Source organism: Callospermophilus lateralis, chromosome 13 (assembly GCF_048772815.1).
Source record: "Callospermophilus lateralis isolate mCalLat2 chromosome 13, mCalLat2.hap1, whole genome shotgun sequence".
In the NCBI taxonomy this organism is placed as follows: Eukaryota; Metazoa; Chordata; class Mammalia; order Rodentia; family Sciuridae; genus Callospermophilus; species Callospermophilus lateralis.
Genome location: NC_135317.1, coordinates 33762781 through 33906959, shown reverse-complemented (window position 1 = coordinate 33906959; position 144179 = coordinate 33762781). Strand labels below are relative to the sequence as shown.

At 36.8% G+C, this 144179-nt stretch overlaps 3 protein-coding genes and 2 pseudogenes across 5 annotated transcripts; 3 read left to right on the top strand and 2 right to left on the bottom strand.

The window, feature by feature from the left end:
- Positions 1 to 29399: 29399 nt before the first annotated feature.
- LOC143379732 (small nucleolar RNA SNORA51) lies at positions 29400 to 29523 on the bottom strand (annotated as a pseudogene).
- Positions 29524 to 42807: 13284 nt separating this feature from the next.
- Commd3 (COMM domain containing 3) lies at positions 42808 to 46686 on the top strand. Its single transcript, XM_076872997.1, has 8 exons — positions 42808 to 42994; positions 44315 to 44426; positions 44532 to 44595; positions 44691 to 44725; positions 45072 to 45132; positions 45218 to 45274; positions 45366 to 45425; positions 46329 to 46686. The coding sequence occupies exons 1-8, from the start codon at positions 42856 to 42858 to the stop codon at positions 46386 to 46388; spliced, it is 588 nt and encodes a 195-aa protein (XP_076729112.1). The 5' UTR covers positions 42808 to 42855; the 3' UTR covers positions 46389 to 46686.
- A 1209-nt stretch (positions 46687 to 47895) lies between these two features.
- Bmi1 (BMI1 proto-oncogene, polycomb ring finger) lies at positions 47896 to 58069 on the top strand. Of its 3 annotated transcripts, XM_076872996.1 has the most exons (11): positions 47896 to 48130; positions 52902 to 53032; positions 53534 to 53630; positions 54148 to 54203; positions 54295 to 54345; positions 54523 to 54631; positions 54711 to 54756; positions 55175 to 55273; positions 55617 to 55697; positions 55785 to 55923; positions 56006 to 56090. In XM_076872996.1, exons 2-11 carry the CDS (start codon positions 52921 to 52923, stop codon positions 56011 to 56013), a joined length of 798 nt encoding a protein of 265 aa, XP_076729111.1. In that variant the 5' UTR covers positions 47896 to 48130; positions 52902 to 52920; the 3' UTR covers positions 56014 to 56090. The 3 variants fall into 3 exon arrangements, with proteins under 3 accessions (XP_076729111.1, XP_076729109.1, XP_076729110.1); XM_076872994.1 differs by having other exon boundaries at positions 47897 to 48130; positions 55785 to 58069; XM_076872995.1 differs by lacking the exon at positions 47896 to 48130 and adding an exon at positions 48487 to 48587 and having other exon boundaries at positions 55785 to 58069.
- A 13880-nt stretch (positions 58070 to 71949) lies between these two features.
- Spag6 (sperm associated antigen 6) lies at positions 71950 to 136567 on the top strand. The gene is made up of 11 exons (XM_076831648.1): positions 71950 to 72080; positions 72169 to 72264; positions 92188 to 92354; positions 96884 to 97067; positions 115697 to 115902; positions 116752 to 116925; positions 118092 to 118244; positions 120655 to 120846; positions 127771 to 127887; positions 130175 to 130320; positions 135763 to 136567. The coding sequence occupies exons 1-11, from the start codon at positions 72056 to 72058 to the stop codon at positions 135830 to 135832; spliced, it is 1530 nt and encodes a 509-aa protein (XP_076687763.1). The 5' UTR covers positions 71950 to 72055; the 3' UTR covers positions 135833 to 136567.
- LOC143379375 (ADP-ribosylation factor 2-like) lies at positions 80065 to 80884 on the bottom strand (annotated as a pseudogene).
- Positions 136568 to 144179: the final 7612 nt, after the last annotated feature.

Here is a 144179-nt window from a genome sequence, read left to right as displayed (position 1 = left end):
TCCAATCCTCTGCAGCATATTTAATAAGAGTTTAACTCAACTTTTCCATAGGCCCAATGGAAAACAGGTTGTTAAAGGAGCAACACAAAGATATTTTTATCTTCCTCATGTATTTCTGCAGCAGTGAGAGTAAAGTTTTTCCCACATTCGGAATGAGAACAAGATTGCATTTCTATTAGTCATAGCTACCCGAAAACCTACAAGATGTCCTCGATTTCTTCCATCCCTTCCCTGCCTTGATTACATCCCTTTCCAGCCAACCCATCATCAAGTCCTAATGGTTCTACCTCCAAGATATATCCTGAGTCTGACTGCTTCTGTCTGTTGTCATGGCTGCCACCCTATCTTCACCTGGACTGCAGTGGCAGGCTCTGTATTAGGGATGCATCCAGCAGCAAACACAGAAAAAACAACTGTGGAAATTTCAACAAAAGGGAGTTCACTTTTCCTTTAATAAAGATAGTCCAAAGATCAGCAAGCTAGGTCTGGTACCTCAACTTACCAACATCATAGGAGACCCAGGCTCTATCTTTCTTTTCTATCATCCCCAGTGTGTTAGCTTTTTTTTCTCATGCTTGTTATCTCACAGGATTGGGTCCATACCTATACTTAGATGGCTCAGTATCCAGGGCTGAAATTCCTGAGGTAATACGGTAGGCTGGCTTACTTGGTATCTCTCCTAACCTTCTACTGTGCTTTCCTGTATAGCTGAAACAGAAAAGCTATAAAACTACATTTCCCAGATTCCCTTGCAGTTAGGAAATGAAGAGGAGTGGGAAGAGAGGCTGGGTACAACTGTCCACTTCCTTGGTGTCATTTAGAGATAGGGTGGTTCTGGAGTGATTAAATGGGCACTTGCTTTATTGCTCCTACTTTGTAAAATGATTTAAATCATTAACTCAGTGTTAAGTTTGCCACTTTTTGTTTTTTTGTCTCCAGCTGTTGCAATGAAGACTGTTGTGAAATTAAGGAACCCACAATAAAGCACTTTACAGCATATTTGGTTGATGAGTGGTGCTTAGAGCAAGATAAATTTCTTTGGTCTGAGAACCACAAATTGCAGGGCTTCTCCAAGGGCAGGCTGCTGCCAGTGATGGTTGTGTGATTTTGCTAAATAATCTGGAAGCTGGAAATTTTAGCCAGTGGTGTTTTCATTTTCCTACAGACTATGAAAAAGCCTGAAGGCAACTAACTGAGTGACTCTCTCCATGAAAGGATAGTCTTTGGTGTGACAGCCTCACTCTGATCCCATCTTTTCTACTCTTGTTTTCTTATTTTTATTATTTGATTTTGTTGCATCTTTTTTTTCCCCCCACATGGAAGAAACTCTTTGGGGAATAGAAAAGATTATAAGATTCATTCTGAGTATTAGGTAAAGACATTTAATCTCCCAAATTAGAAAACTATCAATATACTCTCAAAGTAAAAATTGACAATATTTCATAGCTACACAATCATGTTATTAGACTATTTTAGGTTGGTCCCAAATGTGAATTTTTGCTTGATTTCTCAAAAAAATGCAGATGTTCCTCCATATGTTTGCCATAAACTTAATGAATAGAATGAGTGTAAAAGACAGATGCTCCATATTGGCCTTAAATCATCTGACTCTGTAGTGACATGGAATTCACATGTGACGAGAGTGGAAATGGAAGTATTTGTCACCAACACTTTAGTTAAGGTCATAAATATGTTTTAAACAGTGATGGACAGTACTGCTAGGTGACAAACCCATACCCAGAAAGTGGCGTCATCCTAGATGATTTAGAAGGGGATCACAACCTAGCCTACAGGGTGATGCTTGCTTGGCAGACTCCACACCTTGTCTAGCCCAGACTGGAGGCTCCACAAGCTGCCATTTCCTTAAAGCCAGGGGGATGGGATTCCTTTAGAGCAGTTGGGTGATTCTGTTGCTGTCAGATTAGTTAAAACAATTAAAAAATTCAAAAGTGTATAAATATCTGTTTTATGAAATGCAAGAAGAAACAAAGATATTGCTAAGCATGGTCGTACACGCCTGTAATCCCGGCTACTCAGGAAGCTGAGGCAGGAGAACCACAGTTCAAGGCCAGTCTGCAAATTAGGGAGACCCTGTCTCAAAACAAGAAAGGACTAGAGGTGTAGCTCAGTGATAAAGTACACCTGGGGTTCAATCCCCAGTGGCCCTTCCCAAGAAAGAAAGCAAAGATTGAGGAGGCTGGAGATGAAGTTCAGTGGTAAAGCACTTGTGTAGCATGTGGCCCTGGATTTGATCCTCAGCACACACACACAAAAAAAATTAAATTCATGGATTTATAATTAGAGCCAATTTCCCAATGCAAATAAAAATTATCCTGCTTCTAAGTACAATTCTTCTAAATACATATTTTCTGCATTCCATGTCATTTTCCAACTCAAAATGAAGTCCCTTAAACCCCTTCATAAGCACTGAGTCTATTCCAAAGAGAGAATGCAATTTAGGAGACACTCAGACAGTTTTGCATAAAGGAGCATTATTGAAGAAGTGAGTCAAAGATGAAGCAGTCCCCTCCTTTTGTTGTGGAATTTTTCTTTATGGGCCCTGGGCTTCAAACGCAGTAATTCACACACATAAATATGTTCTGCTACCCACTTAAAATCATTTCTCAGCTCATGAATATTCTCATAATAGGACCCAAAACCCTTGGTATGACACACATGATTCCTTCTCCCACCCTCAAACTGGGAATCAAACCCAAGACGCCCTACCACTGTGTTACAACCTAATCCTTTTTTTAAAAATTTTTTTTAGTTGCCAATGCACCTTTATGATTTAGTTTATTTATATGTGGAGCTGAGAATTGAATCTGTGCCTCATACATGCTAGGCAAGTGCTCTACAACTGAGCCACAACCCCAGCCCCATATCTTTTTGTTTTGAGACAGGGTCTCACTAAATTGCCCAGGCTGAGTTCAAATTTGCAATCTTCCTGCCTCAGTTTCCAGTGTTGCTGGGATCAGAGTCATGCTTCTTAATCCTCTGAAACGGCTTCCCTCTCCAGCTTCATCTCTGGTCACTGCCTTCTTTCCAACAAAATTGGTCATGGTACATTGCCTCATAAATAGACAAGGGCTCTTTTGCCTCCAGGCAGTAGGAAGAGTAACCTGCCTTCCCCAATACTCACCCTGTCAGCAACCCTGGCTGACCTTTTAAGGCCTGCCTCCATCTTCACCTCCACTTTGCGTGGTACCCCATTGAATTCTTTAAGGTGTCCCCAGGTTACCTGTGCACTCTTTTGTCTCCAACAGTAAGTGCCTTGAAGGCCAGGACCATGTCAGTTCCATCAGTACATCCTTGACCCTGGAACACAGGAGGCACCAGATAAACACATAAAATGAATGAAAGTTATTATTCAGAAGTTATTATTCACACACGTAAATGTGTTATTATAAGTGGTAAAGCACTTGTGTAGCATGTGTAGAACACATTTATGTGTGTAAATAATAACTTTCATTACACAGATGTGTGTGTGTGTGTGTGTGTGTGTGTGTGCATGTAAAAGAAAAGCATATTGGTGCAGTGGTACACACCTGTTAATCTAAGAGGTGGGTGAGACTGAGGCAGGAGGGTCACAAATTCAAAGCCAGCTTCAGCAAATTAGAGAGGCCTTAAACAATTTAGTGAGTCCTTGTCTTAAAATAAAAAAAAAATAAAATAAAATAAAAAGGGCTGAGGATGTGGCTGAGTGGATGAGTGGATGAGTATTTTAATGTCCCTGGGTTCAAGCCCCAGTATATGAGAGAGAGAGAGAGAGAGAGAGAGAGAGAGAAAACCACTCATCCAAGGGCACAATTCATGTCTTACTGACATCCATGTTTCCTGCTAAGTACTCCAGAAAAGTTTGACATCCTGTTTGGTAATCCTACCACTTGTTTTATTTTCCCATGTTAAACTTACGAAAACTACATCAGAACTGAAATAAGAAATATAAAACTTAAAGTAGTAATGTAAGGAGTGGAAATATTCTTTAGATACAGCTGATTAATAAACAACCTGGAACAAATATTAGCCATAATTCCCTTTAAAATAGGAACCGACTGGTATTTTTATTTTATGAAGAGTTGAGTTCCTTTTCAAGCTGCAAAGACATATGTCAAGACTAAAAGCTGCCATTTTGTGTGTGTGTTTTCTCTGGCCTGACTGATGATGGTGACGATGATAATAATAATAATGGATGGGTGCCAGCGCCAGCAGTTTATTTCACTTATCTGTCTGGTGTTAGGCTCTAACCTGGGCCTCTGCATGCTGGGGCAAGTACTCCAATGAATTACATTGTTCAATTCTCACAACAATACCATGGTTACCTCCATTTAAAGATCAAAAAATGAGTTTGGGGTAAAAGACTTACCAAATTTTTATGCTTAGAACTCATAGAACCAAGATTGAAGCCCGGAAGTCTGACACACGAGTTTAGGTCTTTACTGACTTCTGGAAGATGAAATTTCACCTGTAATGTCAGAGGGCCTTCCAGCACATTTCTGCAGTCTCATCTACTGGGGAGGCTGAGGCAGGAGGATAACAAGTCTAAGCCCAGCCTGGGCAACTTAGTGAGATCCTATCTCCTATTTAAAAAAATAAAAAGCTGTTGCTCAGTGACGAAAGCTTGCTTAGCATGCAGAAGGAGGTCCTGGGTTCAATCCCTAGTATGTCAAAGGAGGAGGAGGAGGAGGAGGAGGAGGAGGAGGAGGAGGAGGAGGAGGAGGAGAGGAGGAGGAGGAAGAAAGAAAAATATAAAAGATGCCATATTTGGGTTTCGGTGAATTCCTCCTCTATATGTCCAATAACAGTACTAATTATTGAGGAGAAGAGGGTCTAAAACTGGTCCCTCTGGACCTTCAATCACCTGACTTTTAAATATGAAAATGTTAGAAGTTATGTTCAATATTTTTTATGTATTCCTGCATAATAAAAAGCCAGCAGCTTTAAACAACCAGCATTTATTTCCTCACAGTTTCTGAGGTTCAGGAATCTGGGGGCTGCTAGCAAGGTAGTTCTGGCTCAGGGTATTTCATGAGCTTTGGTGAAGCTGATGGTCAAGGCTACAGTCATCTCAAGGGTCTACTGAGGACTCAGTGATCTACTTCCCACTCACTTGAGTGGAGGTTGGCAGCCTTCCATTTTGGTGAGAATGTTGGATTGAGCACCCAATATAACTGAAGATCTCCCTCAATTCTTTGCCATACAGGCCTCTTTATGGGGCCACTCATAACATGGAAGTGGGTTTTGCTGAGTGGCTGACCTTAGAGCAAGCAACAGACAGGTGACCCAAAAGTCTTATCAACTAATCTTGGAAGGGACACACCATTGCTTCTGCTGTATTCAGTCATTAGAATTGAGTTGCAAAGTCCTGCCCACATTCAAGAAGTTATACAAGGCCACGACTATCAGAAAATAGGGGGGCTGGGGATGTGGCTCAAGCGGTAGGGCGCTCGCCTGGCATGCGTGCGGCCCGGGTTAGATCCTCAGCACCACATACAAACAAAGATGTTGTGTCCACTGAAAACTAAAAAATAAATATTAAAAAAATTTTCTCTCTCTCTAAAAAAAAGAAAGAAAGAAAATAGGGGTCACTGGGAGCCATCTTGGAGGTGGCCTGTGCTTTAACAGGCCAAGAAGATATGGGCATCTAGTTTCGTTCCTGAGCTCCAGGTTTCTATGCATTAGTGTTGCTTTTTTTTCTTCGTTCAAATGATAAAAAATTAAATTATTAGGTTCCAAAGACATATCCAGTCTTTAAAAAACAAAAACTGTTAACTAGAAGACAAGATCGGAAAGATGAAATAAAATGTAAAATATCTTTAATTCACAATTATGTTAAAATGCTAGTAAATTTCTTAGCAAATAACACATTCTGTCCCAATGCAATTCAAATATAGATCCAAGCTACATTGATTGGGACCCAAATGAAAGATCACAGAAATAAGCAAAGAGCACTCATAACAAAACAAAACAAAACTGCTCTGTATCAATTCCTGAAAATAGTTTCTCCTCTTTATGGCTAACTTCTGAAATCAAGCCAACAATGTCATGGCAGAGACTCCTTTGGAACAACCCCTGCAACACATAGTTAGGATCAGTTTGAGACAAGGGAGGGTTATTTTTACAATGCAATTAATCCATGTTAAACTACTTTTAATTAGGTGTTTTATTTATTTATTTATTTTTGGTACCGGGTATTGAACCCAAGGGCTCTTAACCACTGAACTATATCCCCAACCCCTCTTTTTTTTTTTTTTTTTTTTAACTTTTTGGGGCAGGGTCTCACTAAGTTGCTGAGACTGGTTTTGACATGGGATCCTTCTGCCTTAGCCTCCCAAGTCGCTGAGATTTTAGGCAAGCGCTACTGTGCCTGGTTTAATTAACTGTTTTAAAAAGAAATACATTCTTTAGACCAAGTTGTTTAAATGAAATGGTGATATTTCCAAATTTCAAATTAGTTTTGAATGTTAGATATTTTTGTGCTTGGAAACTTAGTCTACCTCTACATTGCTTTACATTTATAGCTTATGATGACATCAGACTAAGTAATCTTTTGTTCAACAAGTTTAATAATGACCATGACCAAAAACCTTAAAATTCTGATACCATGAGTTTTACATCTAGGTGTGGTTATATGTTCCTATGGGGATCTATAATATGTTTGCTGCCAGGCACAGTGGCACATGCCTGTAACCCCAGCTACTTGGGGAGCTAAGACAGGAGAATCACAAATTGGAGGCCAGCTTGGGCAATTTAACAAGATCCTATCTAAAAATAAAAAATAATAAAAGGACTAAGGATGAAGCCAATCCCCTGTATTGCAAAAAAAAAAAGAAAAAAAAAAAAAAAAAGAAAGAAAGAAAAGAAAAGAAAAAGAAAAAAAAAGATGCTTTTCTTTAACTTATTATAAAGTGGAAATTATACATGCTTCTAAATATTTTCCAATTAATCAGTTATTTATTATTGCCAACTGACATGTAAATTTGACCTGTAAACTGCAAAATCAAAAATCATTCTTTGGGGCTGGGGTTGGGGCTCAGCAGTAAAGTACTTGCCTGGCATGTGTGAGGCCCTGGGTTCAAATCTCAGCCCCATATATAAATAAATCAAATAAAGGTCCAACAACTTTAAAAAAATCATTCTTTTTTTCTTCCTATTGCTGAAAATTTGTGTAATATATTAGCATAAAAATTTTTACAACTGTGGAATTTTTTTTCACAACAGTGAGATTCTTAACAAAATTTATAAACATTAGATATCCTTTTACAACTGTAGAAGATAATATAGCACCTATAATACTGTAAGCTGGGTTGATTGCCTTTCAGACTTTATCGATGACCTCCGGAGGTCAAATCCAAACTAAGACTTTTCCAAGCTGATAATAAAAATCTGCCACTTTTATAACAATATTCTGCTAGGGCTCTGAGTGTAACTCAGTGGTAAAAGCATTTGCCTAATATACTGCCAGGCTCTCAGTTTGATTCCCCAGTACTGCCAATAATAACAATGATAATGAGAATTTAGATTTAACATTCATCAGGAAAAGGAAAAGAAAAATTTCCCATATGAAAGTATAAAATTTTTGCAATTGTATTTTGAAAATCAGAATTAAAAGGCTGGGGGTGTAGCTCAGCGGTAGAGCCTAGCATGCACGAGGCCCTGAATTTGATCCCCAGCACTGCAAACAAGCAAACAAAAGAATTATATGGTAAACGCTTTTACTATTTTTAATACACAGTGTGTGAAACCTCCTTAATTTGTATTTTGTGAATTCTGATTTTGTCATTACACTTATTATGATTACTCATGCATTTTTACCTTTGTATACTCTATTAAAAGAGCTCATACCTATATCTGAAACAGATTCCATACAAGATACCTAAGATAATACTTAAGATAATAAGCTTTCTAGGACTTTAGAAATATTTTATTCAGTGGTACTAACAAGACAGTATTGTTGCTTGCATCATTACAGACTATACTAGTCTCTAAAAGAATCGCTAGCCATTAATACTTGTCAATTTAGCACCGAAAGAAACTTATCTTGGTGAAGATGCATTTCTTTTTTTTTTTTTTTTTTTTATTTTCCTTTTTCTTACCTCCTCCTCCCTCAAGTACTGGGATTTGGACCCAAAGCTGGCCTTGAACTTGCTTACTTCTGCCTCAGCCTCCTGAGTAGCTGGGATTACAGGCATGTGCCACCATGCCCACCTGAAAATGTATTTCTTTACATTATGACTTAGTCTAACATAGCCTTTCTCACAATCTGTTCAATTTATTTGGTTTTATTTTTTCAAAACTTTGAAGGTCCATTATTATTCCATATAATAGGCTGCAAAATCTACAATTTGAAAACATCTTAATTTCAGACAAAAGTGGATCCCTCGTCCTTTCTAAGTAATATGAAACTATTTCTCAAATTATCTCCAATTTCTTATTCCAAGTTAATTTTGTACATTAAAGCATCCTCCAAGTATGTTTTTATTTTCATTACAGAGACTTATATGCATAGAAATTACTTTAAAGTGAACTAATCAAGGCAGGTGGTTGGCATTTTTCATGTTTCAAATTAATATGAGAAACAGAAGTGAAGTATACACACAGATACATATTTAAAAAGAAGTCAGCCATGGACTGGGGCTGGGGCTCAGCGGCAGTGCACTTGCCTGGCATGTGTGAGGCACTGGGTTTGATTCTTAGCATCACATATTAATAAATAAAATAAAGGTCTGTCAGCAACTAAAAAAATATTAAAAAAAAGAAGTCAGCCAATATTTAACTCGGAGTTACAGAATATAATTCTATACCTAACCAATCCATCAATCTACAAGCACTTATAGAATATCCATTATCAGCCAACCCTGGAATAAATTGTAATTTAATGAGTATATAACTATAATTAACCATAATTATATATGTAATATATTTGCATAATATGTATATAATATATATGTAAGTATGGTTATCTGATACATATGTATAGATTATGGTTGTACTATTTAATACATATGTATATTCCTGCAAGGAGCTGCTAATATAGGATTAGCAATTTAGTTGAGTACACAAGATTGAAGTAGTAAAGATCATTTTAAATGAAATGAAATTAAAAGATAAAGTGTAAATTATACATGCAATAAAAGCAAAGAAAACAATGCAACTAATAAATGCTTGTGTGTTTAGTGAAAGTTAAAAGTAAAGGGTGAATTTTAAGCCTGAAGTTAAGAGATGATAAGATTTCAGCAGGAGGCCTTGAGCAAAAAATACTGTTGGCTGGAGGAAGAGAGTGAACAGAATAAGAGCAGTGGGAGTTATCAGAGTTCCCGAAGTTAAACCTAATATGATTGAAGGTTCATTTGGAGTAGTGGAAATTGCATTTGGATATCCACAGGAGAAATCCACTGGAAAACATGTCAGAGGAATTCAGATTAGATGCAGAAAGGACTAGGGGTCCACTACAGGTTCTTGAGCAAAAGAGCAGCAACGACAGCATATTTTTAGGAAGATTTTTACCCAGTGACTGAAATGGAAATATAATTAACTAAAGAATTATGAGTTCCTTGGCAAAGATGGTGCCAAAAAAAAAAAAAAAAGAAAGAAAGAAAGAAAAAAAAAGAAAAACAGAACCTCTTAAGTTCCATTTGTTCAAGTTCAATTGTACTGTCTTTATTTCACCCAAAAAATAAAAATAAGAAAATAAAACAAAATGTTAGAAATAAAATGAAGTTCAAAACAGGTGGGAAGAGAGGAAGAAAGGAGCTTCTTGGACATTCAATTCAAATATATAACATAAAAAGTATGGAGAGAGAGTGCCTTCTACTTGCAAATATTTGATATGTAACAAACAAATGAAATCCAATTCATGTGTCCAAAGAGTTTACATCATCATAAAAGTGTTAAGAAATACACCAGAGAGGTATGTGTGGTGGCTCATGCCTCTAATACCAGATACTCAGGAGGCTGAGGCAGGAGGATCATGATTCGAGGCCAGCCTGGGCAATCTAGTAAGATTCTGTTTCAAAATAAAAAATAAAAAGGGCCAGGCATGTAGCTCAGGGGTATAGCACTCACCTAGCATGTGTGAGGTTCTGGGGTCTATCCCCAGTGCAAGAAAAAGAAAAGACATTTTAATAAAGGTCACAATAGAAGCGTAGATAAAATCCCATAGGCATTCTCAGAAGTATGAAGTCACCTTTCAGGTATGGGAATCAGAGTGGGTTCCATAGAAGAGCTGATTTTTACTTATTTTATTTTTTTGTAAATCTCAAAATGGGGGTGTGGTCAGAAGGAATGGCAACAGTGCCTGGCAAAAGTAATGTTTATTCTGGGTGGTTGGTGTCTGCTACAAATCAGGGGTTCCTGCAGAGAAAGGGAAAGAAGGTAGCTCAGGGCCACTGGCAGTGTCTGCTCCCACTGGTGGGTGGAGGATGACAGCAAGCAGTCATCTGGGCACCATGCAGAGCACAAGTGGGTCCAGCTGCTCCAACTGGCTTGGAAGGAACATTGCTCGGATGGGATAGCACGAAGTGTGAGCTAACCAAGAAGGGGGACAGGAGAAGTGCTATTTATCTAGCAAAGGGATAAGCTGAGAAAGTGAAGATTTTGTGAGATTTCTCCTAACCACCCGCTCGCCCCTTATAGCAAGTGCTCTGCCACTAGCTATACCCTGGCCTGCCCATTCCTGGCTTTCTATTTGTGTCTACTAAGCCTCTTTTCAGATTGAGTTCCAAGTGCTAAAACTCTCATTTCCTCCTTCACTCTTTCCTTTTGCCTTCTTTATGTTTTGTTCCCTAGAAATTAAAACTCAAACTTCAAGTTTGGTCATACATTTGCTCTAAATCTTCTCTTATCCAAGCTAGTGTTGATACACTTAATCTCCTCTAATGTGGCAAGTAATGAACTCAATTAGCTGGAAAACCTCAATGCCAAGAGAACAGGCAGCTCGTGCTATATAATTCACTGACATTTCCCTTGATTCCCATTATTCCTGCATTAAAGACCTATGATCTCGAATATCAGTTGGTTCCTCACTGCAACTGACCACAGGGCAATTTCTCCTTAAGCGTATTTACTTAATACAACATCAATATCTAATTAACTGGACTGAAAATTTAATTTGCATACTCTCAAGCAAAAATGTTTAATTATTAAAAAAACAAAACACTTGACATTCTAAAATGGGCTACAAAGACTTCCCCAAAGGTCAATTAGTTCTACAACCTAATTATCTAAATATTACATAACACCCAAACATGGTACTAAACGGGCTCTGATTTGTTTGTAAAAAGAAACAATACCACTTTACATACTGCTGCCAAGGTTTGTAAACAAGTATTATATGGTCTTGGGAAACTGATCATTCTAGTCCAAAAACAAGACAAGTTCTTGTGATTCTTTCAAGAATGGCAACAATTTTCCACTATTTTTCCTCCTAATCCTCTTCTTAGTCTCTTCCCCTTGCTTCATCCTTTTCTCCTTGAACTTTTCTGATCCCCCACCCTCCACTGTCTTCCCCATCTCAATATAGGCCAACCCCATCCTTCCAAATGACTCAGGTCAAAAACTGTGGTGTTATCCGTGGCTCTTCTTCCTTCTCTCTTACCCTACACTGATCTGTGGGGAGGTGCTGTTGGTTCTACCTTCATAATCTCTCCAGATTCGGATTCCTTCTCTCCACCTCCATCACAGTGCCTGATGCCTTCGTCCCTCACCTAGAATTTTGCAAGTCTCTTAACTGGTTTTCCTTCTTTAGCCTTCTGCCTCAACCCCCACACCTGAGGTCTATTTTAAATCCAGCAGCGAAGACGATCCTCTTAAAGTGTCCTTGGCTCAGAACCCTCCAGTTTATTCCTACTGGGACGGAGTCAAATCCTCACAATCATCTCAAATGCCTTCAGGATCAGCCTGAGCTGTAGATTGCTTCTCCTCCGCCCCCTCCTTTCCTGGGCTCTCTAGCTCTTCCTGCATCACTCCAGGCAAACTCTCAAGATCTTTGTCATTGTTGGTCCTCTACCAAGAACACTCTTTCTCCAGATCCCCTTATAGAAATCTGCAGGTTTGGGGTTCCAGGTCACTTTCTTAGTACGTCTTTACCTGATTAATTTATTTAAATCTAAAACTCCCACCTTCATCCCAACACTTTTTAATCTCTCATCCTTATGTATTTTCCATAACCCTGCTGACCTTCTGATGTATATCTTACTTATTGATTTAAGGCCTGTCTCCCTTCTCTAGCATATGAGTTGCAGGAAGACAGGGAGTTCTATCAATTTTGTTCACTTAAAACAATGCCTAGCATACAGTAAGCTCTCAATAGATAAAGCATAAGGGCTGAGGTTGTAGCTCAGTGGTATAGCACTTGCCTACAGCATGAGGCACTGGATTTAATACTCAACACCACATAAAAATAAATAAATAAAATAAAGGTATTGTGTCCATCGACAACTAAAATTTAAAAAAAATTAAAAATAAATAACGCATAAACAAGTAAATAGTGATAATTTATGACTAACTGGGGCAAGTTGCTTTCAGGAAGGATAGACTTCTAGCCTTCATGCTTTGCCCCCCCTCTTTTTTGTGATACTCAGGATTGAACCTCGGGATGCTCTTCCATTGAGCTATACCCCCAATGCTTCTTTAAAGTTTTTAAACATTTTTTGAGACATGGTCTCACCCAGGTGCTGAAGCTGGCCTCAAACTTGGGGTCTTCCTGTCTCAGCCTCCTGAGTTGCTGGGATTTCAGGTCTATGCCAAAGAGCCCAGCTCTCCCTTGTTTTGACCCCAACATCTAACACAATATCTGTCAGCTTGTAGGCATTCAATAAATACTTATTGGACTTCATTAAATATCTCTGGTGGAACACAAACTAAAGCCCCAGTTCAAATCCCAGCTCCTTCACTTTCTAGTTGTATATATAGCCTAGGGAAAAGCACATTCTGTCTCTGTGCCTGGGGTCTTGATAAAATAGGAACAATAACTATAATAGCCATGTTACATGGTGAGCATTAGAGCACAGAATGGTGTGTGGTACGCAGTAACTGTGAGGTGGTGATGGTGGCAATAGTCTATGAAACACACACTTAATCTGATGAAGTCTAAACCAACTAAGATTTTTTAAGTCTGAAAAAGTTTCCACAAAATGAATCAAATAACCAAGTTATAGCAAGTCATCCCCTGACTGAAAAACTCTGAATAACTACTCAGTGATAAAAGCCAAATTTCCAATCTAGCACTAAAGGTACCTAGCGTTTAACCTAGAGGTTAAGAGGGCTGGTGGTGCAGCTCAATGCTAGAGTATTTACTCAACATATATGAGGCCCTGGGTTTGAACCCCAGCACTGCAAAACAAACAAAAACCAAAATTAATATTTTTCCCCAAATAACAAGGTAAGGAATTCCCCAGGAACATATAATTATGATAATGGTGATTTTTCTAGAGATTTAAATAATGTCTCCTATTTTTATAGCATCAGACAATTTTCAAGTAGATTTTACACAGACTTGTTTCAATGATGACCACATTAAAAAGGAATCAGGACAGGCATTATCTATTTTGCACATAAAGAAAGGAAGATTCAAAGAGAATGACTGATTTGTTTGAGGTTTCTCAGCTAGCAATCAGTGTTTGACTACCAGAAAATGGATTCTTCTGATAGTGAACTCAGGGACACTTTTATCATGAGCTACTTCTATTGATAAAAACTGGATATAATGGTGAGTTTTAAATCCCTCATGGTGTTTAACATGTACTAGGTATGTAATAGGTGTTTAATACATGTTTACTAGTTGCTTAAGGTAAAAAAAAATCACATAGGTTTGTTCTTTTGCTCTTATGAGAATAATAAGAATGAAGATAATTCATATCATTTGGCAAAAAACAAATTAACCCCTAAATCTTGCTGTCATACTAATTGTTTGAATACTATTTTAAGTAGCAAAAGCTACTATAATGGTCCCATGATTTCTACTGATGTTCTTAGTTAGCATTTGTCCTTCCAATGGAAAGACACTTTATCCATCTCCTAAGAGTTCTCCAAGATGAATGAGTGCCCAGGTTGCTTGACTTGAGGCATTTTCTTCTGAACCAAAGAATAAATCATCAGACCTTATAAGATCTTGTGCCTCCTTCTCTGTGTGTGATTCTAGCCCTTCTCCTCCTGCATTCAAGGAGTCCGAGCAACTTGACTTTAAATCATCTCAGCCAGGGGGTTAAAACCTTATGCTTAACATTCCATTATGCCTGCTCCAAGCATTTTGTAGCTAAAATAAAATATAAGAAGTAGCATGATACCTATATCAAGGACATTATGTTTGCAAATAATCATGTTTGTGACTTAGCTATACACAAGAAGAATAGAAGAATTTGGCAGATATTATATAATAGATTTTTATCTTTTCTATTTCACCCACACTGAGATAAGTACTAACTAGTTTCTCTAGAGCCTTGAAAAACCCAGAAAACCTCTCATTTTTTCCAAGCCCCAAATGAAGAGGCATCACAAACAAAACTTTTAGAATGGAAAGAGAAAGGGAAAAAAAAAACAAAAGTTTAACCTTCTGGCTCTCACGTAATTTTAAAGGAGCAAGTGCCATCTTTTGTGTCTCAGTTGTCAGCTATGATGGATCTCACGGAGGAGGGGAAATGTCTCCACTGTCGGGAACTCCTTACAATGATCTCTGTGGCTTCCCAAGGTGGCTGTCCCCACGAAGTTAGCCTGCGGGTTTTAAGACATTAAAAAACAGGAAGCTTGCTAGGAATCCTCCCCTCCCCAACCACCACGGTTGCTTTCTCCTTTTTCATCTGTCAAAGAACACATGATGGGAAACATGATCCGATACAGGGAGGCACAGGGGACTCCCGTTAGTGGACCCGTGTCCCCACTGGGAGTGGAATACCTTGACATCCTTGCCCAGGTGCTGGTGTAAACTGTTGTTCTCTGGCAACTGCACGCTAGGCGGAAGTCCAAACTTAAAGTGGGCAGCCAGCCATGCCAGCAGATGGGCACAGGGATGACAGCCAACGGGCTATGTATGTGCATCGAGTGTAGGTGTTCAGAACAGGAACTCCAACTGAGAAGATCAAAATGACTGCCTCAAGCTCACGGTTAAGAGCTTTTCAATTTATGCCTTGTTTAATATACATGGATTGGAATTCAAGAGAATTGACAGATTTTGACAGAATCTTAAATTTACTCTTTGTAAAAATATAAAGATAACTGAGACATCTGAAACAAATGGTTTGGTGGCAGTATCCCAGTAGAAAAATGTTTCCAACTTTGAATTTTCATAGTTATTAAAGTTTTCCTTAAAGTAATCCCAGAGACTCAGGAGGCTGAGACAGGAGGACTGAAGTTCAAAGCCAGCCTCAGCAATTTAGTGAGCCCCTAAATGACTGTCATAAAAAATTTAAAAAGGCTCGGAATGTGGCTCAGTGGTAAAGTGCCCCAGGGTTAAATCCCTGGTACAAAAAAAAAAAAAAAAAAAGTAGAATTGGGACACTTTTTATAAAATCAATTCATAAGTTTCTCATTTGTTATTAAATTCCTTAAGTTCATTCACCTCGCTATTTCAATGTAACTTGTAATTCTTAATAAATCAATTAAAGTGAATTTCCTAATTTAAACAATCTGTTAAACCTCAAAAATTCCAAGATCCACTTTATATCCTTTTTACTGCAAAAAGGATAATCCAGAGAAGTATTTCATTAGTATTTTACATTTTTCTCTCTAAAAGCAACTTCAAATCCTAAAATTACATGGTTTGAATCATAAATGTCAAGAGGGGCAGGCAAGAGTGAGATTCAAAATCCCTTAAGAATGTTAACATGAATAGAGAGGGAAATATATTTATTTTACTAACTTACTCTTATTACTTATGTTACTTAATTATATTGCTTATATACTTATATGATATTATGTTAGATTTGCTTATATTACTACTCTTTGTCCAATTCCTTAGGAATGGGACTGACTGTATTTCCAGCAAAGAATTCCATATTCCATTATTCTATATTTCAAATTCTAAGGTCTTCTCCAAATTTTGTATTTGCAATGTAAACAAATGAACTGGTACTCTTTTCAAAATATGAAGAGGGACTGGGGTTGTGGCTCGGTGGTAGAGCGCTCACCTAGCACGTGCAAGGCTCTGGGTTCGGGCCTCAGCACCACATAAAAATAAATTAATTAATAAAATAAAGTTGTTTTTTTTTTAAATATGAATCTTGAGTGGAAGTCCTCCCATGGCTATGGTAAGCCCAAACAATGATTCCTATTGTGCAATCTTAGTTGTTCTGGACTCAGAAGATGTTTAGAGGTAAGAACATCTTGATTTATATACCTAGACTCTTCCAAAACAGGTTTCCTCTATCATCCAAAACTTCTTCATAAAAATGTCTTTTTTTCTTAAAGAATAATGTAAACAGAAAATGGTACCTAACTATAAAGCTGCGAACTTTCATAGTTATTAAAGCTTTCCTTAAAGAAGTCACCTGTAAAAAACAGAAACCGACCCACTCCCAGAAGGTTCTACTTCCTTCCAGTGCCTCCTCAAAAGCAACCACTATCCTGACATCCAAGAGCATAGATTAACCTCAACGACTTCCTGAACTTTATGTAAATGGAACCATACAGCAGGGACTCCTTTGTGTCTGGCTTTTTTCATTCAACATTATGTTCACAAGACTTGTCCATATTTTGTTGCAGGTTGTGTAGAATATTCATTTTCATAGCTGTATAATATTCTATTTCCTTAAATAATGTTGGTAGGCATTTGGCTAGTTTGCAGATGTGTCTTTTAATGGATGCGTTTCCTTTGGGTATTTGTGAGAGAGTAGATTTGTGGGGTTATAGGGTATGCATATAGTACAGATCTAGTAAATATTGCTATTTTCCCCAAGTAATTATAATTCGTTTATACATCCATCACCAGTTCATGAGTGTTATTATTGCTCTACATTCCTGCCAACACTTGGTATTGTATTTGTTTTTCATTTTAGGTGAAATTCATATAGCATATAATTAACTTTTCAAAAGTGAGCAATTCAGTAGCATTTAGTATATTCACAATATTGTGCAACCACCAACTTTAACCAGCTCCAAAACATTCCATCATCCCTGAAGGAAATCTGTGTCCATTAAACAATTACTCCTTATTTCATACCCTCCAACCAGCCCTTGGCAACCATCAATTTTCATAGATCTCTATGCATTTACCTATTCAGGATATTTCATATAAATGGAATTAATTATACAACATGTGACCCTTTGTGTTTGACATCTTTTACTTAATGTAATGTTTCCAGGTTCATTCATGTTGAACCTTGTATCAGTATTTCATTCTTTTAAGAGCTGAATAACAGTCCACTGTATGTATGCACCGCAATTTGTTTATCCAGGCATCCAGTGATAGACATTTTGGCCATTTCTACCTTTTGGCTATTATGAAAACTGCCTCTATAAACAGGTGGAATGTATTTGGTTGAGTATCTCTTTTCAGTTCTTTTGGGCATATACCTAGAAGTAGAATTCCTGGTTCATTTGGTAATTTTATGTTTAACTTATTGAAGAACTGCTGACCCATTTTGCACAATAACTGAATCCATTTACCTTTCTAACAGCAATGTATCTGGATTCTAATTTCTCTACATCTCTGGCAGAAAAAAAAAATAAGTTATTTGGTTTTTTTGTTGTTCTTGTGTTTTTTGGTGTATGTGTGTGTGTCTGTATGTATACAGTCCTGGAGATTGAACCCACAGACACTCTATTGCTGAGCTACACTCCTGGCCCTTTTTATTTTTTATTTTGAGACAGAGTCTTCTTAAGTTGCTGAGGCTGGCCTCAAACTTGTGATCCTCCTGCCTCAGCCTCCTGAGTAGCTGGAATTACAGGTGTGTGCCACTGTGCCCTGTAACATATTGTTTTAATTTGCTTGTTTATAGCTGGACCTGGTGACACACAGCTGTAATCCAAGCAGGTCAGAAGGCTGAGGCAGGAGGATCTTGAGTTCAAAGCCAGCCTCAGCAATGGTGAGGCATTAAGCAACTCAATGAGAGATCCTGTCTCTAAATAAAATCCAAAATAGGGCTGGGATGTGGCTCAGTGTTTGATTTCCCTTGAGTTTAATCCCTGTATACCTCCCTGCCCCCCAATTTGCTTTTTTTTGCCTAAAAATTAATGATGTTGAATATCTTCTTGTGTTTGCCTTGGTCACTTGCATATCTTCTTTGAAGAACTGTCTTAAGTTCTTTGCCTATATTATAATTGGATTGTTTATTTTTTGTTGTTTATTTTTGTTGTTGAATTATAAAAATTCTTTGTATATTCTGCATACCTTATCAGATCCATGATTATTTTAAAATGTTTTCTCCCATTTTTTATGTGGTCTTTGCTTGAAGCTCAATTTATCTGTTTTCTTTTGTTGCTTTATGCCTTCAGTGTCATTCTCAAGAATCTGGTTTCTTTTCTTTCTTTTTTTTTTGTACTGCTGGGGATTGAACTCAGGTCCTTGTGCATGCAAGGCAAGCACTCTACCACTGAGCTATATTCCCAATCCCTTCTAAGGGATTTTGATTTTGGCTGCTATATTTAGATTGTTGATCCATTTTTCTCCTTTTCTTTCTTCTTCACCTCCTTCTTTTTGCATTACTAGAGATTCAATCCAGAGGCCCTCTACATCCCTAGCCCTTCTTATTTTATTTTGAGACAAGGATCTAGCTAAATAGTTGGCCTTGAACTTGTGATCCTTCTATCTCCCTTGGAAGTAGCTGGGATTACAAGTGTGTGCCACTATGCTGTCATTTTTTATTCTTTTGATTGACACATAATATTTGTATAACCTAGCAATTCCACTACTGAGTATACATTTGAACGAAATGAAATCAGCATGTTGAAGAGATATCTGAGATGCCACATTTATCATAGCACTATTTACAATAGCAAGGATATGGAATCAACCTAGATATCCATAAAGAGACAAATGTATAAAAGAAACACACACACACAATGAAATACTATTTAGCCATTAAAAAGTACAAGATGCTGTCATTGGTGACAACATAGACAGGTCTGGAGGACGTTATGTGAAGTGAAGTAAGTCAGGCACAGAAAGACCAATACTGAAACACTGCATGGTCTCACTTGCAGAATCTTAAAAAGTTGATTTCATAGATATTCATGCATTTTGAGTTAATTTTTGTACACATTGTGAGGTAGATTTTCAATCTTATTATTTTGCACATGTATCCCCAGTTTTTCAGCACTCTTCGTTAAAGACAGTATCTTTTCCCTACCTAATGTCTTGGAACACTTGTTGAAAATTAATCAGCTATAGATTCTGGGTTGATTTCTGGACTCTCAATTCTATTACAATGGTCTATATGTCTGTCTAGTATCAGTCCCACATAGTTTTAATTATTGTGGCTTCATAGTAAGTATGAGATTTTAGGAAGTGTGAGTCTTCCAACTTTGTCTTTTTTTTTTTTTAATCTTGATTTTTCAATTCAAAGTCCCTTGAATTGGGTTTTACCATTTCTGGAAAAAACATTCTTTGGAATGTTGACAGGGATTGCACAGAATCTGTGGATCACTTTGGATAATATATTGCCACCTTAACATATGAATTTTTCTATTCTGCAAAAAAAGAATGTCTTTTCATTAATTTAGATCTTCTTTAATTTCTTTCAGTAATTCATTGCAGGCTTTAGAGTAAAAAATGTTCACTTCCTTAGATAAGTTTATTCTTAAATTTTCATTCTTTTGGATGCTGTCAAAAATGAAATTTAAAAATATTTCCTCATGGATTTTGTTGTTGATATATAGGAAAGAATTTTTTTTTCATTTTTCTTAGTGTTGATCTTAAACTTTGCAACTTTGCTGATTTTATTTATTAACCCTGGTAATGAAGTATGTTTGTTTTTGTAGAGTCTTTGAGATTTTTCTTTACATAAGATCATGTTCTCTGTTGATGGATATATAATATAATTTTACTTCCTTCCTGCTTTTCCATCTTAGATCCCTTTATTCCTTTTTTTTTTTTTTTGCCTAATTTTTCTGGCTAGAACTTAAAGCATGCTGTTAAAGAGAGTGGCTCAAGTGTACATGCTTATCTTGTTACTGATCTTAGAAGAAAAGTGTTCAGCCTCTCACCATTGAGTATGATGTTTTTCACAAATATCCCTTATCAAATTTAAGAAGTTCCCTTCTATTTCTAGTTTTCTGAGTGAAAGGGTGTTGGTTTTTGTGAAATATCTTTTTTACATCAATTGAAATGAACTTTTTTCCCTTTGTCCTATTAACATGGTATATTTTTTTATCGTTTTTTGTGTATTGAACTACCCTTGCATTCCTGATTTAAATCCTGCTTGATCATAGTGTATAATCCCTTTAATGTTCTATTGGATTTGATTTGATTTGTGTGTGTGTGTGTGTGTGTGTGTGTGTGTGATGTGCTGGGGATTGAACCCAGAGCCTTGTGTGTGCAAGGCAAGCTCTCTACCAACTGAGCTATATCCCCAACCTTGATTTTATTGTATTTTGTTAAGGATTTTTGCATCAACACTTGCAAGGAATATTGGTCTCTAGTTTTCTTGCAGTGTCTTTATCTGGCTTTTGTATCAGAGTGATAGTGATCTTATAGAATAAGCTGATACTGTTTCTTCCTGAAATTGCTCGCCCCTGAGGGAAGGCGAGAGAATGGATGACCATTTCAAAAACAGTGCATTCTTGTTTTGATTTATTTTGTTTTTGTTTCAAGCTGCCTATCCCTAGAAATTTCTCAGGCAAACTGGGGAAAATGGTTGACTCAAGGTCTGAAGTTGTTCGCCTCTGAGGGAAAGAAATTGTTAGAGGAAGGAGGCACCCCAGTAAGACCAAGAACAATAAGGGCATATGTTGATACAATTCAAAAATGTAGCCCATGGCTTTTTAAAGATGAGTTATTAAGTATATCAATGGGGCCATCATGGTATTCTGTAGAAGGATTTTTCTTCAACAAGAAAGAGATGGCTAGTTCTGTTTACCTCAATTGTCTAAGATCTTGGGTTTTACAGACATCTGATTAATTTACAAAGCTAAAGTGTTAACATATCAACCACTAAATATGAAATCAAGTACTCTTTACTTATTAAGTTCCATAAGGTAATATATTTAAACATTATGTGTGTTTTCACAAATTGGTAAATGGAAAAAAGGTTTAATATTGCTTTGGTCTGTGTCTTTGCTGAGACAAGGTTACTAAGAGTTAAGATTCTATCATGTATAATTTATATACAAAGAGTATAAGAAGTTTCAGTTGGGTTTCAATTATAGTATTATAGTACCATAAAAAACATGAAAGTATTTCATCTTATTAAAGTGCAGTAATTTGTCTAAATCAGAAATTTTATGAGTTGTTTCAGAATGTGAATTTTTAAAAAGGGTTAACAGTTAAAAAAGAGATATAAATAGATTCAAGATGTGAAAGTATATTTTAATATAAAAGGTTAAAGGAAAAAGAAATGTTTCTAGATGAGATCTCTGTTTTAAAGTAAAAAGTTGTAAAATGCCATTTAAAAAGATTTTGAGGAAACTAGACTTACTTTAAAAGTTTGAGAAAGGAAGAAAGAAGAAAAAGATATTTGTACATGGCAGATTGAGACAAAGCTTCTTAATGGAGTAAAAAAGGCCTTTGGTTGAAGGGCAGCCATGTAAACTAACATTAAGCGATTTAAACAGAATCTAAGTCTCATTTAAAATAGTGAAGCTATAGATGGTGAAAAAATACATTTAAAAGTACAGTATAGATGATAATTGGAAGGCTTTAAAAGGTTAAATTGAAGGTGGTTAAGATGCCTTCGTGACGGAGGAAAGATTGCATCATTCGAAGCCGAGTTAATCTTAAAAACATTACTTAAAAAAAAAAAAAACCATGAAAATGGGAAGATAATAGGATAAAAGATACTTAGGTAAAGAAGATTAAAAATTTGAAGTGAAAAACTTTAAAGACAGAAGTATAGAAAGTTAGAAAAAAAAGATAAGAAAAGATGTAGGAAGATAGAGAAGATGTAGGAAGACAAGAATTTTAAACCCACAAAATAGGAAACAAAAGAAAACTAGGAGGAAAAAAAAAGCAACTAAGGGTGTATGTACAAACCTTAAAAGAAAACTAGAAGATAGTAATAATAAGATAAAAAATGGTTGAAAATGTCAAGTAAGGTATTTCAGATAGAAAATGCAAAAAGCTAAGATAACTATTAGATACAGACATGTACTTATTAAAGCAAAAAGAGGGAATTGGAAAGGGGTATATACCCCCCCAAAGATAAACTTAAAATAACGCTTTTTACTCTAAACGTTTTAAATTTGGATTCATCAGGACTTAGTGCTGCGGAAAGGCATATGTATCCAAAAAATGTACATAAGCCTAAAGTACTTTGGAAAGATATTCTAACAGGACAATGGAAAGGTCCTGACCCAGTGATTGTCTGGAGTCGGGGCTCTGTGTGTTTCCACAGGGAGAACAGCAGCTGATTTGGATTCCAGAGAGATTAACTAAAACAATTTCTACAGATCGAAAAGAAGATAATTTGACTCAAATCCATAACAGCTGATATCCAGAACTCCAGCTTGGCCATTCTTACATCTGCAACAGTGATTAACCAGGGTGCTTTTTTCAATATCTATTTTATTATTGCATTTTTCCACATCATAAGGTTCTATTTTTATTTTTTGAGCTCATACAAACCTAGGTTAATGTTTTTCTGATCAGTTTTATTTTTTGACTGTGGAGTTTTTAAACATTGCAATGGAGATTTCACCTAGGTAAAGCTACAAGGCCTTTATTATTGTCTTATGTGTTGTACTCTTGTGTTTTGTGTTGTATGTCTGTGTGTGCCTATGTCCATATTTCATATATGAGGAGCACTCATGAAAAATGGATCTAAATTATTATTTTTTTATTCACGTGATTTAAATGGCTTAATTTAAATTATGTAAACAGCTGTTAAGGATTGTTTTTAAAGGTGGTTAACAGATCTGTTTGTTTACTAATTTAAGTCAGGTAAACAACTGTTAAGGATTGTTTTTAAAGGAGGTTAACAGATCTGTTTGTTTACTTTCACCTTTCCTTTTCATTATATTTAATCATTCTTTTCAGGATAATGTCTCTTTAGCATCATTGCCAGAATTCCTATCTTCATCCACGAGTCCTTCCACTAACCAACATGGGGTACGCTGGCAAGGAAATTGTCATACCTACTTGGCTAATGGCTCCCAGCATTTCTTTCTTTCTTTTTTTTTTTTTGGAAGAGTTTTAAACGGGTTGGTTCTAATCTTTCTTTAGATGTTTGGTAAAACCAATGTGATTTTAATTTGCTTTTCTCTGGTGTCTAGTGAAGATGAGCATCTTTTTATAGGTTTATTGGACATTTTATACCATCTTTTATGAAAGACTATTCAAGTGTTTTTTTCATTTGGCTACTGGTATTCTTGATTTATAGAAGTTTTTACATACTTTGGATGAGTCCTTTGTCAGATATTATATATTATATATTATTATATCTTTATCTATGCTGTAGTTTGCCTTTTTATTCTGTAACAATGTATTTTGATGAACAGAATTCTTAATTTTAATATAGTCCTGTTAAATCCTTTTTTTTCTTTTGTGGTTACCCTATTCATACTGTGGGCTAACCATCTTTTCCTATTCCAATGTCATAAAGACTTTTCCTGCCACTTGCCTGTAATCCCATCAGCTTGGGAGGCGGAGGCAGGAAGATCGTGAGTTCAAAGCCAGCCTCAGCAATGGTGAGGTACTAAGCAACTCAGTGAGACCCTGTCTCTAAATAAAATACGAAATAGGGCTGAGGATGTGGCTCAGTGGTCAAGTGCCCCTGAGTTCAACCAGTACCAAAAAAAAAAAAAAATTTTTTTTTCTCATTGTTTTACCTTTTATTCACAATCTTATTTTTGTGGAAGGTGAGAAATAAAAATTAAGGTACTTTTTTTTTCTATATAGATATCTAACTGACCCAACACCAGTGTTTCCTTCATTGTCCTGCAGTTTCCCTTTATCATGAGTCTGGTGATCGTATGTGTATAGGTCTGTTACTCAATTCTTCACTGCAGTCCATGTAGTAGCTGTCTGCCCGTGCACGAGCAGCACATTGTCTTCATTACTGTGGCTTTGTAATGGATGTCCTAGCATCTGACACTGAAAGTCCTCCCTCCTTTTTCTTCAGGATCATGTTGTGTATCCACATTTTTGCACATACATTTCCATTTTAGAATCACCTCAATTTATAGAGGGGAAAAAAAGAAGCCTGCTGGGATTTTGATTGGGAGTATGTTATTGTGTAGGTTTGGGAACTAGACAAACAAAGGACATCTCTAGAATTTGTAGGCAAGATCCAAAGAAACATTACTATTCAATAAATATTTCTGATTTTTGCCATGCCCTCTGTGGGGTGCAGTAGTGTGTAGGGACACAGTGGTAAACAAGATATAGTACTTGCACACAAGGACTCGAGAAGCTGTCTAGGTATTCTCTGAATTTGACACTGAGAATTTCTGTAGAATTGAGGCAGTTGATGTGCACCAGTTTTTTGTTCTAGGCATGGGCACTCTACCACTGGGCTAAATCCCCAACTCTTTTTTATTTTTCATTTTGAAACAGGATCTTGCTGAGTTGCCAAAGCTGGCCTTGAACTTGCAATCCTTATACCTCAGCCTCCCAGATAGCTGGGATTACAAGCATGTGTCACCATGCCCAAATAAGTGTTATTTTTTAATCATGACAATTTTATAGTGGCCTGGATGTCTTATGGTCATTTTTAATGTCCTCTTCATGAGATGGAATGCTTTCTAAGTTTTCATATTTCACTCAATAAATAGAAGCTCAACAGTAACTGAGTTCTTAATATGTGCCATTGAGCATGTTGCAAAATTAAATTATTACATTTAATTCTCATGATAGCCTCACCTGACAATGAAATATTCTCTTCCCCATTTTTAGAAAAATTTTTTAGTTGTAGATGGACACAATACCTTTATTTTATTTACTTTTATGTGGTGCTGAGGATTGAACCCAGTGGCGCACATGTGCAAGGTGAGTGCTCTACAGCTAAGCCACAACCCCAGCCAGCCCCTCTCTTCCCCATTTTTATAGATGAGGAAACTGAGGTTTAAAGTGATTAATTTGCCTGAGATCATATAACAAGCAGACTATGGATCTAGAATTTGAACCAAAAATCTTCCTAACTCCAAGGCCAAGGCTCTTAAGCACTAAAATTCAAAAATAGAAACTACATAAAATGATTCTTCCTATGATGTAATTACTTGCAAAGTCTGCACATCTGTTGTCATAATAGAAGGGCCATGATATGAATGGAGTCTTCAGAAAAGATAGATATATATGAATTTGTTGGTGTTTCTTCAACACTTCAGAAAGCGTGGAAGTGGTAGTAAGAGAAAACATGTATATGGGACTTTGGTATCACATGGCACTGTTAACTACATTATCTGAAGCCACTAGGCATGAAGTGCTTTAATATAAGACACTAGGAAATCGAAGGCCCATTCCCAAGAAAGGCAAGAGAAATTCAAAGACTCTGAGGTGGGGTGATGCTTCCATTTATTGGACAACTTAAAGAAGACAGCGGTTAATCTCAAAGTCTAAGTTCTCAGCTTTTGTCAAGGACAAAAAGCCAGAGATTTCTTATTATTCTTAAAGAATATCTTATTTATTATACATTAGGGCTGACAAACCCTAAAATCAGTGCTGAGAATGCTTAAAATCTAACTTAAATTTAAATTCTGTGGGTTGTCTAGTACAGTGTCAGTTGAAATATCAGCTTTATCAGATTCCTGTGTTCAAGATATCCACTGAATGGGAAAGCATAGGGCCCTAAGAATTGGAGATGGACATACAGGAGGATTAGAATAGCTAAGAATGGATTGAGCCTCCAACCCTACGGAGTCTCCTTTGCCAATTTATGTTGATAGGACTCTCTTGCCTTGCTTGAACACTCCAAAGTGCTGGCCTGATGAGAATCATTATCTCCATGCTGTATTTCCGTGGTTTGACTTACAAATTTTGACTTTATGATGGTGTAAAAATGATGAAACCATGCTTCAAATTTTGAATTTGGATCTTTTCCCAGGTTAGCAATAGGTGGTGTGACACTCTCTCCCACTGCTAGTAGCAGTGGTGTGAAGTAGCAGCTCTCACCAGTCACATGGCCCTGAGGGAGAACCACCAATACTCCACAGTGTAGTGGGTTGCTAAGCTATATTGGGTAGGTTAGATGTATTAAGTGCATCTTTAATTAGGATGATGTTTTCAATTTACTATGGGTTTATCAGGACACAATCCCATCATAAATTGGGGAATATCTGTATATATAGTCATGAGCTACTTGACAATGATGGGCTGCATGTACCACATCCCATAAGGTTACACCTCATAGTGACATTGTAATCATCTTAGTTTAGGTACAGTCTATGATGTTCACACAACAACAACATTACCTAATAGTGCAGTTCTCAGAATGTATACCTTTGTTTAGTGACCTATCTTCTAGCATGCCCTGTGGGAAGTAGGCCATAATAACATAATCAAACAAGAAATATCAACCATCCATCAAAAGATTTGTAGACTTATGCTGATTTATACTGATAAACTTTAGAAATGTATCTGAGGGTATTTCTTCCTTTTTTCCCTCCAATTTTTGGAAATTTACGTGTGGGAAGTGGATTGTATGTTAATATTAGGCAATTGAAGGAGTGAAATACAGAATTGGGTCAACCCTTGTTTTGTTTTGTTTTTGTTTTTGCCTCTCAATCTCTAATCTCTTTTTTCTATATCTAAAGAACCTCTCTCATTAAGAGGCAGAGCCTGCTACCTACTAAGTTGAAAATGTGGAATACTTATTTTTTACAGATTCAATACACCTAAATGTGGCATCTACTCAAAGTCTTGGGAGCTAATAACCCAAGGGCATGAGGGTCATGGTGCTCTGGTGGCAGATCCCAACCGTGGATATGTTCTGAACCAGCGTGGTTCCCAAAAGTGCCCTGTTCTGCCTACTCAGTGCTAGCACAGGGTCTCTGCCCACCATGGCACAGTGCCGTCTCTCTGAGCAGTGCCTCAGTGATTCACTGGCCCAGTGCAGTAATATACTAGAGCCAGCTCTATCAACTTGCAAAGCTGATTGCTGAATTTTCAGAAATTTGTGAGGCAGTGTTTAAATATGAGACCAAAACTTAAATTATATAAGCAGTTATGTAAATTATACTGTAAAAAGGTAATAAATACCCAAACTCATCATTTCCCAATTAACTTACTATTATTTGTGGACAGAAGGTCATTTACATCTACCATAGCTTTGTACTATGCCTCTTCCCCACCCCATGGTCAGGGGCATTATACCGGGAGTGATGGCAAGACTAACCACACCACAGAAACTGACAAGCACTACAGTCATGGCTTGACTTAGAATTTTATTGGTTGTCTAGAGTTAACTGATGAAGAAATGTTAACAATACAGATTAAAGTTCAAAGTGTGTCATGTTTATAACCCTTACTTGTAAATAGCACAAAAATTAAGACAACACATTTTTTCATGAACAGCTAGTTTCACTGCCTCAAAGCTTTATTCTATGATCCTCCTAGAGATTCTGAGAGCATCTCATTGTCCCCTTTAGATTCTTTTTCTAGATAAATCAATCAGAAAAAATGGTGGGCACACTACACCATCTGTAACAGAACAGGTATTTTTCAGTAACATGATAAACCCCTCTACAACATGCCTTAGTTCAAAGGAGGGCAAGAGTCTATCCTTCATTCAAAACTTAACCTCAGCTGGTAACAAGAAAATTCTAACTCTTTGATTGATAGTCCAATTACTATTTTAAATTATTTATCTTTCTTTATGTCTCAACTACAGCATTTCTTCCACATATTATGAAACATACCTAGTACTTTCAAATGCAAGTTTATATTCTACTGTGGGACCATTCTGCTTATTTTTGAGGAATTAAGCTACATATAATGAAAGTTACAGATATTTATTGAGCATCTATATAATACTACAACATCCTTTACAAAATGCGGTAGCAGAAGCTGTTGGAGAAAAAAATCTGAAAGTTTTGTTTGGTCCTTGAAAAACTTTATTATTTGGTGTGGGAGATGACACATATACACAGTGACTAAATTCAAAATGGTATGTGTTAGCCAGGCATGGTAGCACATGCTTATAATCCCAGCAATTCAGGATACTTAGGCAAGATGATCATGAGTTCAAGGACAGTCTCAGCAACTTAGCAAGACTATGTCTCAAATTAAAAATAAAAAGGACAGGGAATGTAGAGCACCCCTGAGTCAATCCCCAGTACCAAAAAAGCATGTGTTAGGAAGCACAAAGGAGGTTCAAACTGCCATGAAACCTGCCAATTGCAGCAAGATAACAACCAAGTAATTATATCATTTGTAACAATCAAACAAGTTTGATAGTGGGCATCACCCAAATAGAGCAGTATAAATCTTAATCATTTTTCTTTAATATAAAAGAAAGACTCAAATGAACCTTAGAGCCAGACAGGGCTTGAGAAACTACTCCAGGAGTTGCCTGTTGTAAGTGTCAGCTAATAGTTCAAAGAAGTAGAATTATAGAAATTAGACTTTATACAATATTGTGGGAGATGTGGCAGTAGAGATCTATAAAGGAGAGGATATAGTTGGAAGATCAGATAAAGTTACTAATCTGGACATAGATGGCTGGGAGCCTAGAAAGGGTGCCAAGATAACTCTGCTGGTGGGCCTCAAGCCCAGCAGGCAGGCTGTTGGTAGGGAAAGCCGGACCCAAAGTGTGGAAGCAAGTACACCTACTCGGAATAACATAATATGGTGACTACACTGTCCCTAATTGTACTTAACCTGGCCCAGGATAGAGAGAACCCAAAGGAGGAGATGGACAGGAGCGAAGGGAGCCATGACTCCAGCTGTGCTTTGCTCCAGAAAAATAAGCAAGATCAGCAGGGTCATGCTTCTTAGTGAAATGGCTGCTGCTTCACTTCCTCATTTCAAATCTCCCACAGATTTCTCATGTGGCCAACAGGAGCCACACAAGCCAGGCAGTTCTGGGATACACAATTCCAGCTAAGTTACCACAATATAAGCCACCATACTATGTTACCTCATGTAAGAGACTGAAACCCTCTTAACCTCAGTTTCCTCATTTGTGAAAAAGAAATAATAGTATTTACCTTGGAAAAATGTTAGAAGATGCATATCTTAATGCATAGCTCATAATATATAGTATATATTATTTATCCCTTGAAACAAATTAAAATATTTAATTTCAGTTTTATGATATTCCCTCTATTTTTAAAACTATTTTCTCTTGTTAAAAGTACTATGATTTGATAATTTTTCCCCATGCCTCCCCATTTAAAATACAGACCAGAAACAGGGCCTAGACTGAGTTGTATACAGGGCATGTTTATCTGCTCCCTTTTAGTCAGTGGTAGAACGCAGCCTATGGTAAGCATTAGGGAGCTGATTCTTTATTTTTAAGAGAAGTTATATCTAATTTTCTTGAAATGTATTTTTTCTCACTTTTTTTTTAATTGGTGCATTATAGTTGTACATACTGATGGTATCTGGATACAATATAATACAATATAACAATAATATTTGACTAATATCACTCCCCAAAACATATTTTGATATCATGTTTAGTAGGTTATTTCCTTTAGTTATAAATGATTATTAATATTATTAAGAACTGTGAGCCACTTTACAAATTAAAAAATTAGAGCAAAATTCAAATGTGTTTAACATTTTTGGATTTATGACCCTAAACTTGGAAACAGGAATATGATTTGGATAATAGAACAAGGCAAGGATGTCCATGTTCACTTTCATCATTTCTATTCAACATCATATTGGAAGTCCTAACCTGTGTAATAAGGCATGAAAAATAAATTAAAAGTCATACAGATTGTAAAGGAAGAAGTAAAACTATTTCTATTTATAAAAGACATTATTGGGTACACAGAAAAATCCCAAAGAGTCTAAAAACATTGCCAGAGCTAATAAGTGACTTTTAGGAAGATTTTAAGATATAAGATCAATATACAAAATGCATGAAAAATTCTTTTTATATATTCACAATAAAGAAAGTGAATATTTTTATATTAAAATATTTAAAAATTATATTTCAAAGATCACCAAAAAGCATTAATTATTTAGGTATAAATCTGACAAACTACAAAATCTACATGCTTAACTATAAAATTTTGATGAGATATGTCAAAGAAGATAAAAATAGAGATATGTCATGTTCATGGATTAGAAGACTCAACATTGTTGTCATTTCTTCTCTAAATTGATTATTAGGTTAAATGTGATCCCAAATAAGATTCCTAAAGACTAAGTGTGCTGAATCTAAAATTTATGTGAAAAAATAAATCAAAAAGAAATTACCAAATAACTTTGAAAAAAAATGAGAAGATTCATACTATCTGGTTTTAAGACTGTAAATCTAAGTAATCAAGACTGTGTGATATGGCAAAAGAAAACTAGATCAATGAGACAGAATAGAAGATCCAGAAATAGACCACTTACATATAACCAATTGAATTTTTGACAAAAGTGTGAATATATAGTTAAATGCAGATCAGATGGTCTTTTTTGTGTGTTCCTTTAGATATACATGACAGTATATTTTGACATATTCATGGAATATAACTTATTCTAATTAGGATCACATTCTTGCAATTGTGCATGATATGATGGAGCTTCACTGGTCGTGTATTCATATGAGAACTTAGAAAAGTTATGTCCCATTCATTCCATTGTCTTTCCTATTCCCATCCCCCCTTCCCTTCATCCCTCTTTGTCTAATCCAGTGAACTTCTATTATCCTCCCACCTCATTGTGTGTTAGTACTCACATATCTCTCGGATATGTGAATCAAATAGTCTTTTAAAAAAATAAACAAAATAATTATATTCATATGCAAATAAAACCCCACTATTTAATTTCTATCTCAAACCACATAAAAAATTGACTTAAAGTGAATCACAGACATAAATGTAGAATTTAAAATTATAGAATTTTTAGAATAAGATCAAGGAGAAAATCTTTGAGACCATGGTTAGAGAAATTTTTTTAGATGCAATGTACCCAAAGCATAATCCATTTAAAAAAATGAACTTAACCGAAATTAAAATTTCTGCTCTTTGACAGACACTAAAAATGAAAATACTAAGATACAATCCATGAGGTATTCACAAAACACTTGCAAAAACAGACCAAATAAAAGACATGTATTCAGAATATGTAATCACCAATGCTGGTGAACGGAGAAACAAACTGTGCTATATCCAAACAGTGGAACATTACTCTTGATTTTTGATAAACCAACAGGATCAAAACTGAGAAACACTGTGCTAGGTAAAAGAAACCAGACACAAAACACTACATACTGCCTCATTGTATTTGTATGTTTCGGGAAAGGCAAAATCATGATGAGACAAAGTAGATTAGTGGTTTCCTGGGATCAGGCGTTTGACAAATATAACTACAAAGGGAAACAGGGAACTTGTTGGGATGGGTAATACTCTATATCTTGGGAGCAGGGCTATCATACAACTGCAGACACTTATTAATACTTGTTGAACTGTTCAATACTTTGGAGTCATAGAGCTTAAACATCTACTTTCTAAATAATGTGTTCTTCATTCCATTGTAAGTGAGGTTCTTAGTGTTTTTTTTTTTTTATCTTTTCAATGCTTTATGGAGCACATGCCTCTTTATAGATGATGTTTCAAATAGATTTAAAAGGATCACAATTTATAGGTCACTCATCAGTATGTGAAAGAGCAACTGTGGAAACCAGACAAGGAAGAATACATCTTGATTTTTGTCCCTGATGCTTTCTAAACAGTTGCCAACAGGAGATAATTTAGGAAAAAGTAGAGTAAGAACTAGTGGGAACAAAGGAAATAGAATGGTCTACTATGTCTTCTCAGAGGAGATCAGGTAGGCTTAACACAGTGGACACTGTTGGACTCAATTCCTGAGGGTGTCAAGAAATAAGGAGGTAAGAAAATTATTGTCATCAAAGACTTTGAGGGAATATGATTGTTGTTATCATAAGAGCTCTTTTTAAAATTTCATTCATTTACATTTTAATTTTAGTTATTCTTGATTGATACATAATATTTGTATGTAACATTTGTACATCCTTATGGAGTGCCTTATATCTCATTGATGTATACAATATGTAATGATCAGATCAGGGCAATTAGCATATCCATCACCTCCAAAATTTATCATTCAAAATCCTCCGTGAAGAATTTCACTCAAAATCCTCTTTTCTAACTATTTTGAAATATACAGTAAATTATTGTTAACTCTAGTCACTCTACTGAGCTCTACAACATTAGGATTTATTTCCCCTCTGTGATTTTGTAGCCATTAACTAGCTTCCCCCTATTCTCCACCCCTACAACCATTCCCATTCACTGGTAACCAGAATTTTACTCTTTCCTGCCATGAAATCATTTATTAAAATTTCCACACATGAATGAGAACGTGTGGCATTTGAAGAGTTAGGTTTGTTTATGGAATCTAGGAACAACCATTGATAACTTTGAAGGAGTCAATATCCTGAGAGGAATGAATGAACAGAGAGACAGGGAGCTAAATGTTACAGTAAGCTGTAGCTGAGAAGGGAGAACTCACATGTGGTCTATGTATGGTCTCTAAGTTCATGAGGTTCCTCTTGTACCCATTTCCTGCTCCCCCCTCCCCATTATCTCCCTTCTCTGATTTGCTCCAGTACACTAAATCCACCAGGGTTTCACTATAGTTTGTGTGAGTCCCCAAAAAGTTTACCTATTGGTACCTTAATTCCTCCACACAGCAGTGAGGAACACGGTAGGTGAGATCTAGCAGAAGCAGAGCCCTTGTGAATGGATTAGCCAATTAACTATTGTAGAAACTGGGCCCTGTTTTCTCTCTTTCTTGGGTATCTGCTTCCCCTTTCCACTTCGTTCCTCCATGCTATGAAGCAGCATAAGACCCTCACTGATGTTCCTACCCAATATTGGACTTCTCAGTCTCCAGACCCGTGAGCCAAAATAGATTTTTTTTTACTATATAAATTATCCAGTCTCAACCCAGTGTGGTGGTGCACACCCATAATCCCAGCTGCTTGGGAGGCTGAGACAGGAGGATGGAGAGTTCAAAGCCAGCCTCAGCAAAAGTGAGGTATTAAGCAACTCAATGAGACTCTGTCTCTAAATAAAATACAAAATAGGGCTGGGGATGTGGCTCAGTGGTGGAGTGCCCCTGAGTTCAATCCCTGGTACCCCCTCTACCCACAAATAAATAAATAAAGAATAATCCAGACTCAGGCATTCTGTTATTTATAAGAGCTCTTAAAGACTCATTGCAAAGTTCCAATAGGTGAAGAAGTGACAGGCAGCCCAGAAGGTTTTATTTTAATTTTCTAAATAGGGACATATGTACTGGTGGTCTTCAAATGGTTACGTCACATGTACAACAGCTGTAAATTTAAATGAAAAAATCTACGCCAGTAAAAACAAAATGCACAAGTACAGAATTCTATTATTTGGTTATAATTGCATGCATGGAACATGAGCCTTAGCTCTGAGTGCTTTTCAAAAGCCATATGAAAGAGATAGCATTACTAGTTCCACTATACACTTGAGGAAAATAGACTAAGAGAAAACAAATCTTTAGTCCAAGACCTAGATCTGGTGGAATAGGGTTTTGATCCGTTTTGCCTCCACTCCATGCTCTATATTACCTTCATTCATTCAACACATACTTTTAACTACTTATGTACCAGATACTTGTCTAAGAAAAAGACTCTATAAGAACAACAAAGTAAAAAAGTAAAGAAGTTAACAATTCATGTTACTTTTGTTATAACCCATACTATAAATTCCATGAGGGCAATATGCTTTTAAGAAGGCATTGTGACTTATTTATATAACTTTACAGTGATCCTTACAATTATTAAGATAAAAATAAACTTTGAGAGTAAAATTATGAAAATCTTCCTATTAAGAAATGAGAGGAAGTAACTTAATGGTAGAGTGCTTGCCTAGCATGACTGAGGCCTTGGGTTCAATTCCCAGAATCATAAAAATAAATAAATGAAATTCTTAAAGAAAGAAAATAGAATATATCTCTGGATAAATGCTACCTAAAATAATTTTCCTTTTCCTTTTCAATAAATCTTGTTACAATCAAGTATGTTTTTAGAAAAATTGATATTTCATTTGAAATGAAAGATAAATTCTAATACTTAACCAAATAATCAGTTATATAATTATTCAACTATCTTTAAGAAAAATGAGAGTAACAACTATTTTCAAAGACTGGAGCAATATTATTACAATATACAAAGTAATATTAGCCACTTTCCTATTATTATGTTTTATTTTATTTAGCTGTAATGATCATTTTAAAATTTGCATAACATATAACCATGTGTGACATTCTGATGACATTTCTATGGAATGGCTTTTTAAAAATTTTAACTTAAATTTTTATTGCAGTGCTGGGAATTGAACCCTAAGCCTTGCACATGCTAAGCACACACTCTACCACCAAGCTGCATCTTTGGTCCTTCCCTTCCCTGCCTTCCTACCTCCTTTCCCTCTTGCCTTCCCGCCTGCCTTTCTTCCTTCCTTCCATGGTTCCTCACTTTTCCCTTCCTTTCTTCCTCTTTTCTGCCTGCCTTCATTTTGGTGCTGGGGATTGGCTCAAGGCCTTGCTCATGCAAAACATGTACTTTATCAGTGAACTACATACATTCTCAGACACAAGGCTGTTTTTTAAAAAAAATCTTAGGAATTATATTAAATACTGTATGTTTAAATATAAACAAGTCTTGGGGCTGGGGATATAACTCAGTTGGTAGACTGCTTGACTTGCATGCACAAAGCCCTGGGTTCAATCCCCAGCACCACACACACACACACACACACACACACACACACACAATATCTAAACATCTATATCCTCACACTATTTTCTAAAACTTTAATAAAATACAGGAACACTGAGAGAAAAAGCATAAATAAACACAATTAGCTTTTTTATATATTATTTATGTCAATGGACAGACACGTAAGTCTTAAAGATCTATTATTTTATGACATTTGATTCCCCTGCTCCCACATTACATGACAGGATGTTTGCTTGTAAAAATGACTGCTTTCCTATAGTCACTCTTGATTTTAATATGACAGACTATCACTCTGACTCAATTTGAACATTAGTCATCATGGAATGTCATAGTCTCTATGAACAGACAAATATTGATCTTTGCAACTTTAGAAACAGAATAAAAGTAAAATGAAATTTAAATTAATTTAAAAATATTAGTTTGAAAACACATTTGTCAGTTTCTAAAAACATTTTAGCTGGGCACAATGGCATACACATATAAACCTAGAGATGTGGGAGGCTGAGGCAAGAAGATGGCAAGTTTGAGGGCAGCCTAGATAACAAAGTGTGACCCTCTCTCAAAATAAAAATTAAAAAAGGACTGGAGATATAGCTGAGTAGTAAAGTACCCCTCGGTTCAGTTCTCAGTACCAAATAAATAAATATTCAAGATATGATTAAATCATTGGTTAAACTAACTTACAACACTTGTATTTTAGATTTTTATTTGTTCCTACCTTATAATTTAAGCCAACTTTCAAAATTACATAAAAAGCATATCTTATAGAATATTATTCTCCTTCTATTATAATTGACAAAAGAAAAGTCAATATTTCTCAACATTTCCAAGTTATATTGTTGAAAGAGTTCTTTGTAAAAGAGTGTATGTTATCTATAGAAATTTATAAAACTAAATATACATGTCTTATTTATACCTCTGGTCTTATAAAACTATTCTTCATTTCAATTCACAAACATTTCTATTAAATTTTCATGTTAGCAAAAATAAACATTTTCCTATTCCTTGTAGACTCTACTCACCTATATATCATACTTGGGCCTCATTTAAAATTTTCTGTTACTTTCAAATTTTAAGAAAAACATATGAAAATTCAGTTTTCCCTAGACTAGACCTCATTTGCCCACATACTTCCTCATACATTTTTTTAATCAAATTTATCTTCCTTTCTTGATCTGTAATTTATGGAGAATAGTAAGTCAAATAAAAGTTGCCAATTAACTGATTTTTCCCATATTTTTTATTGGGGCTTCATAGTTGTACATAATGATGGGGTTTATTGTTATATATTCATACATGCATAAAATATAATAATATAAGTTGACCAATACTATTCCCCAGCAATTATTTGATTTATTTTGATTTAGAATACTGTTGGTCTAAATTACCCAGGCCTGTTTCCTTTAAAAAAAGAAAACAAAGTTGAGTAATTATCCATATACTAGTAAATCAGGTTCAAGTTTCTAATTATGTGAACTAAATTGACTATATAAATACAAGTCTCCCTTTCACCCTATTGCTAGTCATTATTTTCATGGTATTCTATTATATTAAAATAATTTTATAAAACTTTCTTCCCTCAATCCCTTTCCATAAAATATAGATTAAAATGTTTACATAAAGAATTCTAAGTTGAGGCTGTTAGGTCAGTGGTATTTAGCTAGTATATGTAAACGTGCAAGCCTCTGAAATTGATTCCCAGGATGGAAAAAAAAAAAAAAATCCCAACTTTGAATGTAACATTTGAAAAAGTTACAATAACAATATTTATGTTTTAACCTTAGTAAATACAATCAAATGAAAGCTTAGGAAGAAAAAAAACAAGTCCATGGAAAGAAACACAGTGGAAAAGTTTTACCTATTTTCTAGGTACTTGTTTTCTGAATAGTACAGTAAAATTACTTTCTGAAGGTTCAGCACCACAGTGTAAAATTCAGGTATATAAAATCATTCAAAGTATTTTATGAATAATTCTATCTTATGCAATAAACTAAGTGAACACAAAATTATTCCAAGTTTTTTAAAAAACTATCTTTAGACTGAATTATCTACAAAATTGTTTCAGGTATACATTTTACTTTTGACAGGGAAAATAGAATATGTTTTCTTCTGAAAATAATAAATTCATAACAATCATAATTAAAATGTTAAATTCTTAGCCAATATTATTTTAGATACTATACATACTTCAAAACATTAGTAGATTTTATTTAGGCCTTTCTTTATCAGACAAACTTTTTAAAAGTATTAATTTTCGTATAAATTTTTACTCTAAATGAGTCAAAACTACATTTGTAATAGTCATTCTTAGTTTTTGTAAAATATTTAATTAAGATTATCCCTTATACATATAGCTTTCATCCTGGAATGCTTCATTTGAAATGTGAATATGGTCAAATCTCACAGTTTATAAGCAAGTACTTATTACTGTTACCTGAGTTTTAATTTACAAAATACTCCTTTCAATTTCTTTGCAAAATTATGTATGCTTAAGTGAAATAAATGTGAAATTTATACATTAATTAAATTCACAATTTTTTAAAAAAATTTTTTTTAGTTGTTGATTGACCTTTATTTATTTACTTATATGTGGTGCTGGGAATCGAACCCAGTGCTTCACACATGCTAGGCAAGCACTCTACCAACTGAGTCACACCCTCAGCCCATATTTCCAATTTTAGTATGTAAAAAGCATGCTTTCAAAATACAAACTTTAAAAAATTATCACTATAGACACAATATTCCATATTATAGGCCCATTTGTTCAGTGTTTTGCTGGAATTCACGGATCTGGCCAAAACTCTAATTTCTGAGGTATGAGAAAATACAGTGTTAGAATAGATTCCAAATCCAGAACCAAAATAGAAAGGAAATCTGTTAGTTATTCTCTGCTATGATAGTCTAAATGTAGAACATATTGAAACTGATTAGATTCTGGACAGGACAGATGATCTACTTGGAGTATTGCTTTCTGTGATTTTTCTCCTCATGAAGGAAAACCCAGCCTACTTTTTTTCTTTCCTTTTCTTCCTTTCTCTTTCTTCTTTTCCTCTCTCCATCCTTCTTCCCCTCTTTTAAAAAATATACTAGCAATTTAAAGAATGGTCTTCACACATATGGAAGAAGTAGATGTATTCATCAAAGTGAACTCGTTTCAACATGTCTATGCTTCTCTTTTTCGTTCTTACAGCTAAAGGATGCATCATTCTGGCTAATACCAAATCCATGATGTAGAAAACTGAAGTGGCAATCTTCATAAATTAGCAGGAAAAAAATCAACTTGTTGTGAGGGGCTGACTGTGATTATTATCTAAATTATCTATTTGACAGAATTTGTTAGGTAACTGACCAGCTCCCAGTTTTCACAATAGTTCACTGGTAATTTGAGTTTAAATTATGTGATTTCAGGAGTAAATTTACTTTTTTAAATCCATAGAAATGACAGGTAAATGATAATCAGTTACTGAATTCAAAGGCAGATTCTCTATTTGTGTAGAGAAACTCTAAGACACAATTTAATCTATTTTTTCTCATTGATTATTACATGGGATGTTATTGCTTTCTTTTTCATTTCTTCCTAATTTCCTTACCTTTAAACTTTGCAACCATCAAATTGCATTGTTTATTTTCATTTCATCTCTATAAAGCAATTTTTCATTTCTTCCTAGATGAAGACTTCATAACTTTATATGATTTTGTTATTCTCATGAAGGGAAAACCTAGCCTACTTTCTTTAATTGCTTCACTTCAAAATAAGGGATTGAACTTTCTAAGTCTGAAGCCCTGCAGGGAAGACATTATTTTTCTGATCTGTAGAAAATCTTTTAAAAATGGTAGATGGCTTAGATACAAATATTTTATAGTAAAGTTATAATTTGATGCTTATATATGTTCCTTTAATTTTTTCATTTTCCTATTCTGACTCAAGTAGTTAACAAAACCATGGCATGGCACCAATAGTGATAGCTCCCAAATTTTACTCCAGTAATCCAAAAGTATTCTCTTTGCCATATCTTGACTGTAGAATTTCCTATTTGCAAAGTTTAACAAAATTACATATCCTTTCTTCAGGAAATGTTTGAGATTTAATAGCATGATAACTCAACCTTTTAAAATTTAGATTTAAAATATTTAATTTTTCTTATTGTTCTGTTACATTTTAAGCTTTGTATTTTATATTTTCCTAATACAAACTATATAAAAAGCAAAAATTTTTAAGTGGTACTAAATGACAAAAGTATTACTTAAATAGAAATTGAACTGTACAGTATTTAATCTAAGTGTCTTTAATAAAAGTTTTAAGAAAAATCCAGAAAACTTGTACAAAATCATAAACATGAGTTTTGGAAGTCTTTCAGAGAATACTGTCATTGATTTTCATTCCTGTGGTTCCAGTTTCTCTAATGTAACTAGCATTTTACTTTCCCTCACACATTGACACTAATTTCATTTAAATGAATTTGAATTTTATTTTAGAATCCATATATACAAATGAGGCTATACTATGCGAGAAAAAGGTTATATTTGTGTATATTAGTTATTATAGCAATGACTATTTAGAAATCATTAGGATTTTGATTGTATATTTAACTGAAAATAAAAGCTATGTTGTCTCCTCTGAATACTCAATTTGGTGTTTGTCATTGTAGGTGACAGAAATGCAATTTGAAACCACTGAACTGTGATTATGAATGTACAACAAACTGACCAAACTCCAAGTCTTAATTTATGTCTTACCAAGTTACCTAATAAAATAAATGTATCTAGATAGGTTTTATAAACTTCACAGAAATGCTTTTTGACTTATACTTCCAAAGGTCATGCATAACTAAAATACTTCTTACAATTGTCCATTTGTAGTTTAAATAGCTTAAAACAACAATTCTATTTTAATTAATAGATACCCCAAAGTTTTAAGACCAAACAATCAGTATTGATGTTTTCTTGTGTATGTGTAGTTATTAAATATTTAAATTTTTTTTCTCTGTAGAAAATGAGCAGGTTTTTTTGATGGGTAGAAGTAAAATAAATTCTCTGTTACATAGATTGGCATAGTATACATGCCAGTTAAAACTTCTGCCTGTCACATTGGCTCTTAAGCATATTGTTTTTCCCCCCTCCCAATGGATGTTCAATGAACTCTTCAATCTAAAGGAATACCTTCTTTCAGTTTTCTTTGAACAAAAGCAAAAATACTTAAATACTCTAAAAAAGAAAATATTTGAATTCACAAAGTTAACAAATGCAGCAAATAAGGCCTTTGGTGAAAACTGACTACTGAGAGCCTATAAAAAATCCCAGTCCATTTTAATTGTAATTACAGTACAGGGACCAATATTAAGTTGGTTTCTAAAACAAATTTAAGAATAAAAATATTAACCAATTCAAAATATATGATGTGTTTTGAAACTTTAAGACATTGTTCTTGACATAATTTCCAGATTCTCAAAAAAGCAAAATTTATTAGTATCCTATACTTAATATTAGCAGTTTATATGGCAACATAAATTATTAACATGAAGATGTTTTAATATTGTTATTTTTAGCTGCACATAATTGTTCTTTTTAAAGGCTATTTATAGGACAAATTTAGTCTTGGCTTTGAGTCTGCAGATTTTTTTTAAGTTTAATGTAAGTTCCAATACTTTTTCAGTGATCAAAGCAAAAAATTTTAAAGAGTTTTTTCCACACTTGTAGAATATGTTCATACATAGTTTTTCTAACAATCTAAAATGCATTGACTTTATGGTTGCCACCAAGAAAGCCTACATCTGAGTAATCATGAGCAAATATGTCTTTTAATGATCATACTTTTCTATTTCAATGACTTTTCAAAGATACACATATTTTACATTCAAATAAATGTTTAATCCTGTGCCTCCTTTGAACGTAGTTGAAATAAATGTACCTGCAGCAGGAAAATGCAGTTTTTCCAGCATCAGAAAAGTATGTTTAAAATTTTTGTGTGAGCTGGAAATGTACCCAGCACTTGGGCCTAACACATGAATATATTTAGGCAGAAAAATACAAACATCCTCTAAAAGAAAGTACTTACATATGGGCAAGAGAGTAACAGGACAGTTATTATGGAAACAATCCTCATGAATTTCCTAAGTTTTATGCCCACAAACTCACAACCACTTGTGTTTACTCTTCTCTTTTAAAATAATATTTTAAAATCCATGCTCAGGCATTAGTACTCTCTTGTTTGACACTAAATTAAATATGATTAGAGTTCTAGACTCAAATTCTACTAGGGTATTAACAATCAGTACTATACTGGGTCATAAAATATGTGTAATAAACATAATGAGGTTGGTTGTTAATATTGTTTAACATTTACACAGTTCTGCTCTGCAAAATATTCCCTGTGCAAATCAGATAGGTGGAAACTTTTCAACTGACATTTTACTACGGATGAGAAGAAAGGAATTTAGAAAGAGAGAGATGGGAAGAAAAGATGAACATGATTAATAGGTGTTTGTTTCATAAAGACCTTAGGGGGACTTTTAAGCCTTTTATTGCTGCTATACTCTCTTCAAGTGCACGTGCCTTTCAAAGCTTTCAAAGTAGGACTGAGTAGTTACTCAACCTGTTACTGACGCTAAATTATTCCCTTTGCGTCCTGTTATTGTGAAATGAGTTACTCTTTACATACTGATGCAAGATTAAATATTGGCTATATTCATTAAAAATTTTTTCCCAAATAGGTACCTAAATTATGCCAAAGAAGAAAAGGTTTCACGTTGACTCTAACGTTGCAAATAATCTCTCCTGAAGACTAAAATACATTTCTTGTTCCGTAGCCCTTCCCTCCATCCTTCAAAAACTTGTAGTTTTTACTTTTCCAGTTCTAATAATAATAATAATAATAACCTAATTTATTTTACTTCGCTTTTTTTTTTTTTTTTTTTTTTTTAAAGAATCACTGCTGCTCTCCGAATCAACTTTGTAGAAATACAGGGGAATTCAAACTTTATACAGAATTTAAATCTTTAAAGTTATGGATATCTGAGACAGCAATTCACTTCTAATAAAGATCCTGCCATTACAAGCCGTACTTTACTAACAACTGTCTAATATGTATTTATGAAGACTCGATTGAGTAATTAAACCTGGACCCACAGATGTACTGAATACAGTAGCACAAAATTTGTCTCGCAGTTTGCCTTCGAAAGGTGTTTATTTGCAGTTGTATATAATTTTTTAAATAATCCGATTAAATGTTCATGAATAATTTATTAATCTCCCAATTGTTGGAGTACGGTACGCTCACGCGCGCTCTTCATGGATGTGGCTCTGTGTACACACACACCACGCAGGAAAGAGATGACAAGGGAAAGGTGAAAACAAACCAGATGTCTACGGTCTTGCTCCTAAAGGGCAGTGCTTCGTAGTCCAACTGGTGAGTTACAAAACCCCACAAAAATAAACAAAACCAGTTGCCTTAAATCGCGGCTCCCCGCAGGATTTCGCGCTGGGCGAGGAGCCGGGAGGGCGCAGTTGGCGGGGAGGTGGGGGCAGGCCCGGACGCGGTCCGCCACCTCCCCAGGGGCTTTCGGGGAACCCAGCCGGCGACCACCCTGTGTGAGCGCCAAGCGGAGAGAAAGCGCCCAGCGCGTTCACAAAGCGCCCGTGGCCGCCCCTCTGGCGGAGGCTCTGCAGCTCCAGCGGCTGGCTCAGAAGGAAGGGCTGGACGGAAGCGGGGGCTGGGGGCGAGGAGGCCGGCTGGCGGGCGGGCAGGCGGGCGGGGAGGCCGGGGCGGGGAGGCCCTGCAGCCCGCGCCGCCGCCCCGAGCCGCGTGCGCGCGCGGCCGCATCAGCTGAGCGCGCGGCGCGTGTCACGTGGTGCGCGTGTCGAAGGTCACGGCGCGCTCACAATGGAGCTCTCGGAGTCTGTGCAGAAAGGCTTCCAGATGCTGGCTGATCCCGGCTCCTTTGACTCCAACGCCTTCACGCTTCTCCTCCGGGCGGCTTTCCAGAGCCTGCTGGACGCCCAGGCGGACGAGGCCGTGTTAGGTAAGCAGCTCGACTCGGAGCTGGATCGGCCTGGGTGGAGGGGGCGCTCGGAGGAGAGGAACGAGAGGGGGAAAGCCCCGGGAAGAGGAAGTCTCCGGGCTTTGCCCTTCGCTCCGGACGGAGTGTGGAGACATGACTCTGCCAGGACCCAGAGGGGACCCTGAGCATTGTTCTGTCCCCTCTTGGCACCTGCACACAGCCGGTTACACGTTGTTGGCCCGATTTCCCTCCCAGTCTCTTTGTTCCTTTCTTTGTAAAGCCCGTGTTCAAGTCTTGTTTGTGGCCTAAACATCTCAGGTTTTCAGACTGGTCTGAGACAGTGGCTCTTTTGACACTTGCACTTCATCAGGGGAGCTCCTTGTAATTCAAGCTTCCTGGACTAAGCTAGCAAAGGTTTAAAAGGGTCTGTTCCCTAAGCACTTACTAGTTCAAATAGTGTTGACATATTCCAACCAGGAGAATACCTCGGGTTCCTATCATCTTTCCAACTCCTGCTTAATGTGTTTTACACCGGTTCTTCCCCCAGATCCCTAAAATAGGGTGCATGATGTTTTGTTCCGCACCAGTTACCAGAAAGCGAGTTTCTTAAGAGGTCTCATCAGCTATTGCGGAGTGCAGTGTCAGTATGGACTACGAGAATATTTTAAGACAGACCGCTTTTAGATAATTTTCTTAAATTTATCAACAATTCAAATTTTTGGTTTTTTTCCCCTGTAGTTTCATGAACTAGACACTTGTGAAAAAAATTATGAAAGTGGAAGTTCTTCAAAAATAGTAACCACCACCTGGGTAAATCTCAAAAAGAAAAAAAAATGACTGTCAAAACCTGAAAATACTGATGGAATTTTGAAATTTCTATTTTATATTCTGAATTCATGCCCTCCTTTCCACCTCTCTTGATGTATTAATGTCCACGGAGCCACTTACCCTAAAGTTTCATCATTTTTAGAGTGAAAGTTATCATAAAATTTTCATCATGTAAAATGTTTATCTTTTGTTTTTCCTTTGAAAAAGTGTTAGAATGACCACTGTAGTTATTTTTTCTTTGGGAGCCATGTTTTTTAAAAATAGTAAAAATGCTAAGGCAAAAGAAGGTAATTGAAAACAGATTAAAGGCAGGATTATTGATGTGTTCTCTTTATTGTTTTGCAATTGACCTTGCAGCTCATCTCATTTACTTAAAATTGACAGTCCCTATAGTTGAATTATTATTGTTATCTTGTTAAAGGGGATTTTTATCTAAATTAAAATATCCTTTTTGGAAATATGACTATAAAGAACTTATTATCACAGGCATCATTGGCAATTAATTTATTTTAGATCACCCAGACTTGAAACATATTGACCCTGTGGTTTTAAAACATTGTCATGCGGCAGCTGCAACTTACATACTGGAGGCAGGAAAGCACCGAGCTGACAAGTCAACTCTAAGGTACAGGATTTATTTAAATACTCATTTATTTTCAAATAATATCTTTATGATTGCAATTTCAGTTTTTAAAATGCAGACTAAACTTTGGCTTTTCCCTCCCTCTAGCACATATCTAGAAGACTGTAAATTTGACAGAGAGCGAATAGAACTGTTTTGCACAGAATATCAGGTTTCTTACTTTGAATTTTTAAATTAACAATTACCACTTTTTCTTTTCCACTATTTACAAAGATGTGTTTTCTTTCTTTTTTTCCCCCTCCCCAGAATAATAAGAATTCTCTAGAAATCCTACTGGGAAGGTAGGTTCTGTATAAGGTGTCAAGCTGAGGCACTTTTCACTTGCAGGTATGAAAGGAGAATGCTGGTGTGAAACAAAATAGGGCAAAAAAACTGGGATCCTGACCCAAAGAAAAAGGCCAAAGGGCAAAAGAAACAATTGAAGTTAAGCTAATGTTTTAAAGATAAAAGATAATTGAGATAATTTTTAGAATGCTTTTACTCTTTAGAATTTGAAATGAAGTTTAACAATGTTTTAAATTTAGAATGGATTAAAAGGAGATGAGGAAGTGGTAGACATTCTTAGCAAAAGATAGTACTGAAAAGCTTTCTGAAGATATCATATACAATTATCATTGTATCTTTCAGTATAGGTAGATCTCTCCCTCATATAACTGATGTTTCTTGGCGCTTGGAATATCAGATAAAGGTAAAGTTTAGCAAACTGTTCTCCAAAGAGATTTAGGGAACTTTTTAAAAATAATTACTGATATGTACATGTTGTATTGTTTTAGACCAGTCAACTTCATAAAATGTACAAACCTGCATATTTGGTGACGCTAAATGTAGAGGTATGTATAGATAACCCCTATCTAAAAATGAAGTATGTAATGATAATTTAAATTTTCTTGATTTAAATAAACAGCATTTTTTCTTCCCTAGAACACTGATTCCCAGTCCTACCCAGAGATTAGTTTTAGTTGCAGCATGGAACAATTACAGGTACAGTATTAGTATCTTTGAATATGCTCCTTTATAAAGAGAATTATGGTGTGGAAAGCTTAAAAGAGAAATAATCACCTGTCAGCAGATAAATGACCCATGGTTAAGAAGAAGATGAGAAAGGGGCTTGAAAAGCAATATTTTAACATGGACTTCACTTTGAAAATGAAGATGTTACTAGTAGTCTATAGTGCTCTTCCTTCTACTTAAAAAATATTTCTAAAGTGTAATGTTAAGTGTAAATTCCTGCAATTCATGAGTTTAATTTAGTAAGGTACAGTAAAATTAAAAGCATGACTTTGAAAATATCTTCTTTCCTTTCAGAAATTGAATTAAACTTCAAAATTGGGTTGTTAAGCAGCAGTTTTAAATGACTTTTTTATGAAAAGAAAAGTATATTAAAATTTTATACTGCCAGTGTAAGATTGGGGAAATTGAAAAGTACATTCACTGATGGGCATAACAACGAATTTATTTCTTAGCACTTAAAAAATGCAGATCAGTCTTGGAAACTTAGATGGAATTGAAACTTTCAAAGACATCTCCTGCAGTCATCTCAATGTAACAAACTTGAAACTTTCACTACACACACACACACACACACACACACACACAGCATAACCTTCGTTAGATAACTTGAGACATTTAATTTAGATACACCCTGCAGTTAAGAGGATTCCGTAAGAAATCATGTTTCAAACTGAGGACAAATAGCCGATTTGAAGATATTTTAGGGAAAATGCTTCTTTTCACAGATACTGGTTTGTCAAAGGTTAAAATTCTAGTGAATTCTAAACTTGTATTGACAGTGTTCTCCCGACTTTTTTCTTGCACCCCTTTCGAACTTGGATACTTCGTTACATGTCTCATCCTTAAAACATGGCATTATATTACGTATTTTAGGACTTGGTGGGGAAACTTAAAGATGCTTCAAAAAGCCTGGAAAGAGCAACTCAGTTGTAACTTGGGGACGCTAAAGATCCACCGAATCTAGAGGAAAACCAGATGCGTCTTGCCTTCAGTGGAAGCATCGTTTGTGCGAGCTGGAAGTCCCAATTTTCGGTAGAAAAAAAATCCCTCCTTTTGAATTTATGATACTCATTAATTTTGACACGTGTGAAAGGATTAAGAGGGAAATTCTGCCTAAGTATTTTAATTGTCTTTAGTATTAACTGTACATTTCTTCTGTTTTGTCTTTTTCAACTCTTACGAAAGGAAGTAATATTACACCCTGAATAAATAAGCTGGTATTCCCACAAAAGAGTGGTGATGTTGTGTTTGGAGTCGGTGTGTTAATTATTACTTTCTGCGAGGAGCTAGACACGATTAGCGTTAACTGTTAACGACCGCTTTTTCTCCGGATTCAACAGTGGGAAAGGATGCGCTCTCCGGGTCGGCGAGGACCCCAGCTGCGGGAACGGAGCCGAGTGGCGGCCGAAGGCGGTCCGTTACCTGCGCTGCAGGGCTCGCCCGCAGCCCGACCCTCGCCGCCCGCCGGGCGAGGAGCCCTGCCCCGGAGCTAGCCGCTGCCCGAGCGCGCCCCGCCTTGGTCGCCGGCAGGGGGGAAGGGGCGGGCGCGGCAGCGGGAGGACTGGGGCGGACGCTGTTGTTTCCGTGAGCCCAACTCCGGCGCAGGTTCCGCGCTTCGGCGCCGGAGTCTGGGCCGCGGCGCGTAGAGCCGGCAGGGCCGCGCCGAGGGCAGCGGCTGAGTGCCCTGGTCCGCGAGAGACCGTGGACGAGTGCGCCACGGGCGGAGGCGGGCGCTCAAGAGAAAGAAATAACGGGGGGGTGGGGTGGGCTGCGCGGCGTGCGGGGCCGGAGCGATGCCCGCGCCGAGAGTAGGGTGGCGCGTGTGGCGCTGTGGAGAAATGTCTCCGCGACCGCGCCAGCGCCGCCGCGGCGCTGAGCGAGGGGGAGGGGGCTGCGCGCGCGGCTCGGAGGGGAGGGGGCGGCCACGGGCCCGACTACACCGACACTAATTCCCAGGCCGCCCTTAAGGAATGAGGGGAGCACGTGACCCGGTGGGGGGGCGGCAGGGGGAGGGGGCGGGCGGACTCTGAGCCATTTTGGAGCCGGTGTCAGTTTCCACTCTGCCTTCAGCGGTGCATTTTTTTCCACCCTCCCCTCCCCCTCCTCATCCTTCCTCCCCTCCCCCCCGCCTCACCGCCCGCACGCACACACGGCGCCCCCCACCCGCCTTCCTCCCCCCACAGCAACTATGAAATAATAATCGTAGTATTAAAGGCAGAGATCTGGGCGAGACAATGGGGATGTTGGCGAGGGAGCCCCGATCCGGATTAGAAACACCTCCCAGCCCCGCAGAATAATACCGATCGCGCCCCCTCCGCGCGCTCCCTCCCCCGAGTGCGGAGCGGGAGGAGGCGGCGGCGGCCGAGGAGGAGGAGGAGGAGGAGGAGGAGGCCCAGGAGGAGGAGGCGTTGGAGGCCGAGGCGGAGGAGGAGGAGGAGGCCCAGGAGGAGGAGGCCGAGGAGGAGGAGGAGGAGGAGGCCGGGCTCGGGAGGCAGCATGAGCCGAGCGCGGCGGCCGCGGCTCCTCTCTGCTGCGCTCGTTGCCCATTGACAGCGGCGTCTGCAGCTCGCTTCAAGATGGCCGCTTGGCTCACATTCATTTTCTGCTGAACGACTTTTAACTTTCATTGTCTTTTCCGCCCGCTTCGATCGCCTCTCGCCGGCTGCTTTTTCCGGGTACGTAGGAGGCGAGGCGCCTCCGGGACTGGGCCGGGGGGCGGCGGGGGCCGCGCGGGGCTCGGACCGGCCGCGGTGGCCGGGAGGCGGCCCCCCCGCGCCTGGCCCGCGCCGGCCGGGAGGGCGCTGACAGCGTGGGCGCCGAGCCCCGCCGCCCGCCGCCGCCGCCGCCGCCCGCGCGCCGCCCGCCCCGCGCCGCGAGCGCGCGCCTGCCGCCCGCCGCCTCCCGCGGCGCCGGGACCGACCCGCAGCCCGCGCCGCCGCCGCCAGCCGGGCTCGGCGCCGCTCCAGCCGCCGCCGCCCGCTCAGCCCGGACGCGCCGCGCGCGGCCCCACGTTTTAGTTCCTTTCTCCCCCGCGCGCCCCTCTGCACCCTCGCGACGCACATGGTCCCCGAGAAGAACACTTCTATTTCCAGCCTCCGCGGCTCTCCCGGCCACAGCGCCCTTTGTTGAGAGGTAGATTTTGATGAAACGGGGACGGGCTCCTGAAATCGGGAGCTGCTTGGGTCAAGTGGCTTCCCTCCTCTCCCGAAGAAAGGGCTTTTGAGGGGTTTGAACATCCAGGGAACGCCCCCATTTTATAGGGACGGGTTACGTGGGGGGCAGCGATCCCGCCAAGGTGGTTGTTAGACTGGGGAGAGCCCCAACAAAAATCTTATTAACTTAAGTTGGAGGGACACTTGTGTGAAATTGGATGGCTTGTAAGATGGCGGTTCCCAGTTGTTTCCAAGGTCTTCTGCATTTGTGTGGAAAATGGTAAAGTTTTCAAGGTGGTATTTGTTGGGAGTCTTGGACAAGTGCTGTGAACATTGTCGGGAAGTGCTCACTGGGAAGTGGGCATTTCAAATTTGGAGCTTTTTTTTTGGAGTGATGATGGTGACTGGACGTTAGTCTTGGTAGTAGAGGTTTCTTTTCTCCACGTCTTTCTCCCCATTTCCTTACCCCCCCAACCCCTTGGCACAGACTGCGACTTTTTCTCTACCTCTACTTTGGGATGCTCCCAGAATCGTGACTTAAGTCCACTGCGTTTTATATGTTTTGCTAAATGTCAGCATAGGTCATGTGGTAAAGGGATGCTTTAGAAAAGGAGCACTAAAAAGTTGATTGCTTATGTTTACGCAGTCATTTGGGCTTGACAGCGATAGAGCATGATCCTTTCCCCAGAGATTTACAGTTAATAATTGGAAGTAAACAAGTAGAGAGACTTTGATCATTCCCAATTGCAATAAAAGGATTTAGTGGGCTTAGTGGTCACGGTTCAATATTTGAAAGAGACTCATGTATTAACCCCTTCCCTTTAAGTAGGCAAAATTCCCAGCATATTTATCCAAACGCAGTGTAAGTTAGTGTTATGTTGAGTGTTAGGAGTAGCTCAAATTATAGAGGAACTTTAACCCCCAAGTTTTGGAAACACATTATAAGGTACACTAAAGACTTGATACTTAAGGATGTAAATGGTTGACATTACAATTTATTAGATTGTTTAGCCCAAATAATAACATTTTGGTTTTAAGTAGACCAATGAAAATTTTCTTAGAAGTTGATTTTTATGAGCAAAAATTTAAAATTTTTATATTTGAGTTCATTTCCATACATCTCCTTCAAAGTGTAGAGATGTTTGAAATAACCTACCTGTACAAATTAATTTGCCCCCTAGTAACAATATCTTTGAAGTCATAGAGACCATTTACATGCATATACACACACACATACAAGCTTTTGTAAGAAAATCACACACTTAATTATATTTTATAAATCCATTGATACTCTACCACTGATTTATTGGGTGTATTTAAGTGTCCAAATATGCAAAATTCTCCCAAAGAGTCAAGTTAACCCCAACTTTACCCATACTTATATAGAGCTGTGAGCCCCAACTAGGGTTATGGAGTTAATTTGCATTTCTTAGATTGCAGTAGTCAAACTGATTGTTAAGTTAACATAAGATCTTGTTTCTGTTTTCCTTCATTTTGACATTACTAGTGTTAGGCCTCCAACTAAAAACTGACAGCCCCAACTGAGTATCCTATAATGACAAGTTTTAATTCTTGAACACTTCCAGCATGTACGTTGATGCATTTTTAGTAGCTTAAGGGCATTTTCTTTGTTGAAACCTATTAGGTTTTTATTTCTAAGGTGCAAGAGGTTGTTCTTAAACCTTATCAAGCATGTCAAACATTTTGGAAGTCCTCGTTAGATTGTCAGTACTTTCCAATGGATAAAAAGATTAAGGGCTGATTTTTATATATGCAACAAAGTAATATTTATTTGCATTGTAAACACTAATAGGACTGTGGCCAAATTCTTCTGAACTGAGGGAGAGTTGTGTGAATTAAGCCTTAGGATGAATTTGAAAGGGTTTTTGGGTCAAGTACATAGGACTTAAATGTTCAAAGCCAACCAGTAGATAACCCTCCTCTGTGGTTTGATTATTCTCTGAGTTACTATTGTGTTTGTATGGTGTTTGGTTTTCTGTAAGGTAGAGAAGAAATAAAGGCAGCTGTTTTTATTGGAGCCCCTTGGTGAACTTCATGATCCATGGTGTTAGTGTGATATACTTTCACAGGCAAATAGAAGTTATCACCTTGCTAACTATCTTTCTAGGAAAGATCCTGTGGTTTCACAAGGAGAGTTTTCTTTAAGCACCAAGAAGGCTGGTCTTTAATCATCAAGTACAATTGGACTTAAATATTGCTACTCTTTAGGGCACTGCTCCTTCTACAGCCCCTCTGCCAGGCCACTTAGATTTATGTTAACATATGTTGTCAGTATTATTCTAAACAAGTAGTCCAAAGATGTCTGAGGAATCACACACGAAGAAATTTTATGGGTGAGATTACTGGTTGTCACTGGGGTCACTTTCATAAGAGGTTTGGTTTGTTTGGGGGCCATTTTTCAGTACTCAACTCAATTTCAGCTATTGAGGTATGTTGATTGGTATTTCCCTCTTCTGCATTAAGATTCCTTAAGAAATAAAGCCTCAGAGGCATCTTACTGCAAGTTTCACAAGTTCCTAGATTTCCATTCAAGGCAGCAGTAGTCCAGTCAGGTCTAGAAGCTTAGTCTATTTCAGGTTCTAAAGTGAATGGAGTAGGGTGATAGTAAGAAATGTTACTTTTCAGCACTACTACACGAAGTAATTGACTTCCCTGATTGTCCTGTGGTGTATTGTTGCAGACTGTTCCCCACCGTGACTTTTCTATAATGTATATTATCTTTTGAAAATATTATTTCATCGTGTGGGGATTCAGGGGGGTTTATATGGACGTTAGGCTGAGAAAAATGACATTTGTTTTTCCCCTCCTATCGTTACTGTGGGTTGACAAGGTGTTGATTTAGCGTTGGGAATGGGCTGGTCACATGGTTCTTTACATATTGTCACTATCCTACCGATTAGTTTTTCTAGTTTCCAGCATGGTTTATTCGAATAAAGCACAGTGCTTTTGCCCCACCCCCACCCCCATCTCCACTCGCCTGGTAAAACAAATTCAGTTTTCAACCCATCCAAAACTTTGGTTCATCTAACCTACAGGAGAACGTCTTATTAGAGAAGGAAGCTTTAAAGAGGTTCGGTTCAGTAAACATCTCTGCAACTTGAGCCTTGACAGTTTGGGGCTAAGTGCACAGTTGGCAATTCTCAAAAGGTCCCTTGGAGAAATTTTTGACCTAGCGATTGCTAACGGGACAGTCCGAAAGAATCAAGATATGAAACAAGCTCTTCAAACCCAGTCTACGTGGAAAGAGGCCCCCAAGAGTGTCCGAAATGGCCGGGAGTGCGGTTTGCATTTTCTTTAGCAGTTTGCCGCCACAGGCTCTGAGGTCCCCTAAGCTGCTTGACGGGTCGCGGCCGCGGGTGATCCCGGGCTGGAGGACCTCGCGGGCCCGCCCCACCCCCGCGCCGGCAGCGCCCGCACCCACCCCGCCCCCGCGGCGGCCCCGCCCCCGCGCCGCCCCTCCCCCGCGCTAGCCGCTTGGCGGCCCCGCACGCCCGCGGAGGCTCGGGGCTCGGGCCGGGCTCTGCGCGGAGTTGCAGCGGTGGCCGGATGCCAAGTGTAAGTGTAAGTTGCTATGGAAACCCCGACTGAGGCGAGTTCCGAATCCGGAGCGAGATGGAGCCCCGGGCGCCGCCGGATCCGCCCCTCGCATCCCGGTCCCCGGCCGTCCTCCGTGCTCAGGCCCCAGCCTGAGGCTGACTAGAGGTGCTTCTCCTCCGGCCGGCACCCAGCTCCGGAAATTCCAGGGATGCAGATAGAACAGAATTTGTTTTCCTTTTGTAAGCGTAAAAACCTGCCAGGTTCTGGTTGCTTGAACCGTCTAAAACTACCAGAACCCAGTATTTTCGACTGAAGATCTGTGAGGAAGTTTTACAATAAATTCCGGAGACCTGGAACAAGCCCTAGTGATTAATAAATATCTATGGGGACTGTGGTGTCAGTAGCAGCCTTGGGGCTGCTAGGCTGGAGGACAAATGGAAGAAAGAGGCTCAAATACGCTAGGCTCCCAGCCCCCACCCCAGACCTTTTCATCTCACTCCAGGAATGACCTGAGAGACCAGATGTAACTTTAGTTGGATCTTTTTCACCATTTCTGTAGAATTCACTCAGATCTAATTAGTAAATTCCTTCTGTAGAAAACGTTGGGACTGTCCAGCTGTACAGTGTTAAACGAGTTTTATGAATGCCTCAGCGTTTCAGAGTGTACAATTACTAGGAGTTAGAGATAATCTTGATTCATTTTCTTTGAATTATGGCCAATATCTCTGTCTTACAGGATCTTTCATCAAGCAGAAATGCATCGAACAACCAGAATCAAGATCACTGAGCTAAATCCCCACCTAATGTGTGTGCTTTGTGGAGGGTACTTCATTGATGCCACAACCATAATAGAATGTCTACATTCCTGTAAGTACAGACAGCTCCCTTTTTTTGTTTCACCTATATTTCCATAGTTCATCCTGAAGTTTATAGAATATTAACAATTACCATAATCCTTGGGAATATTGGTAAAGACTGGTGGGAGTCATTTTCTTCTCTTCAATTTATTGACTTTTTATTACTACCTACTTTATTACCAGTATGCAATGTGTAAGTGTAGTCAGAATATTAATTTGTTTGATTCCTTGGAAATACCTTTTGGTATTTACCATCTTGCTTTTAATTCTCAGTTTCCGACACTATATTAATTAGCTTCTGATTCTTTTTTTTAAAAAAAAAAACCATTTAATTTCCATTTAAGTTTTTTTCCCCACAATACCTTTATTCTACTTGTTTATTTTTATGTGGTGCTGAGGACCGAACCCAGGGCCTCAAACGTATTAGGCAAGTGCTCTACCGCTGAGCTTTAGCCCAGTCCTAGCTTCTGATTTCTAAATGTACAAAAACTTTACATGTTCCTACTTCTAGTCTGTAAAACGTGTATTGTACGTTACCTGGAGACCAGCAAGTATTGTCCTATCTGTGATGTCCAAGTTCACAAAACCAGACCACTGCTAAATATAAGGTAGGAAAATGATTAAAGTCTTTGTTTGTAATTGTTATTGGAGTTGCATAATTTACAGAGAGAAGGTGATTGGTGCTTTGTGGAGAGTAGTCTTTTAATAATTTCTAAAGATAATTTCTTAGAAATTTCTTTTAATGGTGATCAAGCTTAGACAATGTTCGGTATTATTCTAGTGATTTTAAGTTTTTTATTGTCCTTTAAAAACTGAAATAGTTCTCCTTTTTGTATTCTTGACTTCATGACAGATGAGAATAAGATTTTTAAAGTCCTTCTGTATTCTCTCTATTCTCTATTCATACTAGAAAATTTAGTAACTTGAAAGGCACAAAGTATGTTTCTGTTGATACAAAAGAGTACTACTATGTAGAGAACTTTACTGTCATAGTTTTTACTAGTTATAAAAAGCATCACAATCAAGTAAAATGCTATAGCACACAAAAAAATAAAGAATCTATAAAAACTTAGGAACGTTTTTAGTTTTGCCATACTAGTCAATGGTTCACTTATTCTTTTTCAGGTCCGATAAAACACTTCAAGATATCGTATACAAATTAGTTCCAGGGCTTTTCAAAAGTGAGTAACTTGCTTGCATGAATTTAAAAAGATTATTCATTGGTTTTATCTGCTATACCAAATGCTTAAATCTCGTCCCCCCACCCCATAGATGAAATGAAGAGAAGAAGGGATTTTTATGCAGCTCATCCTTCAGCTGATGGTAAACTTTGTGAGGGGGGGTGGAGGGCAGAAATTATTTTATTTGGGGGGAGACTTATACAGTAATTGAAATTTATTAAAATTGAGTTTACTTCAGAGTGCCCCTTCCATTTTCCTATGTCTAAAATATTTTAAATGTCTAATTGTTAAAATATTAAATTTTGTAATGTCTTTATAGCTGCCAATGGCTCTAATGAAGATAGAGGAGAAGTTGCAGATGAAGATAAGAGAATTATAACTGATGATGAGATTATAAGCTTATCTATTGAATTCTTTGACCAGAATAGGTAAATTCTCTAGGAAATCTATTTTATGCTAATGTGTCTATTAGATACATTGTTTCACTAATAAGTTTTTGTTTCTTAGATTGGATCGGAAAGTAAACAAAGACAAAGAGAAGTCTAAGGAGGAGGTATGTTCTGTATTATAAAAATGGTGAAGATTTATGGATTCTAGATTTTATGGAGGGTTTTGTTGCTCTTTAGAATATTCTGGGGTCAAGTGCTGCTGATAATTAGAAGAAAATGGTCATGTTCAATGTTTATGAGGGATTTACATAGGATATTTAATAATTAGAAATTACTTTATATATGGTTGCTCTTCTTACAAATTATTTTACATAGTTCATGTTTAACATCTTAATATAGTTAAAGTTTACTAGAAATTAATTTATTTAGTATTCATTATAATAGTAAATTCAAAGTATAGTTGAGTTTAGTTGCATCTGATTTGGTATTAGTACCTTATATCATATTCAGGCAATTGAATTGAAACTTTCTTCTTTGAAAGTTAGGAATTGAAAAAAATTACTTTTGTAAATGTACTCTTAGGTGAATGATAAAAGATATTTACGATGCCCAGCAGCAATGACTGTGATGCACTTAAGAAAGTTTCTCAGAAGTAAAATGGACATACCTAATACTTTCCAGGTACCTTCTTTATAGCTTTCATGCATTTTATGTAGATTTTTTAATTTAATTTTTTTTCTTTCCAGATCCAGAAATCCAAAAATCAATATTAAAAAATTTAAATTTAGTGTTAAAGTTTAATATATCTCTTAAATATTTTGGATATTTTTTATTCCATGAAAACAAATCCCTTAATAATTTCTGTAAATGTTTTCCATTTGAAATGTGAAGAATTCTTTGACCAAGTGTCTGGAGAAAAAAAAATTAAAGCACTCTTGCACTCTCGAATTATATTTAGATGAGAAAAGCTTGTAGATTTATCTTTGCTCTTTTGTTACTTAATAATTGAAATACCTCTCAATAGATTGATGTTATGTATGAAGAGGAACCTTTGAAAGATTACTATACACTAATGGATATTGCCTACATTTATACCTGGAGAAGGGTAAGTAGTTTATCTACTCTTAGATTAAGGTGATCCAGTGCATATAAAGAGTTAAGAGTGATTTTTTTTTTCCTTTTAACTTTGTAGAATGGTCCACTTCCTTTGAAATATAGAGTTCGACCTACTTGTAAAAGAATGAAGATCAGTCACCAGAGGGATGGACTGACAAATGCTGGAGAACTGGAAAGTGACTCTGGGAGTGACAAGGCCAACAGCCCAGCAGGAGGTATTCCCTCCACCTCTTCTTGTTTGCCTAGCCCCAGTACTCCAGTGCAGTCTCCTCATCCACAATTTCCTCACATTTCCAGTACTATGAATGGAACCAGCAACAGCCCCAGCGGTAACCACCAATCTTCCTTTGCCAATAGACCTCGAAAATCGTCTGTAAATGGGTCGTCAGCAACTTCATCTGGTTGATTCCTGAGACTATTAAGGAAAAAATTTTAAACCCCTGATTTATATAGATATCTTCATGCCATTACAGCTTTATAGATGCTAATACATGTGACTATCGTCCAATTTGCTTTCTTTTGTAGTGACATTAAATTTGACTATAAAAGATGGACTAGATGTGATATTCATATGGACGTTAATTGAAAAGATTGTTCCAATAAAGAATTGGATTCTGAGAAGGCAGGCAAGGTTTTTGTTTTTTGTTTTGTTTTGTTTTCCTGTGTGTTAGGAAAGATGTGAAATGGTTTCTGTAACCATTGTTTGGGTTTGGAAATACTCTGCAGTGGATAGAAGCATTGGGCCATAGTTTGTTAATCTCAACTAACACCTACATTACATTCTCCTTGATTGTTGTTGTTATTACGCTGTTTTGTGAACCTGTAGAAAACAAGTGCTTTTTATCTTGAAATTCAACAAACAGAAAGAATAAGCATAGAATAATGTATTCTATGTAGCCATGTCACTGTGAATAACAATTTCTTGCATATTTAGCCATTTTGATTCCTGTTTGATTTTTACTTCTCTGTTGCTACTCAAAACCGATCAAAGGAAAGTAAACTTCAGTTTTACAATCTGTATGCCTAAAAGCGGGTACTACCCTTTATTTTACTGACTTGTTTAAATGATTCGCTTTTGTAAGAATCAGATGGCATTATGCTTGTTGTACAATGCCATATTGGTATATGACATAACAGGAAACAGTATTGTATGATATATTTATAAATACTATAAAGAAAATATTGTGTTTCATGCATTCAGAAATGGTTGTTAAAATTCTCCCAGCTGGTTCGACCTTTGCAGATTCCCATGCCCTATGTTGAGCCTTGCTTTTATCAGCATAGATTGTTTTCAACATGGATATCTAATTCTAAATTCTGTTCATTGGAAGCAATTGGCAAGTCATCATGATACTGACTTTCCTCCAATAATACATGTTTGCTTTGAAAATTATTGTTGCAGTAAAGAAAAGCTTTAAAGAATATGGAAATAGTGTTTTAATTTTCCATTGGTTATAGTGGAATTAATGTGTTTTTAAAATGCATATTTGTCACTAATTCTAAAACAAATTTTTAAATAAACCAGCTAATTGCTGGAAGAAGGCATTTTATCTAAAGTTATTTTAATATGTGATATAAGAATAATTTCAAACTTAAGTATTGCTTTAACAACAGTTAACAATGGAATATGCCTTCTATGTAATGTCTGGAAATACAAGCAATTTATTATGAACTTCTACAGATATTTTTTAAATAGAGCAAGCATGTTAAATTTAAAACATAAACAACCCCAACACTTTTCAGTTATGTTTTGCTTTGGTCGAACTTGGTGTTTGTTCATCACCCATCAGTTATTTGTAAGGGTGTTTATTCTATATGAATATTGTTTCATGTTTGTATGGAAATTGTAGCTAAACATTTCATTGTCCTCAGTCTGCAAAAGAAGCACAATTCTATTGCTTTGTCTTGCTTATAGTCATTAAATCATTACTTTTACATATATTGCTGTTACTTCTACTTTCTTTAAAGATTCAGTAAATGATGTTTTATGAAGCTACAAAATACATATATTTTTATTTCAACCTAAATTTGTACAGTCCCATAGTAAGTGTTGTTTCTAATAATAGATGTAAAATGAAATTTCATTTGTAATTGGGAAAAGTCCAATAAAAAAGGATATTCATTTAGTAAATAGCTAAGATCTTTAATAAAAATTTGATATGAAAAGCACAATGTGCAGAAGTTTTGGAAACCCTGTAGTGGACTACCAACAGGTAAAAGTTAAAGAGAATACATTGCTGTCTTATAGTGATGTTGGTAAGAAGTACACGCTTTGTTGTATATTGCTTGAGAACCCACTGAAAGATGTATCTGTTTATTTACTATAAAATCTTTGAAGTAAAAGTTACCGATGTTTGCCAATTTTGGTGAATTTAACTCATTTTTCTAGGCTTCTATGTTTTTCATATTATCTTTGACAAAGAAAAGTTAGTTGATGCAAGTTTCAAGTACTGTTTTTACTTTAGATGATCATATGTATAAAGAATGAAAAGATATTTTTCAAAGCCTAAAAACTGTAAATGCTGGTGGATTTGTCATTTGACTTACACAAAACCAAGTTTTGAAATCACAGAACTCAAAGACTTGACATCTATCTCAACCTCTTTATGATGGACTTATTTTTGAAATTATTAAAATATCAGATGCATTTATGGCTTCCTTAGCACTATTTCACCATACTTTGTGACTTATTCCATTTATTTTATTTGGAAGTGGATATTTGTCCCTACTCAATTTGAAAATTGCCCAAATTTAAAAGGATATTTCAGCCAAAATTTATTTGCCTTTTAATAAAAAGTTGATCGTGGTTTGCATTCTTAACTATTGCAGTTTTGACAAGTAAGATTTAAAACATTTACTGAACTACTACTTTAAAAATCTTAACCTTGTGAAAATCAGTTTGTCAAAGCAAAGTACACGAAAAGTCAGCTTTAGAGTTTGACTTTTGCTTGTGACAGTATTCTAGAATCCTTAATACAAAGTTAGTTCTAATAAAATAGTCCACAGAAAATGCCTCAATTGATTTCACAGATTTTTAGCTTAAATGCAGAAAGAAAAATGAGACTGGTTGCTCTTGTATAAATAGTAATCTGTCTTGCTTTACACTTGCATACCACTTCACAAGTACTTTTTCCTTTTTAAATTGCCGGCCGTTAATTGCACTGAGTTGAAAAAAGAAAGTTGCCCTTTAGTTGACTTAACTCATCCAACCACATTGCTTCGTTTCCATATCCATATGTTCAAATGTTAGGATTTGTAGGTAAAATGGAGAAGAAAGAGTAAACTGGTAGAATTTTTCCTTCATCCTTTACTCTTTTCCCAATATTTGGGATTACAATTCATTTGTGAAATCTTTCAATATCCTTATTGTGTAGGCCTGTCAAGATAAAAGTTTTGTTACGAAAGTTTACTAAGACCTTAAGTACCCATATGAAAGGCTACTTGCATTGACCAATAGGAAATGAAGACATTTGATCTTTTTAAATAGCTTATGATAATCTTTGGAGGGGATGAGATTTTAGAAACAATCTGCACCTGGAATCTGGTCTCTTTTCAAATCCTGGGGTGAAGGAAGTGTTAAATGTTTTCATTCCTCTCATCTTTTTCTTCCCATTGCACCAGAAATGACAGTCGGAAATTCTGAATTAGTTTAGTACTTACATGAAACAGAGGCTCTATTGTATTTTTGAACCTTATGGACGTTCCCCCATATAGTCTTCCTTGAGTTTTATTACAAACAAAAAGCTCTTGATCAGTTTACAGGAAAAATGGCTAGAGTTTTTATCATGTTAGGTCTGTGCAGTATACTAATTAAATCCTTTTCAAAAATCGTATATGCCTTTAAGACATTTAAAGTGGTACAGAGCATAGAACCCAACCCTAATACCAAGGTCTTGGATTAGCTATATCATTTCTTGAGTGTTTCTTCACATTCAAAATGAACACTAGTACAGGTGATTATTTCTAAACTTGCTCTAAAAAGTGTCTGGCTCCTACACACACGCGCGCGCGCACACACACACACACACACACGCTTGAATTGAACTGGGACCATAGAATCAAATAGGTTCTACAGAAGGAAGGCACAAGGTATTATGTATTCCAGCCTCCCAATAAATCAGACTTGGGAAATAGCCCTGGGAGAGATCTTGAGCCGGTCAAGTCTTTCTACAAATTTCAAGATCACCCAGTTTTGATTATGAAAGTCTCAGAAAATGTTTACACAGTCGAGTGTTTCCTGTTTCCGCAGTTAATTTCTTAACTTTTTTTTTTTTTCATCTTTGGGTTCTTGAAACGGATTTCCTTTATTTGAACTAGTTTCTTTTTCTTAGTGTGCAATTTCTGGAGGTCTCACACGAAGAACTACACTGTCTTCATCAGGTCGACGCCATCAAAAGTTATTTATCACTGGAAGTCTGCTTATAGGATCCTTGTGAGTTTCCTGAAGAAGTTCAAGGGTAAAACTCATTCTGAAATCTCATTTAGCCCTCTAAATAAATAGTAAGCATTCAATAAAAACTTTCAATTAATTAAGTTACTCTCATTCTTCTGATCCTTGCCTTAAAAAAAATTCCTTCTAGAGATTATCAGAAGTAACTTCTAAAAACAGCAGGTGTTGCTCCCTCAGAATATTTTACACTTCGGTAGAAATACTCCTTCTTGCTCTGACTGTTGGGTCATCATAGGATCCAAACTTCACAGCGAACGTGATTCCAAGGGCCATATCAGTTCGGAGATCTCCAACTCTATGTCCTCCTACATTATCTAGAACCCAAGTTGAGAGCACAGACTTAGGTGGAAGTCAGCCGACTTGGGTACTCCTCCCAAGTTGGGATGGGAGGGATGAGAACGCTACAGAGGTAAATTAAGAGGTCACTGGAGATAGAGGAGTCTGTCAAGCCCGACTTAGGACAAATGACCCTGAAAGTGTAAGATATTCCACAAAAGGGAAATCAGGAGCACAATGCGCGGTGCGGAAGCTGAAGCCGAGGACGAGGGTGTCCAGAGTGAGGAAGAGCCATGGCTTTCCACCAAAAGCGGAAGAAAAAAAAAACGCTTCTTCGGTTCTAGTGCTCTGTGGAAAGGACACCCACCTGGGAGAAATGACCTCGCTTCACTTGCAGCGCTGCCTTCCCGGTCAGGGCGGCCTTTACCAAAAGAGCAGTTAAGGAGAAAATGGCTCTTCTCCCTTTCCTTATTTTTTAACTAGCAGATCTTCGATGAGTGCAAAGAGCTACAACTCCAATCCGGTGCCGAACTGCGCAGCGGGCGCTCTGTCTTCCTCAGCGCGCGAGCCGCAGCCGCGGGTAACCAGGAGGCCATTTTGCGCGTGCGCCGCTCGCCGCGCGCCGCCCTCCACTCGGCGTACGCGGCTCCCGCCAAATTTGAAAGCGAGATTGTCAGGCCGTACTGGGCTCCGAGAGGTCGGGAGACCACGCAGTCCACCCAAATCGGGTCCAGTGGTGAGCAGCGGCGACAGCCTGGGAGCCTGCAACCTCTCAAGGTGGACACTTTCCTTTCGCAGGCTTGCACTTTGTGGGGGCCTTCGGCAGCCGAGGCGCGGAGGTAAACCCCCAGACCCCAAGCTGTGCGAAGGCAGGAAACCGACCCTACCCGGGGTAGCAAGACGCCTCGCAGGCAGAGTCCACAGACGCGTTTCAGTGAGAACCAAGCACAAGAATCGCCTCTTTGTCTTCCTCCCTTTTCCCGCTTCAAATCCCAAACCCTTTCTCCTTCAACAAAGAGGTGTCATTGTAGTTTATTTATTTTCTTGGGTGGATTTTATACAAAATTATTAGCAAATACAAACTGCCAAGGTTCCTCAAGGTGACTTTGTGGGAGGTGACGGGATTGAACAAGCGGAGAGCATCTTGCTGATTTGTTAATCCCCTGAGTAGGAACCTTGGGGTGGTGACAGTGTTGAGCGGAGTGGCTGCGCGGTCAGGAATATCAAGATCTGGTCAAAACATCGTACCTTAGGACCCTAAATGGGTTCCCGGGCTGGGCGAATCTGGGAGGTTATCTCCCTCTTGCTACTGGCCGCGCACAGAGGCGGAGGCCGGTGTGAGACTGCGACGTCGTCTGCAAAAGCTGCCCGGACCCAGGCGGCTTCCTGCAGAGCCTGCGTTCGCTGGATTCCGGGGGCGTTAGCATTTCTTTAACCCTGGGGTCCCACTGGAAGAGGAAGAAGAGACCTGGGGAAAGGGTTTGGAGAACCGCGGAGAAGTGAAAGCAGCCTAAAATGGGCGAAGCTTGGAGAGTCCTCTTTATCAGTGCAGCAGGCTGCAGGAGCCGCCATTTGGTGGCGGATTTCGGTATTTCAGTAGCACTTTGTGCTGAACGTCACAACTGGCTAGTCTACGTGGCATCCTCTTTTTTTTTTTTTTTTTTTTTTTAAACCACTGTTTTACCAAATGCAAATGTCCCTCCAGCTTGCCTCCTCTGGGGGTACTAAGCCCTCCCCACCCTCAACTCCCGCTGGAACGATCTGGGGCTCAGCTCATCCCTCGGGCAATGCAGCAGCTGTGCTCTCTCGATCCCGGGTGGGCCAAGGGACATTTTCTGGGGCTCCACCGGCGGACACCCATGCCCAACGGCCAAAAAAAAAAAAGCGTGATGAAGCTCAGGGTGTCCCTTAAGGGGCGTTTTTACCCTATTTTTCAATTCTTTCCTTTTTTCAGGGCAGAGAAATCTCATCTCCTTTGGGGTCTTGATGGACATTGTTTTGGGCCCCATGGTGTCTCTGCCCTGGCTTCCCGCCTCACACCTTTAGATAGTGGAGAAGGGAAAGAACAGCCGAGGCCGGGTGGGGAATAGGCGACTTGACCAGGGGCGGGGCCGCTGGAAGTGTGGGGTTAGGACCACAGCTCCGCCCAGCTGTGCCCAGAGCTCCTGGGGACCAGGAAAGGCAGTCACTTCTATGAAGTACCAGAGTCTGGAGTCCCCACCTTGGGTCGCCAAATCTTCGAGGGTTACAATGAAATCCCCCAAAGCGTGCGTGGCTAGTGAGTGGAGAACAAAGGGTAAGGGGTGAAGGCAACGCGAGCCGGAGTGCGCGGCTCCCTTGGCTCTGCGGGACTCTGTCGGGGGCGCAGCAGGGTTGACTCTGGGTCTGGAAACCCGCCTGCGGGCGCTCTGCAGAATCCGCGGGCCTGCCTCCCAGAGCGACCGAATGATCCCAGTCTTCGAGTCCGAGCTGCCATGTTGCATTCACGCTGGGCGCCAGTGTTTTGACGCTTCCGAGTCAGCGACGCCCCCAAACCCCGAGCCCTTTGGCCCATTGCGCCACACAGCCTAAGTCAAAGCCCCAAAGACCTGCAGGGCTTAGGAGGGAGCGAAAGCCCTGTGGGTGGCCAAGGCGACATCGCCGCGGAGCCGCAGCGGCTTCCCCTTGCCACCTTCGTTCCAGGGGCTGCGGGCTGCGCGCTCGGCAGAGGCTCGGTTGCCAGTAGCAACCACACGACGGCGATTTGCAGCCAGGGCCGCTGCTGCGGCGGCTGGTACCACTGCTTACTCAAACGCCTTCGGGGTCGAGCATTTGAAACCTTGGGGGTTACACTCGGTGACATCGCTTGTCCCCACCTCCGCTCCTCATCCTCCAGTGCCTACAGCTCTTCTCAAAAGCCGGCTCTCCTGGCTTGGCCCTGCCCCCACCGCAGACAATAGGGGCTACTGGGAGCGCACACCGCGGCGCGAGCCTTTCGGAACCGGCACCTGAACCCTGAGATCCCGTCGCTTTGCTTCATCCCAGCCCCACATACCCTCTTTTCCGACCTAAGCGGAAATTATTTTCCAATGACCAGTTAGAAAGCTTTTGTTGAAATCAGAAACAAGGATGGTGCCAAAGAAGTCAAGATATACCTACTCTCTTTCCAGTAACACCGACACAAAGAGCTTATGATTGTGTCTGGTCAGCGTGGCTTTCCTCACGGTGAGAGTCACAGGCACAAGCACCCGCTGATCTTCCCTCTTCTTTGTCTACCATGAATACTTTGTATGAAATCCAGAATGTGATCAGTAGCGTCGGCTCAAGCATTACATTCAGATGTTTGGTTCTACTTATTCATTAGTGGATGGCGCACTCCCCCACCCCGCCCCATTTCATTTTGATGAACCACATCAGCCTTGGCAGTGGGACTGAGTGGTCTAATACTTAAAGGAAGTGATTGACATTAACCCTTAGGGATCTTTCTGCCTTTTCTGTAGTACCAGGGCAATGCTTTAACTCCCCCCTCCCTTTTTAAGATTATAACTCTTGTTAGTGTTTTAAACAGATTTTATTGAAGAAAAATCTGCATAGTATTCAGCGACGTCTTTTATTTAACTACTAGGATAAATGCATTGCCAAATTTCTTCACTCTTACTAATTGTCCTCGTTTTAAATCGCCATTAAGTCAACTGAGGGTTTTTCGTGGATTAAAATTTCATATAAATCACAGATGTGCTGAAATTTCTAAGTTTAAAGCTCATCGAGGGTAAGTACCTGTAGTCCTTTTATTTAACTCAACAAATATTTGTCGGAGGATTCCAGAAGTCTCAACAACAATTATTAGAAAAAGTGAATTAGTAATAACTATCACAGTGCTTGCATATGCTTAATAAACTCAATGAAAAGCTAGTTTTTCAAGCTAGTGGCATTAATCAGATATTCTTATTCATGCATATTTGAATATAATTTTATCTTAAATGTGATAGACTATTTTAAAATATCTGACAGATATTTTCAGGATTCTGAGAATGACAAATTATACATAAGAACTTCTAACTTTCTCAGTAACTGTCTACAAAAATTGGTTTAAAGGCTATTTAATGAGGTAAGTTTTTAAAGTGCCTTTCATATAGCACAGACTTGGTATTAAATGTCTTTATGATTCAAAAGGAATGCTTAAGAGGCTAGTATTGGAAACTGCTAATCTACTAAAACAATCTACTAATTGCTAATCTACCAAAACAATGCACCTTGAAATATCTTATTTAAGCTTTAAAACACTAAAAAGTCACCATGTCTTAATCATAAATGATAGTAAACTCAAATTAACAATGCCTCCTAAAATGACTCTTAGATATGTTATAAAAGGGATCCACCTTTAAACTTCACAAAATGTCAAGTTCATTAAATAAGACAGTTCACTTCAAAATAGAAAGTTAGCATTCCTTGGTTCCTAGAAGCAACAGAACAACCTGTAGCTTGCCCAACTACCCCCACCATCACCTTAAAAATAAGAAAGCAAGGCTTTAGTGAAAAGTTCCTTTCTACGGTCTTTCAAGAAAGAAAAGCTTCAACAACTTGCTTTGGACCAAGTTAAAGAGATTATCTCCCTTTTTCATTACCACTGTGTCTTTCAATGAATTGAAGGATAAGATCAAAGTGCATTCATATTCATGTGAATTATCGCTATTGACTTGAATAATGATGGATTTCATTGTTTTATTTAAACTGAAACCAGGAATGCTGCTGCTTTTGAGGCTACACCCCTAGGCTGTAGAATTTCTTCTATGAGGACTCAAAAACCAAGCAATTAGGTCTGACAACCACGTCATTTCCATAATGTACTTCCGTACAGAGAACTTTTATTGGAATTGGTTACATTTCTATAGACTCTTTACCACTCAATTTTTGACTCTTTTCCAGCCTTCTTGACGAGAGTCCTAAGTTCAGCAAGTACTCCTCAAACATGTTTATGAATCAATTGTAGTGGGAAGATACAGTGATGTTTAGAAAGCTTTTAGCTGTTGACAAATTAGTGTTATCAGTAATTAGCTCATGAGAGTGCTTTTGCTTTGAACATGATTCATTACAGTTTGTTTTCTAGTGTAACTGAAGAACTCAGGGGAAGCTTGGGAAAATGTGTTTACCAGCTGTTTCTTTCTAAATATGCCTCATGACAATTTTCTTAAAATATTTTCACTTGGGTTTTCTTCAGACTCTCCCATCATTTTCTTAAAGGCTACCAGATACAATGGAATCCACTTACTTTTGTCAAATGATCATTCTGCTCAAATAATTCATTTCTTTAAATGCCTATCACTTTGGAGAACACATCTTCACATCTTAGGAAATTATTTACAATAAAGTGAGCTTACCATTAATACAAACTTAGGGAAATGCATTTTCATGAACTTTTAAAATACTCAATGCATATAGCCTCTCTTATGGGGAGACCAGTGCAACACAAGTCTATTATATTATCATGATCTGCAGTGGGTTGGGGAAATATCCTTTCCCAGAAAGATAATTGGTACCAGTTACTTGGTATTCCTCTTAAACTTTTGCCATAATTTATTTAAAAATTCAATATTTTTCTATCCAGTTGGGATACAAAAACTCAATTTTTTATTTTATCCATTATATGTACTTAGTATTGCCAATAACTTATTAAGTTGCTTCTTTTGTGATATGACCATAACCATAAGCAGACTGAATTTATTTGTACAGTACTACTGTATTTGTAAACTGCCAAGACCTTTGCTCTTGACTTACAAATAACATGGCAAGCAATTGCATATTATTTCACGATGGTGGTGAAAAAAACACTCCTACCACAAAAAGCATTTCTTTATACTTAATTTCCTTAATCTTTTTTTTACTAATGGAAAAAGTATTAGTATTTTCTTCATATTATTGTTTTATCTTTATATTGTCCATATAATAATCTTCATTCTTCACTCCAAAAATTAAACATGGGGTAACACTGGAGTAGAAGATAAATTAAAATAATTCAGGTATATTTAAAAAACACAATACCCCAAACGAGAGTGCAAGTTGCAGTGCCAGCATTTCCTCTGGGGGGGAAAAATGAGATGTAGTGCTGTAGTGCTACCGTGCCCTCGAATTTAGTGTTAGTTTTAGCGGAGCTCACTCTAGGCTCAGACAATGTCTGTAGGGAGAACGGACCTGTAGAGTGGAGACACAGGACGCTATTTCAGTTTCAGAGGTTTCAAAAACCTTGAAAAACCTTCTCTTACTTTTACAGTCCTTTCCAGAAGTCAGAAAATACAATCAATTATTCCGCAGAGTAATCAATGCATAAGACATTTTGGCTTGAGACTTGCTCTTACTAAATGATGGCAAAAGTTAGAGAGGGAGAGAGAAAAAAAAATTTTTTTTTTGAGGCTCGCACATGCGCAGTGAGATGCAGCTTTTTTCCTTCCCCCTCTTCTAAATAAGCTATTGGCTTCTCTTCTTGCCTCTGGGATCCCGCCCGCGCCGCAGGGTCTTAGGGAGCTGGCTGCTGAAGGACAGTGCAGGTTCTCACACACCACTCCTGGCAAAGGGACCCTGCAGCCCTCGCCCACCCTTTCTGGGGTTCCCTTTCAGGGTTCTCTCCCGAACGTCCCGGGCGAAGACTGCGCAAAGCAGGCCGATCAGAGCAGCCCCGGGCAGGATTTTGGCTGCGTCAGTGCTGCGGCCTCGGTGCTCGCGGTTCCGGTGTCCACTGGGTCCCGGGTGGTCCGCCCGCGGGTCAGCCTGGTCAGGGGCGGCTCGGCCGGGACCTTTGCCCCAAACCGCGGACAGCTTTGCGGTTAGAGTGGAAGGCCTGGCCGGGGAACCAAAGCGAAAGGACAGAGGCCTTCATCTCAGAATTGCCCCACCGCGCCTTCCCTCCGGATCCCAGGCCGGCGGCCCGCGGAGCTGCGAGCGAGCGAGCGAGAGTGGGCCGCCCGCACCCAGGCAGCTGCCCGAGTCCGCCCTGGGAGGCCCAGCCGGAGAGACGCCCGGGCTGACCTAGCGAGGTTCTTCCGCACTCGCGACCTCGGGCCAGGCGCCCCCGCCCTTTCCTCCCGCGACTCCCGCGGGCCCGGGCCGGCTGTCCTGGCGGGACACCGCGTGCCTCCTCCGCAGTCTCGACCCGCGACGCCCGGCTGGGCCAGCGGGCAGCCCCAGGCGATTCCCGGAGCCCCCTCCCCTGATGGGAACTTCGCGGAGACCGCGAAGCTGCTGTTGGGAGTTGGAGAAACTTTGGAGAATGAAAAAGCCAAGGAAGCTGGAATCCTCCCCTGGGCCCGACAGCCCTGAGTCCAGTGGGACTCAGATGCCTTCTAGGGGCACCGAGATGGAACTGGGGACCCCGCGCACTGGCTGGGAAGCGGGCTTGCTGGTGCCCAGTTTCGGGTCGGGGTGGTAGGGTCAGCTCTGGCTTAGTCCTGGTAGGACGGACACTGAGGGACCCGAGAGCTGTGTCCTCCCCGACGCCGGCTTGATGCATCGTAGGGATCTTTCCTATGTGGCACCTTCCATCTTTGTCTCTTCTGTTTTGTATAAAATAATAATGACAATAAAAGGCGGGAGGGGGAAAATGCCTACATTCTCTAAGAAAAGCCCAACAATGCCAAAATATTAAGGGAGTGGAATGCTGGCGGTATGTTAACAGAGTGGCTTTCAAACTTTCCTACTTGATGTTGCTGGCTTTGGTACAATTTTTAATTAAGAAAAGTTACATAAATCTTTAAAAAGATATTCACTTTCACACATACTAGACAGCAATAATTTTTTACGCTAGCATGTTATTGCCTTATAAAATATTATGCTGGTTTTGGCTTCTACATCAAAAGCGTCAAGTTTTAGAATCAATCACTTCGTGCTACATGGTGCCTTCTTTTTGGAAGTGAAATCATTCATGTGTGGGATTCCCCCTAATCACCGCTTTCCATGTGGTGGAAAAGATAGTTCAATCTCTGCATCCACGGAATTACTGTAAAGGAAGCCACTCAAGGTGGCTTTAGGACTTTGAGGCTAGCTACCTGAATCACTGTCATCTTAACATTCTATTGGCCTTATCATTGAAAAGAAACATACAAACTAAAGTTTAAAATGCAGAGAGTTGGATTTAAAAAGTTTGGAAGGAAAAAATGAAGACATAAACACAAAGTATGCATAGAAATGTTAATCTTCTCCCCTTGATGTACATGACCAAATATCTTCTGCTCTACTGACAAACTGGACGGCACTACTGGATAGTCTGCTTGGACCCAAATGTAAAAAAGCTGATGTAATTTTTTCAGAGAGGGGCACCTGCAACATTTAAAATAGTCAGGCTTGTTTTCATCATTATAGATAAAATTTGGGGTCATCTGAGCTATGGAGTATGTAATACCTTTATTTTTAATTTAAGTATGTAAATATGGAGTTATTTTAGTAATTTTAGATTTAGTACTGGCAACATGATTATTCTCATAACTTAATAATTGCATGCAATTACCAATAGGCTACCTGTTAAAATGCTAACATAATATTTTGATTCTTAAGATTTCATATCTAAAGATCAACTATTTATTAAAAATAAGAAGGCTTTTATTATTTAAAGGATATTTTAGATACTTTCACCTTTTAATCAACTTTACTCCAAGTCTCACATATTTTCTCCTAAAACACAGAGCAACTACAGTTCTTGAAACAGTGACAGGTATATGCTTGTTGAATGAATACAGACTGCAGTATGTGCTTGTACAGTGAATTAATGTCTATCTCTTACTAGACTTCATGCCTTAGAAAACAGACACATTCTCTCATTAGCAAAATGTTTGGCACACATTGATATTTAGTGTGTTTCATTTGATAGAGAATCACACACACACACACACACACACACACACACACTCCATGCACCTCAACAGTTTTTAAAATGTAGATGTTAAATCTAATTAGCACATATACAGCTTTAATTTTTAAAATTCAGCTAGGAGTTGAGAAAATACATGCATGTTGAAAGAAGCAAAGGTACATATAACATATATTCCCATGATAACTCTGCATTCTTAAAGGAGATTTGTAAAGAGAAAACAGAACATGATTTTTTTTTTCAGAACAAGCTTTTAAAATTGGTTTTATACTGCTTTGTTTTTTCAGTCTCATTTTCAGAAAGAAAGAATTAAGTGGAAAATTTTTTTTGAAGTTATATAATTAGCAATTTATTCCAAAAGGAGCTGAGGGCTTTCAAACAAACTTTTCTTGGAAACACTTTTGTAAGTTATTCAGATAATATTCCAGTCTCAAATACAAGCCAAGTACATTGTATAACTCTAAAGTCAGTTGATACTTTTTTAACAGTTATCTTGGTTTCACACTTAAGAAAAAAAAAAACTGAAGTATCTCTTTGAGTAGTTTTCATTTCTTTTTCATTGCTGTTTGCTTAAAGGTGTGCATGTGATCTTGGAGCATTCATTTAACTTTGTAAAACACAATGTCATTTTGTTTTAAAGTTAGAAAGTTGAAAAATGGGTCAGAAAATATATATTTTTGGTCAGTAAAAGTAATGCTTGCCATATTTTATACTTAAATCACTAACAATTTCATTTACATATACCTTATTCTCTTACAGTTCTACTTTTAAGTCTTTAAAAAATATAGAATAAAGAGCAAAGCTCCAACTTGAATACATCCAATTTCAAATACAAAGTAGGCACCCGATATTATGTTTGGTCAGAAATAATACAATTTAACTCATGGGCATTGTTAATGACAGATACTCAGACTAGAGAGTTTAAAATAATTTGCATGTATTTGAATTCAAGTTTTTTTGACTTTGTAGTATCCCATAATTTAGACTATGTTAGTAAGTTTAGTTTTTTTTTATTATTGAGCTTTAAAAAATACTTTTAAAGTAGAAAATATGAAGTTGTTACTAAAAATGGCAGGCACAGGTAGTTTAGGAGCCTCAATTGTTTGTTTAAAGACTGAAACTAAATATGGAACATTTTAGTTTTAAGGGGATTTTTATTTTCATAATGCAACAGGGAACTGAAAATAAAATTGCAAAGGTTTAGCAATTTTAATTATTTACTCGGTGTTCCCCCTACATCTCTAAAAAAGAACACGCAACAACTTTTACTTGGAGTTTATTTTAAAGGACTTGTTCTTTTAAGAACATGTAGAGATCATTGTGAAATGTGTAGTTTAGAGCTGAGTGAAGAGATTGTATCACTTGCTTCTGAACTGCAGAGGAAAAGACATACAACTACTCTGGGGATATCAGGAACTCCACTAGACACCCCCTTCCCTTTCTCTGATTGCTGGTCCATTCCACAACTAATTTGGGAGCCCCATAAAATGTCAGGTCTTCACCAGGGAGCACAGATCAGTGTGAGATCTCAAAGATTATCATAGAGGACTCATTGCTAATGTGAGAACCAGCTAAATTTGCATGCTCCCTTCTATTGAAGAAGAGGTATCAAGGATATCCTGTCTTGGCACTACCCAGCAGCTGTCTCTGTCTATCTGAACATTTGACACCTGGTGAAATTGTAGTTTCTGATGGAGCAATATTTAAAGTTGACACCTGTCATTGAAACATTTGGTATATAGTTTTCAAAGACAATCTAGAAACCAGTGGTAGACTAAGTATAGTACTTAAATTGTTAAAAAAAAAAAAAAAAAAAAAAAAAACTGGGTAAAAAAGTTTAAGTTGTGTAAACTAGGGAAGTCTCACTTTCCAGGTAGAGATTCTCTCTCCCTTTCTTTTATTATAAATGTCACTCAGCAATAAAATGAAGCATACATTTAAATGACAAAATATTTAAAATTACATGAAAATGAGGAAACGGCAAAAATTGTTTAATGAGGAGTAAGCGACCAAAGACAGAACTTTTATCATGTTATTCCCATCTCTTCTTTTCCCACTGAATCTCTAGGTGTGCTTATCAAAAGCTTTCAATATAGTATAATTAAGCGTGTGGGCATCCTTGTGACTCTCCAGGAATCTTGAAATAAGAAATGCCAGGTATGTCAAAGCTGGGTTAAAAAGGAAAACACTGAGTTTAGGGTTGCATTAACAACAATGTATTTATCAGATTATACACTGTCACGTGAGATTTCTCTTGACCGTCGAAGCTCAGACAACTCCACCGCTGCTCACTTGTTTCGCCGCACTTACACCAAACTCCCCCGGTGCGTGGGGGTTCTCTCCGCGCCCTGCCCCGGCCGGTGCCGCACTCAAGATGCCCCGCGGGTCTGGGGCGGGTTTGTCCTCCCCGCGGTCGCCCGTACCACCCGCACCCCTGGCAGGTAGTGACACTCGACGGTGCAGGACCCGCGCTGCGGTCTGGCGAGGCTGACTCACCTGGGAACCCCTGCAGGCGGGGTTCCCCCGGGCTTGGCCGTCCAGGCGCTGCAGCCCAGCGCCGGCCTCCCCGACACCGCGGCCGTGACGTCACGGCCGGGACTGGCCGTTGCCGCGAGACGGCCGCGTTCCGGTTCCGGTCGGTTACCCGGGAGACGCGGGTACACAGAAACGGATCCCGTCGGAGGCCGAGTCCTCGCCGCGGTCGCCCACTGCGCGGACTCGCGGGCTGGGCGCTGGCTAGCCGCGTCGCCGCGGAGCTGGTCCCGGGCAGACAGCGGCCGCGGGCGCCATGAGTCAGAGGCAGGTGTTGCAAGGTAGGGCCGGGGAGGGCGGGCCGCCCCGACGGGCTGACGGCGCGAGCACTAGCGACGCGGGCCGCTCCACCGAGTCTCTCTCCCCCAGTGTTCGAGCAGTACCAGAAAGCCCGGACCCAGTTCGTGCAGATGGTGGCGGAGCTGGCGACCAGACCCCAAAACATCGAGACTCTGCAAAACGCGGGTGAGCTCGACCCTCGCCCTTCGCGGGTCACCCCTTGCGCTGGACCCTCGGCCTGGCAGTACCCGTCGCCCCCGTCCTCTCCCAGCGCAGATCTGCGGTCGCTCATCCCCGCGCGCCCTGGCCCTGCCTCACCTCTCACAGCCCAGTGCCCTGGCCTTGCTTCGCCCGGGTCCAGGTCTCTCCTCTCCCCCAGCTTCTGGGCATCTCGCTCCCCTATCAGCTGAGGTTTTAGGGGAGGGGTGGAATGGGGACGGGAGGACCCCGTTCCTAATTTCCTCCTACCCACTGCAAAGACTGTGGAAGAATTCATTCTCCTTAGCAGGTCTTTGCAGGGTGAGTTCGAGAGGGCGAAGCTGCTAAAATGGTGTGAGGGGGGCTGATTTTCTTATTTCCATTTTCATTGCAATCAGGCCAGTTGTTAGGTTGCGTGGAGACCTTACGAAATGTCTGGAACTTATTTTACGTGGATGAGAATCTACCCTAATCAGATAGATCCGTTTTATCTGGGTGCCATTGCTTGTCATCCTGTCTTGACCACCTTTGATTTCCTCACAGTAAAGAAATTCCAAACTGTTTTACGCAGTATTTCTGTCTTGCATTAGTGAAAGAAAAATGATATGCTTGAATCTTTTCTTAGAGAAGACCAGACTTTGAGAATCCTTAGGGTGCTCTCATTCCACCCCCGCAGTCAGAAGTTAAGGGTGGGGTTGTGGGGGTAGGGGTGGGGAAGGATTTGCTTCTTATCTATCAACAGACATGGATAGAGGAGATAAAGGTGGCTCTCCTCTGTTTTTACGTCGTTTTGGATTAAAGATTTCACCACCATTTGAACTTTAAGTAACAATTTATCATTTCTATGTCATCAGAAATCTTGAATTTATAGGATGTGACTCTTTAAATTAACACATCATTAAAAAATAAATTGAGAACATATTGGCAAAGCAAGGATATAATGTTTACTCTGGGTTTTTTGAGGGAAATTACTATTACATCTATGTGGTAATTTCTTTTGTCACTGGGATTTTGATATTTATTCCTTGGGTCTTTTGGGGGAAGGTGTATTTAGAATAGAGAAAGTGTATTTTTAACCTTTAAAAAACATTTTAGTTTGAGATAATTATAGATTCACATGCAGTTGTATAGAATTATACAGACAGATTAGATTCCCTGGTACTCTTGTTTTAATTTCCCCCAATGTAAATACTTTACAAAACTGTAGCAATATATATCACAACCAGGATGTTGACACTCATAAAAATTCATTGAAATTATTCAAGTTTCCCCAATTGTATTTAAGTATTTGTGTGTGTGTTTCATTCTATACAATTTTATTCCATGTGTGTGAACCACCACCGTAGTCAAGATATAGAATACTTTTCATCATTACAAGGATTCCTTATGTTGTCCATTTATAACCACACTCACTTCCTGCCATCCCTAACTCTGGGAAACCATTAATCTCCATTTCTAAAAATTTTGACATGTCAAAACTGATAATTTTTTGTTCAGTAGTTGTTTCATGTAGTTTAATTTTCTTTATTCTCTCTGTGTGTGTGTGTGTGCGCTCGTGCATGAACATGCCCTCAGACTCCTCAAAGTACCCAGAACAATACTTTACACATAGTATTTCATATATATAAGCAAGTCTGTTAGGACATTGTACATTTTTAATATGCAGTTAGTTACTTTTGAAGTTTTTTTTTTTTTTTTCTCTCTCAGTCCTACTCAGTGTCCTTTGTGAATGGACACTATTTACAAAGACTTAATTTCTGGACAATATGTATACAGGCATATCAAAACTTTATTTTTAAAAAATTGGGAAAATAATTGATGTTATTTTAGAAATTTAATACTGAACTATATAACACTCAAGATATATAGTACCATCTTTTAGTATAATAATGCAAGTTACCTCTTTCTGTAAGAGTACAATAATAGAGTATGTAATGGGATTTATTTATCTATCTGTCCATCCATCTATCCTTTCTTTTTTTGAGACAGGTTTTGCTATATTGCCTAGTGTGGCCTCAAACCCCTGGGCTCAATTGACCTTCATGCCTCAGCCTATGAGTAGATGGAACCACCACACCTAGCTTATATTATGGAATTTAATTCACACTGGCAGGCTAAGTGATCACCAAAGTATAAGTGGGTTGAAATTGACATTCTACACTACGGTCTGGCTTGTGAAGAAATAGAATAAAAAAGGAATATAACAATGTTTTGAAATTGTTTTCCTTTGACTACTATCTTGATGGCATATTAAGATTTTTTCTTTTCCTGAGGAACTTATTTTTAAACTGATGTTTTCTAGATTCAATTTCAGCATTCCTTTAGTAATTTTAAATAGAGACCGATCATGAATATACTCACATATTTATTCTTTTAATTAAAAATAATCTGCAAGTTTATAATGTAAGCTTTTCTTTCTTGTCAATGGACTTAACCATTCAAATAGTTTATTCTTTTAAAATTACTATGGATTTAAAAATGCTTTTGAATGAGCCACAATGTGTGTGTATCAATTATATATTATAATCAAGCTTTTTTTTTTTTTTTAGGCAAGTGCCTTCATTTTGGTAATGTACCAATGCATTTTACTCCTGACTTTGACATATTTTTTTTCCCTCCTTTTCCCCCTAATATACTGTTTAAGTAAACATGTATCTCGGATCCAGTATAACATGGAAAATGCTTTCAATGTAGACATCATGATTAAACAATAATTATCTTAAGAATTTTGAATCATTGTATGTAAAAGAACTATTAAAGCTGAATATTATCAAAGGGGTTCATTGCATTTTTAATTTCCAGTGTTTTTCATTGTGTTTTTGATGTGCTAATGAGAGAATTTGCCTTATTTAATACTTATTTACCAAAGCAAACAAAATGTTGCAGGATCTGTTCTTTAGAGAGTTTGGAAAATAATAAGTTGATTTCTAAGTCAAAATTTTTACTCCGGAAAACTGTGTACAAATGTCTATAACCTTGAATTTTTCTCCCTCATTGAAGTTCATTCCTTCTAAATCAAAAGAACACATATAAAAAAAGATTAAAATGTTTAATGTTTGTTATAATATCTCTTTATGTACCCTCAAACCCTGTATGTTTGAACCATTACATCTTGTAGCTATTTAAAAATGAATTTTGATACTTCCTTTCTCTGAATAATCAGCAACACATGACTACAGTAGTAGAGACAATACATTGTTACTTTAACCAATTGTAAAATTTCAGCAATTGGAGGTAGTTGGTCAGTTTTAAAATATAAGAAACATGTTTTGTGGCATATTGGAATACCAGGCCCCTCTGAGGTCTGTTTAGGAGGTCTTCTAAAGTAAGCTGAATAAATTCCAAAAAATTATTTTTAAACTGCTTAGCTACATAAACTTTTTCTGAACCAACTATTTATATAAATGGGGGGTAAAGTTCTATAATATTTTACATATAACCTATAAAAAGCAGTAAAACATGGCAAATCAGTACTTATACACATTTTTAGAAGACTAGGAATACAGAAGTATGTACAAAATTTTTAAATATGCTGCTGTATGAGGTTGTTGTGCTGACTGAGGCAATTAGTAGGTTCAGAATTTAAGAAAATAACAAATACACATTGTTGATACAAGTGATTTTTAAATTGCAGGTATCTGGAGCAGGGCAAAAATCTTCAGATTATTTAATACTTTGATAATCTGTGAGAAGGAAAAGCTCCTAGTTAGCATTTATAATGTATTTAAAACATACCTTGCTATGTACCTGTACCATGATTCTTTTATAAAACATGCTGTACTAAAGGATATTGCAGCTGAAAATTATCAGTGACTTTAAAAAACTTAACCAATCATTTGATGTGTTTTGTCAATATAAAAGGAGTCTTAAAATTGTGAATATAAAAGATAATTAATTCAAAGCACTAACTTTTTCTGAAAGATAGGGATAGAGAAGTTTGTTACTTATTTTTAAGTGGAAAACATTCCAGGGAGCTGTAAAAAATTATGAATTTGTAGCTAGATGTGGTGGTACACACCTGTAATCCCAGCAGCTGGAGGCTGGAGCCCAAGTTCAAAACTAGCCTGAGCACCTTAGGGAGGCCCTAAGCAACTTAGACCCTGTCTCAAAATGAAAAATTAAAAAGGGCTGGGGATATGGGTCAGTGGTTAAATGCCTCTGGTTCAGTTCTTGATAAACAAAAAAACCTAAAAATATGTCTTAAAAACCAAAGATTTTTCAGAATTTTTTTGCAGTGTTCCAAACTACTGCTCCTTGATGGATATTTATCTGTTTTATTATTTAAGCATTGGACATAGTAGAAGATAATAGAGCAAGGGCTAGGATCTCAGTGTATTCTTAACAAAAATTAATCAATTAAAAAATAATCCAAGCTATAAGTGAGTCATAAATAGAAGGTGAGGCCTAGAAATTGCAAGTTTTGTGGGTTAAATTTAAATGTTGTGGGGCTGGGGCTATGGTTCAGTGGCAGAGTGCTTACCTAAAATGTGTGAAGCACTGAGTTTGATCCTTAGCACCACATAAAAATAAACAAAGGCGTTCTGTCCATCTATAATTACAAAAAAATTTTTTTTAAATTTAAATGTTGTGAGTTTATTTTTTTCAAAAATGTTTGAATAATTACCTAAGTATTCCATAATTCCACTTTACATTTGACTGTTCTTTCAGTGCCTTTGTGCTTCTGCCTGGAACTTTTCCTTATACTTCTTTCTCTTAACTAAATTCTAACCATACTTTATGGCTCTTTTTAGATATTGATTACCCAGGGAAGACTTCCCTGAACTCTCACAGTGAGTTAAGTTGCTGGATGTATGCTTCCCTTGCATCTTGTATTTCTCCTTCATAGTACTTAGCACAATTAAAATTAGTTTCTATTTTGCCACCCCCACCCCACCCTCCACAGTGGTGCTGGAAATTTAGGCAAGCATTTGATTACTGAGTCACATCCCTAGCCCAAAATTACTTAGTTTATGTTTTCTTCAATAACTATACATTCAATGCATAGCATAATTCTTTTTCTTTTTGGCAGAACTAGGGATTAAACCCAGAGCCTTCTTGCATGCTAGGCAAGTGTTCTACCACTGAGATAAAGCCCAGCTCTTTTTGAATTTTTATTTTGAGACAGAGATTTGCTGAGTTGCCTAGGTTGGCCTGGAACTTGTGATCCTTCTGCTTCAGCCTCTTAAGGAGCTGGGATTACTACCACATCCAGCTCACTCCTAGTATCACAATTTTTTATTTTTTATTTTTGGCACCAGGAATTGACCCTGGGGGTGCTTAGTCACTGAGCCACATCCCTGGCCCTTTCTGAGACAGGGTTTCACTAAGTTGCTTGGGATCTTGCTAAATTGCTGAGGCTGATTTTGAATTTAGATCCTCCTGGCCTCAGCCTGCTGAATCTGGGATTAAAGCCACAAGCACCCCCCTCCTCTCACAACATCTAGCATAATTCTAAGCAGAGAATAGGTGTTCAAAATATTTAAATAGGATAAAGGAAGGATTAATTATTTTTGCTTTCATATGTCTTAAAAATTAGATTCTTATAATAGCTCAGGTGAATAAAGTAGTATGGATATTTAAACCCAAAGAACATTTGTCAGGGGCCCTCATCATAAAGTAAGTTAGTTAGAATCATTTTTTTTCCCCTTCCAAAGAAAACTCTTCATTCTGTAACCAATCCCCACAAGTATTCAGTGAGGCCTAGCACTGTACTGGGTACACTAGACTAAGTATAAATACAAAAGTGTATTTATATACTTATCTATATAAATTGCAGTTCCTGCCAATTTCAGGAGTACAATCTAAATGTTTTTCAGGAATTACTCTGTGGTTAAAAATCAAACCTGGACTTACTACCAGTATTACAATATAATGCTTTATCCACATTTACTATGGCATGAATATTTTTCCTTTTATAACTTCATTGTTATCAATAAAAAAGGTTTACTTTGTGTGTGTGTGTGTGTGTGTGTGTGTGTGTGTGTGTTGCTAGGGATTGAACCCAGGGCCTTGTGTATGGGAAGCAGGCACTCTACCAACTGAACTATGTCCCTAGCCACCAAGGTTTACTTTTGCTAAAATTCATCTTATATCCCCTTGTCTATAATTTGAATCATATATATATATATACACATACATATGTATACATATGTATATGTGTATATATATACACACACATGTATATATATACACACATGTGTATGGGAAGCAGGCACTCTACCAACTGAACTATGTCCCTAGCCACCAAGGTTTACTTTTGCTAAAATTCATCTTATATCCCCTTGTCTATAATTTGAATCATATATATACACACACATGTATATATATATATATATATATATATATATATATATATATATATATATTATTTTTTAGTTGTACACAATAATTTTATTTTTTTACATGTGGTGCTGAGGATTGAACCCAACACTTCGCAGGTGTTAGGCAAGTGCGCTTTCTACCTCTACTGCTGAGCCACAACCTCAGCCCCTCAAGATTTTTTTTTAAAAAAGGAATTTTAGAACTTTAGTGGAAGTATTTAGATACAAATGTGACCAATTGTTGTCTGGACAAAAGAGCTCTAGACTGAATGAACTTAGCTAGTCTCATTCTTATGAATATTCGGAGACAATAAAGCATACAACCACTTCCAAACAGTTCCTAAAATGTTCCTATCATCCAGAGAAGGGGTCAGGGCCAGGGAGTGTAATCTAGACAAGTGATGTTTTTCACAGAAGATTTAGTACCAAATGGGGGACAATACCAAGGGTGGTCAGGAGGGAACTTCTTCCCCAAGATTAACCTTTTGATGCTCACAAACTCTCACAGCTCACAAGTGCAAGGTCCTGGGAACAGAAACTAGCCAATAGCCTAAGGTGAACTAAGACAGTTGTACATGGTAATGACTCCATATAGGGGTGACTCTCCTGCTTTGTGTAGAACATTCTGCACATAGCAGGGAACTGGGTTCAGCAGCCTTGGGGCCTAAAACCTGGAGCAGTAGCAGTAACACCAGAACATGAAAGCAACATCCCCTCAGTTCTTCAACTTGACCCTCAGCCTCCCTCCACTGTGGACGAGGGAGCTTTAGGAAAGAGCCTTGGCTGCTAAAAGGGTGTCCAGATAATGGAAATGGGCAGATAATGGAAAGAATTAGCCTAAGGAAAGGATGGATAATTTTCTAGTGTTACAGCATCTTGATACTCTAACAAAGAAATCACTGATTTCTTTAAAGCATGTTAAATCATGAAGTCTGGGCTAAAGTAGAAGGTAAGGTAAACATCCCAATCTGATCTTCTTTGCAGTCTAGTAAGCAAGTGCCTTTTCTTCTTGAGGATCATTTGCTTTAAAGCACTCAGAAGTGAGCTGCTAACATTGGCAGTAATGGTAAAGAATGACAATTCATTTGTTCCTTCTTACAAAATGAGGGCTCCACGTATGCAGAGATGCCAGACCCAGGACAGAAACTAGACCTGTCTATACTCTTCTCCAACTTCCTCATCTTTCCATCCTGAAGACCACTTTGGCTGTTGTGCACCAGGGAGCCCTAAGGATTCCTGCATCAATTACAAAAATCATCAAAATATTGAAATGGAAGGTAGCATTTAAAACATAACATAGGTTTCCTTAAAATGTAATACTGGTTTTCTTATAGCATGTATAGACACAATGTGAGAAAACTGCCTCCACTCCCAGTCACACAGCCACCAAGGCTCCTCACATGTGCACATGTACACAGAGGAGGCCAGCTGGCTTTGCCATGAAGCAGGGGGGATAGACTGCTTCGGGTCATTCTTGGTTTTTAAGCTGGTTGGAGATCCAGTCCAGACCTTCATAAAGCCCAGTTCCATTAGCAGCACAAGTAGCCTGAACATTCTAGTTTCTTTGGTAGGGGGAGTGTACACTGACCTTGTCCAGGATCTCTGCTGCATTCATGGCATTGGGAAGATCCTGTTCATTTACAAACACCAATAAAACTGCATCTCTTGAGTTCATCTTCTGTTAATACTCTGGTTAGTTCTTCCCAGGACTCATTGACCATCTCTGTTATTATTGTCAACCACAAAAATCAGACCTTGAGGGTTGGGAGGGGGCATGGGACAAATGGAGGAACTTTGATTTGGCAAAAGGGAGGGGAGGGAAGGGAGGGGCCATGGGGCCAGGGAAGATGGTGGAATGAAATGGACATCATTACCCTAGGTACATGTATGACTGCACATATGGTGCTATGCTACATCGTGTACAACCAGAGAAATGAAAAGTTGTGCTGCAATTGTGTACAATGAATTAAAATGAATTCTGCATTTAAAATTTAAAAATTAATTAATTAAAAAAATCAGATCTTGGATGTTCTAGAAATAATGTCATCACAAAGTTCTGATTTTGTCCTGACTACCAAAATTCCAGACTGTAAGCTGTAATTTTTTTTTTTTTTAATTCTATTGTCTCCACATTGAAGCCTATTGTAGGGGTGGTAGTCACAATCTCTTTCAGCTTCACTTTATACAGGATAGTGGTTTTACCAGCCACATCCAAAGCCACCATAAGAATTCATATCTCTTTGTTTCCCAAATAGATTTTTAAACAGCAATTTAAAAATGTTCCCCATTGTAATTTAATTCTATAACCTGTCACTGCTTAGAATTCATTTCTTAATTGCTACTGATCTTGTGCTCTTTCTACTTTGTTTTCTAAGTATTAGAAAATCATTTTTATGTGGCTCTAGAAATTTCTAATAAACTTTGATATTAACTGTTAAAACAAATTCTCTCTTTGGGTAACTGGATAACCAGTGGCTATCCAATAATTGTGAAACTTGGTGGGCTTTGAGGTCTCCTTATGGACCATCACAAGAATTTGAGTGGAGGGCAGATGTGGAAAACATTAATTGCCAAATCTCTGCAGGTGTGAGGGAGTGGGAGTAATATTTAGGGTTTAAGCCAACCTCATAGCCCTAGAGAACTTCAGGCTTCTGCACCTCCTAAGAAAAGTCTTATCAAACCAGAAGCTTTTGAAAAGAAGATCTGTAATCCCTGGGGAGTTGAGAATCAAGATAGTACTTCAAAGGATTGTGGGACTAGAAGCCCTCTGGGATCAAGGAGAATTCAGAAAAGACTTATTCTGAGCCCTGGGCTTGTTCATTCAGCTGCTCTGTGGTTTACTGACTTTCTCTCTCCCTCTCCCTCTTCCTTTTTTTTCCCCCCTCTCCCTCTCTTTCTTTATTTTTTAATACTTGGGATCAAATCCAGGACCTTGATCATATCCAGCAAGCATTCTACCATTGAGCTGCACCCCCATCACTTTTTCAATTTTACTTTGAGGCAGGGTCTCACTAAGTTGCCCAGTCTGGCCTTGAACTTACTTAGCCTCCCAAGTAGCTGGAATTATAGGTGTGTACCACAGCACTCAGCTAAAAATAGATTTGTAAATTAATTGCCTCCCAAATATTTCCTCTTTGAATATTATGTATAGAAGCTTCTTGGAATAGGTAATCCTTTTGGTACAGCCTATTTACCTTCTGTGATGCCTCATTCTTAGACATTCTTATTTTCTGTGTTCCTTAAAGCTTTAGGAATTTGTGGTAATAGTGTTATTCATGTATCTGACATCTTATACTAAAAAAGAAAATCACCATGGACACATTATTTTAACTACAATATATATTATTTTCTTCCTTTTTTTCTTTTTCTTTTTTATTTTTTGGTGTGTGTGTGTGTGTGTGTGTGTGTGTGTGGTTGGGGATTGAACCCAGGGCCTTGTGCATGCCAGGTAAGCACTCTACCAATTAAGCTATAGCCCCAGCCCAGTTAACTACAATATGTCTGAAAGAGAAAATTACACATTAATTTTCACAGTTGGTTCATTCATCATTTAGCAAATATTTATTGTGTATCCATATACCAGAGGGAAGCTTAGATGCTGATCATACCAACCCAAAAGCAATCCCTGTCCTTAAGTAGCTTATTTGCTGGTGGATGGATGGACGAAAAGTTGTGCTGCAATTGTGTACAATGAATTAAAATGCATTCTGCTGTCATATATACCTACTTAAAATTAAAAATTTAATTAATTAAAAAATCAGACTTTGGGTGTTCTGGAAATAATATCGACACAAAGTTCTGATTTTGTCCCTATTTATATGAAGGGCACCTAACTCAGGATTTAGGAATGAGGGGACACATCTAGGAGTAGATATTATCTCTGATGAATTCCCTAGGAGCTAGTCAGATGAAACAGTATCCAGGTAGAGAGAACAGTAAACAAAAACAGGAGTAGGAAAGGGTAAGGTTTAGATGTGGTTGGAGCTTGGGGTACTATATAGGGCAAAGGGGAATATAGTGAGTTGTGGTTGGAGAGGAAAACAGTCCTAATCGTCAAGGACCTCCTCTTATGAAGTTTGCATTTCTCTTGAAATATATGAAAAGCCCTTGAAGGGTTTAAGTCAGAGAATAATTAAAACACATTTTGTGTTTAGAAAAATGATTTTAGGGTTGGGGATGTAGCTCAGAGGTAGTGCTTACTTAGCATATGTGAAGCTCTGGGTTCCATCCCATTATCCCCCACTCCCACCAAAAAAAGGGGAAGATGATTTTAGCAACTGTGGAGAATAATTTGGAGGGGAGTTAAGACAGGATCGGGAAGACTGGATTTCCATTTTTTTTGCTATAGCAGTCATGTTGGATAAAAGATGTTAAAGCGGGTAAATTCAGCAGGATTTGACAATTTAGGAGAAGGGAACAGAGACAGGTATGGAGAGAGATGAGTTCAAGATGACTCTCAGGCTTCTGGTTGCTTGGACATATCAATACTTTTCCTTAATAGACAAAGGGGATACAAAAAGCAAGGGAAATAATGATTCATTCTTTAACATTGTTAAAGTTGCAACGTGAACATGGATGTAGCAGTGTCCCTATAGTGTGCTCTTTTTAGGTCTTTAGGGAATAGACTGAGTAGGGGAATAGCTGGATCAAATGGTGGTTCCATTCCGAGCTTTCCAAGAAATCTCCATACTGCTTTAAAAAATGTGGCATTTATACACAATGGAGTATTACTCTGCATTAAAAAATGACAAAATCATAGAATTTGGAGGGAAATGGATGGCATTAGAGCAGATTATGCTAAGTGAAGCTAGCCAATCCCTTAAAAACAAATGCCAAATGTCTTCTTTGATATAAGGAGAGTAACTAAGAACAGAGTAGGGACGAAGAGCATGAGAAGAAGATTAACATTAAACAGGGATGAGAGGTGGGAGGGAAAGGGAGAGAAAAGGGAAATTGCATGTAAATGGAAGGAGACCCTCAGGGGTATACGAAATTACATACAAGAGGAAGTGAGGGGAAAGGGGGAAAAATATAAGGGGGAGAAATGAATTACAGTAGAGGGGGTAGAGAGAGAAGAGGGGAGGGGAGGGGGGAGGGGGGGATAGTAGAGGATAGGAAAGGCAGCAGAATACAACAGACACCAGAATGGCAATATGTAAATCAATGGTTGTGCAACTGATGTGATTCTGCAATCTGTATACGGGGTAAAAATGGGAGTTCATATCCCACTTGAATCAAAGTGTGAAATATGATATATCAAGAACTATGTAATGTTTTGAACAACCTACAATAAAAATTAATTAAAAAAAAAAGTTGCAATGTGTCTGAGATTCCCACATGCCAGTGACTGGTTAGCTTTGGATTCAGAGGGCCTTTAAAGCTCAGGGAGAGAATCTAGCTGGAAAGAAAGATTTGGGTTTGTGGAACTTACATGTTCATTTGAAAACTATACAAAAAGTCCATTAAATATTTTCTTATGTAATTATAAACATGTAAGTTTCAGTCATTTTATCAAGAGAATAATGTGAATTTAATTTGGAAAAGCTTTTTTTTTTCTTTGCAGTGCTAGGAATTGAACCTAGGGTCCCACACATGCTAGACAGGTATCCTACCACTGAACCACACCCCCAGTCCTGGAGATGTGTTCTCTACATTCTCACTAATTTAAAATCTCAGCAATAGATGGTAACAGTTAAGTGTGAGAAAGTTTACCATAAAAATGAATGGAGCTGTTATTTAAAACAGTAATCATGGAAAGAAACTACAACTTTAATATGCATTCTAAATCTGGCACATAAACCAGTTTTCATTGATAAATGGCTGTGATTGACAGTGAAAGAAGAAACAGAAGAACACAGACTCTGAAAGTATGGGTAGTTTCTACCTCATAGTATTGACTTGAAACAAGGATTAAGGGGGTTAATATTTGTAAATTTCTTAGTAGAGGGCCTGCACATGAGGCATATAACATAAGTGTTAAATAAGTAAATTCAAACTGTGCTTTCTTTCTTGCCTTTTAAGAAGCGTTGCTAGATGCCCAGTGAGAGTCAGGAGTCTCTGTCCCAGTTGTGTTAGTCTTTCAATGATGAACAACTGAATGCTGAATCTTCAAGCAAAATTCAGAAGATTACTATAGCTGATAAGAATGATATAAAATATTATATTATATATATATAATATTCTCCATAGTATTTTTTGAATTAATTATCATTACTGTTGAATTCTATGTAAAAACACTATTTTTTTATGATTCTGACCCTTTAAATAAATTACAAGACCTTATATATGTTATCAGGGATATAACATCTTAAATCATAATTGACTTTGTGGTTATTCTGCATTATCAGTTTTGTCAACAGATCAAACCCATTTTGCCTCTGAGCTTAGATGATATAGTTCCTTCTGGTTGGCACACTCTTCAGTCCTTCCCCTTTCCACACCCTCCAATTTTTTCATGGGGCATGTCTGCTGGAGAGTCTTCGGATCTCAACTTTAATGTCATTTCTCCCCCAGATTGCCTCCCCCCTCCCATCTTCCTCACAGCTTGGGTTGGACAGTTTGTTGTATGTTGCAGGGTACCTTCTACTTCTACAGTTGCATGCCTCATATATTTTGGGGATTGTTTCTCACAACTCCTTTGTAAGTTCCTTGATATCAAGGACAATTGTTTACAATACTTTGTATATTCTTTTTTTTTTCAATATTTTTTTGTAGTTGTATTTTGTAGTTTTGTACCTGTTCATTTTTTATGTGGTGCTAAGAATCAAACCTAGTGCCTCATACATGCTAGGTAAGTGCTCTGCCACTGAGCCACAACCCCAGCCCTGTATATTCTTAATATAGGTTTCTTGATCTTAGCGAAAAGGCCGAGAAGCGATTGATATAGGTTTCTTGAATGAATTATTAATTCCATAGTAATCATAAATTAAAAGGTAAAAAAAAATCTATGTATTTTTTTCAAGGAAGATATACAAATGGCAATAAACATATGAAAAGATGCTCAATAGTAGGGGAAATGCAAGTTAAAATCATATGAGGTGGCATGTGGGCCTGTAGTCCCAGTTGTCCAGAAGGCTGAGGCTGAAGAATTATGAATTAAAGGCCAGTCTTGGCAGCACAGGAAGATTCTATTAATTTAAAAGAATAGGAGGCTGGGAGTGTAACTTAGGGGTAGAGTACTTACCTAGCATCAGGTTAAATACCTGGCACTACAAAAATAAATGAATAAACTTAAATAAAATTTAACAAAACACAATGAGATACCAGTGAATGTTCACTGGGATGGAGTTATAGAAAAACCAAACTAAACCAAGAAATAAAAGTTGATGAGGTAAAGAAATTGGAACTTTGGTGCTTTGCATTGCTGTTGGAAATGTAAAATCACTATGGAAAACAATTTGGCATCCCTCAAAAAGCAAACCTAGAATTATCCTATGATCCCATGAAATAAGCGAGACAAAAAGGGACAAATACTGTACAATTCCACTTAAATGAAGTACTTAGAATAGGAAAATAACAGAGACAGAAAAAAGAGTAGAGGGTACCAGAGGCTGAGGGGAAGGGAAATGGAGAGTTATTGTTTAATGGGGTGTAGAGTTTCTGTTAGGAATGAAAAAATGTTCTGGAAATAGATATTGGTGATGGTTGTACCATATTGTGAAAAGTATTTAATGCCACTAAGTTTACACTTAAAAATTGTTAAGCTAATAACCTTTGTTATTTGTATGTTTTACAACAATAAAGAAATAAAATGGAAAAGTTTAAACAAAATAAAGCAGGTAAGAGGCAACAATAGATCTTTTCTGTTTTTCCTTTTATTTATTTATTTTTTTGGTACCAGGGATTGAACCTCCGAGGGTACTTAACCACCAAACCATATCCCCAGTCTTTTTTATATTTTATTTTGAGACAGAGTCCCACCAACTTACCTAGGGCCTTGCCAAGTTGCTGAGGCTGGCTTTGAACTTGCAATCCTCTTGCCTCTACCTCCCGGATTACAGGCATGAGCCACAGCACCAGGCTCCTTTTTTATTTTATTTTATTTTTTTTTAATTATTATTTTTTTTAGTTATGGGCGGACACAACATCTTTCTTTGTATGTGGTGCTGAGGATCGAACCCGGGCCGCACGCATGCCAGGCGAGCTCGCTACCACTTGAGCCACATCCCCAGTCCTCCTTTTATTTTTAAGATGGGCTTTTTGAACATTGCCCAGGCTGGCCTTATGCCCTCGGGCTCAAGCAATTCTTCTGTTTCAGCCTCATGAGCACCTGGGACTGAAGGTGCACACTATCTTGCCCAGCTCAAGAAATCTTTGCTATGATTTAAGTAGACCAAAAGCCCAGTTTGCACATATTTTTAAAAATATTAAAAATGTTTATTACAAAGGTACTTTTCAAGGTTAATATGGTACAATTGGAAAAATTCAAAGAACTATAATTGTAGATACTTGTCTTTAAAGGATCAAAGTTGAGATGTTAAATGTTTTCATAAAACAGCAGATTGAGATAAAAGATGTATAAATTATATGCATATAATATAAGAATGAATGGGTTATTTTTTGTCATTGAAAATGGTTAACATTTTCTTCCTTTTGATTTCTATATGCCATTGGCAGCAAAATCAAGGTTATTTAGACTACATTATATTAAAAGGAATTAAAGAGTTATGATTTCTTTGAGGTTATTTTGTAATCTCCACTAGATTATTAGTTTCTTGACATTAAGTGCTGCCTATATATTTCTGTTTCTTGCCACTTGGTTAAACCTGACGTATTTTTTGAGTGAATAACTATATAAACAGCAAGGTTATTTGATTTTTTTTTGTATAACTAAATTGCAATGTAAGTATTAGAAGCAATGTTCCTAATATTGCTTTAAAAGAACAACAACAACAAAAAAATAGAATAGGAACTCAAAGTGACAATGTGTGTGCGCACACACACACGTTTGTGTGTTTGTGTGTGTGTGTGTGTGTGTGTGTGTGTATGTATGGGGGGATTTAAAGATTATCTTTAGGTTAAATTCCAAAAATGTTTTCACATCAGTTTATTTGTTTTCATAGAGTAGGCAGAATTATCTTATAGATACTAGAGTACAGTATATGAATTTTTGTCTTATTTTTATTTTTTGCAGTGCTGGGGATTGAACCTAACTCATAGATGCTAGTTGTTGATGGACCTTTATTTTATTCATTTGTGGTGAATAAAATGTGGTGCTGAGAATCAAACCCAGTGCCTCATATATGCTAGGCAAGCGCTCTACCACTGAGCTACAACCCCAGCCCCCAAACCTCTGAATTCTTATTTTTAATATTGGATATATTGTTAGTATATGTTTGGATCTTCAGTGGAGATTCTAAAGATGTCATTAGCTCCTCACTAAAGGCCTTTTCTGATATTATAGCAACTATTCAGGTTTCTGTTATTTATGGACTTTAAATTTTTATGCTTGCACTTACTGTGGACTGGATTCCTAATGAACAGACAGGTAAGGAAAAATTTCTTTCTATGTGTTGCTGCTTTATTCTCTCTTTTTCATTCTCTTTTTCTTTTTTTCATTTAGTCATCATTTTTATGCAGTTCCTTTTGTATTTTTAGGACAAATCTATAATTAGAATAACAGTTTCCATCCTCAATTTGTGTAAGAGGTAAGAACATGTCCCCTTTTAGAGAAAAAAAAGCACCTGGGGACTGACAAGTATGAAGCACTGAGAGGCAATTGAAACTAGACATTTGGAGTAGTATTTTTGAGAATTTATTTTTTTCTCCAATAAAAATGACCTGATTCAAGACCAGTTATCTATCTATCTATCTGTGCTGGGGACTGAATCCAGGACACTAGACAAGTGTTCTACCACTCAACTATACTCTCAGCCCCAAGGTCATTTATTGAATAAGGTTATTCAAACAAAAATATTGCAAACCGACACATTAGCTTTTATTTTTTTATAAGTTTGGAGATTTAAAATTTTTTTTAGAATTTACATTTTGCTTCCATTTAAACTAAGGAATATAGAGCAGAAGTATTGACAAGAAGCCTAACTTTGATACTGGATATAGGATTAGAAGGTAAAGAATTATGATTTGTTCTCTTTTATGAGCCAGATGTAGTAGAGAATGGAGAAAATATGTGAAGAAAGATTCTTTTGGTTATATGGACTGGTGAAATACCATTATAGGGGACAAAATATTTTCTTCTAAATTGTAAACTGAAAATTTACAAAATTGGGAGACTTATAATAAATTAGCTAAATACTATAATAAACACTGAGAATTGACTATTATAATTTCAGATAAATTAATTCATTCTTTATATTCTTAACAGTTCAAAGTTTTTGAGATTTCAGGACACAATACAATATGAATACCCAGTATAAATTGATTTCAAAATTATATTTCAAAATATAATAAAGCACTGCTTTCACATAAATGTATCAAGTGGGAAAACAAAACAAAATACAGAAACACCAGAATCATCTAAGGAAAATAACATGAAACATAATTGTGATTTTTTTTAACCTTTATTTATTTATTTATTTATTTTTATATGGTGCTGAGGATCGAACCCAGTGCCTTACACATGTGAGGCAAGTGCCCTATTACTGAGCTACCACCCAGCCCAATTGTGATTCTTTTCATATTTTTTTGCCTCATTAGTGCATTCATTATGAAACTTTAAATATGTTTATGAATTTAGCTTTTCTCTTTAGAGTACTGATCTTTCTTACTTGAAAGGGTGTATGTCCATTATAAAAAAATAAAGGACATCAATGACAACAAATACAACTCAATTCCAAAATGAGCAAAGGTGTTGAATTGTATTTCTCCAACAAAGACATACAAATGGCCAAGAATCACACAAAAGGATACTTAGCAGCATTGCTGGGGAAATGCAAATCAAAACCACATGAAATACCACTTCACACACATTAGGATGAGTATTATTTTTTTTTAATGGAAAATAACAGTTGTTGGTGAGGATGTAGAATAATTGAACCCCTGGTATTTTGCTGGTGGAAAAGTAAATGGTGCAGCCACGTAGAAAAGAGTTTGGTGGTTGTTAGGTGGTGATGGTTATATGGATTGCAAATGACCACTGAATCATACATTTAAAAAGGGTCAAAATGGTGATTTTATGTTATTTATGTTTTACCATGTAAGACTGCAACAAAAAGTAATAAAGCAAACTACAAATTGTTTTACACCCAACTTTCCAGAAAAACTTTTGTCAACATTTGCTAGTTATTCTAATACATTATTCAGTTTTAAACATTTGTTGTGAGATTGAGATTTTAGAAACTCCATTTAAAAGAGATGGATAATACTATAAACAATATTCATGAGCATTAGGTTAGTTTTCTGTGAGCTATGACCCAAGAGTGAACAGGAGCCCTCCTACCCAGAGTTAACCAACCTGCGTGGGATCCACACTTCAATGGTGGCTTTATAGAAGATGATCTAATCTGGCCAACTTGGATATAAAAATGGAGATCAATGAAACTGGAAACTAGAAAAAGCCACAGATCACATCTTAAATTTATTGGTGATAAATGCGGTTGTTTTCTGCTTATGTTATTTGGTAGTACTGTTTCTTTAATTGTGGTGTGATCTTAGATGTTATTATAGTTATTATAAATGTTTCTTTTTATTCTATTCAATGTTTCTGTATGGAACACAAAAAAGTATATTGGTGATATTTACTTTTATATATCAGTGGGATATATTTTTAAAGAAAAGATGTAATGACATCAAGTTTAATAAACTGGTGTAAATTAAGTAAAGTTTAGAAAATCAAGGGCACTTTGTTCCATTTAGAATTCTGTCATTACCTTTCTTGTAACCTTAGGCTCAAACAGCATCATTAAAGCAGAAAATTGTAATTGACTATTTTTCAGGCTTTATAACAAGGCAAGGTTGATATAAAGAGCTGGAATAGCCAGCAAAATAACCAAAATGCAATTATTATTGATCTCCCTCTCTCCTTAATTTTCAATACATATTATTTATTTAATAATGATCTATAAAGAATGTTAAATTCTAGCCTTGCACTACCATTTACTAATTGTGTGACAATTTACTGCTCTCAGCTTTAATTTCCTATCCTATCAGTAAAACAGACATAGTAATGGGGCCTATTTCATAGGTTTGTTATGAGGATTAAGTGAATTAATATGGAAAAAAGTCCTTAGAACAATGTATGCATATAATAAGTGCTGGATAGCTATAAGCTACTTTCATTATTCAATCCTAGGGTGAATGCTATGAAAGCTGGTGATACGTTATACTTATCTAAAGGAATTTACTTGGAGGTAGTAGTACTCTTCATGAGTACAAGATCCAAGCAAAATGGCCCTCCAAGCTGCCCATGCTCTGAGATAGATCCTGATAAACTTTCTGTAATAAACTATAAATTAAGTTGGAATAAGAGAAAAGACTAAATGGAAGGCTTCATTGAGAATAAAGGACGTGGGGACTTACAAGTCCCTCCTGTTTCCTGCCTATGAGGTACTAGGCATTACACCCTATACAACTTTCTCTGCATTCCTCATGACAACCCTATCAGGTCACATAACTATTTATGAGTTGAATCAGATTTTCAATTTTTTAAAAAATGTTTTCATTGGTGCATTATAGTTTACATAAACATAAATGCACAGGACACTTTGCTCATTCTTAGTCCCCAGTACTTCCCCTTTCCCTTCTCTCTTCCCTCCCCCTTCCCCTTCCTTTACTCTAGCGGTCTTCTATTTATTTATTCTTTTCTTAACTGGTAAAAGTGGAATTCATTGTGATGTATTCGTACATGCATATAGCATAATTTGCTCAATTTCATTACACAGTTGTTCCTCTTACCCACCCCCCTTCCCCTCAATCCCCTTCAGCTCTGCTGTTCATCTTTTGTTTTGAGATTCAAACTCTAACTCCAAAGCCTTTCTTATTTCCATGCTGTGCTGCTGCTTAATAATTACAGTTTGTATGATTTTGTGTCTTGGCAGGTCAGATAATTCTAAATATCCCATTAGCTTTCAGTGGATAATTTTTTTGTTTCCACTGATTTTTACCCTTGATTTTCTTGTCTGCATATGTGTTATGTCAGCTTTCTGCCAGAATGAAAAATGCTTAACAAAACTCAACATAAAGGAAAAAAAGATTTATTTTGGCTCACAGTTTAAAGGTTTCAGTGCATGATCACTTGGCTACAGTTTCTGGGCTGTGGTAGGGCAGAACATCATGGCAGGGAGCACTTGGTGGAGCAAAACTGCTGGATTCATGGCAGCCAGGAAAGAGAAAGGAAAAGGGGGAGGGAGGGAGATCGGAGCTGATGAAAGGGAAGACAAAAGACACACTTCAAGGACATGCCCTCAGGGATCTGCCCAAATCCTAGTCTCCACCACCCCCCAGCAGTGCTGTGCTAGCTGCAGACCCAACTCTAACCCAGGAGCCTCTGGGGACCATTCCAGAGCCACACTGTAACATTCATATGTGTATAAACACACACACACACACACACACACACACACACACACACACTAAATTGTGTTTGTTTTTCAATTTAAATTTTGCTGATTTTGTGTTTCATAATTTAACTCAGGTGTAATGTCTTTGCTGAGGCCTCTTCTTCTGGATGTGGTCCCAACAATTCAACAGACTGCTGCTTTGGCTCTTGGGAGACTGGCCAATTATAATGATGACTTAGCAGAAGCAGTTGTGAAGGGCGACATTCTTCCACAGCTTGTTTATTCACTCGCAGAACAGAATGTAAGATTAAAAAAAAAAAAACTCATATGCATTTTGTTTTAGATTTTAAAAATGTTGGTCGAGTGGGCAGAGTTGTGAGTTTATAGTGTTTGAATTATCTGGGTATTAATACAACCTAAAATTCTCTGAATTGCACATAATAATATCTTTAGTGTACTTAGCTTTGGGGCTGATAAACAGCTTTTATCCGTTAAGTTAATATAAGGAGACAATGATTTAGTTCTTTTATTTTAGGGAATCATACATAAAGCAATATTTCTGTATATAAGACTTTAAACAAAGCTATAGGATTTGTATTAGGGAAGAGTATGTATAGTCCCTATCACCTGTCAGTGATTCTTACATGCAAGTGGAATCTGGTTAGTGTTGAAAGAGTGAAAGGCAGTTTTGGGGCAAAGGCTAGAGAAAGCAAGCAGAAGGAGGAAGAGAATGTGTTCAATGTGTTCAATAAAAGATTTGATGAAGCCTTTTTTTTTTTTTTACACTTATGTAAGGTAGCATGTTAACTCTTTTAAGCACTATCTAAAAGTGCCCTAATTTCCCCCACTTCTATCTGGCACTACTCTGTTTCTATACAGTTCCATCTATTTGGTTTCCACAATTGTTAAGATAGGTAGGCTCTTGCATTCCACTCTACTAGTTTATTATAGCCTAGGCCTATATCTTTGTTGGAATCTTTAAGATTAAATCCTTATTTGTGTCATAAAAATACAAACAGTCCTTCTGGAAAATGGGCAAAAGATATGACTAGATATTTCTCCAAAGAATATCTATAAAACGGCTAATAAATATATTAAAAGATACTCAAAAGCATTAGTTATTAGGTAATACAAATAAAAATCACAATAAGACATAATTTTCCACCTACTGGGATGGCCATAATAAAACATTAAAAATGGAAAATTACAAGTGTTGGTGAAGGTACAGAGAAATTGGAAACCTAGTATGTTGCTAGTGGAAATGTAAAATGGTGCAGCTGCTCTGAAAAAGTTTGGCAGGTCTGCAATAGTAAAACATTGTTACTCTACGCCTGAGCAGTTTTCCTCCTGTTATATATCCAAAGGAAATGAAAACGGGTTCTCAAACAGAACTTACATATAAATGTTCACAGTAGCATTATTTACAACAGCCAAAAGGAAGAAGCAACCCAAAGTCGTCAACAAATAAATGGATAAACAAAATGTTACATATCCATACAATGGACTTTTATTCAGTCACAAAAAGGAATAAAGTGCTGATAAATGCTACAACATGGATGAACCTTAAACACATTCTGTCAAGTGAAAGGCCACATATAGTATGATCCCATTTATATGAAATATCCAGAATATTCAAATCCATAGAGACAGACACATATTGGTGGTGTTATGCCAGATTCGTGGGACCCCAATATACCTCCAGGAGCTGAATCCGATGCAATCACACAAGAGTCTTTATTGCAAGCTCGAGCCTGGACTCACAACCGTTCCCGACACAGCGGTCCCAGGGAGTGAGTCCTGGTCCTTTGTTCAGTGAGATTTTATAGGTTTTGGGGGGATACTCTATGCATCACAACATCACACAGCAAATCATTTCATACTGCGGGAAAATCAAACAACTACTCTTAACATTTATTAGCACATTCAATGGTGGGAACAGTTGGGTAGGGGTGATTGGTTAGTACAAGAGGGGGGTTCGTTTGAACTGATTGGTTTAGGTCACGAGGGGTATATGTGCTAGACTACATGGTTTCCCAACATGTTATCAACCACCATAAACTACTTGGGGGTCATCTGGCATCCCAGTATTTTGCCTGTCTCATGCTGATTGGAGGTTGCTAGGGGGGGTTGCTCTGGGTCCTCACCTAGCCTAACTGAGTCAGGGACACCTGGTGCCGCAGATCTCTCCTGTTATTTACAGACAGACAACTCAGCAGGGTGGGTATGTGCTTAGGAGTGCTCTGTGGGTTTTTCCAAGGACAAGGGTCACGCACCCTTCCTTGGACAGGCTTTGCTCTGAGGTAGAGGCTGGTTTCTCAAAAATGGAGCCACATTAGTTTCTCAGTGGCTGCTAGAGACTGGGGGAAGAATGGGTATAGGGAGTGGCTGCTTAATTTATAAGGGGTTTCTTGTAGGGGTACTGAAAATATTCTGGAACTAGATAGTAGTGATGGTTGTACAATATTATAAATGCATTAAATGTCACCAAATTTTACATTTCAAAATTGTTAAAATGGCAAATTTTACAATACATATATTTTTATCAGAATTTGAAAACCCTAATTGTACAAAACTTTTGATTTTTTTTTTTTTTTCGGTACTGGGGATTGAATCCAGGACCTCACACATGCTAGGCAAGTGCTCCATTACTGAGCTACATGCTTAGTCCTTGTTTTTTGTTATGGTTGTTAGTTTTTGTTTTTAATAGATTTGAGAGTCATTTACTAATGCCCTCACAAGGAATCACAGAAACTTAATTTTCTACTGGGCGCAGTGGCACATGCCTGTAATTCCAGTGGCTTGGGAGGCTGGGACAGGAGGATCTTGAGTTCAAAGCGAGCCTTAGCAACTTAGCAAGGTACTAAGCAACTCAATGAGACTCTGTCTCTAAATAAAATACAAAATAGGGCTGGGTATGTGGCTCAGTGGTTGAGTGCCCCTGAGTTCAATTCCCAGTATCAAAAAAAAAAAAAAAAAAGAAGAAAATTTTTCTTGTGGATGTTTCTTTTTCATCAAATAGAGTTTCTTCCTCCTTGATTCTGTTCTTTACTTTGAGGTCAGGAGTCTGTGTTTCTATATTCCACATAGAAGTTTCTCAGTAGAAATTTTCTAAGAATGAATGAATGTCTATTAAGTGTAAAGAGACAGAAAATACTAGGCATAAAAGTGAGGAAGCAGTGAGAATCAAAGCATTTTTCATTCATATGCTTCTGTCTCTTTCACCTACCATTCTTGAAGTCATTTCTCAAAGGATATTTAATCTCCTTTTTATGAAGCACGAAGTCCTGTGTGTTTTCTCTCTCTTTTAAAGCCAATTCTTTTGGTAAGGAATAGGAAAGAGGAACATTAGGAATTTACATGAAGAAAAAAGAAGAGAGAATTAGATCAGAACATACGAATTATAGGCATGCATTAGTAATAATTATTGATACCTATAATTTACCTGTGAATTTGATGATTCAGCAGAATCAAAAGTCAAATTAGCTTAAAGTAATGACAATAAATACATCATCATTATTTCCCCATGATTATAAGAAAATGATCAATAGAAACCTACTTTAAAATTCTACTGTAATATTTATTATAAAGCAGTAGGAATTGGGTTACTTCCATAAGAAACTAAATAAAACTTATAATTGAAATATCAGTATTAACAATGTATTTCTTATATTCATAGTATATGTTAATTGCATAGATGTAATCTGTTAAAATAATACTTAATGTGTTTTCTTTCCTGCCTATAATTTGCATTATATCAGTATTTTAGCCTAAGAGAAGGCTTTCAGAGCAGGTGCTGTAATCACCTAGTCCCTTTTTAGCAGTCACTTAAAGAAACAGAAACATAGAATATAAAGTAGGAGATTAATTGTGTTTTGTTTTGTTTTGCAGCACTGGGGATTGAACCCAGGGTCTTGTACATGCTAGGCAAGCACTTTACCACTGAGCTACATCCCCAACCACTTAATTGGGTTTTATTAATAAAGGAATTATGACAACATCATTGTATGATTTTTTTAACCATAAAACAAGAGAGTTATAGCCAAATGTTTTTATACATTGAATTGTTTTAGTAATATGAAGAGAAACATGTTAGTTTTATATTTTAGTTTAAGTTTCTTATTCCTTAATTAGATAAATTTATACAGGAAATATAAACATGAAGCAATATTTAAAAGTCATATAATGACAGTTTGCTTTTATCTTTTAAGAAAACATTTATAAAGGGGACAAATAACTAATATTCCATTCTTTAACTCGTTATTTGTGAGGAGAAGTTTGAAAATAGATAATGAATTATTTTTCTGTTTGTTGATTGGTAAGTGCATCTTGGAATATGGTTGTTATTTCAGGGTAACTTGGGACACCAGAAGGGTTAGTGGAGGTTATGAAAGGCCTGCCTTGCTTAGAGACTGAGGAGAAGTAAGGAAATGAGTTAGTCAGTTTAGTAACTCATGCTAACAATCTAAAAGCTCCCTTGGGTCACACAGTACCTTTCAGTGTAATGCAGACACATAAAATCTCATTGTTTTATGAACTTACAAAGAGCACAATTTTATATTTTATTTTGTACAATTTCAAATTATATGTCTTAGAGTAAAAGATATGAAATATAATGTAAGACTTACCTTGTTTTTCGTTTAGTTACTGAATAGAAACAATGATGGAACAACAAATAATCAAAATGATTTTGCGGTTTTTTCATCTTTTGTTCTCAAAAGCTATTGATTTTACTTATATTAATAATATTTTTATATCACTTTATGACTACTATAGATTTTGGATATGTAAGTGCTCAATTCCTTTTGGGTTTGGTCTCTTTTGCCCTGGTAGCGATTCTACAAGAAAGCAGCGGCCTTTGTGTTGCGGGCAGTTGGTAAACATTCCCCTCAGCTGGCTCAAGCCATTGTGGACTGCGGAGCACTGGATACACTGGTGATATGCCTGGAAGATTTCGACCCTGGAGTCAAAGAGGCTGCAGCCTGGGCACTTGGATATATTGCAAGACATAATGCAGGTATTAGAGCTTAAATAGGACGATGAATTTAGGTTCATTAGGTAAATATGGTTTTTCTTAGTAAACTATAGATAGGGGCTTTAAGAACATATTTATATCATCAATTTTGAAGGATAGCCAAGTTGTTTGGATCACATTCTCACAAAGTACTATATATTTCTATCTTTAGCAGAAGGGGAATTTGAAGTGGGGAGGAGAAAGACGTGAAGGGCGGCAGAGTGTGAGGAGTGGAGCTGATTCTCAAAGGCCTTGGTAAATAGGTTCAGTTACAAAGATTATGGTGGTTTGTCACCCTTCAAGGAGTCATTGGTTTTCACCTTCATTCATGATAGAGCATTCCAAATCAGCCAGGAGCTATCTCACTTGAGTGAGTGATGTGAAAAGATACGGACATAACTTTCTACACTATGTTTTTATTCTGCTCATGTTGGGCAGGAAGGAGGAGGTAGAGAAGGAGGGGCATCTTCTCTTATAAACTGGTATCTCAGTGAAGTCAAGGAGGAATGGGGCCTCTTGGGAGAAGATTGTGCTGCCTCAACTGATTGATAAAGAAACACATAGGGAACAGAATCGCCCCACTACTTTATAGAAGTTGCTTATGAACAAATAACATAAGAAGAAAATACATTTTCAACAAACATAAATTAAAATCATCAGTTTTGCTAATAATAAAAAAATGCATCAATAAGCTATCTTTTTCCATCTACTGTTATTGTGAGGGTCAGGGGAGTAAAGTAGCAATGCAGCTAAGTAGTTAAGAGGACTTTGAGTTTGAGTCCAACTATTACCACTTAGGTGCGACCTTGGATATAGATTTTAAACTTTCTGAACCTTAACTTCCTCATCTGCAAAAGGGTAACCAATAATAGTTACTTCATAGATTTGTTGTGAGGATGATGAAATAATACCTGTAAAGTGCTTAGACCAGCACTTGGCAAGTGGCAAATACTCAGTAAATGTAAAATATTCATATTAACACTGAAGATTGGAGAGGACATTATAGCATTTATGACATTTAGCTGGGTGCCATAACCCCAGCTACTTGGGAGAGGTTGCAAGTCCTTGGCCAGCCTGGGCATTTTAATGAGAACTTGTCTCAAAGTAAAATAATAAAATAATGTTTATGACATCGGAAAAGGAACTACAAATTGTATAATCTCATGGAAAGCAGTTTGACAAAACAGAATCTAAGTCATGAAAGAGTTCATGCTTTCCCTGAAAAGTCTGCTTTGGAAATTCATCCTCAGGATGAAATTCCACAGAATGAAAAAGTGTAGTCATGAAAACATTATTGTAACATTATTTGTAATATCAAAATACCTCAAACATTTGACAGAAATTTAGTGTTTAAATTATAGTAATCTACTTAATGGAATCTCATGCAACAAAGTACAAAGGTAATTATGTTCCCTATATGGTAACACAGAGAAGTGATTATAATGTTAAAAAGAATGAAATTATATATTACAATTATAATATAAAAATAAAATTTTGTGTGGATATAAATTACAAAGAAATAAAAGATTGTATTACTAACATGGTGAGATTAAGGATGGTCTTTCAGATTTTTGAATGTCTGTGTAGGTAATAAAATAATAACTATTATCTATTGAGTAATTACTATGTGCCTGGCTATAAAATTCAGAAACATTATCTCATTTTGATCACTACCCTTGGGTAGGCATCACTCTCACATAATGTAGAGAGGATGCCTGAACTTACGTGAATGGTGGAACCAGAATTTGGGTCTACATCTGTGTGACTTCCAAGCCATGTTAACTACTATACCCTACAGCTGCACTAAATACTTCCTGAAAGAACATTAAAGAAAAAACTTACAGAAACAGGAAGAAGTTCTCCACAATTACATTTAATTTGATTCTTATAATGGTGGTACTACTAGAGACAAAATAAAAATAAAAAATAGAAAACTAAGTTGAGAAAGAAAACTATTTTTATACTAGAATGATTGAGAATTAACATATTAAAATTCTTCCTTTTAATTATCTAAAGTTTGGTTTTCCAAGTAGTTTTACCTTAGACTATTGTTTAGTACATGTTTAATGAGAAAACTAAGGCAGTGTTTTAAATCAGAAGCTGGTTATCACAGGAAACTACATAAGTGGATTTAGTAAGTTTTTTGATATGTCAGAGGGATATGTTATAGATTGTGACATAAGTATTTCAGAATGGTTCAAAAGAGCTTTGAGGGACAGCTGTGCAGATACACTGTCAGGCAGGTGCCCAGAGATAACCTTTTCATCCCTCTCTTTTGTTGAATCTGGGTGAAATGATTATAGTTCATAAATAGGATCTGTCTTAGGGATCCCATTCCAATTTCTTGCTATAATCTGACTCCCACATGGAATTCCCACTGTAATTTCAATATTTCACAGTAGTTAGGGGCCTGGGACCCAGAAACTCCCCAAAGAGATTACTGCATAGATTTCTCAGAAAAAAAGGGAATTACTATCTAGTAAGCTATAGAAGAAGTCATCATTCACATCCAAATCAGTGAAAATAGAGGATTTTCCTCCACTAACGTGATTTATTTCTCAATGATTTCCTGAAACTGGAAAAGATTGAGATTAATGGAAGAACATTCACTCAGTGTTTTCTTCTTAATATTAGTAGTAAAATGTTTGATCAGACAATTTAAGATCTTAAGTATTTAGATTTTAAATAGAGATGCAAAATAAGTCAAACTATATCTTATTTAAGGGCAAAAGAAGGAAAAAGTATATATATATATATATATATATATATATATATATATATATGAAACAATAATATATTTACAGTAGAAGAAGAGAGAAACACTGGGCATTATTCACATTATTTGGCTTTTGCTTATTTGAAAATTATAATTTTTAAAACTTATTTCTAGGGCTGGGGTTGTAGCTCATTGGTAGAGTGCTTTTCTAGCATGTGTGAGTCACTGGGTTTGATCCTCAGCACCACATAAAAATGAAATAAATAAAATAAAGGTATTGTGGCCATCTACAACTAAAAACAATTTTTTTTAAAGTTATTTTCGTGTATAGATTTATAAAATACTTTACTGACCACCAAAAGAAATGATGTTTTGGGGTTTGTTTGTTTTGTCTCCATATAAAAAAATATTAAATTTTTTATGATCAAATCAGCAGTTATTGAATACGCGTGATTATATTTACCTCTCAATTTGAAGATAAATAAGCTATTCCCTTGTATTTTCCCTGTTCTTAGATTAATTATTTCTCCTCTTCCTTCTTGCTACTCTTTCCCATTCTGCATGATTGATTGTTCTAACCAGTGTCAAGTCTCTCACTCTTCCTAAGGAATAGTCTTGCTTTTGGTGATAAAGGGTGTCCAAAGAGTCTGTGTTGACAGTGGGATTGTGCAGCCTCCCTAGTTGCTGCAGCTGCTGAGAGGCAGCCCCAGGGAGGCTCATGGAGAAGGGGGGTATGTGGGCTATTCTTTCCTGCTCCCCTACCCTGGGGGCAGGGCAGTCTCAGAAGTGGGGTCTGTTAAGCCAGCAGCTCTGGGGAGGAGCACTTCCAATGACCTTCATTGCATAGGATGGTGGCAATTAAGAGTAGGAGGGACTGAGGTGAGAGCACAGCCTTGCTGAAAGTGTGAAGGAGAAACCATCCAGGTGTTTTGGGTGAATGCTCTTCCATATTTGGGCTCAAAAAGAAGTTTAAGTGTTTATTTTCGGAGCTAACTCTGGCTGTTCTCACGCCTGGCAAAGAGGGGTACATTTGGTTAGATATTCTACAACTTTCAAATTATTGATATAAGTGTCACAGATAGGAAGTTGGACTGGAGAGGCTGGAAGATTTATTCTGATCACAGAGCAGTTACGGTGGAACTATTTTACAACTTCTCAAAACTTCCAAGATTCTTCCTTTCTATAAAGAGGGAAAATGAACAAGAGCTCATCATTCTTTTTAAAACTCCTAGTCATATCTGAAAATCATGCCAGATACTTCTGTTTTTAGTACCTGATGGCTGATTTCCACATGTGCGACTGTTCTTTCTCTGTAGACCTGATTTATGTCCTGCTCAGCAGCAGTTAGGAGACAAGCTTTTCCACAACCAGTGAAAAGCAGTGCTCACAGAGACCCGCTGATGTGGACTGTACAGAAACACCGGGTAGATTATATCCTGTTTACTAAAATAGATAATGTAAGGAAGGAATCAAAATAGCTGGCCAGCCTGATTTTTTTCTGTCTTACATTGAATAATAAAATAAGAAAAGGAGAAGAGAATTTTAAAATTAGAATTCTTGCAAATATTCTTCTTGTGCTACTTACATGCAAATGTCATAGCCTAAATAGTGTAGAACAGCTGAGGAAGCAATAATTTTTTAAAAAAACTTCACATTTATTTGTGGTGAGAACAACTGAAAGATATTCTTTTAGCAATTTTCAAAGCAATTAAAGTTTAAAAACCCAAAATATTCATGATAAATATATGAAGTAAGAGCTAGGGACTTTGTTCTTTATGTCTCTGTGTGAGAAAGGATGGGGAGAAGGAGACTAGCACCTAGTAATTAAAATTTCATGGTGATGCAGGACTCTCTCCCTGGGAGGTTGAGGCCACAGGGTTGCTTGAACCCACCAGTTTGAGAGCAATATGAGCAACAGAGCAAGGCCCTGACTTAAAAACCAAAAATAATTAAAAAGTCTATTTGGAGACCACCCAGACAATTGTCTTTATTGTGCCAGTAAATGTTAACATTGATTTCTGAAACATCTTTTTTTTTTAGTTTAAAAAATAATCTTATCTTGGAGGGGTTGTAGAACACATAAATATAGGGTCAAATGAGGCATATAATATGAAACATATCACATTTATTTGATACAACACTTATTTTCACAAGTATATTTTCTATTTAGGTGTTAATGAAAAAAAAGGATAAAGTGAAAATAAATGTCTTTCGTATGTTTTTTGGCCTAGAGGCCAAATGTGTTAAACCAAATAACAGTTTAATTATAACCTTGTTTACTCAGTGGTTATCTGATTTGTTGGTTATTTTCAGGGTTCAGTTTCTATGCTAGTAAAAACATGTGATTCTTCTTCAATTTTTTTTTTTTTTTGGTACCATGGATTGAACTCAGGGGCACTCGACCACTGAGCCATATCCCCTGCTCTATTTTGCATTTTATTTAGAGACAGGGTCTCACTGAGTTGCTAAATGCCTTACTGTTGCTGAGGCTGTCTTTGAACCCAAGATCCTCCTGTCTCAGTCTCCCCAGTCTCTGGGATTACAAGCGTGTGCTACTGCACCTGGCTTCTTCTGCAGTTTTAATTTTTGGGCTTTTTTTTTTTTTAAAGTTAGAAACTCTTGATTAATAAAGTTTTCTGGAAAAAATTAGCATTTTTAAAAAATGTAGAATATACAATAACAAAGTATAGTCATTTAGCCTTTCTATATGAGGCTAGTAGTCAATTTCTTTAACAACATCATCATCCTGGTAATCATCAAAAAGTGTGTGAGGTACTTTCTTACTGTATAAAGTAAATAAGTTTGCTAAGATCTTACCTCTAGGATTTTACAATCTGAGATAGGAAAATTGTTATAGATGAACATAAAGGTATCCAGGCAGCTGTGCCAATAGTAGACAGGAGTTTATGGTGCTATATTATAAAATATGTACAATACATTGGCCAATTATACATTGGAATAAGTAAAAGATGAATCATGAGGTTCATTTGTCTATAGCAGAAAAAGGGAAGGAATTCTTTTTCTTTTTTTTTTTTTTCCTTAAGAGCTTTGCTACATTCAGATAACCACTGAATAGACTTTGGGCATAGAGATACAATAGGGAAAACACATTAAGTTGTAAGAAGGAGGCAAGCTGACTCACAAAATAACCTCCTCTAGCTGTTAGCACCTGAAATCCTTTTAGTCAAAGGCTTCGTTTTTGGTCTTATATAGATACCTGTGGAAGAACTGTTCTAAATGGGTGTGTGCTGAGACGATCAAGAGAAAGGCAACAGTGGCGGTTTGGAAATATACTAGTTGAAATAGGCATCATGACACATTTCTTTGAGTCTTAACAAAATTACTGCATACTTAAAACTATAGAGCTAGTGCATCTGAGGAGATAAATTTTTTATTTAAAAATTGATACTCTATTTGTTGGAAAAAAATTATGTATGGTTGGATTGACATGAGTATGTGAACCTACTTTTTCAATTGTAAACTTTTTGAAATGTAAATATGAATTGAGCATTTCTGATGAAAATTTAGTAGCATTGAGAGAAACTTCAGACACAAATAAACCACAATGGATTTCAAGATTTAGTGTAAAGAAAAGAATGTTGAAACTACCTTCCAGATATAGTGCCTTAAAGTATATTAAGATTAATTTCACCTATTTCTTTATATTTTTAAAATAGGATTAATTTTTAAAAATATAAAATTTAAATTACATTGTATGCTTCACATTTCTATTGGTCAACACTGACCTAGAATTACTGTCTGTGTTTTGTGGGTATTTGTTAAAAAGCAGTGTAAGGGACTGAGGGTGTTGCTCGGTGGTAGAGCACTTGCCTAGCATGTGTGAGGCCCTGGGTTCCATCCCCAGCATTGCACACAAAAACAAAAATAAAATAATGTGATTGTAATGTGATCTCAAAAAGTGTTATTCGTGTTTATTAATCCATGTAATTGAACTCCAGTATGCAATAATTTAAGAAATATGGAACTATAATTACCATTGGGGAGAATAAATGATTCATCTTCTAGCAATAACATATTTTATGTAGAAACTACAGTGTAAGATATGTAGCCCAACTGCCAGTTTTATCTCCTATATTGTTTATGTGGATGCATACTGATATATCCTTTGGAAAACAATGTTGTGTGTTAAGTTGATGTGTATGAAATTACCTATGTTTGATTGCTTTTAACCAACAAAAATAGCAGTTTTGTGTGGTTTTATTAAAAATTACCAATAACCTCAAAAACTGCCCCTACTTTCCCCTTAGCAATTTCACTTTGGGGTCTGTAACTTGAAAGCAATCTCTTTCTTTCTCTCTCTCTCTCTCTCTCTCTCTCTCTCTCTCTCTCTCTCTGTCTCTCTCTCTCTCACACACACACACACACACACACACACACACAATTTGTATGTGTGTGAAAACTAGGAAGACACACATGTATATAGGTATGGCCTGTGGTATTCAGGCTTCAAGATCCTGTGCCTTGGTATTCATCTTCTTGGGTAGTCCCCTGCCACAGGGTTGGTCATGAACCAGCAGAAGTCATGTGTGTCACTTCTGAGAACAGATTATAAAAGATTAGCACTTCTATATTGGGGGAGTGTCCTCCTCCCCCCGCCCCCGGTCCAATCATTTGCTCTAGGGGAAGCCAGCTGCCATGTTATGAGGATGTTTATTTAGGCAGCTCTGAGATTTCCAACAGCCAACTTAGAAACTGAGGCTTCCCAGCAACCCCTAAAGGAGTCTGGAAGCAGACCCTCCCTGAATCAGACCTGCAGATGACTGACACCAGATGACAATTTGATAGCATCTTCATGACAGACCCAGCCAAAATTACCCAGCCAAGCTGCTCTTGGATTTCTGACCCACAGAAATGAGGAGACAATAAGTGATGATGTTTTAGCTGCTAAATTTGGGGATCATTTGATACGTAACAATAGGTAAATATGTCATCTGAACACAAAAGGTTCATTATACTATACATTAAAACAACAAACAACCAAATCTAACCTAAAACTAATCAAACGTCTGAAGATGGGACATTGAGTAGGTAAACTGTGGAATATTTGTTCAGTGGGGTATTAGACAATTGTTAAAAATGTTGGGTTAAGGGCTGGGGTTGTGGCTCAGCAGTACAGTGCTCACCTAAAACATGCGAGGCCCTGGGTTTGATCCTCAGTACCACATAAAAATAAACAAAATAAAGATTTTTGTCCTATTACAACTAAAAAAAAAATTTAAAAAGTTAGGTTAACTCCATCCTCAATAATAAAAAAAGACAGTGAAAGCCAATGAGGGGATTCAAAGAACCACTCAGAGGGAGGCACAATGAGAATTGCAGACCAGGGACTGCTTTTATAAAAATCCTATGCTAACCTTTTTTGATAACAAGAATTGATCCAGAGGTGCTTAACCCTGAGCCACATCCCTAGTCCTTTTTATATTTTATTTTGAGACAAGGTCTCCCTGAGTTGCTTAGTGCCTCCGTGTTGCTGAGGCTGGCTTTGAACTTGAGATCCTCCTGCCTCAGCCTCCTGAGCCACTAAGATTAAGGTGTGTGCTTCCACTCCCAGCCTCGATGCTAACCTTTTAACCTCCCAATGTTTTTGTTGTTGTTGTTGTTGTTGTTTGTTTTCCTTTTCTATTTCTTCTCTTCTTTGCCTGTTCTTGTAGAGAATTCCATCAGAGTACCTGTAGTCTTTTACTGTCCAGCCTTCTCTATTGGGTTACTTCTTAAAGGCAGGCACTGGGTTGGAGCAAAGAATGAATACCAATAAATTTTGGATAATAAAATATGCATTTCCCATGTTAAATTTTTAAAAAGTGGAATACAAAATTGTAGGTAGAATGAAACCACAACTATGGTTGTAATTCTATATTTAAAAAGTAGAAAACACCTTTCAGATGCAAAAAGTATATTTTGTAAAGCTCTGATTTCAATAAGTTTATTCTGTTGATTTCTTCTTTACAAGGGCATTCCAGATCCTCTCTAGTTTGTCCTTATTCAGCTTAAGTCTCAGCTGTTAAAAAATAAAATGCTAAATTGGTGGTGGTGATGGTGGGCTAAATGTACTTCAAATTTTCTCCTACCTGTTATCTTTCAAGGTCATACCCAAGTCTTTACCTTTTCCCACTTTCTCTGGTCTCTTTTTCTTGACCTTTCCTTACTATGTTTTGAAACTACTTTTTATTCTTTAACCCTGTAAATGCTGTCAGCTCATCCAGTTAATTGTAATTTCTAACTAATCCCATTAACTCCAGATCATTGGCCTGTTTACCTCACTTGACTTTGTGAAGGAGCCCAAATAATTTTGTCTTTAAAGCAAATGTATATATGCATGTTATGGTTTAAGTATGATGTATCCCCCAAAATTTCATGTGTGAGACAATGCAAGAAAGTTCAGAGGTGAAATAGTTGGGTTTTGAGAGCCTTAACCTAATCATTGCATTAATCCCCTTGAATGGACTAACTACCTACGGGTGATTGTAGGCAGGTGGATGTGGCTGAGGGAGGTGGGTCCTCTCCCCCTCTCTCTGTGCCTCTCTTCCTGGTGTGATGTTCTGAGATGCTTCCCTCCATCATGCCCTTCTGCCTTGATGTTCGTCTCACCTAGGGACCAGTGCAATGGAGTTAGCTGTCTGTGAACTGAATCCTCCGAAACTGTGAGCACCAAATAAAGCTTTAATTCTCTAAAATGGTTCTTGTCAGGACTTTTGGTCTGTCTGGTAGAAAAAGCTGAACAAAACAATCCTTAAACTCTCCAACACTCAACCTATGGGTGACCAATGGCTGACATTTGGTAGAGGAAAGTAAGATAGAAATATGAGTTTAGGAAAAAATGATATGTGAGGGGGATAAAAAAAATCACATGACAGTTTTTCATAACATACAAATTCCCTATCCATGCTTTTCTTACTTCCACCTGCAATTGGAGATGTTACTCACTCAGCTTAAAATTTCAGCTAAAGTGAGTCATTGTTACTTATGGATGCTGCCTCAGATGTGTTGGTGAAGAACAAAGATTTTTGTGGTAGCCGACTTCTGATGGCCCCCAAAGATGCCTCCCTTCTATTATTTATATCTCTGTGTGGTCCCCTCCTCCACCAAACCAAAGAAATACAGTAGAACTGAGAGTTGCCACTTCCAAGGTTAGATTAAGAGAGCATGGCTTTCATCTTCCATTCTCTCTTTTGGATCACTCACATTGAGGTAAAACCCCTCATGGCAAAGTGAACTCCTCCTAACCCTCCCCTCAGTATGGTTCCTCAGATGACATCTTCACTGTAGCCTAGTGAGAAGTTCTGAGTCCAGACCATCCAGCTAAGTCACTTGCAGATTCCTGATCTACATACAGACACCATGATATAGTAAATGTTTGTTATTTAGAGCTTCTGAGTTTGGTGTGATTTGTTATACAACAACAGATAACTAAACCAGTTATAAACAGCTAGGTTAGACTGAAAACTGAACAAATTTCTTTGGAAATGCTATTATTATTATTGTTATTATCATCAATAGAACACTTAACCACTAAGCCACATTCCCAGCCCTTTATTAATATTTTATTTAGAGACAGGGTCTTGCTAAATTACTTAGGGTCTCTCTGTCATGAGAGAGTTTCTATAGACTCAGTTTGAGGCACAGTTAGATTCAATCAAATCTATTTTATTAATGCTCTTTATACTTCAGACATATATCCTAATTCTAAGTCCTAACAGAGTCTACACCCAAGGGTCTCAGGAACTCACCTGTGGCATGTCTTAAGTCCAGGTTGCTAGAACTCAATCCGGGCCAGAGGAGACTGCTGCAGGGGATATGACAATGATGGAGGTCTCAGTCTCCGTCTGGGTCCTGTTAGTCCTAGTTCAATTGTGCTTGCAGCTGATAACTGGGTGAGGTCTGGGGTGTACTTGGGTATGCCCTGGGTAGACTCTTACATCACTAACTTAAGTCTAAGTTCTGCAGATCACATTACATCATTGGCACATTGCTTATAGACATTCAATATTCAATTGATACAGGTTCACTAATTAATGTAGTCAATAGTCAATAATCCTAATATTTCTGGTATAACAGAGGCTGGCTTTGAACTCACGATACTCCTGCCTCAGCCTCCCAAGCACTGGGATTACAGGCATGAGCTGCCGTGCGTGGCTGGAAAGGCTATCATTACTATTATTTTTTTAGATGTTGATGGACCTTTATTTTATTCTTTTCTTTATAAGTGGTGCTGAGAATTGAACCCAGTACCTCACACACGTTAGGCAAGTGCTCTACCACTGAGCCCCAGCCCCAGCCCTGGAAATGCTGTTATTAAAATCATACTGGTGTGTGACCAGGAAATAACCAGCTTTGACAAATTACAGCACTAGAGGCTGGGATTGTGGCTCACTGGCAGAGCACTTGCCTTGCATATACAAGGCACTGGGTTCGATACTGAGCACCACAAAGAAAGAAAGGAAGAAAGAGAAAGAAAGAAAGAAAGATATTGTGTCCATCAACAATTAAAAAAATATTTTTTAAAAATTGCAGCACTCTATTTGTTTTTATTGCCATTTTTAAAGTCAGCTCATTTGTTACTTCGACCTAAAGACTTGACAAGAACAATTACAGGAGGAAAAGTTTATTTTGGGGCTCATGGTTTCAGAGGTCTTAGTCCATAGAAGGCCAGCTTCATCCCTTGGGGGCTGAGGTGGAGGCAGAGCATCATGGTGGAAGCATCTCAGGATATTGCACCAGGAAGCAGAGAGAAAGAGAATTCTTCTCACAACAAAATATATACCCCAAAGGCATGCTCCCAGTGACCCACTTCCTCCAGTCCCACCCTACCAGCCAGCATTACCACTCAGTTAATCCCTGTCAGGGACTTAATTCACTGACTGGGTTAAGGCTCTCATAACCTGTTCATTTCACCTCTCAACCTTCTTGTATTGTCTCATCCATGAGCTTTTGGATGACACGTAATATCTAAACAATAACAGGATGACTGATTATTGTTAATATAAGATTGAAACCCACGTGGTAGCCAACTTTTAAATGTATTGTTTTAGCTGCTTTCTTTTAAAAAGTTTTAAAAATGATATTGTGTGGGACATGGTGGTGCATACATGTAATCCAGTGGTTTAGGAGGCTGAGGCAGGAGGATTAAAAGTTCAAAGCCAGCCTCAGCAAATTAATAACGCCCTAAACAACTAGTGAGACCCTGTATCAAAATTAAAAAAAAAAAAAAAAACAAAACAGTCAGGGAATGTGGCTCAGTGGTAAAAACATGCCTCAGTTCAATCTGTGGAATCCCCCAAAAAAGATTTTGCTGTATATTTTTATGACCAAATAAAAACCCCAGCCCATCTTTAAATGAAAATAGGGTCATCTTATTGAAATGACTGACTGTGACTCTCTTATACTTTTTAAATAAGAATATTCAAATACAACTTTTGCAGGGCTTAGAAACAGAATCAAAGAGAGTTTTTGAAAAAATAAATAAATAAACTAAAAAGCCATAAAGTTTAATAAATGTTAGGTTTCCAGAGGCTTTGAATTCTAATTTTTAATTAGATGTGCTAGATATATACTTTTATTTCTTTTCTCATTTCTTTTCCCCCCAAAGTCTTGTGTTTTGAGTCCTTTTTATGAATTCTCAGAATCACTTAATTTTACTCAAATCTGTATTATGAGTGGAAAAATTAATATCCATACATGTTTAGGTAAATCCTTTTTTCCTCCCACTTTGCAGGCTGATTTTTAGGTTTTCATCAATTTACTGGAATTCTTTCCTGGATTTTCTTATATAACCACTATGGTGATTCTTCCTTTATACCCCAGAGCACAACTTCAAGAATTAAAAGTAGAAAAAAAAAAAAAAAAACAACCCAGCTTTCTATATCCAGAAAGTTTCCCACGGGTCAGTTAGGAAGGTATAAAATTTAAGCCCAAGGTTGTGAAATGGTGGTTGAGGCTGTAGCAAGTCCACAGATGGATGTGTTTCATTTGGTCTGCATTATGTTGCTCACATGGTATTCTTTAAAAAATAAAATTGTCAACACATAAAAGCTAGGCAATTTCACATTATAAAAAGGTCAGACAATAGTAGGCCTATATTCCTACCTGGTGTATGTTCCTGTGGGGTCAAAGCAAAGGAACTGCTGCCCCTTGTAGATAGTGCCCTGACTTTTCCACTTTACTACTGCTCCCCCAGATCCCCTATTGTTCCTCTGGTTTCACTTTATTTTATTTATTTGCCTGGGCCCTGTGGGCACCTGAGTTTACTGCTTCTGATCTAAACAGGTAACTAGAAATGACATAATTAAGAAGAGAGGTAAGCTCGGTGGTAGAGCACTTACCTACCATAGGAGGGGCTCTTGGGTTTGATTCTCAGTACTGGAGAAAAAGAGAGGGGGTAGGGGACTGAGACCCTTGTAAGCACTGTTTAAACAAAATATCTTTTTCTTGATTTGCCTAGGTTTTTTTTCCTTAATTTTTTTTATTGGTGCATAATTTTTTACATAATAATAAAATTCATTAGGTAATAACCGGGTAGGCTTGAGGCAGGCTTTGTTGCCTGGAGAGGGTAAAGGCCACTTGTCCTGCACAGCTTTTGCATGCGTGCCAGATGGGTACCCCGGCCGTTCCAGGCTGGGGGAGCAAGCTCAGCCCAGGGGTGACAGGTGGCTCCCCACACTTTTCCTTTTTAGTCAGAATAGAAGTCAGTTCTAATGTACTACTCATTCAGCACTAGACACTTATGATTTTATGAAAGCTATTCATCTTAAAAGTGCTCCCTTTTATCTATTTCTTTTTGTTTTACAGTTGTATTAAGGGTTTTTAAAAAATGATTCTAAGGTGAATATTTTGATCCACTTAATTTGTAACACTTCACATCTGTTAGTGATAGATCATTGCAAATCCAGATGTTATCTAGTTAGGAAACAAACAAACAAACCAGAAAAGCCAGGTCCTAAGAACAGCACAGAATCAAATTATCAAGAAAATATAACAAAGAGGAATGAGGGAAGGGAGAGGGTAGGAATAGGAAAGACAGTGGAATGAATCTGACATAACTTTTCTATGTACATATATGAATATACCACAGTGAATCTCAACATTATGTACATCCACAAGATTGGGATCCTAATTAGAATAAAATATATTCCATGCTTTTGTGTGTGTGTGTGTGTATTTGTGTGTGTGTGTGTGTGTGTGTGTGTGTGTATGTATATATGGATGCTACTGTTCTGTATAACTAAAAAGAACAACAACAACAACAACAACACACACACACACAAAACCACTCAATGGGGGGGGGGAATGCAATTGTGTAAGAGCAAGTACTTTTCACCACAAAGTTCCACATGTTACTGTTACTCAAAAAGTCACATGCACATAAGCCTGATAGTGTTGCTAGAAAGAATTATGGGAAAACCTGAGAGGGGTAGAGAAGTATGACGACATCTCCCCTGCTATCTCTATTCCTTCACTCAAAATGAGCTTTTCATGAGGTCAAATAAAACAAGTTACTCCTTTACAAAAACAGCTGATCATCAAATTCTGGGACCTACATACATTCAATTGTCTACATGTGTACAATAAATGGCTTAGGTATTTGTGAATAAGGAAAGTACAACTGGATTATTCTCTCTGACAATTTGCAGTCTAAAAAGTGGTCAAAAATAAATAACTCCTAACGTTTGAAAAATGTAACATTTTAACTTAAATGTAATAAGGGCATGAATAAAGGCAGCAGCTGAAGTGTGAAGAGATAAATGAATGTTTCTTGTGCACAATAGTAACTCTTCAAAGAATAATTACACCCGCTTTCCTAGTATTTAAAGGAGACACATATCTCACCATTTTTAAAATAAAAAACTTTCTGCTTTCTTGAGAAATAAGCTAAAAAATTTTGTGCCTGTTTATCCTATATAATAATTATGTTAATAGAGTTAGTCCCAATGGTAGCTATAAGTATGGATAGAAGATATGTTTATATTTCATCATTACTTTTAGTTCTGGGAATCAAACCCAGGGTTTTGCACATGCTAGGCAAGTGCTCTACTACTGAGCAATGTACCCAGCACTTTTTATTTTTTAACAAATAACCGTATTGAAAATTTGGCAAATAGGAAAGAAAAATATATTACTAATAATACTACCAATTCATTATAAATATTGTTGGTATGTTGGTATGATTTGTTATGTAGTTTTTTTCTTTGCAAGTTTAAAGTTATGACCACCTTTTCATCTTGCTTGCCATCTAACAGTATAAGATTGTCACATTATTGCATATTAGGAGATATATTTTTAAAAATTAATTTTGAAGATTCATTTAAAATTCACAATGAGACTAAGATATTTTCAGATACTGAAGATAAAACTTCTTGGCTTGCAGATGGTTCTTGGTCAATCTGTTTTGAGCCTCTAAGTCTGTACATATCAACCTTTGATTTCATAAGTATGGTATCAAATGAACTTCCAAAAAATTATTTCCAAACTGGAGTTTAAAAATGATCTCCCTAAGATTTCTCCTATGGGAAATAACTTTTAGATATTCAGAATTTTTTGCTTTGCTCCTACTTTTTTCTTTTAAAGTAGAAAAATGATTCTGCAATCTTTGTAATGTTTTGAATAACCAATAAAAAAAATAAAGTGTTAATCACCCCGAAAAAAAAAAAAAGTATAGGAAAAAGGAAAATGAGAGCAGAGGATAAGTTGGGAAACACTTCCTGAAATGATATCCCTATGTACATTTCTCCTGAACACTCCACAGATTTGACTTCTGTCTCTGCTCCTCATTGGTGAGTTTAGTTGCCCTGAGCAGGGTCTTCTAGAACAGAACGGTGTTTTACTCTATTGTTTCCCCCAAATCTAACCAAATTTCCAACACATAGTAAGTACTTAACATTTGATGAGTGAAGGAAAATAAGAAAATATGTACATATCAGAGACGAAAGAATTATATCAGGATGTTTTCAGCCGTAAGTTACAGAACAGCAACTGCAAGTGGCTTAAACAAAAAGGACATTTTTTATTTCACATGACACAAAGTTCAGATTCAGGGCAGTTGTGAGGTTGGTTAGCAGCTGAATGGTGTTGTGGAGGACCCAGATGTTTTTCATTTTTTGTACTCAGCCATTCTCAGCATATTGGTGATTTCTTCTGTTATAGTTGTAAGATGGATGTAGGAGTTCCAGATGTCATTTGCAGACATGAGCATGTCCAACAAAGAAGAGGTGGTATTTTCTCCTGTGAATCTCAAGTTTATTACAAGGAAAAAAACTTTTTGCAGATGCTTCCAGCTGACTTCCACTCAGGTCCCATTGGCCAGGATGACTTCACAAGCCCATGCCCTAGGCTATTTGATAGACACTGATAGTGACTAGTACAGAAATGCCAGAGGAAGCAATAATAGGGAAAAGATGTGCCACAGGGCAAAAGGTGGTGATAGAGGCAAGATGAAATCGCCTGTAGTATACCTAACACATAGTGTGATATGACTTAGGCCAATTTCATTCTTCTCTATATCTATATCTAAATCTATATCTATCTATACACACACACACACACACACACACACACACACACACACACACACATATACTATCTCAGAATAACATTATTTTAAAGGAACAAATATACCATTCAACAGCAGATCCAAACTTTGGAGAAGTAAAGAATAGGAAATTGTATATACAAAATTGCTGAAACCAGGCTGGGGATATAGCTCAGTTGGTAGAGTGCTTGCCTTTCATGCACAAAGCCCTGGGTTCAAATCCCAGCACCACACACACACACACACACACACACACACACACACATTGCTGAAACCAATCTAGGGCCCTGGAAACTTCATTACCTTCATGGCAAATCTTCATCTAGGGCCATCCCTAGCCTTCCCCACATTGAATATCACTACTCAGGAAAGAACAGAAAATTGCTTAGGATGGAATTGGGTAACAATTTAGGAGAACAGTTTGCTTCACTATTAGCATTACAGTATTCAGGAGAAGGGGTATATGGCAATTTAGCAGTCACTTCAAGGAAAAGATCAAAGGCATGGAAATTATAAAGATAATAGATGTGTTTAAAAAGAACCTTGAGATTTGATTAATAGCACTTTTAAATAGTTGTGGTTTATTGCATATTCTTGTATCAACTACTAGAAACTATGTATAAAAATGAAAATATATGAGTAGATGAATTATTCTTGTACTTTCTTGATACAAATATTCAGCCCATTATATTCTAGTATAGGTACATATAAAGTTGATATTACCATACAGCATCTGTATAATTTGGATTGAATTGAATTCTTAAGGACCATGTTAAAAATTAACAGCAAATATGTGTATTGTATTTAGATATTACATATACTTTATATTTTATTCCTTCACTTGTGTGTGTGTGGGGGGTGTATGTGAGGTACAGGAGGGAAACATTGATCATCTGTTTAGCCTGCTGTCTTGATTGCAGTGGTATCCCAGAGATTACTTCTGAGGAACCTGTTACAAAGCTGTTACACAAGATTGTAACAGTCTTTCTGCTCCTCTTCTTAACAAAACAAAAAAACATTTTCCTCTTCTCTTTGGTTTTTGAAATTACATATGAACTTCCCACTGCATACCATATTTCACACTGGATTTTAAAAATGGAAGCATATTTGCTAATGAATGTAGTGTTAATTTGCAGAAGTGTATTGTTGGCACCCAGAGTTGAATGAGCTTGGCACCTAACAACCTTTCATTAATACCTGTTTAATGAAAGAATGAATGAACTGCTTATTCAGTATTGAAATCATTATGATAATTTAAGGAAAACAAGTTTTGGACACTAACCTATATTTGCTAACATTATTTTCTTTTTGAAAATATGATAGTACCAATCTTTTAGCAAATTAAGCACTACATTCTCTTCAAATGAAAGACTTTAAGTTATATGCCAAGTAGCTATTTTATCTTGACAAGACATTTATTTATGGTTAGGGAACTACAAATCTGAGAAATAAAAGCATAATTTGAAAGGAAGAGTTTATAGAAATGAGTATAGGTGATTCAGTAAGAGACCATGAATGCAATGAGAGTAGAATCTGTAACTATGTATGGTGCTTTATGCTTCTCAAAAGACATTCTTTATATACATATTATATGGGTCTGCCTGCCTGTCTCCCATTCTTTATAATTAAATATGTATAATTTTTATAGCTGTTATCCTTGGACACACAAGTAAATCAACATGTGTATTCAAAAGACATTTACTTGATTTCTGGTATGTAACATAGTTAATGTTTGGATAAAGGAATAATTTCATCTTAACATTTATATTTTAAAAAGTATGTGGATCAGTTGTAAATCTCGTTTTTGAAAGTGTTTTTAATGCACAATGAAAACACAGCTTTTTATTTTGTATAAAGTGTTTAAAAAATCTTTTAAAAGTATTACAAGATGAAAGGAATTTAAAAATCGACATTATTGGCACAAGATTCATGTTAATGTTTACTCACGTAAATAGCACAAAATACTGCCTAATTAGTGTGGTTGGTAAATTTTTGGTACTTTAATTTTCTCTGTTATTGTAAACCATGCATAAAATGCTTGCCTATTGAGAAGTGCAGAATTGTCAGAGCTTAAACAGCTGACATCTGCTTACTCTCTTAAAAAAAAAAAAAAAAAGAATAACAAGCCATTTCAGCCTAATCTACCTCAAATGTGTTCATGTAAATGGAGGTCCATCTATTGACCTGTGTTCTTTTCAGCTCAGGATTGGTCCACATGGTTTATGAAACCAGTAAGGCTGATTTGAAATGCAGATGTCGAGAGAGTGAAGTCCACCCTCCCCTTTTTTCTTTGCTGTATCTGTCAGGGTGAAAAATGGCTTGCACAAGGGTCAGTCACCCATACTCACTTAATTACTTTTCTTGGACCCACAGAACTGTCACAAGCTGTGGTAGATGCAGGAGCTGTTCCTCTTTTAGTACTCTGTATCCAGGAGCCAGAAATTGCTTTGAAAAGGATTGCTGCTTCAACCCTCAGTGATATTTCAAAGCATTCTCCGGAGTTAGCACAGACAGTAGTGGACGCAGGAGCGATTGCTCACTTAGCCCAGATGATCCTCAGCCCTGATGCTAAATTGAAGGTATTTATAAAAAAGCCAAGAGACAAACAAACCAGACTTCTAACAATCTAAAAAAGAAAAAAGGAAATGTGCACAGATTAATATTCTACAGCTAAAAATAATTAGTAAATTATCATTGAAAACAGACATGAGTATACTTATTATTCTATGGTTCGTTAATATGTGAAAAGAATGATAGAAAATAAAGACGTGATTGGGAAAACTAGCCGCAATATTTAAAATTAGAAGTAGCATTGAGGTTAACATTAACCATTAAAAGAAAGAGTCAAATCTCAGGGTTGAATGGGACCTAAAGGTTTTCTAGCCCACCACCATAATATTCAAGTTTCTTTTGAAAATGGTCGTATTTATGTTAGTATTCTTTGCAGCTTTCCAAAATCATTTTTTGAGTTAATAGTCACCATTTTTTACTTTTGTATTCTCATATTTATACTTTATAAAATTTTTAAATTATTAATGTTAATAAGCAACAGAAAGTTCTTTGAAAGGTATCAAATCATAACAAAAATGTTAGTTCTGCTTAACCATTTTTGTACTAAATTATCACGTGTCATAAATTTACCATTTATACTTAAGAAATTATCTTCATCAAAAGTCATATTCTTTTATAATCTATAATAGGTAGAATTTTTAAATTAGAGAACAAATTTAGAAATTAGGGAATTAAAAAAATTAATATAAGACTAGGATGTAAAAGTCTCAAAATTCAGAAACCTTAGGTCATATTATTTAATTTTTTCCTTTTTTATAATGGAATTTGAATATTTAGCTATTTAAATTACATCTGAACTCTGTAGTGGACTAGGGGAATTCTATGTAATGTTTTTGTTATTTGTTTTTGTTTAACAGCGTCAAATCCTTTCAGCTCTCAGCCAGATTGCAAAACATTCTGTGGATCTGGCAGAAATGGTTGTTGAAGCAGAGATTTTTCCAGTTGTACTTACCTGTCTGAAGGACAAAGATGACTATGTGAAGAAAAATGCTTCTACTTTAATTAGAGAGATTGCAAAACATACACCAGAGGTGAAAAAAAGTTTGTTTGTTTTTTTAAAAAAACCTTCAAGATACAATAATATGTAATTTTATTTTTCAGATGAAACAGTTTATTTATGGGCCCGAGGGTTGTGCCACAGGATCTAGTTAGGTCAGGGTTTTTCAGCTCAGCACTATTGACACTTTGGACTAGGTGATTCTTTGTTGTGGTGAGCTATGCTATACATTGTAGAATGGGCTCTGCCTACTGGATGCCAGCAGTACCCCTCCCCACAAGCGGTGACAATCAAAAATGTCTCTATAGGTTGCAAAATGTCCCCCAGGGGACAGAATTGCCCCCATTTGAGAACCACTGGGTCATAATAATGGAGTTTGAGTTGAAATTTCAGTTTTTAATCATTTCCAGCTTCCCATTTCTTGATTGTGGGGACTGTGGACTACTGTTACCCTTATTATCTTATGTCAGCTGGGAGTAGTCAGAATAGTATACCTCTAGGTTGGGATAGACCACAAAGGTCCACAGATATAATGTGACCACTCTATCAGCTGTTCTCACATGATCATTTCCTGATCTGAGTTCTTAAATGTGAAAGAATTAGAGACAAAGCAAGCTGTGTTGATTCTGAAGCTGTATCTTTTTTTCTGTATATATTTTGACTAATCAAATTTCATTTCATTACACATTAAAGTCTCATTTCTTATTTCATCTTTATTTGGTTGATATTTTTTAAAAATGGAAGAGCATGCAGCTCCTAATAATTGTTAGCAAAGGTGGGGGGATAATTAGGTTAGCATATTTCAAGACTGACATTGTCTTTCAGCATTCAGTGATTAATCTACTTCATACTCACACATTGTGATTGGGGGTTCAGTAGTTAGCTAGTTATGAACTAGCCCTAGGCTTAGTGTCTAGGTGAGGAATTTTGACAACCATTATAATAGGGATAAAAGTTGTGCCATCGATGCATGAAAAATTAAACCGAGGAGTAAAGACTCTCACAGTGAGTATATTTGTGTTTGAATTAGCAGGGCTATTATATTTGTGTATTTCTTTACTAAATACCTTAGTTTCTCTGAATGATATTTCAGTTTTACTAGTTGTTTTAGGTTCTAAATAAAGTGTGGCTACACTGGTATTTAAAGATGATTGTATGCTTTCCAGCCCGGATTGTCTAGCTCTTGTTCTTTTCTTCCAGCTTGCACAGCTGATAGTTAACGCAGGAGGAGTAGCTGCTGTGATTGATTGTGTTGGGTCCTGCAAGGGAAATATAAGGCTGCCTGGCATCATGATGCTCGGTTATGTGGCAGCTCATTCTGAAAATCTAGCAATGGCAGTGATCATTTCCAAGGTTGGTTCGCTCTTCATTTCTCCTAGTTATTACAGTAAGATATTCTAAGACAGAACTATACAGATTGAGACTCTTCCACAGAATATAAAATATGACTGGTCAGAGCAAAAGAATTATCTGAAAAAATTTTCAGTTGTTTCAATGTGTTTTTCAGTGCTAAAGCAATCCTTGATGAAAGATTTAGGTCACAAGAAATTTAAACTTTTACTCAGAGTTTTATATCCACTGTCTGAGTATTATTATTGTAATATTTAAATACAGAAAATAGTATCTTACAGAATCGTGCGTATTTACAAACATATAAAGCATAACTTGGTTAAAAACTAATATAAATTATATGACGAGTAGTCATTTTCACTGTTCTGAGGTCTACACATCTCTTCCTCCCTTTCCTGTCATTTGGAAGGAGATGGCAATGGCTAGGACACCTTTTTAAATTCATTTTCATTCAACTTTCATAAACTAATTTCTCAAACTAGGCCATCACAACACAGGTCAGACAGCAGTGTTGTTTGTTTCCTAGGGATTTTGCCTTATCTCGGTTTACAACTTTCTATGAACCCACCATAGGTGCAGCCTGGTACATAGTAGGTGCTCACGAAATATGTTGATGAATAAATATTGATCTGAAGAACGCTTCAAAGGCTCTGTGTGCGTGGCGACCCTTAGGGTGTGGGTTTCTTATCAGCTTAAAAAACCTGCTGCTGTATGTTAAACAGAAATGCGGATTTTTTTTTTTTTTTTTTTTTTATCCCTTGCTAATCCTCAGAATAAAAAGGAGTCTCGGATCTTTATTTTCTACCTATTCCACGATGATTCTTTGCTTCACTCCCTTTTATCCTGTTCTTTTTCTTTTGTTCTTCTATTACCACAGGCTGTGACGGAGACTAGAGTAGTAGTGGTGCTTTCGGAAGAGTCACAGTAAGAATGTTACTGGGTTTTTTTGATCCTCCGTTCTTTTGTGGAAAGTCAGAAAGCTCCCGCGTAGGAGGAAGGATGAAGGCCGCAGCAGCTGCCTGTGCTGCCTCCCCGCTCCTGCTAGCCGCCCGGGAGGCTCTCCCCTTTGGTCTAGGGCTGCTGCTGGCCTCTCCCACCTGGTTTTTGTTTTTCAGTTAGTTAAGATCAAGGTGGCAGCAGCAGAGGTGCACCACCCAGTAGTGCAGCTCTCTCGTCTTTTCCCGTGTAGTTCTTTAGGGACTATTAATAACGCCCTACGTTTAAATAACGCTTTATAATTTTTTGAAGCACATTCATGCTCCTTATCTCACTTGTTATTCGTAACTGTCGAGGCCAATAAGGCAGAGCTTGGGGGTCAGGTGGAGGCCCGGTTGCTTTTCTCCTGAATCTTCAGTCTCCTTTCACAGAAGGACAGGCTTTCTGCAGTCACTTCACTGCGAAGACAGGTCTGACCTTTTGTATTGGCAGACATGCATTTTTAGTTGTAGGAAAGAGCAAATGAAGAAATATGGCAGTTCTCTTTGGGAAACTGGTCTTAATAACCGAGTTAAAAGATGGAAGAGAAAAAAGTAGGTATGATGATTTGGGCCTTCTCTATGGTGATGACCACGTGAATACTGTTTTTTTGTGGTACTAAATTTGAGGTGATTACTATAGTCTCAAATTAGTTAGAAAATTATCCCTGTGCAGAATCTGGAATTAGAATTTGATTGGGGTTATTTGATTTTTTTCTTGGTTATATGGACTGTGATGTGGCTCTTTAGTTAATTGTATCTTTATTATTTAGATAAAATTGAAGCCTAAGAATAAACTGTGAGCATATGCTATCTGTGTGACAAAAATAATCTTTTCTACTTTGACATTCAGTCATGTTAAAATCAGCAAAACTATAACTTAAAAGTTGACCAAAATTAATGGAAAATTGTTTATATTCTATTTCAGGAAAGATATTAATGGATATATTTCATTTAAAGGTATTTAGTTAGGTTTCTTAGACATTTCATTTTAAGTCTAGTATTTATTCTGTTCTCAGATGTATTTTACTTGGCAAGAATATACTTTTTTTTAAAGATTCTAAATTAACTATTTTTTTTTAAACAAAGGAAAATAAAACATTTTAAGATCCTAAACATTTTTAATTTGTCACAGTGGAATCTGGTTTTGCCTAGTCTGTGACATCTATTGTTTGGTTAAATGTCCCTCTATTTGGGGGGTAAAAGCTAGTAGAGATATTCGTAGTTAAGTTGGATTGTTACAGATAATTAAGGTAATTTAGTTCTAGTGATTTTATTGACTTAAGAAATGACAGCCCCTGTGATGTGCTCATTTATTGAACCATTTAGGAAAAAAAGGATCAAGGCTGAAATGATTTCTTCTAATGTTTGAAAGACACAGAAGACTCTTTAATCCTGCTCTAGATTTATAACACTTGCTCTTTTGATCACCGCTGCAGGGTGTACCCCAGTTGTCAGTCTGCCTGTCAGAAGAACCAGAAGATCATATTAAGGCTGCTGCTGCTTGGGCCTTAGGACAGATTGGGAGACACACTCCCGAACATGCACGGGCTGTCGCCGTCACAAATACTTTGCCAGTTCTGCTTTCTTTGTACATGTCACCTGAGAGTTCTGAGGATCTACAAGTGAAAGTAAGTGCTGTATTCTGAAGGGTTATATGACTATTTGTTAGATTTTTGACTCATTTAAAAAATCCATAATTTTAATTTTCCTTATGGAAACATTGCTTTTATGAGCCAAGAAATACAAATTTAGCTGAGCATGGTGGCTCACACGACTCGGGAGGCTGAAGCAGAAGGATAGCAAGTTCAAGAATAGCCTATGTAACTTAGTGAGACCCTGTCTCATTAAAAGAAAAAAGAAAGAAAGATACACAAATTATCAGAAGAATTGAGGTTTCTCTTTTTTTTAGAAATAGGTTACCCTTGTCTCTGTAAATCAGTGATATATTTAAAGAAATCTGGGTCTAAAGTTATAAAATGAGTGCCTGGTTATCGCCTTCTATATTCCTGTTCACTTTTCCTGTAAAATAGGAATTAAAGAATAATAGGATTTTTGAGTTGGAATTTGCTGGAAAGTTCTTTGGTCCATTTTACATTAAAAAAATTTAGTCCAAAATACTTTAAGGTGCTTTTCAAGGGTGTAAGGCAACTAATTGAAAAGCGTCCCTGAAGTTATATATTTTACCTCTCTTAACTTCAAGTCTACCTGATTTTTAAATTACATGTCTTGTCTATTTGTTCCTTTAAAAAAATCCACAAAATTCACCAAATCATTTTTATTTTTGCTTTGTTTATTTTGGCACTAGGGATTGAACTCAGGTGTGCTTTACCACTAAGCTACATTTCCAGTCCTTTTTATTTTTTTATTTTGAGACAGGTTTTCCCTAAATTGTTTAGGGCCTCACTAAGTTGCTGAGACTGGCCTTGAACTTGCACTCCTCCTGCCTTTGCCTCCCAAGTCACTGGGTTTACAAGGGGTGTACCACTTCTCATTTAATCATTTTTAAATAGGCAAGTTTAATAAAAAATATTACTAGCTACTAAAGTGATATACAAAACTTGAATATAAAGTAGGATGGATTGTTTAATAATTTTATACCGTCAAAGAAAAAATATTTTCCAGTGTATTTCCTCTTAGGAAAACATGTAACCTGTGTGTGTATGTTACTAGGGATTAAACCTAGAACCTTATACATCCAAGGTAAGCACTCTAGCACTGAGCTATTTGCCCAGTTAAAATAGGTAACTTTTTGAAAGCAGCTTGTGGAATTGACTTGGATTGAGGAAAGCTCATAGAAAAGACAATTTAAAATAAAATTAAGGGGCTAGGGATGAAGCTTAGCAAACATTTAAATTTTAGTTAAAACAGTAGATTAAATGCCAGGCACAGTGGTGTACAACTGTAATCCCAGTAGCTCAGGAGGCTGAGACAGGAGGATCACGAATTCAAAGCCAGCCTCATCAACTTTAAGGTGCTAAACAATTCAGTGAGACCCCATCTCTAAATAAAATACAAAAAATAGGGTTGGGGATGTGGCTCAGTGGTTGAGTACCCCTGAGATCAATCCCTGGTACCAAACAAAAAACAAACAAACAAAAAACCCAAAATAAATTAACAAATAGGAAAACACATTTACTAAAACATAACTTTAGATGGTATAATGAGGCAGGAAAATAACACTACCTAGGTTAGGGACTCAGAGTTATATATAATGAATATATAATTATATATAATGAATCAGTTATTTGACTTAAAAGTTTTACAAAAGTGAATTTATGTTCACTTGGTGATGTTTGAATGTTATTTCTCTACAAATACACTGAAGGAAGTTGACTTCCAAGATTGACATTTTTTTTTTTCAATTTGTAAAACAGATCAAAGCAGTGATTTAATAGATTTAAGGCTTCCTTCACATGACCCCAACATTGAGACAATATTGGCAGTGCTTGGTAGAGAGAAAAAGATTGTGTTCTCTAAGGTCTATTCTAGTTCAACAGGTCTCTGATTCTTTGAATTTCTGATAAGAAGCCACAACTCCATTTCCAGTTTTGATTTGTCTATGCACACACCCATATACCTTTGTCCAGGTGTGTGTATACATACATAATTTCAATCTATGTATGTCATCCTCTTTTAACCTCATATTTGTTAACCCATTATCATTATTTTTCCTTTTTTCTCCTCTCCTCCCCAACTTCTTGTACTTCTTTTCTTTCCTTAGTTCTCCTCATTTCTCATTCCCCTTCCCTTATTTCCAGTGATCCAATGACTCTTGGCCTTCTCTGCAGGCATAAACTGGGCCTAGGCTGTAATAGTAATTGTGTTCAATTTAGAGATTATTAATAGATAATTTATTAATATTTAAAAATAATCTCTATTCTTTCAGATTCCTGCATTTAACAACTTTTGTTTTAAGTTTTGGAAATAAAATGAAATAATACATGTAATAGAACATGAATGATTAATGGTGGAGTTAATAGTAATTATAGTTTGAGAAACCCTTTTAAGTAGTCACTTAGTAGTATATACCTAAGTTTATATAGCTTGGCTTTTAAATATTATTATGTAAATATCACTGGAATAAAATAAATTAGAAAACTTCACCTTTTAAATCAAGATAACCTTTATCATGTTTTAGTTTATCGTAGGTGGCTTTAATAGGTTAACTTAATACTACAGTTCCTTCTGCTTTTATGTGACACAGAATTTACTTTCAGGAAATACACTGGGTACTAAATTAAAAAGTGGATCTTTATAAGGCATTATCCTGTTAGCAATCTTCCCAAGACTTGAAGTCCATCTGAATATTTTCTTATTGTAGGGACTTAATCATTCCTTTTTCTTTCCCAAGTTCTCTTGAATTGTACCAGTTGTTGTTTTAGTGGCTTAAGAATGAAGTCCATTCAAGCCTGTTTGATTTGACCCTCTCCCACTAGGGAAAAGTGTATCCAAGAACACAAGGAACTCTCTAGTGGCATTTCTCATTTGTTAATCTGTGGCAGCTTTCAAATTACAAGGCCATGTTGAAGTTCATTTTGTCCCAAAGGCATGTCAGCTTCTGTAAGCATTCCCTAATTGGTTCCAGTCCAGCAGAACCAATGAGCAGCCTCATAGAATTTCTCTCATGTTGTCACTTAGCCTTATTATTTGTCTACTCTTATGTTATTCCAAAATACCTTAATCAAAGCAACACAAAACGAAACAAAAATCTTTGATCTAATAAACTGATCTGTATTTATTGTGAAAACATTTAGACATTTTCATTTTCATTTGTTTTAATTTAGAGGCATCATTGAAATGTTCCATTTTTAGCTTGGGGCATTTGAATCAGTTTATTGTATTTAATTATAAAATTATTTCTAATATATTTAATGTAGCTATTGTGTTTTTGTGTTTGTGGTTATTCCATCCTCACTTTTTAATTTTTTGCATAGTGTTGGGGATTTAATCCAGGACTCCTGCAAGCAAGGCAAGCTACTCCACCACTGAACCCTGTACCCCAGGCCCACTTTACATTTTTTAGCAGCTTTGTTGAGATATAATTCGCATACCATACAATTTACCCAATTAGATTTATATATACTACAATGATTTATAGTATACTTACAAGATTATGAAACCATCACCATAAACTAATTTTAGAACATTTTTATTCCACACCAAAGAAATGTTGTGCCCTTAGCACTCACTCCACATCCCCTCTGCATAGCCTCAGGCAACCATTAAAATTTACTTTTGGTATCTGTTGTCTGGACATTTAATTTAAATGGAATCATACAGCATATGTGGCCTTTTGTGTCTAAGTTTTTTACTATGTAGTGTGAGTTTTAAGATTCCTCCATTATAGCATATATTAGTATTTTCCTTTTTATTTTCAAGTAATATTCCATTGTATTAATATACCATATTTTGTTTATCCATTCACCCATTGATGGGCATTGGATTATTTCTACTCTTTGACTATTATGAATTAGGCTGCTATGAATATTATTGTACAAGTTTTTGTGTGGATGTGTTTTCATTTCTCTTGGGTATATACCTCTTGGGTCTTGGGTAACTTCAATATTTTGAGGAACTGCCAAACTCTTCCAATGTAACCATACCATTTTATATTCCCACCACAAATATAAGAGGATTCCAGTTTTTCCATATTCCTGGTAGCTCTTATTATCCTTATTTTTGATTATAGCCTTCCTAAGTGGTTGTGGTTTGGTATTGCATTGCAGTTTGATTTGTGTTTACTTAATGTTTAATGATGCTGAAAATCTTTTCGTATACTTTTTGGCCATTTGTATGTTTTCTTTGCAGAAATAACTATTTACACCTTTGCCCAGACAACAATAAGTATTGACTATCATGTGGAGAAACTTGAATCCTCTTACATTGCTAGTAGGAATATAAAATGTTGTGGTTATACTGAAAAACAGTTTAGTAGTTTTCCAAAATATTAAACATAAACATATCACCATTACCCAACAAGTTCTATCTTAGATATCTACCCAAGAGAACTGAAAACACTTGTATACATAAAGACTTGCATATAAATTTTTATAGCATTATTATCATGATAGCCAAAAGTTGATAAAGCCCACATGTCCATCACTAGTGAATAGATGACCAAATTGTCATAAATCCATATAATAGAATCCTATTTGATGATGAAAAAGAACAAAGCAATGATACATGCTACAACATAGATAGAAGTTCACAAACATTCTACATGGTGAAATATTCCAAGCACAAAAGTTTACACATTGCATGATTTAATTAATATGAATTGTCCAGACAGCCAAATTTATATAGACAGAAAGTAGATTAGTAGCTGCCTGAAGATGGTGGGGCTAAGTGGAGGTGGGAATGAGGAATGACTACAAATGGGCCTAAGACTCTTTTAGGGATGATGAAATGTTCTAAAATTAGATTGTGGAGATGGTCACATGATTCTGTAGATTTATAAAGTTAATTGAATTGTGTATTTAAAAACCAGTGAATTTATTATATATAAATTGTATCTTGAAAAGTTAAAGATCTTAAACTCAGAAATAGACATGTAAACAAAATCTTAATTAACTCATATTTCCTTCATGTTGAATAAATAGCTGATTATAAATTATGACATACATTCCAACCTGTAATAATATAACTATAAGTTGAGTTTATTTCTTCCAGATGAAGGATAGTAATGTTCAGTGAATTTCTAGTGTCATTAGACTCTTTTTAAGAGTTTTTGATTAATAATTCCACAGTGCATTGTCAATTTGGAACTATTAGAATTAGAGGAAGGCGTGCTGGGGATATAGCTCAGTTGGTAGAGTGCTTGCCTCACATGCACAAGGCCCTGGGTTCAATCCTCAGCACCAAAAAAAAAAAAAAAAGAGAGAGAGAGAAAGACAGAAAGGATGTCTTTGTAGTTTAATGGATGTGATCTCTGCTCTACAGTTACTAGGCTTTGTCACCAATGGCAGGTAAGTTAAATTTGTTGGCTGTGAAGGTCACCATGATTTTAAGATGGTCACAAAGAAACAGTATAACCAGGTATATTGGGAACTGAGAGTTCAATTCTAACTTATACTAGAGGTAAAGAGGGGGCTGCATTTCTTACATTCCTTCCTTTATTTAATCTAATTTATAAAACAATGTTTGAAGACAAATGTGTTAAAAGATAAGAGGTTATACAAGACTACTTTATTTGGGTTTCTGAGAAATCTTAAATTCAAGAGATCCTTTACTGGTAGCACAAATAGATTGAATGTTTTTGCTGAATCCATTAACAGTTATAAAGTAATGTGAAGATTAAAATGTTTCTGCATTTCAAGAGCATTGCTAAACATTCAATAACAAGATTACAATCTCAGAAGACCAGGTTGACTAAGCCCTCAGAGAGAGAATGGTTAAACAGAGCAAATCTGTATGGATGCACTGAAGCACAAAACCATATACAAGCAGATGTGGAATTCCAGTGGAAAATATCTATACATAGACACAATTGTGAAACTTTCCAAAATGAAAGGGACAGGCTGTAATACAAGGAAACAAACTCACAACCAGCCATGGCTTCAGAGCTGGCTGCAGTGATGTGCTATAGTCACATCAGGACTTTCCTTCAGCAATGCTATGGCAGGGAGCAGCACCATGTGGTGTCACTTTGAACTATGGAAGAGCCAGGTGTGGTGGCACACACCTGTAACCCCAGCAACTTGGGAAGATGAGGCAGGAGGATCACTAGTTCAAAGCCAGCCTTAGCAATGGTGAGACCCTGTCTCTAAATAAAATACAAAATAGAGCTGGGGATGTGGCTCAGTGACCAAATGTCCCCGAGTTTAATCCCAGGTGCCAAAAAAAAAAAAAAAAAAAGAAAAGAAAGAAAGAAATATGGAAGAATTCTGGGTGTGTGTGGGGAGTACCATGTGGTACCTGATATTTTGTTTGTAGGTGATCCACTTCCTATTGTTGAGATGAGTTTTTCTTGACAGCTGAATAGATCCTATCTGTTTTGCTTCCATAAAGGATGAGGAAATTTCTTCCCATAAGCTATAGCCACATTTCTGCAGATATGCATTGAGTAATACACACAGCAGATATTTCTAACTACATATGTATAAACCATGGATTCTTTTGGAGAATACAGAATGTCTGATAATGTCATTCTACAATAAAACACATTGTTTTCTCATATTTATTGATTGGGAGAAATAGGATATATTAGTTATCATAGTTTCATATATACAAATGTTATACTAATAATAAACACATATTAATTTATAGTCTATAATTTTATGCTTCATAATTTTAATTTCCTGATAGATATTTTAAGAACTCTATAAACAGTATATATTTTGAGGTTTAACAGAAAGACAGCTGTCAGGGTATTCTATAGTAAAACCAATCAAAAATAGGAGTTTGTCAGCCAGTTATTTTTAAAAATGAAGCAACTGCAGGTTAGACCGGGAAATTGATTTCATTTTCAAATTCCAGGAATTTATGACATGAATTTTTGTGAAACTTTCATTGATTACTCAATTTCATATGCATTTTGCTTTGTATTTCAATAGAGCAAAAAAGCCATTAAAAGTATCCTACAAAAATGCACCTATCTACCAGCCCTTGAACCATTTCTGTACGATGCTCCTCCCAATATTCTGAAGCATGTAGTTGGACAGTTCAGTAAGGTAAGAATTGCTCTTTTAGCCTGTAAGAAGGGTAAGAAAATAAAAATGATTTGTTGACTTGTTTTTTTTGTTGTTGTTTGTTAACTTGTTTTCTTCTTTAAGATGGGGTCTGGGGTTTACTACTTAACTCTCTGTATTGACACGGATAGTACAGTCTAGTAACGTCCACATGTAAATAAAACACTTCCTTCTTTCCCACTCTTTTCGCAGTTTCTATACTGTCATTTTAAGTATTCTCAGGAAGTAAGTGGTATGTCAACACATAAACACTTTGTAATACAGATAATATATATTGATAAGTAACTTTTAGTAGTTTTCCCAATGTCTTTTAGTTTCATTCACCTGGGAACATGGCAAAGATCTTATCAAGAAAAAGAAAGATGTCTCTGAGCCACTGAAATATTTTTCACGAAGTCCGTGCACTTTACTACAGATGCCCTCAGACAGTCATTTGGAACCTACTGACTTTTTTTCATGAACAATTTTAACAAATGTAGCTGTCACATTTCTAAGATCATTTCAGATTAAGTGATAGTAAGTGGTAGTAAGGGAGAAAGGTCAAGCTGCTAGAAGTGGGCCGGCAGAGTTGACTACTGATAGCCAGGGATAGAAGAGAAAAGCAGTATGACACAGTCATCGGCGGTCAGGATAGCGACCTAAGCCATCAAGAATAAGTTAAATTATCTTCATATGTTTGACTTAAGAAAATGAGGTCAGCAAGGTATATACCACAGTGCTTATGCATACAGGCTCAGGCACTGAAGTATGTACGTGTGCTACTTAATAGCACTAATTCTTTACTAAAGTCTTGACCTCTCTAAACCTTAATTTGACTACCTGTAAAGTGAGAAGAATAGTGGTTTTTATTTCATATGATCAATGTAAAGATTAAATGAGATTGATTATGGCTAATTAAATCACTTTTTAAATTAGGGAAGAGGGCAAGTTCATTTTAATAGTTTTAATGCTACATAAATGCAGTACTACTGTTGTATAGCATATTTCTACAAATAATGAACAAAAAGTGTATGTTCTAACTTTTAAGTACATTCTACATTTTAGATACTCATAGAAAAGGTAGACTTTACTAACAGCCCTTAGTTCTTGAGTCTCTCCAGGATCCCCAGAACTTGGCTGACCCTCAAGTGCCACAGATACTGGAAAGCAGAGGTTATCTCTGAAGCTACCTCAGGATACAGTTCTTTGCATCAGACCCCTATGCTCTGTTTTTCCTTTCAAGAAAATAATGAAACTTTTTTTTCCTCTTAGTTATATGGGATGTGGGAGATAAAATGGCATATTTTCTTTGACAAACCCACTAACCAACTAATGTAGAGAAAAGACTATAAAGTACTGCATGGGGAAAAAATTCATTTCTTCATTTTTGTGTACTGTTGGGTGCTAAGTAAGAAATTCACTAGCTGATTTGGTCATCTACCTTATCTAAGGGTAAGGTGCTGAGTGAATCATCTATAGACAAGAGTCATCAACTCTTGAAAATGGATAGTTGACATTGTTTCTGAAAGTCATATTGTAGTTTAATTGTTTAGTCTAATGAGCAAGAAGATATTGTAGTTTTATTGAACTTGCTATGAAAATGAACACTATGCTAAGAGTTCAAAATCAGTAAATAAAAATCAGTTAAACAATTAATTAAGGGCAAGTATCATATACTTTTGCAGATGTGTACATTTACTTCAGGCAGAATTTTTAATTTTCTTAGAGCCTTCTTAAAGAAATAATATTCAAGCAAAATCTTAAAACTATGAGTCAATCAGGCAAAACAGGGGAGGCTTGTGGAGTGTTAAAGGTATTCTAGGGGGAGGATGCAGCATGGGCAAAGGCAAGGAATAACACAGCATGCACACTTTGATGTTACTGAAGCAAAATTTAGGGTGGAGATTGGTGGGTAAGGAAGCTAGAGAGGAGTATAGGAGTTGGGCCCCAGAAGACCTTTCCTGCTTTGTTAAAGAGCTTGCCTTCAATTTCATAGGTAGTAGAGACACCCTAAATGAGTGTAAACTTTATGTTTTATGTTTACGAGTAGAACACCAATGTTTTTGCTCATATTCATTGCCTTTCTTCCATCTCCACAACATAAAAAGTTAATGCACTTATAGAAGGAGTGCATTTTACTTCCAATTATCAGCAGATTTTGGCTTACAATTCTATAAATATATCGGGTGTACATTTTCTTCTACATTTTTGGGATACTTTATTGCTTTTTTGGTAGCAATGATCTAACTTGGAAAAGAAGAGCTGACATTTTTATTTGTTTACTTTCAAGGTGCTACCACATGATAGCAAAGCTCGAAGACTTTTTGTAACAAGTGGTGGACTAAAAAAGGTTCAAGAGATAAAAGCAGAACCTGGTTCTCTCCTTCAAGAATATATCAACAGTATCAACAATTGTTACCCAGAGGAAATTGTGAGGTGAGAATATGGACTTCAAAAAAGTTCAGTATTATATGTTGTAGTGTTTTTGGTTTCAAATCTAGATTTTATATCCACTTTTCAAAATGTGTACTTTGAAATACTACATAAGGCCAGTGGATACCTTGACTTTTCTCTTGATCTCTTTTTAACCCTCTTCAAATTGAATTATGTTCTGATTTATACATTTCCAAATCAACCTGGAATATTATTTAAGGCATTGATACACTAATTTAATATATGCTACTAAGGAATAACCAAATACAGAGTCTAAATTAAACTGTTTTTAAATTGTGAATACCTGTTTTTGAAGAAGCCTATAGATTGTGACTTTCATAGTTCCCTGTGTGTTCTTAAGCTCACATTACATTAATGGAAATATTATTGTAGATAATAATGTTGAGTAATAAAAACAGAGTTACTATGTACATGAGAAAAAATACATAAATAATATGTATGATATGCTGACATGCCAGTATCTCAGAGTAATCTTATAGGAAGCTATGTTCAAGATTATTTTTATTTTTATTTTTTGTGGTGCTAGTGATAGAACCCAAGGCCTCACATATTCTAAGCAAGTGCTCTACACCCAGCCCAGATAAAACATTTTTAAAATAAAGTTGATTTGCAAGCATTAAACCCAAGTCTCAGTTCTTGTAGGCCCAATGGAAAACTATACCATTAAACCCAAAATAAATACAAGCAATTTTACCAAGAAAATAATAGAATGAATTAAACAAATGAATTTTGAAAAATGCTCACAAAGAATGAAGACTAAAAGGTATATTTATTTATAGTTTTGTAATCTTATGCTAAATTCTTTCTTCACTAATACTGGAAAATATAAATTGCAGTTTTTTATGTTATAGCATATATATAATTTATAACTTTCATTAGTTTATTCTATTTAATATCAATAATTTTTAATAATATGGTAACAATTTTTAAAGCACAAAAAAAAGTTAAGATAAAATGTGTTTTCTGTTCATGTATATTCAGATAGAAAACTCTTTCATGAGTTGAAAGTTTATGTACTTTTGGGAGGCTTATGCAAACTCCTTTCCCAAAAGAGTTCCAATAAACCAGCTTTGAAAATATTAATCAGAAGAGCAATATATCATAACATGTATAATTACTATACAGAGAATATACAAATGTTTTTGTGTAGCATAAAATATGTATGAAACCACTAAATTTGGGATTATAAAAATCTTTTTTCAGCTGGGTGTGGTGGTATAACCTGTATCCAGTGACTTGGAAGACAGAGGCAGGATAAACCTGAGTTCAAGGCCAGCCTCAGAAACTTAGTGAGACCCTGCCTCAGAATAAAAAATAAAAAGGCTGGGAGTGTAGCTTAGTGATAAAATGCTGCTGGCTCAGCATTTTATAAATAAAAAATCTTTTATTAATATTGTTACATTAATTTTTATACTTGGGATATCTGTCCCTGCAGGAAGAATGCTGTTTTATATGTTTAAGATAACTCCCAATTCAATTTTCTAAAAAACAAAATTAAAGAAAAATTGGGGGAAAAAGGCAAATTAAAAGATTCCAAAATGGAATTATGTGTTAGAATTAATCAATGGTAAGGTACTTTCTTAAATCAAAGTTTTCTTTTTACTCCTTTTAAGCCATATTTTTAAAATGAGCACTGGGGGAAATTAAAAACTGTCCAATTAGAATATAATCTGGCTGGGCATGGTGGCCTATAATTCTGGTGGCTTGGGAGGCCGAGACAGGAGGATCACAACTTCAAAACCAGCCTCAGCAACTTAGTGAGACCCTATAAAAAAGGGCTGGGGATGTGGCTCAGTGGACCTGACTTCAATCCCTGGTACAAAATAATAATAATAATAATAATAATAATAATAATAATAATCTGGTGCATTGTAAAAATACCATTGTAAAAGTTAACTTGAATTCTGTCATCTGGGGTGTCCTTTTAAAAATTAGTAATTATTTTGAGGAATTTTGGTTGGCTGACTTTTAAAATTTTTCTAGTGTTTTTTTAAGCATTAGCTTCTATAGTGTTTTATAGAATCTTTGAAACATTGTCTTTCTGTGAAAATAGACAAATATATTTTAAAATGTTTCTATTTTTGCAATTATCTATTTCCCAAGAATCACTTGATGACAACTTTTAGAACTTTTATAGCTAATTTTTAGAACTAATGTAAGAAAAGATGATCAGTAGATACATTGTCATCTATTATTAGCCTAAACATTTATTTCATATTGCCAATTTTAGTAATCTTTAAGGTAGGCCTTAGAAGACCTAAGGTCTAGGCTGGGCCCACTCCACAGTCAAGTGTTTTTAAAAACTCCTTTGTGTTCTGTATCTCTGTCCACACTGGGGAGGGGAAGTGGATTTTTGGTAACCATCTCATCTGGGGAAGGATGCCTGAGCACTGTCTGCCATTCTGTATATTTCTGTTTCAAAACAATATAATAATGTTGCTATGATACAATTTTATATAGGTCTTATATAAAGTTAATTCACTTCCATTCTTAAAGAGTGTTTATAGAGGTAAGTCAGAATAGCAGTGGTTGACAAGTGAGAGGAAGGAATTTCTTGCTCTTTTGGGTGCGTTCATTTTGCTTCTTTGATGAGAACTACGGCTGCATGCTCAGATTTAAGTGTCAAACAAACCTAGGTGTCTGTCTTAGTTTCATCTGCTTACTGTGTGACCTTGGATATAATATTTAAACCTTTTAGCCTTAGTTTCTGCATCTGTAAAATGTAGATAATTACCTGTTTCATAGAATTAAAGAAGAATGCTTAGCTAAAGGGTTTACACATAAAAATTCAATCCAGTAAGTATTTCTTATCATCCTCTTTTTGCAACCCTATTCTATTTTTCGTTCTCTTGAAGATAAACATTATTATCAGCTAAATCAAATATAATGTTATAATAATATTAGAGAAACTATGTAGCAGTTCTTGGCCATTTATTATTTTTCACTGTTTTGATGAAAAAACATATCAGGCAAATTTTTCTTTCTTTTGGCATTAATAAAAGACATAAGATTATTCTGGTTTGATTTAGATTGCATTTGGTTGCTAAGGTAGAGCTCCACTTTTCCTGATGAAAATCTGTTTGAATTCCTTAACATCAGATAGACTATAGTTGAAACAGGACTTTCTGACAACTAATGAACAACTTAGAATATATATATTTATTTATAGACCTATATTCTGAGACACATCTGTATGCACTTATGGGAAGTTAGGCAGTGCTCAGTGTCTACTCTGCTAAGGGTAAGGGGAGAAAGTGACCAGCACATTTTCTTTTCTGTGGGGATCATAAGGTTTCTGAGATCTCTGGGAAAGAGGTACAGCAATGGCAGTTAGTTTGGAGCCAAGGAAAACCTCAAGAATTATTGGCAGATCCTAATTGATTTATTGAGGGTCTTTATTATAAAACAACAATGTTCAATAGAAATATAATGTGAGCCAAAATATCTTGCAGCTACATTAAAAAATGCAAAACAAAACAAGGTAAATAAATTCTAGTGATATATTTTTGTTAGTCAAAAATATATCCAAATGTTTTTATTTCAACTTGTAATCAAATATAAAAGATTATAAATAAGTTACTTTATATTTTAGAAATATTTTATTGCTTCCAGCACATCTTAATTCAGATGCTAAATTTCACTGGCAATACTTGACCTATATTTAGATTATGTAAAATTTGCACTTAAAAAGTAGACTCAGATATTCTAAATATACCTAATTGTTTTTCAATAATTTAATTGCCAATTTTGAATTTGAGATTAAATTTAAAAATTCAGTTCCTCAAACACAGTAGCCATATTTCTAGTACTCAACAGCCACATGTGGGTGGTTGCTATCATATTAAACAGTGCAATTTTAAAGATTAAAAAAAAAAAATTTTGTTTCTAGCCTTCATTTTCTTGCAGTACTGATGATTGAACCCAGGGTCACACATGCTAGGCAAATGCTCTGCTATTGAGCTTCATCCCCAGCTCTTTTTATTTTATTTTGATACAAGGTCTGGCTAAGTTGTCCAGCTGGCCTCAACCTTGGTGATCCTCCTTCATCCACTCCCAAATAGCTGGGATTATTAATGTATGCCTCCCTGCCCAGCAAACTTCTTGCATTTATACAAAATGTACTTTTCTTGTGTCTGACACATTTATAAGGCTTAGGAAAGTGAGGCCTGCTTTAAAATTTGTGACTAACTCAGACCAGGAGAGAAATATTTGTGAATTCCTCAGCACAAGAACACTTCAAAGAAATCCATTGGTGAAATATTTTTTTCAAGCTTAGCAGGCCTTTTGAGGAGAAACATTTTTTAAGGTAGCTTTTTATGTATGTATGTATATATGTATGTTCTGTTTAATTATGACTGTGTGTAAGTATACTACTGAGAAAACACATCCCTGTTTTGTTCAGCTTAACTTGACAAATTGTGGAACAAATAAGTGTATACAAATTATGAGTTTTTAAGTCAAGCATCTAGGCATAAAGATAAGTAACAAAGGGCAAAGCAAATCCCTAACAATAGGTTTTATCTAGAGAAAACACTTCAGAAGCTTAATTATTTTGAGTGTATTGGAAAATTTTAAATTATACTTTAGATTTTTAAATCTATTTCATATTCTAGAATGCCTGACAAATTTTATTTGACATGTTTTTACATACATGCAAATTTTTTCCAGGCATATCAAACATCCAACAATGTATTAATCAATATATTTAATACTTTTACATTAAAAATTTTATAAAATGTTCAGTGTATAGATATAAATTCATAGTACTAAATATGCCCAAGAACTAATGAAAATGGTTAATTCTAAATATATATGATATAAATATTTGTAAACCATTTATTAAATACTTCTTCAAAATGAATTCTACTCCCCCCCAATTTTTGTTTTTATGGGCAGACACTAAGAGGGCTGGCAGCATAAGGGATGTGGCTCAGAGGCAGAACACTTTGCTTCAGACGTGCAAGGCCCTGGGTTCAATCTCCAGTAACACACACACACACACACACACACACACACATACACACACACTAAGAAATGAATTCTAAGGCAATGTGGAATTTGATTATTGATAATAATTTATATAGTCTGATTTATGAAAAAATATATCAGCTATGACCCTTAAAGCAACATTGATATAATAAAGTCTCTATAATAAGATACTGTCACTGGATCAAAGGTTCGTACTTGGAAGACATCCCTTTTGCCATTATATTTATATTCCTTAAGTGTTTTGCTATTTGTGAACTGACACTCTCTTCTTTGAGTCTCTCTAAACTGATTCATAAAGCATTACTAAAACACAATCATTCAGGGTTTATGTGAGGCTTTATTCACAGAATTATTTCAGATAAACTCCTTAAATAATTTTTTTATGACCACTGTGCTGACTTTAATAAATATCTAATAGCAAATTTTCTTTTCCAGGTACTATTCCCCTGGATATTCAGAGACACTTCTGCAGAGAGTGGACAGCTATCAACCACTTATCAACTAAACAAAGTTATATATTAATACTCAAATTCACAGCAGAGAATTTGTGATTACTGTTATAATTGTTAAAGTTCTTTATAAATATTCAAACTTAAGTACATTCTAGAGTTATTCAATGTGACATACCTTTAGATAATATTTTCTAAATTTATGCAATACTTTAAAAATTAGTAGCTTGAATACATGAGGAAATATCCATATTCATTTGTATGCATAGAATTTGTATTTGCTCTAAAGGTAGATTTAAAAAGACATAAAAGGGTTTTTAAGGTATCTGTTATTTTTCTGCTAAACAGCACTCAAACATACACACCCCCTCCAACTACACAGAAGTAAGAGATAACGTTCAATGTTTTTTTGGCCAACTTCCTTTGGCAAGGAAAAACTGATCTTGCAGATTACACATTAGGATCTAGAAGAAAAATAGTTAAAAGAGAAACTGATGATGGGAATACAGGACCCCAGTGCTGGTTGCATAGATGCATTAAACTCACAGAATCTAGGGATAACTTGTCAGGTTAAGAATTTAAGAAGGCCCTTCTCTTTATCACAACATTTGGAAGTTCTTTTTACCTAAAGTGTTCCTTATCCTACACAGGGCTAGCTTTGTTCATGAATAAACAAGGAAGCAGGCATAAAAAATGGGCTGTCAGTATTCCCTTGTTCTAGCTTGTTCACTTTCCCAAATTTCAAAGCTACATGTTTTTTAGGGATTTAAGGGAATAATTTGTAAAGAATACCTATAGGTTCAAATTTACATACATTTTCACTTAGGAAGCTGTAAAGGGATTAAAGAGTATTTTAATAAAATTTTAAATAAAAGAATATTAAAATTTTGTTTTTTTTCCTTATCTAGTATTTTTCTGACTTTGGGGAATCTTTGGATTTGGGAGTCTTGTTTTGTATGTGCCTTTAAATCTAAAAGGAATGTTGTTTATGGTGATCTTTCTGGGAGACTTTCAGAGAAAGTGACAACCTGGAGAGCCCCCGGGACACCATGGGTCCAATCTGGTTTTCTTTTCAGGTTTCCTTTTTGGATTCTTCACTCCCCACCTCCCACAAAAGGAACCTAATCATTTAATTTTGGCTTTTTCTGGACTCATCTTTGTCATCATTATTTCCAAATAGTGCCTATTTGATTATATAGTGTTGTGTCTTTTAAAATTCATCAAACCCAAGGATTGTCCCATTTTCCCCCCTCATGACAGGCTAGGATTGCCAAGGGATTTCATTTTTTTGTTTTAGTCTGGGGATTAACACATGGCCTTGCACATGTTAAATAGGTGCTCTCCCATTGAGCTACACCTCCAGTCCCTGGATTCATTGTTAAATACTTTCTGGGGCCTGTTTTGTTTTCTTGTAGCAATATCTTTCACTCCTTGTGTCAGAAAGTGTAACTTTTATTACCAATTTTATAACTTACCTTCTTTCCTCCCATCTCATTTGTCTTATAAGCCTTTAATAACTTGATAAAGTAAAAGTAGTTTTTATCTTTTTTTTTAAGACTGTTTTTCTTATGATGACTGTGTTGGTAATGATGGAAACTAGTTCATATAGGTTAAAACATCCTCAGATATGATTGGAATGGTGACTGTCCTGTGTTTTCTTGACATTGTGCTTTGTATTTGATATGAAAAAATATTATGCATCATTTCATACATATAAAATATAGAACTAAACTAGAAAGTAATAAATATTTAATACTATTCAGGTGTGTTTGTAATTTGATCATACACAATTTGGAAGTTTTATGCTTTGAAGTGTTTCTTGACATAAAACACTTTAAACAACATGAAGCTTTCTTTACTTTGTTTTTTAATAAAAAAAAACCTTTTTCATTTGTGTTAGAGCAAAAATAGTGTCTCTCATTGATGATATCCTCTGATATTTTTGTTCCTGGTTTGAGTTGTACCAATTCCAATTCTCCATGTAAACTAACTGCTGTCCCACTGTTCCCAACCCCTTGCAGTTTATTTAAAATTCAATTATTTCACTGATACAAACTGTTTTTAGGACTTCAGTTCAGGAATAGACTTGGTTGAACCTTATTATTATAGATGCAACCAATTTATCTCTTGTGGGCATAGATTAAATGAGTTAGTACCTGAAAGAGATGTTGAAACATCTCTTTAAGAAACTAATCTAGAAACTAGTCTGTTAAGTGGTAAGCCTGATAAATACTTGTTCAGCATACTTTAAGGATGCTTATGAAAATAACCTGTAATGGTTCATGTAACCATTTTGCAAATGTTCAATTTATATAAACATGATGTGTGATTTATAGGAAATCTGATAGTCAATGACAGTCTACGCATTTTGATGGGCAATTGTGCATTATCCCTTCATGTACCACACTCTTGGATAAGTAGAGTTTCAGCCAGATGATTTATGATAAAGAAAAACTACATTTCCTGCCCTCATGGAGTTTTCTAATATAAACACATTTCCCCAGACATGGAAAGTAGAACAGCCACAAGACACTGAACACAAAACAGGCATATTTAATTTAGCATGTAAAAACAAATGACAACCTCATATTTACAGGACATTGACCTGTTTTTCTAACCCTTTCCTCTCAAAGAAAACCCTTTCCCTTAAAGAAAAAAATGAAAGGTTTGCCTATTTCTAAACTTGATTTGAGGTCCTGCTTAACATAAATCCCGACTTTAAATTCTTGGGTGAGGCCATCTCCAAGATTTTTCTAATGTGTTTTCAAATAGCCAGCCCTTTGATTAAGATAGGTGCTAGCAAATGTTGGGACTGATTTTGCCATAAAACCACTGTTCAGGAAATACTGGTTTGAAAGGATCAAGTGACAGTCTTTGTAACTGTTGCATATACCAGTTGGTTAAAAGACTTTTGACTTCTAAAATTAGATTTGTCCATACACTACTTTTGTGGAAATCAAAATACTTACGTTATTTTGTTTTGAAGATGCCTCATAGGCTAAGCCAAAAAATTAGACCAATATTCAGTGATCCTGCTTTAAAGAACAATGGTGGGTTTTATTGTTTTTGTATATATCAATAAGTAATCTTTTGAAAAGTTTAGATAATATAATTGAAGAGAAAAGCAAAAATATCACCCCAGATCTTATAACCTGGAAAAGAATTGTCATTATCAACACAATTTCAAATAGCTCTCTAAGCCTTTCAAGGTTAAAAAAGAAAATTGGCAAAGTGTATTCAGTGTATACATGAGGTTTAAGATAAAAAAACAAGAGTTACAACATTTTCATGTTTTGCAGGGGACGGAGTTTTCAGTTTTTCTTTTGTGTATGTCAGTGGGTTTAGGGAAAAGTATTTCCCGGTGACTAATTTAGGAATCAATATAAAATATTTATAACTGGCTTTCTTTTGTTCACGATTGATATGTTGTCTATAGTAGATTTAAAAAACTGCTGAATTAAGAATATTAATGCATCTATTGCAAAGTGGTTGGTATATTTATACAGTAAATAGAACCTCAGTTTTTCCAGGAATATAGAATTTTTGATAATGCCCTCTCAAATTTGTACTAAAATGTATTTTTGGATATAGAGTCCAACTCTTTGAGAACTATTGTAAGCTATATTGAGTTTTCTGTTTTCCTTATTTCTGTGGCATGTACAGTGTGTTCAAATCATACAAATGTCATTAAAAGGCCAAAAAGAATATCATCATTTTCCCATTTTTAACTTTGATAACTCAAGCATTATCTTTTTCTTAGATGAGTGAAATTTGCTCCTTTCTTGTCGGTCCCCAGTGTCACCCAGCACTGTGGCAAGCATGAAGTAGTGGCAGGTTGGACTGAGAGGTAAGGCTTCTGGGTACCTGCATGAGTTAGGCCAGGCAGCCCTCTGCCTGTGGTCAAGTCTCTTCATGTTCCCAGGCATTCGTTTTCTGAAATATCGTAGTGTAGGGTGGAAGAGAACAGACTAGACTCAAAAGAGACCAGACCTGCTTTAGAATCTCAAAATGACTATACCCAGAGTTAGTAGCCATGGGCAAGTTAGTAACAACACCCACTTCATAGGATCCTACAATTAGAGGGTGACTGAGCACAGGGCTTGGTGTGCAGTAAGCAGTGCTGGCATTAGGTTATATGATATCTTTGTGTAAATAGAAAAAGATGTTCAGTCCTCAGGACACTTTATTTCTATCTGGCAGAAATTATTGTAATAGCCTTATTTTGTTAAAGCAAGACACTTTACTGCCATCTACTGGAAAATTCTCTTTATAAATACACAAATCCATGATGTCTAATATGTAAACCACGCCACCCAAGAAGTGCTGGTGCCCTTGGATAGTACACAACCTGAACAGCTGTGCACGTAAGTGCTCAATAAATTGTATTTGCTACTCTCCTTTTTATTTTTGTAAATGGGATTTGGAACAGAATTCTAGATAGCTATTATATAAAGATTCATTTAGAAAAATTAAAAAGCCAAAGTCAATCTCAATTTTTAAAATTAGCATTTTGCTCTAAAACATGGAAATATTTGTGCTCTCAGCTTCCTTCACTTCCCATTTCCCCCAATGAAAAGTATGTTCTATGATAAAACCTGTGATTTAAGTTAGTAAAGATACTAATTAAACCATTACTCTTGTGTTTATAAAACAAATAAGGGGACATATTTTATGCATCAAAAGCAAAGCACATTTTGGGAAAACCCATATAGCCTTTTCATTTTGATTTTAAAATTGGATGAAAAAAAAAATATATATATATATAAAATATAATATATATGTGTGTGTATGTGTGTGTGTGTGTGTGTGTGTGTGTGTGTATATATATATATATATATATATATATATATATATATATATATATATATATATAATTATTGCAAGACTACAGATCTCTGGAAAGCACTTCTGCCCGGCTCTCCACACACCTGGGCTGGGTTATATCTTCTAGCCATATTAGTCCTTATTAAAGGTATGTAGTGTGGTATGTGCACTCTTTTGTGTCCTAAAGAAAAAAATGGCTCATTTTCAGACCTAGCAGTACAATCATGGAGAAGACTAATAGTGGGTAAAGGACAGTGTACTGAGAATGGGAGCAATCTCCCAGAGTATAGAATACACAACAGTGACAAGGACTGCAGGTGCCAGGATGGCTCTTGGAAGTTGGGAGGAATCAACAGCCCATGGTAAAATGAGGTGGAAATGCACAACTGCCACAGCAGACTGGGGAAAGGTATCAAGTGGCTCAGAAAGAAGAGGGCAACCTGAAGTGTCCCTGTGTGGGGATGGAAAGCCACCAGCTGGCTGTGATCTAAGGAAGCTCCCGAGAGGGCACACACTGCTTACCAAAGTGATAAGGAATGCTTTGTTAAGGAGGGCAACAGTCACTGAGGACCTCAGTGGAGGCTTTCTCCTATGTGCAGGGGTTGACTGGAGGAGACATTGTCACAGGACTGGGTTCCTTCTCAGAAATAAGGATGGTAGGGTCCTGAAATAATAGAGGCTGACAGCAGTACTTAACTGTCAGAAGGAAGTTGTGCAGTTATTGAAAATTAGGGGCAAGATTAGTGTTGCAGCCAGTGACCTAATCCACAGGGATCTCTGAAGACAGTTAATAGAACTCAATGTTCTAGAAGCAAGATAAATGGGTAATCAACAAAGGTTATCTATTTGTGAAGTAAAAATAAATCAAGAATGCATAGTTTGGAGTCCTCAGGACAGCTGTAGTATTAAAAAGTCACAGTCAATAGCCAAGTTTCCAGACCTAAGTCCATTTTCAGGCTTGGAAGCCATTGTCTGAAGAAGAGGTTGGCATGGCAGAACAGAGCTGAAACACCTCAACAAATATATTCAGTAGTTACTTCCTAGCACTTAAGAATATTGTTCCAACTATGTTACTAGGTAACAGAGCTCTGCAGCAGATATTGATACTAGCACAATAAGCCCTGCCATATCCCACAGCAGACCCTGTGGTATTGGTATTAGAGGGATTTGGTGGGAGAAAGGAAGCCAGGGAGAGTTATTGGGAATCCAAATAGAAGAATGAATGTCAGCATAGACTCCTAGGATTGTAATACAAAAATGGATGCTGCTACATAGCAACCTTATTTAGGTTGACCTTGAAAAAGAGAGATGAGGGGAAATATCCTCCAACTGGGCAAAGTTCCTGGTGATGCATTTGGTCATATACTTCATATGGAAAGAAGAGCAGCTCAATATTCAGGCTCATGGACAGTAGTAAATGGGGCAGAAGTTTGGTTAGGGGCTTAGAAGGAGAAATGTTAATATAAACATAAGTGTGAAGAACTTTCTGTCCCATATTAATCTCCCACAAATCACTCATTACTAAAAAAGGGGAAAAGTAACATTCATGACTCAGCCATGTACACCAGTCATCAACCATCATTGGTCACTGTAGTGCTGGCACAATGGGAATATGAATGGAGCAGCCACAGTGGCAGGGATGATGGCTATGTATATGTCCAAGAACACAGACTTCCATTCACTGAGGCTGATCCAGCTACTGCTACTACCAAATGTCTGACTCATCATAACAAAAAACTAATGCTGATTCCCCAATATAGCATCGTCCCTCCAGTTGTCCAGCCAACCATCTGGAGGTGAGTCAACTTCAGTGGACTTCTACCCTGGGAGAGGCAGGAATTCATCTTGACTGGGATTGTTACATATTCTTTGCCTTTCCTATCCAAAGGATCTCAGCCAGCACCACTAGACATAAGATCACATATTCACTGCCTTGGACCATTCTGTACCATTCTTTTGAGATTCCAGTTTGGAAATAATACCCCACCGGTTGAGATGCCACCCTAAATCAGTGCCAGTTATATGATGCAATGTCCCCATTAGACAGAATACACAAGTCTTAGAACCATTGGGAGTGGGGTTGGAGAATAGGCATGGTTCTTCTATCATTCCCGGTGGTACAATGGAGGACTTGTGCTTCTTATCCCCCAAACTTTAGAGTCTATGAGTTAAAAGGTGTTGGTTCCCAGAGGGGTAATACTTCATGAGTGGACACAGTTTCAGTGCAGTACAGTTGCCACTCAGTTACTTTGTCTCCTTATGCCAAGAGACCAGCCAGAAAGGAGTCGCTATGCTAACAGAAATCATTGATATTGATCAGCAGGAGGAGGGAGGTCTCCATTACAGAATGTAGGAAGGGAAGAATGTTAGATACATGGAGGGTCTGCTGTTTTATCTCTTGCTGTTCCATGCCTAGTTTTAACTAAAAACAAGAACAGAGAAGCCCATGTCTGGGATAGGCATGGCAGCCGAGTATATGAAAGTCTAGTCACCTCACCAGGAAATCTGGCTAGACCAGCGTGGCTGCTAGCTCAGGATGAAGCACTTGAAGGATGTGGGTGGGGAGCCTGGAGGAGAGAGATGATGAATCAGTTACTTCTGGCTTGAGAGCTGTTACAGTTGCAGTGACTATAGTTTTCCCACTAACCTTCTAAGTTTCCTCAGTAATAAAGGCCAACAAGAATCCTGGAATATACTGGACACTGAGTGAACTTAATATAAGAAGCAAGTAGAGCTAAGCAGTGCAAGGGGTGAGCTATAATAAATACTCCAGCTAGTGGACTGTCTCATGACTGGAATTCCAGTGGCTTGGAAGGCCAAGGCAGGAGGATTACAAGTTCGAGGCCAGCACCAGCAACTTAATGAGACCCTGTCTTAAAATAAAAAAATAAAAAAGGACTGCGTATGTGGCTCAATGGTAGAACACTCCTGGGTTCAATCTCCAGTAAATACACACACAGGTAAATAAATACTTTAGAGCTCCTCTCATATCCTCTCTTCAGGGCCAAGAGCAACTTAGACTCCAGCTGTTGCAATTTTTGAGTCATACTTTTATATCCTCATCACAAATATGAACTGAATTAAATCCTCAATTCTCAATCAGAAGGAATCTTAATAATTTGCTAAATCTTAAAAATATGAATTTAAAAAAATTAAGAACACACTTAGTTCAACTAGTTCAAATTGGAATACAACCAAACCAGAACATTAAATATTCTCAGATCTAAGACCAAACCAAAGTTCTAAACTTTGCACATCTGGCCTATGGTAGACTCCATGGTCTTAGCAGTCCTTGCCAATTAAAAGATCTTATCTTTCTTGCATGAGTTTAGCTAATAAGTATCTTTCAAAGTATGCTTTTACCTAATGTTAGGGAAAAGGGCTAGAATTTTAAAAAATGAACTTACATTCAGTTATCAAATTGGTTCAGAGGGGGGAAAAAACATCAGTTATTTTTCAAAAAGTAATTTCACACCCTCCAAGTCACCTGGCTTTGGTTAACCTAGTAGTTCTCTCAATTCTAATCTGACATAGCCTACCTAATGAAGGCTCGAAATAGAGTGGATTCTTAACCTCCTT

Bases quoted from the DNA above. Each gene is read 5' to 3' on its own strand.
- Spag6 (XM_076831648.1), top strand. From the start codon at position 72,056: ATGAGTCAGAGGCAGGTGTTGCAAG. The intron at 97,068-115,696 runs GTATTAGAGCTT...TTGGACCCACAG, and splicing joins TATTGCAAGACATAATGCAG to AACTGTCACAAGCTGTGGTA. The intron at 120,847-127,770 runs GTAAGTGCTGTA...GTATTTCAATAG, and splicing joins CTGAGGATCTACAAGTGAAA to AGCAAAAAAGCCATTAAAAG.
- Bmi1 (XM_076872994.1), top strand. From the start codon at position 52,921: ATGCATCGAACAACCAGAATCAAGATCACTGAGCTAAATCCCCACCTA. The intron at 54,204-54,294 runs GTGAGTAACTTG...CCCACCCCATAG, and splicing joins AGTTCCAGGGCTTTTCAAAA to ATGAAATGAAGAGAAGAAGG. The intron at 54,632-54,710 runs GTAAATTCTCTA...TTTGTTTCTTAG, and splicing joins GAATTCTTTGACCAGAATAG to ATTGGATCGGAAAGTAAACA.
- Commd3 (XM_076872997.1), top strand. From the start codon at position 42,856: ATGGAGCTCTCGGAGTCTGTGCAGAAAGGCTTCCAGATGCTGGCTGAT. The intron at 42,995-44,314 runs GTAAGCAGCTCG...AATTTATTTTAG, and splicing joins GGCGGACGAGGCCGTGTTAG to ATCACCCAGACTTGAAACAT. The intron at 45,426-46,328 runs GTACAGTATTAG...TACGTATTTTAG, and splicing joins GCAGCATGGAACAATTACAG to GACTTGGTGGGGAAACTTAA.